The 144,179-nt window shown below is 45.6% G+C and overlaps 2 protein-coding genes across 4 annotated transcripts in view; both read left to right on the forward strand.

The window, feature by feature from the left end:
- Positions 1-58,059: 58,059 nt before the first annotated feature.
- On the forward strand, positions 58,060-107,697 carry Cttnbp2nl (CTTNBP2 N-terminal like). Of its 3 annotated transcripts, none has more exons than XM_021158839.2 (6): positions 58,060-58,163; positions 71,978-72,100; positions 78,372-78,479; positions 98,083-98,313; positions 101,565-101,672; positions 103,476-107,697. In XM_021158839.2, exons 3-6 carry the CDS (start codon positions 78,381-78,383, stop codon positions 104,952-104,954), a joined length of 1,917 nt encoding a protein of 638 aa, XP_021014498.1. In that variant the 5' UTR covers positions 58,060-58,163; positions 71,978-72,100; positions 78,372-78,380; the 3' UTR covers positions 104,955-107,697. The 3 variants fall into 3 exon arrangements, with proteins under 3 accessions (XP_021014498.1, XP_021014497.1, XP_085691719.1); XM_021158838.1 differs by lacking the exon at positions 58,060-58,163 and adding an exon at positions 58,186-58,248; XM_085835593.1 differs by lacking the exon at positions 58,060-58,163 and adding an exon at positions 58,260-58,352.
- Positions 107,698-136,846: 29,149 nt separating this feature from the next.
- Positions 136,847-144,179, forward strand: part of Wnt2b (Wnt family member 2B) — a 14,743-nt gene continuing 7,410 nt past the window's right edge. Inside the window, exons 1-2 of the mRNA XM_021158650.3 lie at positions 136,847-137,022; positions 143,506-143,726. Coding sequence (XP_021014309.1) covers positions 136,847-137,022; positions 143,506-143,726 — 397 coding nt within the window. The remainder of the gene's footprint in view (positions 137,023-143,505; positions 143,727-144,179) is intronic.

The following is a 144,179-nucleotide window of genomic DNA, read 5'->3' on the forward strand; positions in this document are numbered from 1 at the left end:
TGTGCCCTGTTTTTATACTAAGTTTTTATTAGTGTGGGTTATAAATGAAGACCAGTCCACTTAGTTACTTCTGCCCTTTAATGGTTGGCTTGCTTCCTAGTTCTCCACCATGTGGCAGCACCATAGTATTGGTCTTTCCTGTCATTCAAAAAGCATAAGCCAAAGAAGACATATGTGTGTGTGTGTGTGTGTGTGTGTGTGTGTGTGTGTGTGTGTGTGTTATTATGTTACAACAGCAACAGTGAGCCAAGTCAGCGACAAAGGCAACACAATGAAGTGCAGGCATTCTTATGACTTACCCTCAGAAGTCACACTTAGCTTGTCTCAAAGGTCTACCCAGGCTTCAGGAGAAAGAATATAGATTCCACCAAATGGTAAAAGCAACATTATCACACTGCAAGAAGAACATACTGAGTGAGACATATTGTGGTGGCCATCTTTAGAATATGCAATCTGCTACAATCACAAAAGCTTGGGCAGAGCCAACATTTGAACCTAGTTTGGCCTAACTTACCGGCCTGTCCTTTACTTGCTAGAGTTTTTCATTGTATACTTGGGTGAGTAGGTTATTTTGGTTTGTTTTTGTGGATTATTAGGAACAACATCTTGATGTGACTCAGCCTCCTGGGTACTGGGATTACAGTCCCCGATTTCCATATCAGCAAGTTTGTGCTCTTAAACCATGAGAGTATACTGCCAAGGCAGATTCATAGCATCCCAAGCAGTAGTTTGTGATGGAGAACACAGTGCATCAGAGAGACAATAAGCTATAAGTGCACACTAGAAAAGTCGGCTGGGGTATTGAGATACCCAGGAACAGAACAGCATCATATAATTTAACAAACAGTTGAGTATTTAGCCTAAAGAAAGAAAAAAAAACTTAAAGACATCATGATGTCTTTCAAATATGTTAAAGGCAAATGTAGCCGAGAAAGACAAATCTTGCAGTCTTTAACAGATAATGACACAGGAAGGCAAGTCCCAGTCTTGTGGCTTGGCATAGGTGCCCTGACACTGACTTTGGACTTACTAACTGCAGCCATCAGCAAATCACCTATCTTCTCTGGTCCTCGTGGTCTACATCTGACCAACTGACTAACGGTAATAAAGTTTATTTTAGCATTAAAAGCAAGGTCTCAGTGACCTGTATATCCAAATCCACAGCAGTGCTGTTCAGAGTAACCTAACTGTAGACACAACCTGGGTATCTATCTATGGGCAATTTGTACAAAGACAATGTGGTAAATACAGGCAGTGGAGTAAAATTCAGCCTTAAAAAGGAATGGAAGGTTGCTGCGTGCACCCAGGGGAAACCTTAGTTATACTGTGTAAGCTAAGATAAGACAAGTTAGTGTTCTGTAGCATGGAAAAAGTCCTAGAGTTGGGTGAATGTTTCCCAACAATATAACTGTATCACACTGCTCTGCACACTGGACAATGGTTACAATGTGGCTAGGGACATGTGGAGCATATGGGCTCAATACCCAGTGCCTAAAGAAAATGACTAAGACCGCATATTTTATATTGTGTGCCTTTCAACAATGTTCAATGTTGTAAGAAGCATAGAGAATTGCTCTAGAAATTAGAGATAGTGCATATACAGCCACAGAGCCCTCAGTAAGAACTCAGCAAACTGCCGGTGCTCATCAGAGCTGCTTCACAATGAGATGAACTCAATCTGCTTGTAAAAGCAAGCATACCAGGGCTGGTGACGTGACTCAATGGGTGAGGTTCTTGCCTGGCATGAGTTCAGTTCTGGAACTCACATAAAGGTGGAAGGAGAGAACCAACTCCACAAAGTTGTCCCTGATTGACACAGAAATAACACAGCACTTGCACCCCTACCCTCCTCACCACACATACACACACACAGGCACGTGCACAAAATATTTTTTGCCAAAAACAAAATACAAGTGTTTCCAAAAAGAGTTGTAACACAGGAGAGAAAAATTATACTTGGAAATAGAACCCTCTCAATGGAATGAATGTTGGACTCAGCACTTTGAGTCTTGGGCCCACTTGGCCCACCCAAGATGAAGTCTGAAGTCTCAGCTTTTAAGACTAGTCATGGTCCTTCTGATGAGCTAACCTCAGTGTCTTCCTGGGACCTTGGCTGTTCTCCCTTGGGACTGTGGCTAGGGAACAACAGAAGACCAGGGAAACTCTGAGCTGCAGGGTCAGCACTGGACCCTCAAGAAGTGTGGTTGAGGCAGCACTAATCACCAGCTCGGAAAGATGTCAGTTCAGTTCTAGAAACACCCACCTAGATCAACCTAGGCATGGCTTCTGCAAGCAGGTTCTAATCCCTAAGAGAAAGACATAATAGGTTAGATGTTGGGACCCCCATTAGGAAGGGTGACCTCCAAGAAGAACTGATTACAAATCAAGAAGCTAAGTCTCAGATCAACAAAGAACACAGGAGAAAGAAAGAAGAGAAGAGAAGAGAAGAGAAGAGAAGAGAAGAGAAGAGAAGAGAAGAGAAGAGAAGAGAAGAGAAGAGAAGAGAAGAGAAGAGAAGAGAAGAGATGTGGATAACTTTTGACTCCCCTGCTTATTTGAACAGTTTGTGTAGCGCACACACCATGTCTGAGGATCCTTTTTAAGTATTTCCTGAATATTCACACTAGCTTAGGCATCATGATGCTCCTATAAAGGACTGTCATTGTTCCCCCCACAGCCCTTAAGTGTAAGGAAACCCAGTCCCAAAGACGAGTTTAATCATTTAGTTGCCCACACACTCACAGCTACAAAGCTGTAGTCAAGGAGGCTGGGAAGGCAGCCTCCATGATTGGTTGAGCATTTACCTAACATGCAGGAAGCTCTGCCTCCGATTCCCAGAACCACATAACAAATGCAGTGGCTCACACCTGTAACCCCAGCACTTGAAAGTTACATTCAGAAGGGACAGAGGTTCAAGATCATCTTTGGCTAAAATGAAGGCCACCCTGGGCTACAAAAGACTCTAAATCAAAAAGGGGCTGGTGGGGGGATGAGGGGGGGAGGAAGACTAGAAAAATGGCCCAACCATTAAGAGCATTTGCTGCTCTTCCAGAAAATTCAAATTCGGGCAGATCTCTACAGCTCACAGAGGCCTGTAACTCAAACTCCACAGGATCCAATGGTCTCACTGTCCTCTTTGGGCACCTGCACAAATGTGTCATACACTCACACAGACACACACATAATCATACATTAAAAAAAAAAACAAAAACGAATAGATCTTTCTTTTTAAGTTGTTAGAAATCAGGCTGGAAGCCAGAAAACCTAGCTCACATAGTCTACCATTTAATCTTCCACCTTTATGGTGCCAGGCAGTTGTTCATCTATACCATATAATTCAGCTCTGCAGGAGGGATAGTTATGATTGCCTCTTACCCGGAGAAAGAGAGCAGAGGCTCAGAGGGATAGAGAAGCTCCCAGGCATCATTCAGTCAATAGAGAACTGAGATGGGGAGTTAAAGTACCTTGTCAGCTCTCCCCAGCACAGCAAGTCTCTATTTAATAGGCTCAAGGACACATGATACCCACCCCCACACCCCAGGTGCTAGGCACCATCTTATAGTTGCAGGGCCATTTGAATCCATTCCCCATACTTGGAGGCCAAGATGTCGATCAAATCTCAGGGTCACGGCAGACCCTCGCCTAACCTGCCACTTCTCCATTACAAATGCAGTCCTGCCTGAGCTGGGTGTCACTGTGGTAAGTCTCTGATGGCAACCCTCCCAGGCACCGTCTCTGACTGCCTGTTAAGCTGCGAGGCCTTTTCCTAGCTCACCAGGGAGAACCTTGGAAAAGAAGGGAAGAGGCTGGGGATTTCCAGAACATTAAACACCCATTGCCACTGCTGCCTGCCAATCTCCGCGCTAATCACTTGGAGAAAAGAAAGCCAGCGCTCCTCAGAGGGAACCTGAGCAGGGCCTGCTCTCTACGGCACTGCCTGCTGAGAAATCCTTGTCTTTCCAGCAGGAAGGGACCTTGGAAGGTCAATGTGTCTCTTCTCCTGCCCTGGATCCGACTCACTTTGCGCAGTAAAAGAGGCCTGGCACGGCCAGAGGGATGTTTCTCTCTCCATATTTGGTAACAAAAATATCAACCAGAGTTGATTCCAAAGCCAGCAGATACTCAGTAAGTGCTTTCTACATGCCAGATTGATTAACGAGGCCTTCGTTTTGTCGCCACGGTTTGTAATCAGAAGCTTAAGCAACAAGGGCTAAGGAAGGCAAGCTCCTCAGATCGGAGGGTGTGCTGACCCTCTCTCTCCCAGTCCCGTACCTCCTTCCTTCTTTCCTGGCTTGGCTGACCCAGGGATGATTTTCATCTGTGCAGAACTTTCCCCATGAAGGCTCTGTGGAGTTGAGCCAGCAGTGGGTATAGTAAAATAACTATAGAGCTCCAACTGTGTTATTTGTTTGTTAAGAAAACCTCATTGAATTTAGGGTCAATAACATAGCACAGCAGGTATAGGCACTTGCCACACACACACACCTAGCAACCAGAGTTCAAGCTCCAGAATCGAGAAAGAAACAACTGCACTAAGTTGTCTTCTGGCCTCCACAAATGTGCCATGGCATTCACATACACGTACAACAACAATTTTTAAACTACATCTGGTGAGTCAGTTATGTTCTGTTTTGCTTTTTGATAAGGTCTCACTATGTAGTTCGGGATGATTTTGAATTCACAAGTGTTCTGCTTCCATCTCTCAGGTGCTAGGATTATACCTGTGAGCCATCACACCTGGCTTTGGATTGGGTCTTTGGGGCTGGGGGAGGGTGGAGGATCCAAACTCACATCCTCCCACGGGTGTAGCCCTAGGCTGGGTCTACATATGAGCCTGGGAAGTCACTCTGACTCAGTGGGTCCCAGTTTTCTATAAAATGGGATTTATTATAGCAAGAAATGAAGTTTATGAATGTCCATTCCACTCCAACCTTTCACCATGTTGTTATCTTTAACAAAAACACATTTTCTAAGAAGCAGATAAAAAGGGGTGAGGTATGGGTCCTTTTGTACAGTTGGGAGAATTATAAGCTGGTGCATCCTTCTGGGGGTCTGAAGAAGCTATATTCATAGCTTCTTCCAAGGTCTTTCTGGGAATTTACTTTGTACATGAAGAGATGCACACTACATCAAGGGTCATTGCAAATCACATAACTTTCCATTTTTATCATATCAGACACATAAAATGTATATATGATGGATGCCTACACTTCAAAGAATTTACAAAAAAAAAAAAAACAGCCACCCTGTATCCAGTCTCTCCTTACAAGTCAGACCCGCCCCCACTATGCCTGTCACCCCAGCTACTGGGAAAGCTAAAGCAGGAAGGCCGCAAGTTCAAGGCCAACCTGGTAGCAGTCAGGGAAAATCCTCTCTCAAAATCATTACATCTCAGTGGTAGAGTGTTTGCTTAGCTTGGGAAGAATCAAAGGCTGAATCTCCAGTGTGCTGGCTACTTTTATGTCAACTTGACACAAGCTAGAGTCATTTAGAAGGAGAGAACTCAACTAAAAACCGCTTGTTTTATATCTCACACACACACAAAGATAAAAGCATTTTAAAATGATGTTTAATTTAACAACAAATGCACTTACTATCATTTTAGACAACCAATATTTAAATATCTGTCATTTGCTCTCTTCATGGTTTATTCTTGGACTTTAAATCTCCTGGGAATATTTTCTTCCTTCCTGGTGTGCATCTTAATAAATTCCTTTGGTAAGTGTTCTTGGTAGCCAGTTGTTTAATAGTTTAAAACATTTTTCATTGTCTTTATTTTTACCATCACCCTTGGAAGGATCAGAGTTCAACTTGATAGTCCTTTTCACACAGTGGTTCAAAGCTGCCATCCCCTAGTCTCCTTGGCTTCCACTGTCTCTGTTGAAAAAAGAACTGGTGTTAGAATCTTCATTGCTGTATGGACAATCTTTTTTCTCTGGCTACTTTCAAGATCCTCTCTTTGTCTTCAGTGTTTTCAGTTTTCTACGTCATATTTTAAAAAAATAATCTAAGGGCAGCAGAGCTGGGTTCTCTGGCCCAGGGGTCTCTCTGGAGACTGTCCAAACACTAACAGAAATTGCAGTCACCTAAGATCTGATGGGCCAGGCAACCCGCTCCGTGATGGCTGGCTCAGAGCAGTTCCAAGAAACTGCTCCTTACCATGTGGACCTGACGATTGGCTGCTTCAGTATCCTCCCAACATAGAAGCTGGCTTCTTCCAGAGCTGGCAGTGTAAGAATAGAAAAGATGGACAGTGTCTTCTGTGACCTAACTTCTGAAATCACAGAGTGTCACTGGCACTTGACTGTTGGAAGTCACTGAGACCTGTCTAGTCAGGTATGGGGCACTGGGTACCACTTTTTGGAACATAGAGTTATGAAAGCACTTTTGAATTGCCACAGGGGCCATGACAGAGGCCTGAGGTCCCCAACACCTTTGGTCTTCCTAAAGTGACCACATGAGTACAAGGTTCAGTCAAGTTAACTCACCCTGGGTAAATACGGATCATTAAAAGACAAGAAAAGAGAAAATGAGAGGGGGAGAGGAGATGGAGGAGAGGTTGAAGTGTGATGTTTTCTAATGGCCCATCTGGAAGAAGTGCCACATGGCTGGACAGCTAAGTGAGTATTCTCAGGAGGCCGTGGCTCCTTTCTTTCCTCCCCTGCCTCACTTTGCGGGGTTTTTGGTTGGTTTGGTTTGGTTTGGTTTTTTGGTTTTGCCTTATCTTGATACCCTCATATCGTACCACAGAATCATTTTAACATATCTGCATCTCAAGATCAGTGCTCAGAGACTTGACTTACGAGAAAGATGGTTTGTTTGTAAGTCATCTTTGAGGGAAAGCCTTGAAAGCCTCTTGCATCCCAGGCTAGTCTACAACTCAGTATGTAGCCCAGGCTAGCCTCAGACATGAAGCAATCCTCCTGTCTCAGCCTCATGAGTGCTGAAATCCTAGGCAGGAGTCACCACACCTAGCTTAAGACATGAACTTAAAACCTTGAAGTTACTAACATGGGCATGCACAGCTTCTTGATGGCTCTCTCTGCCTGCACTGACTATTCAGATTTCCAAATGCCCTTCTTGGACACTTCACCATCACTCTGGCTCTTCCTTAATGGATACTTGTATGTGGTGAGCTTCTTTAACCTGGAGATGTTTGTAGGGAAGAATTAAGCTCTGACCCCTGTTGCTACTCTATACTTGATTATCCTGTACTCTATATTTCTATATTCTATTCTAGATTCTTCATCTAGTCTGGTCCTAGACTTTTCCACAAGTGATGCTGACTTTTCAGGATAGCACACCAGCATCCACAGCTAAAGGCTGCAATTACAGCCCTTTTGCTCCAGATACAAAGTCTTCTGACCTGTGAGCTCTATGTTCCAAGCCCAGGCCTCTATGGAAGTACTGGTACCTCAGCAAGGCACGAAAGATTGCTGAGTGCAACTGCCACAGACAGCAAGAACTGTCTGGGTCTCATCCAACTCCCCATCTCCATCCTTCAGCCACGTTAAGGAGAATGTGTCTTGAGGCATCAATCCCCACCATCTTGAGTTCCTCCATAGCTACCTGGATGTTTCTGCAGAGTGCTGTGGTTCCGGCTTGTAACACTTTGTAAAAAGTAGAAAGCAAGAGTTGGGACTTTGACTCTTTTGTCCTTTTTCTGCTTCTCTTCCAATTTATGTGGGTGCTGGGGATGGAATCTGAGGCTTTGTGCGTGCCTGGCAGAGGCTCTACCAGTGACATCCCCAGCACCTCTATTTTGCTCTTTATAGAAACTATCTTCTCCCGCTATGAGATTAATGAATTAAGAAATCTCTCTCTACACAAAACCTTACTTTCAAGGCCTTTGCCCAACAAGGAGTTGGCTTGGAGATTTAGAATAAACAATAGCTTCCCCTTTGAGGTGCTTCCTGGCCTCTCTGAAGCACTAAAACCCCTTTGCTTTGTGGGAGGAAAGCACAATGAATGCAGTGTGGATATTCATCCAAAATGCACTCAATCAGTCCCCTTGGAACACGTAAGATGTTTTCTCAGAAATGGCCACGTTGCTGCCAATCGTCTGTGGAGACCACCAGCACCTGGCCTGTTAATCATGCCTTCCCCTCTTCTTTCAGAGCCCGTTCCCAAATGCTCAGTTTTCCCTTTTTGAACAGCTCAGTTTGGACGGATTCTTCTGGTTCTGAACTTATTTTTCCAGACTGTGACCTCCAGTCTTTAAACACAGAATAAGAAAGGATTCTTTCCAGGAACATCTCCTAAGGAAAAGAGAAGTCCAAAGGAGGTACATATGAAATCATGCTAAGAAATTACATATGAGAACTCACCTTGCAGATTGCCATGCACCACATACCAAGTACTAGCTCACAAAAGAAGCTGAGGATGCCATTTCTCTTTCTAGTGCCCCTCTATATACTTGCCTTTGTGATAGCATTTGTCCCAGGGGCCAGGAAGGAGAACCTTGAGATCAGAAGATGTCTTCTTTAAGTCTTTAGAGGAAAAAGGTGGCACCTGTGGAGAGGCATTGCAGACAGCTCTCATCTGCCTAGACAGCCACTGACTTCAGGCAGCTGCTGGCAGAGTGGGGTTAGAACATGCAGCTTACAGACCCTATCTAGAGAGGTCCAGGTCACGGTGTGAGATGGGAGCTCCTCAGAACCTCGGAGCCGACACTGGCCGTTTCTGTGGCCCTGGGCAGAGATCCACCCAGGCTGCTGTCCAAATTCTCTCTACTGAACAGAAGAGGAGCTGATTTATATCTCCAGCAGGTATGCCAGAGAAAATTCAAATTGATCAAAAATTAAATATTCATAGGACATTATTCATTAAGATTCATCTCACCGAGTAGATGAAATGAGGCAAGGGAAGAAATTAGCTTGCTTGAGAGTGTCAAAGTGATTATGTGATTAAATTGCAATTTATAATTTCTCCTTCAAAAAAAAAAGTGTTACTTCTTGATTTGTGTTTTCTCCTCCTTGCTGTGCCCCCTTGTTGTCTAGACCTGAGCCAAGGACACTCAGAGTTAATGGCAAACAAGAAGTCTCCAAACCCAAGGTCTGAGATAACTCTGTCTATCCTCCCCTACCCACTCTGACTCCAAGCAGGGTCTGACACTGCTCTTTCCACCACATCTCACCCATGCTGACTCCATAAAAAGCCCTCCCACCAGCCTTAGGCCTCTGCTCTTAGTGCCAAGGTCAGGAACTCCAGAAGCAAGTGACCACTTCCCCAGAGATCATCCAATCTCCACAGCGCCACTCAGTGGACAATTTCCAGACCTGCTCACAACCTTTCCTTCCTTCATATGAAAAGTCAAATATATGCAATTCAACACCCCCCCACACACCCTTCCACTGGTCCTTAAGAGGTCTAGCCAGGGACATCCCCACCCTTCCATTGGTCCCTACAGGGTCTAACCAGGGACATCCCCACCCTTCCATTGGTCCTTATAGGGTCTATCCAGGGAAGTCTCTACCCCCAATAGTGTCCACACTGTCAAAGAGAAGAGAGGTCCTTCCCATACCCTTAGTCCCCTCTCCTGAACTTCCAAAACAGGCTTGAGTGGTTCTCAACCTTCCTGATGCTTGGACCTTTAATGTAGCTCCTCATGTTGTGGTGACCCCTAACCACTAAATTATGTTCATTGCTAACCCCATAACTATTATAAATCACAATGCAAATATCTTTGTTTTCCAATGGGCTTGGGTGACCCCTGAGAAAAGGTCATTCATCCCACCTCAAAAGGGTCATGACCCACTCACTGGTCGTGAGGCAAAGTCTGGGTCAGGCAGTCAATTGATGAAGTCCACCCAGTGAGAAAACTTTACCTGGAAACCCGCAAGCCAGCTCCCAAGCTCTGCCAACAAGGCACCCTAGGGGTAAGATTGTCAGAGTTCAGGAACCCAAAAGGTTAAAAGCGTAAGCAAATATATGTTTGGTACTGAAACCCAGCTCTAGGGCCAGGTGGCATATTCTGTCCTCCACACCCCACTCTAAGTGACGCTAGACTCAGCCTGAATCCAAGGATGGTGCAGAGACACAGGCAGCTAGGCAGGGTTAGTTTCCCAGCTGTGTCCTTCCTGGCCTAACAGCCCTGTGGCGAGAGACAGAGGGACCCCAAGGAGCAATAGGCTCCAAGTGGCCCAACTCAGCTTTTATCTGCTTTAGACATGATGTGTCTCTGTGCAATTTCATTTCAAGAAAATGCTTTGCTGCTAAAAATAATTTGGAAACCACTGAATTAGATGACCCCTTCCATGGCCCTTCCAGTCCCAGAGCCTCTGATGCCCTGACTTCAGTGGCACAAGAATCAAAACGTTCTCTGAGCTAGACAAAGGCTCTCTCGCTCATATAAAGAAACTTTGTCTGTCTGTCGGTCGGTCTGTCTAGAATCCAGACTCTAGCTAAACTGGTATGTGTGGGGCTGGAGACTGGTGGAGAACTGTATTCATCTTCTCCTGTCTTTCTATCTTCTTCCACCTTGGCCTTTTGCTGTCTCTCTAACCCCCCGTGACTCACTCTCGCCACTTCCCAATAAAAATTTAGAGGCTGGCTCCAGCAGCTGAGAAGGGCAATATTAATTCCAAGCTTGTTTCCAAACACCATGGAGGCCTGCCCGGGTTAATTAGTTGCACAGGCTTTTCTGCAAGTGAGCGAACCGAGCCGGCAGGATTTTAAAAAAAAAAAAAAAAAAAGCTCTGTCACTGCATTTATTTGTTTGTTTTCTGTTTTATTTGAAAATACGTTTATCTGACAATAAATAACATCCACCATGACTAGGGCTGATAAGGACAATGAACATCCCTTCCCGAGGGCTTAGAGAAACCACATTTAGAAGGTTTCCTAGTCGGATCCCCCTCCCCTGAAGGGAGAAATGGACAGGCCAGGGATGCAGGAGGAAGCTGCAAGAGGTGACAAGACCAAGAGCAGGGACATATAAGTTGATGCCCAACGAGGAAACAACCATGAGAAGGGGGGGCACCTGAAGGTCTCAGTAAGGGGCATAAGGATGCATGCACTTGCAGCATGATAGGGTGAGGTAGACCGGTCTCCAGCCCCAGTTCTACCAAGAATATGCTGTACCACCTCAACTGCTCACTTCTGCCCCTCAGGCTCCTCCACAGAAAACTGAGAATAATCATCACACCATTCTACCCAGAGCACTTGCAAATACATCCAGGAGATGATGGAAGAGAACGGACTACGCAAACAATAGACGCTCTTTCAGATGAGAAGTGTTCAGGTGGACTCGCCTGGAATATATAGTCAGGATTCTGAGTCTCCCTGGAAAAAAGCCAGCCTAACACATTAAACAAGGGATTGATGAGATAGCATCAGCCTTCTACCTACAGGCTCTGTGCTGAAGACTAAACCTAAGGGCCTGGTCTATGCAGCACTCCCAGGTCTCAATCTGCTCTTGCATAAGCCCTAACAGGTAAGATTCTATGACTCCAAACAAAGGAACATTATGGTATGTACCTTACTCTCATCCAACAGGGCTCTGTGAGTGAAAAATGGGAGAGGCAAGAGGCAGAAGGACATGTCCCAAAACCAAGCAGCCAGTCTGTCCCAGGAGAGGCAAGGGGCAGAAGGGCATGTCCCAAAACCAAGCAGTCATCTGTCCCAGATTGGCTTCTGCTGCTGTGGTAAAACACTGACTGAAATCAGCTTGGGAAGGAGAGGGGTTACGGCATTCTACAATCTAGGTCACCGCACAGCTCTGAGGGAAGTCAAGGCAGGAACACAAGGTAGGAAACTAGAGGCAGGATCTGAGGCAGAGGCTGTGAGGAACACCTCTCCTGGGCTTGTTCAGACTACTTCTTATACAACCCAGGACTGCCTGCAGGGGTGGCACCACCCCCCAGTGGGATGGGCCCTCTCACATAAAATCATTAATCGAGAAAACTCCCCACCAACTTGCTTGCCTATTGGCCAATCTGATGGAGGCAATTTTTTTTTTCCATTGAAGTTCCCTCTTCCCAGATGACTGTGGCTTATTTAAATGGACAAAACAACCACAACACACAATCCTAGCTGTGGGTAGAGTGAGCCAAGGAGTCAGATCATCTCTTTGTGCCACTTCCTAATTATAAAGTTTAGACACGGTGTTTAATAGTTTAATTTGTAAATCGGGGGTAATGCCGGTGCCTCGCTCACTGCATTGTGCGGTAAGAACTGGGTGAAATGAAGTGTGTGATGTGCTCCAGACATGGGATGGCACATTGGAAGAGCTTGAGCTTAGTAAAAACACTGGGGAGGTTTTACAGAAGTCATAATGCATAGAAGAAACTATCCAAGATGCTTGGACTTGCTGCCAACGAGAGCCTGAGGCACACAGTAAAGGAAAATCCCCAAGGTGTGACTGAAGAACGCTTGCAGGGGAAGAACAAACTAAACACAGTCTTAAAAGGAAGAAACGAAACTACACATGGTTATACCCATCCTCCCCATGCTGAGGCAGGAAGATTGCCATGAGTTCAAGCCTAGCCTCCACAGTGCATTTTAAACCAACCTCAGTTAGAGAGTAAGACCCTGTCTCAAAAGGATAGTAACCATGATGACAGGCAGAAGAAACAGGGTTCCCCACATAGTGCTGGGTTTGCCTCCCAAGTTTCCCCATGGTGCAGGAATTAAAGCCAAGAGCCAGCCAGCACCAGAGTTTCCAGGAGTTACCAGCAGATGGAACCAGTCACCACCACACAGGGCTGAGGGAACCAGCACACCACACCCCCAAGATGTACCAGCAACCAATCCAGCTCCAGTCTAGACAGAAACAGGTGACTCAATAGTGTATGTGGCAGAGGCCCTCTCTCTCCTGTGGGAAAGCTGACAGGAGTGATTTCTACCCGAGATGAAGAAAGAGACAATCCAAACTCAGAAGCTCAGAGCATCCTCAGAGGTCTGGAAGATTGAGATGCAGCCCCAAGTGATTTCTACTCCACTGCCCAACTGTAGGGAAAGAAAGCAGAGCCCTTGATGCTCCTGGCTGGGATCTGGAGCTATGCCTGACATAGACACTGATTTAATAACCTTTTTTATTTTATGTTACCAGAGTTTGAACCTAGAACCTTGCACGTACAAAGCAAGAACATCTGAAACAAAATAGTGTGTGGGTGGGTATGCACGTCCATGTGTGCATGTGTGTGTGCACAGGTTCATACACCTTAGTGTGTGAATACAGGCACCCTCGTACCGCAGTGCACGTGTGAAGATCAGAAGACAAACTCAGGTCAGTCCTTGCCTTCTGCCTTGTCTGAGACAGAATCTCTTTTTTGCTCCAGACTCTCTGGTCCACAAGCTTCCAAGGATTGTCCTACCTCCACCTCCCATCAGCCATTGCACACCAACGGTCTCAGGATTCGGAGGAGCTGGGGGGCAGAGTCTTGGGTGGTGGTGAGCATGGCAGGGATGAATGACCTGGGGGTAGAGCTCATTCATTGAAATAGAAAGTCTGGCTTATATAGCTTGAGAAAGGGAGGTGCTGCTTGCAGGGGCAAGAACCTTCCAAGCGTACCAGCTAGATTAGCAGACTGTAGATCACATGGTTTCTGAGAAGCCAGTTCTCTGGCAGGGAAACAGAAGCCTAACTGGCTTTATCATGATGTGGCCTTTGTCTCTACGGAATTGAGTAGGCCCAAGTCTGATCTAGGTAGGGAGTGAACCCACTCCTGCAGTTGCTCTCTGAGACACGTCCCAATTATGGGCAATGCTACACCATCCCATATCTGGCTTGAGAACCCATCACCGTGTCCCTTTTTACATGGACTCTGAGAGGTTCTGGGAGAACTCAAACATGGGTCCTCATATTTGTGTAAGAAGAACTTTTACCCACTGAGTCTTCTCCTCGGCTCCTAAGCAAGCATTCTTGCATTGAAATTGCTACTCATCGGAAGCCTAGAGGTCCTGGCAGTGGGAAGGCCGCTGATTTGCATCCAGAAGCAAACAAAACTGCTTCGTGTTCATGACCCAAGGAGTCAACACAACCCAGTAAATCAAACCCAATCACATATATGTGAGAAGTATGGGGCCTTGGAGACCTGTGTCCCTACCATGGTCAACACCCTGGTGACGAATAATGATTCACACAGAATACATACCTGGCTTAGCCAACCACGCATTGTCCTGCTTCGAAGAGTACACAAGGCAGGAGACTCTGTCCTAGGCTTTTAAGGAGGCACTTAACAAAGGGAACATGGCAGTCTCTCCTTAGGAAGATCCCTGGTGGGATGTGCTGACAGAGAGCTGTAGGAGATGCAGTTTGGCCATCCTTTCTCTGGTATATTCTAGAAAATAATAACCTCATCTCACAGGAACAGGAGCTGGATAGACCCATCTGGGGGGGGTCAAAAGCCAAGGAGGTCCTGAGTCTCCAAGCTGAGATCATGAGATGAACAAGTCAGGGCACACCACAGGTCCTGGGACACATCCAGAAGATGGGGGAAATAACACTGGTGCCTGGGAGGAAATGAGGCTTTAAATGAGCAGGGTGGGAACTGGTTCAGAGAACACGATGTTGGTTTGGCCTGGTTTATTTCCACCTAGAAAAGAAGAACACTGACTGGTGTCTGCACTGTGACAGAGAATGTGCTAAGCCAGGTCTGTCCTTTTGGGTTTTTTTGTTTGTTTTGGAGACAGCATCTCACTCTGTAGCCCAGCCTGATCTCCCACTCCTGACCCTCCTGCTTCAGCCTCCCAGTGCCTGGTATGAGTCACCACACCCAACATCACCCTTGTCCTATCTTCCCATCACCCTGTAAGGAAATGTTTTCTCCATTTTACAGACAGGGAAAGTGAGGCAAAAAAGTCACCTGAAGTCCAGTGCTGCTGGAATTTGAACCTCAGGTCTGTCCTTAGGGCAGACTTGACGATTCTACACTCATGTGATATCAAAACACTGACGGGTTTGCTCCAAATCCATTGGGTTTTGCTTCATAAGAAGCTACCTCAGCTTTTGGGAAATCTTTTACAGGTGTCCCCCACCAGTGGCTGAGCCACTGGACCAACAAGGAGCTCCTCTGGACTGTATCACCCACTGAAAGTCAACCTCAGCTTCCTTCCCTCCTATGACTGTCAAGCCCCTGTGTACACCTAAGTCTGTCTCACTCAGCACCTGGCTCAGAGTCCTCAACTAGAAATGCACGTGCATGCACACAGACATGCACACGGACACACAGACACAAATCTAGCCCCCAAATCCTCTCTCTGGCATTTCTTCCTCCTCACTAGTCTTTGGGTACTGCAGAGACTGTGTGCTCTAGCTTCATTTGGTCCAAAGCTTCTAAACTAGAAAGAATTAGGGCAAGTCCCAAAGAGTAACTTAACCTCTGTGATTAGATGCTAATGCTCAAAGACAGTAGCTAATGAGCCTGTGGACACCAAGGGCAGAGTGTTACAGGTTGAAAGGGAACCGTCACCTGTATGTTCATGTGTTTGAACACTTGGTTTCCAGCCAGTGGTACTATTCTGAAAAGCTGCAGGAATTCTCTGAGGCAGAGGCTTCCTGGAGGAAGTGAGTGACTGAGAACTGGCCTTGAAGTTTTATGTCCCAGCCTCACTTCCTATAGGACCTCTGCTTCCTGCTTCAGGAAGTGTGAGGAGGCAGAGGCCAGATGCTTGCTCTCCCTGGAGCCGCCTGCTGCCAGGTGTCGCTGCCTGCTGCCAAGTGTTATAACCACGGTGGACCGGATCCTCTTCAAGTATAAATGCTCCCCTTGTTAAATATTTTTAAAGTTGAACCATGGGGCTGGAGAGATGGCTGAATGGTAAGAAGAGAGCTAGCTGCTGTTTCAGAAGACTGGGTTTCAATTCCCACACTGTCGATCAACCATCTGTAACTCCAGCTCCAGGGGTTCCACCGCCACCTTCCGACCTCCTCAGGTACGAGGCACACAAGCAGTGTACAGGCATGCAGGAAGAACACTCATACACATAAGGGTTTTTTTTTTTTTATTTTAACTGGACAAAACAATGGCTAACATGCCACCATACTTAGAAATCTAAATTCCAGGTGAAATGTCCCCAACTTTCTTCCTTTTCCTCTAATCTACTCCACTCCTTTCATTGAAACAACATAGAATTGAGCACCGTAGTTTCATTGTATGCTGTGCCTAATGGGGAAGCCTTTTGATGACTGGCTGTAGAAAGCAGATGCTCATAAGCCACAGAGGAGAATCATGAGAATAACTGGAGCTTCATCCAAAGAAAACCCTTCTATGCTTTAAAGGATCCCATCAAGAGAGTGAAAAGACTGGCTACGAACGGGAGCTGTGTTTGCAAACTGCGTTTGATGAGAAATTAGTGTCTGTAATATGTAATTAGCTCCCACAACTCAACAATAAAAAGGTTAAGAAACTCAATTAAAAATAAGCAAAGAATTTGGAAATTTTTCTGAAGAAAATATACAAATAGCTGTTATGAGCGTGGAAAGACTCATGTTCAGCCATATTCGTCATGGTGGAAATGGAACTCAAAAGCACAGTAACAGGCAGGGCCATTCAGCTTAGTGGTAAACACACACATGAGCAAAGGAGAGAAGCAACCCCTACAGGTTGTCCTTTGACCTACACACACACACACACACACACACACACACACATGAATGAAGGCATAAATAAATAAATGTAAAAGAAGAAGAAATCATGATGGCATTTCCCTTAGTGTGGCTATATTTTTTTTTAAAGACCGGGCATGGTAGCTTGTTTCTTCAATTCTAGCACTTGAGAGGCAGAAGTAGGCAGATCGTTGAGTTTAGGCAAACCTAGACTACATAGCAAGTTCCATACCTGCCAGAGCTACATAGTAAGACTCTGTCTTTAAAAAATAATAACAGGGCTGGTGAGATGGCTTAGCGGGTAAGAGCACTGACTGCTCTTCCGAAGGTCCTGAGTTCAAATCCCAGCAACCACATGGTGGCTCACAACCATCTGTAATGAGATCTGATGCCCTCTTCTGGTGCGTCTGAAGACAGCTACAGTGTACTTACATATAATAAATAAATGAATCTTTAAAAAAAAAAAAGTGAGCCGGGCGGTGGTGGCGCACGCCTTTAATCCTAGCACTTGGGAGGCAGAGGCAGGCGGATTTCTGAGTTCGAGGCCAGCCTGGTCTACAAAGTGAGTTCCAGGACAGCCAGGACTATACAGAGAAACCCTGTCTCGAAAAACCAAAAAAAAAAAAAAAAGTGTCAGTGGCGAAAGATCCAGGTGGAGGAAACGACATTTAAAAAAATAAATAAATAAAAAATAATAACAATAACAGGCATTAAGGTATTAGAGAGCATGGGAGGAAATTGGAACCAGCTATAAAGCAAGGTAGCCACTTTGGAACACAATTCAGACAATTGTTCAGACAGTTAACAATAGAAGTTTGTACTGGTTACTTTTGTGTCACTGTGATCAAAACTACTTGACAGATGTGATGAAAGTGGGGGAAGATTTATTGTAGCTCCTGGTTTCAGAGGACTCTGTCTATTTTGACATGGAACACATGACAGAGCAGTTCAAATCATGGCAGCTGGCAAGTCTGTTGGAGATGGAAGCTGTTCACATCATGGCGGGCCAGGAAACAAACAACTCATGACCCAGGTATTAGATGTGATCTTCAAAGGGCTGGCCCTGGTGATCTATTGTCACCAACAAGGCCTCACTTCCCAGATTTTCCACAGTCTTTCAAAATAGGAACAATCACTAGCTAGCAAACAAGCACTCGCAGCCTAATTCTGTGGAAAACATTTCAGATTCAACTATAATAGTTGCCATATGACCCATCAGCTCAGTTTCCAGCTGTGTATCCAAGGGGACCGAAACATCTGTCCACATAAAAACTCATATACCAATATCCACAGACACACACACCATTTACTTAAAAAAAATAGAAAAAATATTCAGCAATTGATAGACAGATAAAAAGATAAACTTTATATTGACACCAATAAAATATTATTCAGCCATAAACAGGAATGGAGTTCTTATGCGTTATACAATATGGTGAAACTCAAAACTAAAGTGAAGAAGTTAGATACAAAAACCTACACACTGTGTGATCCCATCTATATTGAATGTCCAGAATGGCCAATCCTGAGATGCAAACTGTGGGTTTGCATGGCTGCCAGGAACTAGGGGAAAGAGGAAATGCAGAGTGACTGCTCAGTGGGTCTGGGGTTTCTTTTAAGGAGATGAAATGCTCTGAAATTATATAATGGTGATGGGCTCACAGCTTTCTGGATATACTAAAAATCACTGAAATGTGCACTTTTAAAGGGTAAATTTTATGGTATATGAATTATATCGTAATAGAAAATTTTAAGCCAATAAGTTAAATATTTTATATCTCTCTAAGGATACCAAACCACTTCAAATTTGGTGTCTCAAGACATGACCTTTGACTGATTTCCTCCCTTCGGGTTGATGGTCTTTGAGAAAAGACCCATCCTTGGTCTAAGAGGGTCATATTTCAGGCAGGCTCATATCCCAGGGCAAGGACTAGATTGACTAAAGCTATTAAGGCTTTAGTTTAGGACATCAAAGAAGGAAACTAATGAGACCTGGTGAAAAGCCAGGTGTCAATTAGAACAGATCACTCAACCAGAAACAGAAATTCCAGTGTGCGTCCTTCGAAAGCAGCTCACCAAAAGGTGGTCCATGAGGCAAAGGCCCCCAGCCTTCTGAGAAAATCTCATCCTAATCTTAAGGTGATGGAAAGCCCAAGAAGTTAGTGAACTTAGCCAAAACCCCAAAAAGGACCTGAAGTTGTAAAATTATAACTAAGGCTTCATAATGAATAGTGGATGTGGTCTGTTGGATTTCTAAGGTTGTCATGTGTCTCCTGTTTTTAAAAAGCAAGAAAATGAATGACTTATATATACTAAACATTACATATGAATATGCAGGTTGCGGGGGTACTAGATTTTGACAAAGAAGAAAAACTAGAATTTTCAATAAAGGGTGATCAAATAATTGGATGTTCACATGCAAAAACTAAAATGAATTTTAATCCTGATCTTCATACCATATATATTATATGAATGATAAAAATTAAGATAGCCACAGATCTGAATGTGAAAACTAAAACTAAAACTAAACAAACACAAAAACCTTCTAGAAATATATATAAAAGAAAACTTTCATGGCAAATATGTCTTAGATGTTTCATCAAAACATAATCTGTAAAAGGGAAAGTAAATAAATTGGGCTTCACCAAAAATCAAAATATTTGCTCTTTAAAAGATACTAGAGTCAGGGAGAAGTGGCACACACCATTAACTTCAGCACTTGAGAGGCAGAGGGATCTGTGAGTTTGAGACCAGCCTGGTCTACAGATGGAGGGATACACAGAGACAGATACCAGGACAGCCAGGGATACCAAGAAATCCTGTTTTGAACCCCACCACCCAAGGAAAAGATATCACGAGTGAGCAGATGAGCCACACCTGGGAGAAATGCTTTCTTTGCTGAGCATGTACCTGACAAAGGCTAATCTACAGAAGATATACCAAACTAAAAACTCAGTAATAAGAAAGCAAACATAAAATTTTTTCAAATATACCATTTTTAAAGTAAGATAGATTCAAACAAATGCCTTAGCAAAGAAAATAGATGCAAAATAGACTCAGAAGAAGATGATCAATGCAATTAGTCATTAGAAATACAAATTGGCACACCATGAGGAATGACCACATACCAACATAATGCTTGCAGTTTTTAAAGGCAACACAGGTGCTATTGAAGATAGAGCCGTTGAGATTTTCATAGTACAAACAGTCTGGAAAGAGTTGGGCAGTTGCTTCAAAAGTTTTACATGGAGCTGGAGAGACCAGCTCAGCCTGCAAAGCTCTTGCTGAGCAAGGTAAGGACCTGAGTTTGATCCCAGCACCGACACAGGAAACGAGACATGGTGGCCCACACATGTAACCCCAGCACTTGGGAGGAAGAGACAGGCAGGATCCCTAGGGCTCACTGGCCACTCAGTCACTCCTACCTGGCCAGCTTCAAGTCAATGAGAGATTCTTCTAAAATACAAAACAAAACAAGTTAACAGGTTCTGAGGAAGGGCACCCAAGGTTGACCTTTTGCCTCCACACATACGTACACATTTGTGCACCTGCACACACACCAACATGCACACAAATCCATGCATAAACACTCCCACACAACAAGAGCCTGGAATCTCCGCACTTGAGAGACCAAGCAGAGAGATCGCTGTGAGTTTCCAAGGTGGTACTCATTTTGAAGGCCTGAAGAGGTCATGGAAAGTAGCTCGGTTGGCCTCTACTCAATATAAAAACATGTTTCCCTTTAGGAAGAATGAACTGCCCACAACAGAGCTCTGAGCTGGCCCTGAGAAGACGGGGGAGCGACAGTCCAAGAAACGAATGGTCCTCAGCCAGAAAACAGCTTTATAAATTACATTAATCTCTTATTAAGACTCTGGAAGCATCGCTTAAAAATCTTAGTTGTGCTTTATAGCTTTTTTTTTTTTTTTTTTTTGGAGAGAAGTTTTACAGTATAGCAGCGTTAGCAGAATTGGAAATTTGAAAAGGCTTTAGGCCTTGCCCCTCGAGAATGTCAAAAGCGCCCAGTAGCTCTGGTGAATACTGTTTGAGTTGCATTATGTTTGTGTGTTTAGCTACCTCCTCTCCCAGGTCAGAAGCAGTCATTTGGACCCAGTACCAGATTATCTGGGGTCAGATGTCAGTTCGCTTAACAGCAAGGTGGCCTTGAACGCGTTATTTTTGCCTCTATGGGCCACAATTTTCTCATCCTTAAAGTAAAATAGCACCTGACTGATGGAGTTAATTTTCAAAATTAAATATGGCAATACATAAAAAGCACCTCAATCAATGTCTGACCCATCAAAATCGATTGATAAATTCCAGTAATTAGCTTGAGCGTTCCCTCCAGGGCAGAGTTTACGTCTTAGAGGTGGTTTCTAAGGCTTCTAGCTCTCCAGGGGCACATGAAGTGTCTGGCGTTTGGTATGGCCTCAAAAAGAGCTGGATGGATAAATGAGTCAGTAAATTTTGCTCCTAACGTCTGCCAAATTTTGTTCCTCACATCTGAGTTGTTTTATTGATAGTGTGGTGGGCCATTGTAGGGTTCTGTACCCGTGTCCGCTCAGCCTCTGGGCATGGCCGCTTGGAGAGGCAGAACGCAGGGCGTTTGACTGTGCTTATCCCACACCGCTGGCTGTTGGGCTGTAGGGAAACAAGCGCTCAAGGCACTACTCCAGGAGTGGAAAAGCACAGTCTGAGGTGTGGAAAGCCAGAGCAGGTTCGGTGGTCCCGGGCCTGCGGTCCTGCAACAAGACCGGGGCCGTGCGGTTCTCTGGATCCAGGTTTCCTCTCACGGTCCACTGCCCTGCGGGCCATTTTACCCAGACATGCCTGATAAGAATAAAGGTCCTTCTTCCCACCATGACCACAGCTGCCACTGTAATCAGTTATTGCAGTTATTGAAGATCATAGTGCAATGATTCTAAGAGCAGAGAGGCAGAGGTGCTTGATGGAGCCACACCCTTACCTCTGTACTGCATCTTGCCATCACGATAAGAGACAAGGTCTAGCTTCTGACGAAAGTGTCCAAGAGAGATGCAGACAGCCCACACTGCCTCAAGATTCCGGAAGCCCCACCTGGAATCGATTCTCAACCTAGCACTCAGGATGATCCTGCTAAAATCTCTACTAGGTCATGTCACTTCTCTGCGCAAATCCCATTTCTCCTCTTACTTGTAGCAAATCCCAAGATTCTCACAGTAGCCCAGTAGGTCATGTCCACCCTCTCCCAATTCATCCCTTACCTCCGGTCTTCTTCCATGGGCTATTCCAGCCGTTTGTGTTAGAACTGGTCTTACTGCAACTCACACATTCCCAAGGGGCTCTTGCTTGGAGTCTTTATGCTTAACCTTCCCTCTGCCTGCTATGCTTTCCCCCAGAAATTCGTCAATTCTCTCTTCAAAGGCCTTCTCATCAAAGAGGCCTTTTCTGTCCTTTTGTCTAAAACTCCCTAAGAGTAAGGACTTTATCCAGCGCATTCCTCTACCCCCGCAACTAGCCCAATGTGTGGCACAGCAGATTTAGTGAGTCCTTATCGATTGTCTAAGTGAATCAAACCCCAGTTCATTGGTCTCCTACTTGTTTCCCTTCCAAGGCAAAGTCCTAAAGGGAGACTTCTCCAGTGCTGAACTGTGCCCAAAGATGGCTCCTTGACCTGAAGCAGAATGAGGAACATAGAAGCAAACCATTGGAGCAGAGAAGGACCAGATGACTAGAATTCTCGGCTGGAAAAATTGAGGCTCCGTGTGTGGCTCAGTGCAGTGAATTTTGTCTGTGTTTCCAAAGCATGGTATAATGTGTCAATGTCCAAGAAGCCTAAATAACCATCACATGACTTTGTGAAATGGGTATAATGAAAGGGGACACAGAATTACAAAAAGAAAAGGAAGAAAAAAGGAAACCCTTTCTCTTTTTTTTGAGGGGGGGGGGCGGGTTCAAGACAGGGTTTCTCTGTATAGCCCTGGCTGTCCTAGAACTCACTTTGTAGACCAGGCTGGCCTCAAACTCAGAAATCTGCCTGCCTCTGCCTCCCAAGTGCTGGGATTAAAGGCGTGCACCACCACCACCCGGCTTAGAAACCCTTTCTTAAATGTCCAACCTTTTGACATTGAAATATGACACTGTCACCCACAAATGTGTTGAGCCACACTCTTTTCTGTTTTAAATTTATTTATTTTATTATTTTTTGTGCATGAGCGTTTTGCTATGCACATGCCTGGTGTGCCCTCAGAGATCAGAAGACAGTGTGAGACCCCCTGAGACTGGAGTTACAGACTGCTGTAAGTCACCCTGTGGGTGCTGGGAATCAAACCCAGGTCCTCTGCAAGAGCAACAAGTGCTCTTAACCACTGAGCCATCTCTCCAGCATCAGTTTTAATTCAGTGCACATTCCTGTTTAACAACCTTTTTTTTTTTTGAAACAGGATCTTCCTATATAACCCTGGCTTGCTATGTAGGTCCGGATGGCCTTGAACTCACAGAGATCCACCGACCTCTGTCTTCCACACACTAGGACTAAAAGCATGTGCCACCATTCCTGGTCACATTCTTGAGACTCACATGACCCAAAGGCTGAAAGTCGGACAAGCCTGAATCATTGATGAGGTTTTTCTTATAATACACATTTTAAACAAGTTCTTCGGGCAATCACTGTTTGTATTGGTTGGTTTTGTGTCAACTTGACACAATGGAGTTATCACAGAAAAAGGAGCTTCAGTTGAGGAAATGCCTCCATGAGATCCAGCTAGCTGTAAGGCATTTTCTCAATTAGTGATCAAGGGGGAAAGGCCCCTTGTGGGTGGGACCATCCCTGGGCTGGTAGTCTTGGGTTCTATAAGAGAGCAGGCTGAGCAAGCCAGGGGAAGCAAGCCAGTAAGAAACATCCCTCCATGGCCTCTGCATCAGCTCCTGCTTCCTGACCTGCTTGAGTTCCACTCCTGACTTCCTTGGTGATGAACAACAGTATGGAAGTGTAAGCTGAATAAACCCTTTTTTCTCCAACTTGCTTCTTGGTCATGATGTTTGTGCAGGAATAGAAACCCTGACTAAGACAAATTGGTACCAGGAGTTGGGTATTCCTGTGACAACCTGACCATGTTTTGGGAAGGACTTTGGAACTTTGGGCTAGAAGATCCATTTGGTGTTAAGTGTTCTGTCAGATGTTGTGTAGGAGGTTGGAAGATAATGTTGAAAACAGTGCAGAAGATGGAGGCCTGGCTTGTGAAATTTCAGAGGGTAAATTAAAGACTCTTTTCAGGGCCATTGCTATTTTGGATTGTGAAGATTCTGTGGTTTTGGTTAGCTGGGGCTGAAGAATCAGCTGTGATTAACAAGATACCAGATACTAAAGCCAAACCTTGGCATTTGTGGGACTATTGATGCTGGTTAGCTAGAACTAAGAAATTAGTGGTGATTAAGAAGAGACCAGAATCACTGAGGTGACATCTTCTGGGATGTGTTTTCTGAGAGCACAGAGTCTGTGTTCCAGAGATAGCCAAAGTTGTACCTTGTGCTGTGGCTGGACTTGGTAATGTGTAAGAGTTACCCAGGTGGTACTGGTTTTGAAGGCATGAAGGGGTCACACAGAGCAGCTGAGGCTCAGAACTGTGAGAGGCCATGGAAGGCCATTGGTGAAGGTGCAGCCTCAGTTGCAATTGATGGCCCAAGACTGAAGGGGTCATGCAAAGGATTTGAGGCTTGACACCATGAAGAGAGCCTATGAGAGGCTGTTGTTGAAGCCAAGTTACAGTGGAAGACAGCAGCGTTTTGGAGATGCCAGAACATGAGATGACCACCAAGAACAGCAGCAGCAGTGGAGTACAGGCAGCTGGAGCCTAGAAGACAAGTCGTGTGCTACAAAGGATAGGGCTGGAGAAGTGGCCCAAGCCCTTGGAGGAGCCCAGAAGATCGTGAGTTGGATCCCAGACATTGGATGGTTGGAGTTTAATCTTTGCTTTTGATTGTGACTGTGCCCTGATATTTTTCCCTCTTGAAGGAAGAAAATATTTTAGTGGATCCACAGTTAAGAGACTTTTAATTGTAAAAAGACTTTGGATTTTAAAAGATATTGGACATTTTAAAGGGATTGTCTTTTAATATGTAAAGACTGTGGGACTTTTAAAGTTGTTTAGATCTTGGGGATAAATAAGAAGTTAAGGGTTGAGGCTTACTAGTGATGTGTTTGTGTGTCAAGTTGACAAGGGGTCAATTGTATTGGTTAGTTTTGTGTCAACTTGACACAGCTGGAGTTATCACAGAGAAAGGAGCTTCAGTTGAGGAAATGCCTCCATGAGATCCAGCTAGCTGTAAGGCATTTTCTCAATTAGTGATCAAGGGGGAAAGGCCCCTTGTGGGTGGGACCATCTCTGGGCTGGTAGTCTTGGTTCTATAAGAGAGCAGGCTGAGCAAGCCAGGGGAAGCAAGCCAATAAATAACATCCCTCCATGGCCTCTGCATCAGCTCCTGCTTTCTGACCTGTTTGAGTTCCAGTCCTGACTTCCTTTGGTGATGAACAGCAATGTGGAAGTGTAAGCTGAATAAACCCTTTTTTCCCCAACTTGCTTCTTGGTCATGATGTCTGTGCAGGAATAAAAGCCCTGACTAAGACACTGTTCTTTTAGTTTTGTTTTAAAAACAAGATTTTACTATGCATCCCAGGCTGCCCTTGAACTCATAAAGTCTCCAGTCTCTGCCTCCTGAGGGCTCAGTTTACAGGTGTGCACCACGACACCCAACTTCAGGCAGCTCTTACTGTGAGCTAAAGAAATGTCTTAGAGAGGACCTTAGAGTTTCAGTAAAGTGTGAGGCTACACATTAAAATGGAAAGGCCTGAGCTATCACAGGCAAACAGACCTGGGTTCAAACACTGCTGTCACTACTTCTTATCTGTGTAGCATCCTGCTATTACGTGTTCCTGAGATCCTAGGATCCGTTTCTAGTTGAAGTAGAAAGCTATGCAGATTCTAGTAAGACATTGAGATGGCTGAATAAGTATAAACTGTACCTGGAACACAGTAGGTACTTAATTATGGCAATGTGCTGTTATAATTAGTCTGTATGTTGGAGTCATTTCTCTCCTTCCAACTTTATGTGGGCTCTGGAGATCAAACTAGGATTGTTTGTGTAACAAACACCTTTACCTGCTGAGCCATCTTGCCAGCTCACTAATAGTAGTTTTTATAGCCTCTGTCTTTTTCTGAGTGCTTAAAAATCTCTATAAAATGTTTTATTTCCCCCTCCCTCTACTCTCTCTCTCTCTCTCTCTCTCACACACACACACACACACACACACACACACACACACACACACACTGGCATCACAGAAGTGAAAAGCATACAGTCCAAAGAGCCTATTCTGCAAATAAAAGAAACCCTCTTGCCTCCCTCACTAGGGTACCTCTTCACTCCTCTGGAGTAGACCAGAGGACACATTTTTGCTCTTAACTACCATTGATTATTAATAATAAATCCATATATTCTTAGAGTCTTCACTCTACCAGAGTTCTCGCATGTGTTATTTGAGGACTGAAGCTGGAAAAGGTGCCAGAAGAGACTCCCTCACCACTCACAGTGACAGGTCTGTCTGTGAGAATATTGTTGTGCCTGGATTCAGAGACAACAGGGCACACACTCCATTAGGAAACGGTCCCCATCATCAGGACCTTAGAACTGCAAGCTTGAGGACAGAGGAGAGAGGAGCAGAGGCCACATGACCCTTTTGCTTCCTCTGCTGCCCTGAATCACCAGGACTCTGACAAAGAGCAAAGGAGTGGCTAGAGTTGATCTCCCTGCACAGTGTCCCGGCAACCAACCGGTTCTGCTCAGGATTGCCAGCCTTCCACAACTCCACACTCCCACCTACTGGATGCTGCCTTGCAGAGCTGGGCCATTCACCGCCTGCTCAGATTGCTGTTTCCCAAGAGTCAGCTGCTGCTTAGGGAGCCATGGCTGGAATGGAAGGAAGCACTCAGTTACTTTCCTAATCCTACTTGAGTCTCAGTCTATGCTGTTTTGTGACTGCTGCGCACTCGGAACTTTAAATTCTCCCAGCTTGTAATCAGGGAGACACAGCCCTGGCTTGCCCTGCCCTGCTTGGATGAAACAGAAAAGAACAAACTGCCCACTCAGCCAGATGGAAAGAATTGAGACATTGGCCAGGGGACTGTTGTAAGCGTCAGAACAAAGGGGATTTATCCCTTACTCTGCTTTTAAGCAGAGGCATCCAGTAAACAGATGGAGAAGAGAAGGCCCAGAAAATCAAAGTGAGCAGCCATAGGGAAGAGACTTGATTTCCTCCATACTTCACGGGTATGTTGACACCGCTCCCACTGCAGACACATGTGGACAATCACAGACAAAAGCTCAACCTCTATACTTTCAGACCCTCATGGAGTCACCCACTGGTGTTTTGTCTATCTTCTTATCCATTTGTCTTCTGGATGTGTTCTTCTATGCCCTTGCCAACCTCATTCTGGCAGAAAAGAAAGTTTCTTCAGCCACAATACCCTCTTTCTGCTCCCTCCCATTGCTGAGTCCTGACTTCCCCACCCAAGGATGCCAGGTCCTCACCACCCTCTTCAGGAAGCTGTTCTTTCTCTCAGGTGATTTCTGCTTTCCTGCCAGAAGGGGAATACCCAGGGTCAGCACCCTCCCATCTCACCTCCCACCTCTACCAGATCCACATCATCTGTCTTATTTGTCACTCAAAGCTCTCTGTGTGGTTAATGGTGCAAGATTTGTCTCTTCTGATCGTTGTAACGACCCTGGTCCTCATCAGCTGACAACCTTCCCCACTAACCACCGAGTATCAACTGTCACCATCATGCAGAGACCAAGTGCAAAGCCCACCTACCTGACACCAAGTCTTCTCTCAGCATCACCCTCTCTTCCAGTCCCCTCCACCTGCTCCTCCTCTAAAGGCCATCAATGGCTCACACCTCTCACATGTTAAGCATTAACATCTCGATTTAGGCAACAACTCTACCCACTTGCCTCTTCCTCCCACTTTCCCACACCTGACCTCCCAGGGTTCCAACACTTTAATCTTTTTCCTGTCTCCCTGTTTATCCTCTCTTCCCAACCCCCGAAGTATGTCTTTCAAACCCCAGTCATGGTAGCACATGCCTTTAACCTCATTTCTCAGGTGGCAGAGTCAGGCAGATTTCTGTACGATCAAGGCCAGCCCTCACTACATAGTGAGACCCACTCTCGAACAAACAACAAAACCTAAGCCTTTGAGCAGAATCTTGAGTGACCCCTCAGTTCCCCCGACCCCTCAGTTCCCTTTGTTCCCTTTGTCTTCCATGCATAAGCTCTAGAAAACCCAGACCCCAGAGTCAGTCAGTTTTCCCACCATTTGCCCTGAACTTAAGCCTGGACTTTGGGGGAAAAAAAAAAACTATATTCTTGCACTAATTGGTCCCTTGGTACATTTATCAAAAGGCCATTACAAACCCATATGATTCTCCTGTCTCTCACCAGGCTGTCTGACCCTTTCCTTAATGAGTAAAATTAAAGTCAAGAGTGGCTAGAAAGATGACTCAGTAGTTAAGAGCACTTGTTGTTGCAAAAGACCCACATTCAATTCCCAACACCCTGATGGCAGTTCACAACTATCCATAAGTCTAGTTCCAGGATACACATGATATACAGACATAGATGCAAGCAAAGTACTAGTATACATAAAATAATAACAACGACAATGATGATGACGATGACAGTGATGGTGATGATGGTGATGATGAAGAGAAATCCAAGAACTTGGTCTTTGTTTTGACCTTGCCTCAATCTCTACACTCAGAAGAAGGTCCTCTACTCAGAGTCAGCCTGTCAGCTTGGGCCTAAATCCTCCTCTTCCATGACAGAGATGTAACTCCATGATGGAACGCCTACCTAGCATGTTCAAGGTCTCACTATGTGGCCCAAGTGAGCCTCAAACTTAAGATTCCCCTGCCTCAGCTTCAGTCCTTGAAGAGATGTCACCATGATAAGATTGCTACCACAAAAATAATGCCTTGGGCATTGGGAATCAATGTTGTGGGGTGTGGAAGGAACAGCCTTCAGGGAAGGGCCAGATGCTACTGGTTACTAAGTGTTGCTAGCCTGGGCATGCTGTGTCAGCTACAGGAATCTGACAAGAAGAACACTGAAAAGCTCTTCCTGCCTGTGTTCCTTCAGTGCCCTCCACTGACAAAGCTTAACACTGAACCAGACAGCAAGGAAGAAAGAGCTTCAGGATCCAGCGCTACCACATGTGAGCATGTGGGGATCAGAGGTCAATACTGGTGGTCCTTCTTTATTGCCCACCACCTTTTTTTCCTTTTTGATTCAAGATCTCTCACATCACCTGAAGGTCACTGATTCATCCAGGCAGGCTGGTCAACGCCCTTCAACAGTCAGCCTGCTCAGACTCTCCCATCCCAACCCATCAGCTACAGCGCACCCAGCATTTATAGTCATGGCCACTATGGCTGCGTTTGTAGGTGGATTCTGGGGATCTGAACCCAGGACCTTATGTGTGTGCAGCACTGCACTGTCTGAGCCGCCTTCCCAGATCCTTTTAATTCTAGCCAAGCTGCTGGGAAATGGCTGTCACTGTCATTTCCTCTCTTCCATCCCCCTGCCGTCCCTTTTACTGCACATCTCTAACCACCACTCTCCACAGAAAGCTCTATAGTCAAGCTCTTCCATGAAATACACAGCATATTATTTAACTTTGTATTTTTTATTTATTTCATGTGTATGGGTGTTCTACCTATATGCACATCTGTGTGCCCCATGTGTGCCTGGTATCGACAGAAGCCAGAAGAGGGCTTTAGATTCCCGAGAATTGAAGTTACAGATGGCTGTGAGCCATCTCACAGGCCCCAGGAATTAATCCTGGGTACTCTAGAAGAGCAGCCAGTGTTCTTAACCTCTGAGCTATCTCCCCTGCCCCAGTAATTTTTATCCTTACCCTTTTTATTTGATAATTTTGAAGGATTTTGCATTGAGAACAACTATAGTCTTTCTTTGAATTCTGTGGCATTCCTCATGATAAACTATATTGTTTGCTCAAAATTCTCCTCCTTTTGGCATGGTTCATTATGGACACTGCCCTCACTAACATTTGACCTACATATGGGACTTGTATCGGCTAGCAGGTGATGTATGAAAAAGAAGTGACAATGTGATCAGTCCCAAAAAGAAGCTATAAGACAACTGCAAACTTCTAACCACCTCCTTGCAACCCATCCTTCAGCAGCAGAAAGCAAAAGGCCATGTAGCTGCTTCTCCACAAAGCCTGAGTCCAGAATGAGCCACACAGATCAGACCTGAACAATCCCACAGTCAGAGACTGCAGTGCCGATCCACCCACCATAAACACAAAGTCAACAACCACACTTATGGCTTTAAGACGATAGGATTCATTCAGCAAAGAGGAAAAATCTAAGAGACTCACACCTAGATAACTTATTTTTTAATGGAGGAAGATACAAGTTAAAAATATCAGGAATGGGGTTGGAGAGATGGCTCAGTGGTTAAGAGCACTGACTGATCCTCCAGAGGTCCTGAGTTCAACTACCAGCAACCACGTGGTGGCTCACAACCATCTGTAATGGGATCTGATGCCCTCTTCTGAAGACAGAGACTGTGTGCTGATATACATCAAATAAATAAATCATATATATATATATATATATATATATATATATATATACACACATATACATATATATATGTATATATATATATGTATATGTATATATCAGGAATGAAGAACCAGTAGATCTTAAAATAATGTTTAATATACAGATTCCTTAAAAGACAACTTACCAAAGCTGACACAGAAAAGTTAGAAAACACAAGGAGCCCTTTACTCATCAAGTATATTGATTTGATTCTTTAAAAATCTTTTATACAAAACTGGGGTAAGCAGATACTTAAGATACCAAGCCTTTTGTTCAGTCCCCAGCCCCTCAAAATAAAAATTTTCTACAAGAAAATCCGTAAGTTAAACAGCTTCGTTAATGAATACTACCTCTCACAGCAGAAGAAGGGGTAATTTAATCTGTTAGTAGGGAGCTGGAGAGATGGCTCAGCGGTTAAGAGCACTGGCTGCTCTTCCAGAGGTCCTGAGTTCAATTCCCAGCAACCACATAATGGCTCACAACCATCTGGAATGGGATCCAATGCCCTCTTCTGGTGTGTCTGAAGACAGCAATGATGTACTCATATATAAAATAAATAAAGTTTTAAAAAATAAACTCTATAGAGGCATAATCTGTTAGTAGTCATAAACTGCCAATAGAGCCTAACAACACATAACAAGAAGGTAAAACTGGATCAGCACCTCCCAGAAATATCAATACAATATCCCTAATAAAACACTAATAACTGGAAGAAGTAAAGTATACAAAAGGATTTTTGAAAGAATGTATCATAATTCAAGAGTTTCTCAAGAGCACAATAGTTAGTCAAATAATCACCATGGTTTGCTACATCAAGAGAATAAAAGAGACAAATCATATGATTATCTCAACAGATTAAAAAAATTATGGCTGTTCAGGGTAAGGCTCTCCACAAACAGGATAGAGAAGAATTTCTTGACTCAATTAAGGACCTACAGAAAGCCCAGTGGTCACATCCCACACAATTATTAGAGACTGAATACTCTCCATTCTAACAGCAAGAACAAGGCCTGAAAGTCCTTTCTTTATACTTCTCTTCAACACTGCGTCGAGTTCCTAGGGCAGGAAGGAGTGAAAGACAGAAAGGCTGGCAGAGACCCAAAGAGACAGTGAGAACTGAACTTCCTCCCCTCACAGCATGACCATGCTCAGAAACGCCTAAGGAATCTGCTGCCAAGGCAGCACGAAATAGGTCAAATGTCAAAATCACTGGTTTTGGTTTGTTTTTTACTATAAATGAATAATTGGAATTTTTAAACTTAAATACCATTTACATTAGCACCAGGACTTCTAATCCTGACCAAAATGGAATAACAGGGAATAGATGTAGACACACTCGCACTTGAAGCAGCTAAAACTCCAGATAAAATGTATGAAGCAAGTTTTCAGACGTTAGCGGCAAGCAGCTTGGATGTGGATCCTAAACGACAGGCAGCAGGGGTGAGCCCCGCAGCTTTCTTGGGTAGTGGCAGGAACAAGTTTCGAAGTGTTTATCTAAGAAAGGGGATCCCGAAATATCTCTCCATTCAAGATACCATACAGGCCAGGTCAGAATTCAGAGATGAAAATAAAGAGATATCCAGGAATCTGGGGAAGGTCTCCATCAATGCTGACCCACATTCGCATGAAGAAGCTGTCGCGGAAGGCTAGCTGGGCGCTCTTTCACCAAATCCAGACAGATGTCAATGATAGCCAAGGAGCAGCTCCCTGGATGTTGAAGGGCCTGAGTTCCAGAGTCTCACAGCTAAGCTTCCAAATCCAGAGGCTTACGGTTCTAAGCCTCAAAGATGAGAGGTTTACACTCCCTGCTCTCTAAGCTGGAGGCTTACTGCTCCAGGTGCTCAAGGCTTACCGTACGGTACCAACACTTGACAGCAATCGGTAGAGCCCTGAGCTTTAGGTATAGGGACTCCCAGCTCTCTCACCCTCAGCAGCTCTCTCAGACTCTTCAGGCATCTGGCAATGGCGCATAAGCCTAGACGCCTTCCCTCATCTTCCGTAGTCTCGGCCTCTCCATCATCTCTTACCTTCTCAGTAATTCCAAGGTCCTTCATAGTTTTATGGTGTTCAGAGTCTTCTGCAGCTCAGGGCGTTAGGCATCCCAGCACTTTGCTCTTGCCAGCTCTCTGGAACTCTTAGCTTCCTCTTTGGTGTGATACTTTTGAGCTTTTCTTATCAAGCACGTTAGCCCCCTCTACAATTTTTCAGAGGCCTCCACTGCTGTAGCTAGGGAAGTCTGGGTTTTTGTCTGCCCTTCATGCTTGCCTGTTTTGCCCATAGGTAGGCAAAAGACCATTCAGAAGAAGTCTTTTCTGAGACCTAATAATCCAGCATGACAGTGGGGGATGGGAGAGTCACTGAGGATGTCACTGGCATGGGAGGATGGTTAGTGCCCGGGAGTGAAGCCTCCTAGACTAAGATGGAACATAGAAACGGCATTGGGGACAGCATGGCATGCTTGTTTACAGACTATAATTTTGTCACTCACTGCCTCAGTTTCCAACTCTACCAATCACAAACCTTACATATGGATCAGGCATGAGCCTTGATTGGGAACCAATCAGAATGCTTGCTTCGGCAGCACATATACTAAAATTTATTTCGCCAATCCCCGGCTTTTGCTGGGGGGCTGAGGCCGTGCTTCCCCTCCTGTCCTGAGTTGAGATGAGCTGTCCAGTGAATAGGGTCACCTGATTGTCTTATTTGGAATGGGGTCTACTGAAGCTGGTGCAAATTGCCTCGAGTGCTCCTGACCGGAGCAGGGTTCTCAAAGCAGGAGTCCACTGAAGCAATCCTTTGCAGCTAGAGTGGGATGTTCAAAATAGCCAGCTGGCTGCTACTTCTCACTCATAGTAGGCAGGCTAAAGGGAAGAGTCTGTCAGCTGCCAAACACAGGGTCAAAACAACTGTCCTCAAACAGTATTTCCCATTTGAAAAAAAAAATGAAGATTAAAAAGTCCAGGGCTGAAAACCCAGCTCAGCCATTAAGAGCACCTGTTGCTTGTGCAGGAGACCCAGGTTCCTTCCTCAGCACTCATGTGCTGATTCACATTCACCTCCAACTCCAGCTCCAGAGGATCAGATGACTTTTGTGAATGTTGACCACATACACACCTGCTACATACTTGCATGCAGAAATAATACTTTTGCAGAAAAATGATAGATCTGGACCAGTGAGATGGCTCAATGGTTAAGAGCACTGACTGCTCTTCCAAAGGTCCTGAGTTAAATCCCAGCGACCACATGGTGGCTCACAACCACACGTAATGAGATCCGACGCCCTCTTCTGGTATCTAAAGGCAGCTACACTGTACTTGTGTATAATAATAAATAAACCTTTGGGCCTGAGCAAGTGAGGCCGACCAGAATGAGGTCCTAAAAATTGCTACAGTGGCCCTTCCGGTTCGACCAGCACCGGGGTAGCTAGGGCTGACACCTACCAGCTACCCACGACACCCGCCATGGGATCTTAAGACTTCTGGTGAGTGGAACACAGCATCTGCTCCAATCCAATCGCGCGGGACCTGAGACTGCATTAGTTAGGGAAGCAGAAAACCCGGCCTGCGTAGGGGCACAAGCCCCTTCCGGTCCGACCAGCACCGGGATAGCTAGGGCACAGAGTTGGCTGACACCCACCAGCTACTCACGACACCAGCCACGGAATCTTAAGACTTCAGGTGATCCGGCCACCCTCCTGGCCAGAGGACAGGTCTCTGCCTGGCCCGGGAGCCCTTTGCCTCAGGATCAGCGGGAGCCACCTTGGTTCCCGGACTCCGCTGAACTTAGTCTGCACGGATGAGAGTGTGCACCACAGAAGCTGACAGCTTCTGGGACAGGCGGGAGTCACAGAGCCTCTGAGGCAGCGCCCTTTTCCGGCTCAAGACATCCGGCCACCCTCCCGGCCAGAGGACAAGTGTCCGCCCGGCCCAGAAGCCCTTGGCCTCAGGATCTGCGGGAGCCATCTTGGTTCCGGGACTCCACCGAACTTAGGAACTTAGTTTGCACAGGTGAGAGTGTGCACCACAGAAGCTGACAGCTTCTGGGACAGGCGGGAGCCACAGAGCTACTGAGGCAGCACCCTTTCCGGGCCCCAGACATCCGGCTACCTTCCTGGCCAGAGGACAGGTGTCCACCCGGCCCGGGAGGCTTTTGCCTCTAGATTGGCAATAGCCATCTTGGTTCCGGGACTCCACCGAACATAGTCTGCACAGGTGAGAGTGTGCACCACACAAGCTGACAGCTTCTGTGACCCGCCAAAGCAACACAGTTTCTGGGAAAGATCCTGTTTTGGGCCTTCATCTTCAGCCAGGAGGAGGTCCAAACACCAGATATCTGTGCACCTTCCCTGTAAGAGGAGAGCTTGCCTGCAGAGAGTGCTCTGACCACTGAAACTCAGAGGAGAGAGCCTGTCTCCCAGGTCTGCTGATAGAGGCTAACAGAATCACCAGAAGAACAATCTCTAAACAGAGACAACTATAGCAACGAACTCCAGAGATTACCAGATGGCAAAAGGTAAACGTAATAATCTTACTAACAGAAACCAAGACCACTCACCATCATCAGAACCCAGCACTCCCACTTCACCCAATCCAGGGCACCCCAACACACCGGAAAAGCTAGACACGGATCAAAAAGCATATCTCATGATGATGGTAGAGGACATCAAGAAGGACTTTAATAACACACTTAAAGAATTGCAGGAGAACACTGCTAAACAGGTAGAAGACATTAAAGAGGAAGCACAAAAATCCCTTAAAGAATTGCAGGAAAACCAGACCAAACAGGTGATGAAATTGAATAAAACCATCCAAGACCTAATAAGGGAAGTAGACACAATAAAGAAAACCCAAATTGAGGCAACGCTGGAGATAGAAACCCTAGGAAAGAAATCTGGAACCATAGAAGCGAGCATCAGCAACAGAATACAAGAGATGGAAGAGAGAATCTCAGGTACAGAAGACTCCATAGAGAACATCGGCACAACAATCAAAGAAAATACAAAATCCAAAAAGATCATAACTCAAAACATCCAGGAAATCCAGTACACAATGAGAAGACCAAACCTACGGATAATAGGAGTAGATGAGAATGAAGATTTTCAACTCAAAGGACCAGCAAATATCTTCAACAAAATTATAGAAGAAAACTTCCCAAACCTAAAGAAAGAGATGCCCATGAACATACAAGACGCCTACAGAACTCCAAATAGACTGGACCAGAAAATAAATTCCTCCCGACACATAATAATCAGAACAACAAATGCACTAAATAAAGATAGAATACTAAAAGCAGTAAGGGAAAAAGGTCAAGTAACATATAAAGGCAAGCCTATCAGAATTACACCAGATTTTTCACCAGAGACTATGAAAGCCAGAAGGGCCTGGACAGATGTTATACAGAAACTAAGAGAACACAAATTCCAGCCCAGGCTACTATACCCAGCCAAACTCTCACTTACCTTAGGTGGAGAAACCAAAGTATTCCACGACAAAACCAAATCCACACATTATCTTTCCACGAATCCAGCCCTTCAAAGGATAATAACAGAAAAAAAACAATACAAGGACAGAAACTACGTCCTAGAAAAAGCAAGAAGGTAATCCCTCAACAAACCTAAAAGAAGACAGCCACAAGAACAGAATGCCAACTCTAACAACAAAAATAAAAGGAAGCAACAATTACTTTTCCTTAATACCTCTTAATATCAATGGACTCAACTCCCCAATAAAAAGACATAGACTAACAGACTGGCTACACAAACAGGACCCAACATTTTGCTGCTTACAGGAAACTCATCTCAGAGAAAAAGATAGACACTACCTCAGAATGAAAGGCTGGAAAACAATTTTCCAAGCAAATGGTAGGAAGAAACAAGCTGGAGTAGCCATCCTAATATCTAATAAAATCAACTTCCAACCCAAAGTCATCAAAAAAGACAAGGAAGGGCACTTCATACTCATCAAAGGTAAAATCCTCCAAGAGGAACTATCAATCCTGAATATCTATGCTCCAAATACAAGGGCAGCCACATTCATTAAAGATACTTTAGTAAAGCTCAAAGCACACATTGCACCTCACACAATAATAGTGGGAGACTTCAACACACCACTTTCACCAATGGACAGATCATGGAAGCAGAAACTAAACAGGGACACAGTGAAACTAATAGAGGTTATGAAACAAATGGATCTGACAGATATCTACAGAAAATTTTATCCTAAAACAAAAGGATATACCTTCTTCTCAGCACCTCACGGTACCTTCTCCAAAGTTGACCACATAATTGGTCACAAAACAAGCCTCAACATATACAAAAATATTGAAAGTGTCCCATGCATCCTATCAGATCACCATGGACTAAGGCTGATCTTCAATAACAAAATAAATAATAGAAAGCCAACACACACGTGGAAACTAAACAACACTCTTCTCAATGATACCTTGGTCGAGGAAGGAATAAAGAAAGAAATTAAGGACTTTTTGGAGTTTAATGAAAATGAAGCCACAACATACCCAAACTTATGGGACGCAATGAAAGCATTTCTAAGAGGAAAACTCATAACTCTGTGTGCCTCCAAAAAGAAACTAGAGAGAGCACACATTAGCAGCTTGACAACACACCTAAAAGCTCTAGAACAAAAGGAAGCAAATTCACCCAAGAGGAGTAGATGGCAGGAAATAATCAAACTCAGGGGTGAAATCAACCAAGTGGAAACAAGAACTATTCAAAGAATCAACCAATCAAGGAGCTGGTTCTTTGAGAAAATCAACAAGATAGATAAACCCTTAGCCAGACTCACTAGAGGGCACAGGGAAAGCATCCTAATTAACAAAATCAGAAATGAAAAGGGAGACATAACAACAGATCCTGAAGACATCCAAAACACCATCAGATCCTTCTACAAAAGGCTATACTCAACAAAACTGGAGAACCTGGATGAAATGGACAAGTTTCTAGACAGATACCAGGTACCAAAGTTAAATCAAGATCAGGTTAATGATCTAAACAGTCCCATATCCCCTAAAGAAATAGAAGCAGTCATTAATAGTCTCCCAACCAAAAAAAAGCCCAGGACCAGATGGGTTTAGTGCAGAGTTCTATCAGACCTTCAAAGAAAATCTAATCCCAGTTCTTCACAAACTATTCCACAAAATAGAAACAGAAGGTACTCTACCCAACTCATTCTATGAAGCCACAATTACTCTGATACCTAAACCACGAAAAGACCCAACAAAGATAGAGAACTTCAGACCAATTTCCCTTATGAATATCGATGCAAAAATCCTCAATAAAGTTCTTGCTAACCGAATCCAAGAACACATCAAAACAATCATCCATCCTGACCAAGTAGGTTTCATCCCAGGGATGCAAGGATGGTTCAATATACTGAAATCCATCAACATAATCCAGTATATAAACAAACTCAAAGACAAAAACCACATGATCATCTCGTTAGATGCTGAGAAAGCCTTTGACAAAATCCAACACCCATTCATGATAAAAGTCTTGGAAAGATCAGGAATTCAAGGCCCATACCTAACCATGATAAAAGCAATATACAGCAAACCAGTAGCCAACATCAAAGTAAATGGTGAGAAGCTGGAAGAAATCCCACTAAAATCAGGGACTAGACAAGGCTGTCCACTCTCTCCCTACCTATTCAACATTGTACTTGAAGTCCTAGCCAGAGCAATTAGACAACAAAAGGAGATCAAGGGGATACAAATTGGAAAAGAAGTCAAAATATCACTTTTTGCAGATGATATGATAGTATATAAAAGTGACCCTAAAAATTCCACCAGAGAACTCCTAAGCCTGATAAACAGCTTCAATGAAGTAGCTGGATATAAAATTAACTCAAGCAAGTCAATGGCCTCTGTACACAAAGGATAAACAGGCTGAGAAAGAAATTAGGGAAACAACACCCTTCTCAATAGTCACAAACAATATAAAATACCTTGGCGTGACTCTAACTAAGGAAGTGAAAGATCTGTATGACAAGAACTTCAAGTCTCTGAAGAAAGAAATTAAAGAAGATCTCAGAAGATGGAAAGATCTCCCATGCTCATGAATTGGCAGGATCAACATTGTAAAAATGGCTATCTTGCCAAAAGCAATCTACAGATTCAATGCAATCCCCATCAAAATTCCAACTCAATTCTTTAAGGAATTAGAAAGGGAAATCTGCAAATTTATCTGGAACAACAAAAAACCTAGGATAGCAAAAACTCTTCTCAAGGATAAAAGAACCTCTGGTGGAATCACCATGCCTGACCTAAAGCTGTACTACAGAGCAATTGTGATAAAAACTGCATGGTACTCGTATAACGACAGACAAGTAGACCAATGGAACAGAATTGAAGACCCTGAGATGAACCCACACACCTATGGTCACTTGATCTTTGACAAGGGAGCAAAAACCATCCAGTGGAAAAAAGACAGCATTTTCAACAAATGGTGCTGGCACAACTGGCGGTTATCATGTAGAAGAATGCGAATTGATCCATTCCTATCTCCTTGTACTAAGGTCAAATCTAAGTGGATTAAGGAACTCCACCTAAAACCAGAGACACTGAAACGTATAGAGGAGAAAGTAGGGAAACGCCTCGAAGATATGGGTACAGGGGAAAAATTCCTGAATAGAACAGCAAAGGCTTGTGCTGTAAGATCGAGAATTGATAAATGGGACCTCATAAAGTTGCAAAGCTTCTGCAAGGCAAAAGACACCGTCAATAAGACAAAAAGACCACCAACAGATTAGGAAAGGATCTTTACCTATCCTAAATCAGATAGGGGACTAATATCCAATATATATATAACGAACTCAAGAAGGTGGACTCCAGAAAATCAAATAACCCCATTAAAAATGGGGCTCAGAACTGAACAAAGAATTCTCACCTGAGGAATACCGAATGGCAGAGAAGCACCTGAAAAAAATGTTCAACATCCTTAATCATCAGGGAAATGCAACTCAAAACAACCCTGAGATTCCACCTCACACCAGTCAGAATGGCTAAGATCAAAAATTCAGGTGACAGCAGATGCTGGCGAGGATGTGGAGAAAGAGGAACACTCCTTCATTGTTGGTGGGATTGCAAGCTTGTACAACCACTCTGGAAATCAGTTTGGCAATTCCTCAGAAAATTGGACATAATACTACCAGAGGATCCAGCAATACCTCTCCTGGGCATATATCCAGAAGATCTTCCAACCGGTAAGGACACATGCTCCACTATGTTCATAGCAGCCTTATTTATAATAGCCAGAAGCTGGAAAGAACCCAGATGCCCCTCAACAGAGGAATGGATACAGAAAATGTGGTACGTTTACACAATGGAGTACTACTCAGCTATTAAAAGGAATGAATTTATGAAATTCCTAGCCAAATGGATGGACCTGGAGGGCATCATCCTGAGTGAGGTAACACAATCACAAAGGAACTCACACAATATGTACTCACTGATAAGTGGATATTAGCCCAAAAACTTAGGATACCCAAGATATAAGATACAATTTGTTAAACGCATGAAACTCAAGAAGAACGAAGACCAAAGTGTGGACACTATGCCCCTTCTTGGAATTGGGAACAAAACACCCATGGAAAGAGTTACAGAGATAAAGTTTGGAGCTGTGACGAAAGTATGGACCATCTAAAGACTGCCATATCCAGGGATCCATCCCATAATCAGCTTCCAAATGCTGACACCATTGCATACACTAGCAAGATTTTGCTGAAAGGACCCAGATATAGCTGTCTCTTGTGAGACAATGCCGGGGCCTAGCAAACACAGAAGTGGATGCTCACAGTCAGCTATTGGATGGATCACAGGGCCCCCAATGGAGGAGCTGGAGAAAGTACCCAAGGAGCTAAAGGGATCTGCAACCCTATAGTTGGAACAACATGATGAACTAACCAGTACCCCAGAGCTCTTGACTCTAGCTGCATATGTATCAAAAGATGGCCTAGCCGGCCATCACTGGAAAGAGGCCCATTGGACTTGCAAACTTTATATGCCCCAGTACAGGGGAACGCCAGGGCCAAAACATGGGAATGGGTGGGTAGGGGAGTGGGGGAGGAGTGTATTGGGGACTTTTTGGATAGCATGGGAAATGTAAATGAGGAAAATAGCTAATAAAAAATTGCTACAGTATACTCATATACATAAAACAAATAAATCTTTTTTTAAAAGAAAAGAAAATTTATAGATCTAATTTTTTAAATTTTAAGTGCTTATTCACTACCACCACCACCATCTCTGTGAGTGTTGGAGCTCTGAAGGGAAAGGCTTCCCCTACAGAAGGGTTATCCCTCCACAAAGTCACACTGCACAGCAAATCTCACATGTGAGATTTATTGGGAGGGAAGAATCCAGGAGTAGCTGCCTCTGCTCCCAGTAAAAGCAGCAGTAAATGGAACAGTAGGTGGGACTTTTATAGGATTTCTTAGGGGATGGAGTTTTTCAGGGTGAGGATTGATGGGATTTCAAGTCCTGGGCTTTGGGAGCTCAGAAGTTGCCAGGTTTCTGTGGGGAGCTCAGGAATTGGCAGCCTTTACTTTTTCACTCCCTTTGCCCTGCATCAGGTCCATGGATTAGGACAGGAAGACCTTCCAGACCTTGGCTCTGGCTGCTCAGGGAAGCTGGAGTGGTCACTGTGGCAACTCCCGAGGGTACCTCACCACCACAGGCTGAGCCTGAGGTGGTGCTGCCACTTTGATGGTTCCTGTGGCTGGTGGAGGCTGTACTTCACAGACTTCCTTGCAGCAAGCTGCTCAGAGACAATCTCTATGTCAACAGGCCTAATCACCTCCAGACCTACTCATAAACCAGCCTAGTAAGGGCGCCTCTCACCCCTTAGCAAAGAGGCTTCTCTGCAACAGATGGAGACCATTATTTAAAAACACAACTGGTCAAAATTCAGAGAATGTCTAGTCATGGGGTGCCGAACCCCAAAAAGCTAAAGCTACACCACACCATCCACACCTAAAAGTCAAGGAACACTGAGGAAGAGGAGGGCATGGAAAGATTGTAAGAGCCAGGGGACGATGAAATCTGCTGTGTCTCCTAGAAGTGATAGAGAATCCTCAACAATGTAACTACCTAAACAAGGGCAGTATCAACAGAGGCAGAATGAGGGGAGAACCACTGGGAACTAAGGGATGCTGTGAGCAGGAAGTGAGTTTCCCCAGATAGGAGCTTCTTAATTGGCTATCCAATACCAAGTGGTCAATTTGTGTGTGTGTGTGTGTGTGTGTGTGTGTATGTGTGTGTGTGCAATAATAAATGGATGCAGCAGGATATACAGATGCATATGTGTGTGTGCATGTAACAATAGCAATTAAAGAAAAAGAGGCTATAAATTTGAGAAGGATTAAGGAAGAGTAGGAGGGAAGACATGGGAGGGGAAGAGGAAGAGGAAAGTGATATAGTAATATTTTAATTGAAACAAAATTAAAGTGCTTACAATAAAGATTTATCACAACACTTTTAACAATATTTATGACTCCTAGCCAAACTCCTAGGGGAGAGTCTTTTGATTTGTTTCAAAAGCACTCAAAGTTAGAATAAAATTATATTCAAAAGGAATAGAGGAGGAAGTCCCCAGGGTGAGCCTTGCAACCTACTGGCCTTAGTGGAAAACCTCATAACCCACAAGTAATTGTTTTTCCTTAGCTGGGATCACCTTAGTGGTGGAGCAATGGTAGCCAGAGTTCAAAAATTACTCTAGTTATACTTAAGCAAAGGAAATCCAAAAGATCAAGTAGTTTCCAGAAGCCTAATTATATCACAGATCAAAGCCCACTTATAGAGAATTTATAAAATACAAAATATCTGACACAAGACAAAAATACACAGTATTTGGAATTCACCCAAGATGTGGTTTCAAGGAGGATGGCTCTCATAGGCTCATCTATTTGAAAGTCTGTTTCCCAGCTGGTAGACTATTTAGAAAGGATTCAGAGGCATGGAGTCATTGGAGAAGGTGTGTCCCTGGAGATGGGTTTCAAAGGCCCACACCAGACCCAGAGTCTCTCTGCCTCCTAACTGCAGATCAAGACATAAGCTCTCAGCTTCTGCTCAGAGCCAGGCCTGCCTTTGTGCCACCATGCTCCCTGCAGTAAAGATATTGGACTAGTCTCCTGAAACTACAAGGAAATGCCCATTAAATGCTTTTGGTCATGGTGTCTTTTCACAGCAACGGAACAGTGACTAAGACACAAGAATTCTAGTGCACAGAAATAAACAGAAAATATGAAATTAATTCATATTAGAAAGAGCACAATGAAAGCTGGTCTAAAATGGATGCAAGGGTTAGAATTATTAAACAAAGATTAAAATAGATGCTAAAACTACATCCCATATATTCATGGAAACAACAGAAACAACAACATGTCAACTAAAAATCATGGAAAGTTGTCTTATTTCTATGTATGCATGTATATATATACACACACACACACACACCACGTGCAAGCCTGGAATCTACGCAGGTGCCCTGGAGCTGGAGTGACAGACAGTTGGGTACTGGGAACCAAGCCTAGGCCCTCTGGAAGAGCAGTTACTGTGTTTAACCACCGAATCCTCTCTCCTGTCTCAATAATGCATGTATTTTTATGTGCAATGGAGGTGAATCCACCACACAGCACATAGTGTTACCAAGCTGTGCTCTGGCTAGATGCTAGGCTTCAATCCTGAATTGGACTGAATTTTCTTTCCATCTCGTTCTCTTGTTTCTTTCTCCTCCCCCCCCCCCTGCCACCTTCAGCTGTTTCCTGGAGAAAGGGTGAGAACGAAGTTGATGCACATCTCTGAATGGCACATAAGTGTCTTTCTCCCTCCCCTCCCCTGTGGCAACATGTATTGTGGTAACCATACCTGGGAGCAGTGGGTATTTCAGGCAGATATATTCAGCTGCGGACGTACTGAATGGTGCATCTCTCTTGGAAGCCAGAAAAAAAAAAAGGAAAACCGTGTTTAGAAGGTATATTTTCTCCCTCTCCAGGTAAAGAGGAGAAATAATGGAATTCAAATTGGAGTGGCCATGTGATAAAACTTCTGCCCACCAGGTGTTTATCCCGGCTCATAAAAGCAACTATTTGAAAGTAATGAAAAACCACTTCCTGTTGGGGAAGCAAATGGAACCCCATGGTTCTGAACAGTTTGAGAGAAAGCAGCAAACCCAGGAACCCAGGAAGCAGACAGCAACAGCATGGCAAACAGGATCAGCACAGAATTCCCAGGGAATTCTTTCCAGGTGAGGCCTCAAGGAGCCCTGAACCTCAACCATGCAGAAGCAGGCCCCTGCCTTCCACTGTCAACCACACAGGCCGCCCTGCCTCTGTGGGATGTGGGAAGACTTCCCGCTTTCCCTCCAGCCAGCACCTAAGTGTGTGTCTTCATTCTGTTCCTGTTTGGCCCCAGTACTCCAATCCACTGGACTTTCCTGCCCAGTTCTTTCTTTCTCTCTCTCTTATCCCTAACAACAAATACGCAGGTTTTTACGGTCGGAAGAGTTTATTGCTAATTGCTCAAGGAAAATAAGGGGGACTAAGACCAACACATATGAAGACACTTATTTACCTAACGATCCTTTATATGTGTGTGACCAAATGTCCCTCTGTTACAAGGGCAGCCTGGCTCACACCTGTTCTCCTGCCATATTGATAACAGCATCCTTCCACCTTCAGCAGTATTCATGTTGGTCACCAGCTAAAATAAGCTATTTTATTCATGCAGCAATTACTTTATTCCAAGATTGTAAGGACAAACCTACTTAATGTCCAAAGCAATCCCATGAGCTAAGAAATACTTTTTAAAATAACAAAACCAACGGATGGAGATGTCTTTAGGAGCTTGCCCAAGACTCCCCAGACAGTCAGGGTCTGAACCAGGATTTGAACTGAGGCATTGAACATAGTTCAGTGTTCTTGCACTGTGGTAGGTCTGATGGTTAATCTTCACCGTCAACCTGTCTGGATTTGGTACCATCTCTGGGTGTGTCTGAGTATTTCTCAGAGGGCTTAACTAAGAAAGGAATATACACCTAAGACGTGGGCAGTGCCATACTGTGGGCTGGGGACCCATACTGAATATATATGAAACAAGAAAGGGAGCTGGAGAGATGGCTCAGTGGTTAGGACCATTGGCTGCTGTCCCAGAAGACCTGGGTTTGATTCCCAGCAGCCACACCGTACCTCACAACTGCCAATAACTCCAATTCCAGGGTCTCTGATGCCCTCTTCTGACCTCCACAGATACCAAACACTCATGAGTTATACATACATACATAGATACATATATACATTCATACATACATGTAAAAACACATAAAAACTTTAAAATTTCTGAAATGCCCCTTCCCCCTTACGTTGTTTCTCAGGTATTTCATCGACCCATCCTTAAGTAACTAACGTAGGAAATCAGTGCCGTAGGGTGGGGCTGTTGCTGTGACAAGTCTGGTCATGTGGTTCATGGACCTTCAGAAGTGGTTTACGGGGCTGGTGAGATGGCTCAGTGGGTAAGAGCACCCGACTGCTCTTCCGAAGGTCAGGAGTTCAAATCCCAGCAACCACATGGTGGCTCACAACCATCTGTAACAAGATCTGACTCCCTCTTCTGGAGTGTCTGAGGACAGCTACAGTGTACTTACATATAATAAAGAAGTGGTTTACGACAGGATCGTGGGAAAGTTTGGGATTGTGTCCTAGAGACATCTAGGATGCTGTCAGCAGGACTTAGTGGGCTGCTATGGTTAGCACTGGGGAGACCAGAATGCCCACAGGAAGGCAGACAGAAAAGACAGCACTTACAAGGTTTCAGAGAGGAAGAAAGACTATGAGGAATTGGACCAATGGCTATCTATGTTATATACTGGGGGAGGAGGGCTGGCTGCTTTCAGTTCATGTTCTGAAAACTTGTATCAGGCTCAATTGAAAGATAATGGACTAAGCTGTTTGGTGGAGGAAACTTAAGACAGCATAGCATCCAGCCACAGGCATGGTCATTGCTAACACCTCTTAGTGAGATAGATGATCAGAGAGAGCAGGAATGTAGGGAAAGAACAGTGAGAATCTGGGTTCTTTTAAAAAACACAGGAATATAAGAACAGCACGATTTATGGCTTAAAACAGAAAGGGGGAAATGCAGTGAGAATTTTGGTTTCTTTAAAAACACAGGAATCGTATAAGAATGTGCTTTCATTTTAATTCCAGTGTAGGGCATGGGGTTGCTTCAGATTGTCCACAGCCGCTGACAATGGTTTGCCTTGTGCTCTAGCGGGGCTGTGGTTCTGCCAGCTGCAGACAGTTTCTACAGCTGTGTGACGTTTGGAATTTTGGGGACTTTTCAGAGAATATATAAATGCTTGAACCCCTATAGAAGAGGCTGCTGATTGGCTAGTTGGTAGTTTGATGATGTTGGTTGCAGTTTGTCAAGCAGTTGTGTGCAAAGAGACAAAAAGAAGAAATTAGATATCCTAATGGCAAGGATCAAACTTGCCCCAAGGACTGCCATGCCCCTGATCAGCAGAAATCACCCCCTTTCACCTCTATCCTCTTATCTCTCCTACCTAGTGTTAGAGGGTGTTAGAGGGCTTCAAAGGAAGAAGTAAACAAGTGGAAAGGGGTGGAAAAGGATGGAAGAAAAAAGAACCCGCACAGTAGCCAAAAGTCAGGTTACAAAACAGTGTACAGTGTGTGGGCTAGAGAGATGGCTCAGTGGTTAAGAGAGCTGGCAGGCCTTCTAAAGAACCCAGGTTCCGCTCCCAGCACCGAGGTGGCAGCTCACAACTATCTCTAACTCCCAGCCTTCAGGATCTGGTGCCCTCTCCTGGTTGCCAATGGTACAAGACCCACATGTAGTGTGCAGACATACACGTAGGCTCAACACCCATACACATAAAAATAAAGACATAAAACTCAAAAGCGAAAAATGTACGATTTGTTGAGGAAAAACACACGTGCAAGTTTATAGTTGCAGACAAAGCTTTTGTGGAGGAACTTAATAGACTTCTCCATCTGTTCACCAGAATGATGGGAAAGGAAAGCTACAACCCTTGTTAAAAAAAAAAAAAAAAAAAAAAAATATATATATATATATATATATATATATATATATATATATTTCACACCAAAGGAGAGAGCCTGCACTGGGAATGCCAATTGAGGGATCCCCTACTCCAAAATCAAGCACCTAGGAAAGTGTTTGCTCACGGTTAGACACCCGTGTACCTGCAAAACACTGTAGCTACAACACTATAGACTTTATCATGAGCTGGCGGTCCAACTCAGCAGCATTGTCCATGTGGTTTCACAGGCATGCAATGTGCAATGGTTAGGGGATTGTGACAGCTTAAACTAGGGTCTCGGAAAGTTGCTGAGTCCAGGCAATGTGTGGCTGACCAGATTCTCTGCAAGGATGCTCTGACTCTCTATGACAATGGAACAGAAGTTGTGGTAAAGACCCCAGAATATTGCAGAAGCCTGGACCATGAGGTGGCTGACAAGGATTTTCAGACATGGAGTAGAACAGGCCTAAGAAAGAGGTCTCAAGTATTACAGGTGGCAAAGCTGAAAGGGTAAGATAATCAAGGCCATTAGAGCCCAAGTGATTCCATCATGGGATCCAAATGCCAAACACAGAGCTGTAAGATTTAGTTTTGGCACTGCCTGATTTTGGTCTTGCTTTGGCCTCATAAATTCCTTACAGTGACTCTGTTCTTTCCTTTTGGAATGAGAATCTTTACTTATTATAAGTATTATAAATAATATTTATTTCTATGCTATCATTTGAGGTACATCATTTATTTTGGCTTGGTTTTTTTTTTTTTTAAAGGGAGCATACAGTAGTGAGATTACCTTCAATCCCAGAAGAGACTGAGCTGGAGGCTTTTTTGAAGTGGAAACTTCTAGTTCTTTTGGAAAGTTACTTATGTCAAATGATATTTTGCTGGGGCACACAGGTGGCAGGGTGTCTTGCTTAAAACAAACACACGAAAGACTGTTTTCCTGAAGCAGACACAGGAGAAAGGGTGTTTTGATATAGCAGACACATGAACTAACTTGTGATGGAGTATAAATATGACCCCACAGACAGTGGGCGAGCTCACAGGCACTGAGCTTTGGTTTGGTTTGCTCTGCCTCACTATTCTTCATTAAAGACACAAATGTATTGGTTTGCCTTCCATAATGTAGTTGAGCTGAACTTGTGATAAGGCAACCGTTGAGAGAAACTCTCCCAAGAACTGCTCATAAGGTTCCTGTGGCAGCTGCCGCTTCTGCAGCCTCACCTCAGCCAGTTGGTGAGCCTGGTGGTTTCTTCAAGGTTGAACTACAGCTGCCTGGTGTCTGCTTGCTGAAAGGACTGGACTGTAGCTGCTGGTTCGTGCCTGGTGTCTGCCTGCCTAGAGGACTGGTCTGGAGCTGCTAAGTCGTGTTTGGAGTTTGCTACAAGACTGAACTGCCGTCCAAGAAGATCAAGCTCACCCACAAAGAACTATTGCTGATCAGGTCCACTTCCCCTGTATCCTAATAATTTTTCTCTTCCACTGTCTCTGCTGTGTGGTGGGTTAGAGGAGAAATTGAACCCTTATTAAAAGTAGGTTGCAGAGCCAGGCGTGGTGGCGCATGCCTTTAATCCCAGCACTGGGGAGGCAGAGGCAGGCGGATTTCTGAGTTCGAGGCCAGCCTGGTCTACAAAGTGAGTGCCAGGACAGCCAGGGCCACACAGAGAAACCCTGTCTCGAAAAACAAAAAAAAAAAAAAAAAAAAAAAAAAGTAGGTTGCAGAGGGCTGGAGAGATGGCTCAGAGGTTAAGAACACTAACTGCTCTTCCAGAGGTCCCAGCAACCACATGGTGGCTTACAAGCATCTGTAATGAGATCAGATGCCCTCTTCTGGTGTGTCTGAAGACAGCTACGGTGTGCTCATATAAATAAAATAAATAAATCTTTTTTTTTTTAAAGAAAAAAAAGTAGGTTGCAAAAACATTGTGCCTACACTTTTTGAACAATGTTATAAATGTTAAGATTTTGGGAGACCTTATAAATGTACTAAATCCATTTGCATTGAGATGACTATGCCCCTCTGAGGGTTAGGGTGGAATGATACTGGTGACTGTGGTGTGTTTGGGGTAGGACGTAATGAGTGACCTTCATTAGCATCTTGTCTGGATTTGAAATCACCTAGAAGACATATGTCCAGGCGTGCATTTTAAGGTGCTTTCCAAAGGTGTTAAAATGAGGAAGGGTCATCTTGAATGCAGATAGCACCATCCCATAGGCTAAGGGTCTGGACTGAATAAAAGGGGTGGGGGGGAAAGGAGAAAGGTGGCCTGTCTTAGTTAGGGTTCTGTCGCTGTGAAGAGATACCATGACCCACAGCAACTCTTGAAAAGGAAAGCATTGAATTGCATCTGGCTTACAGTTATGAGGTTTAGTTCATTATCGTCGCCACGGGAAGCATGGTGGCAAGCAGGCAGACTTGGTGCTGGAGAGGTAGCTGAGAGTTCTACATCTTGATCCAAAGGCAGTGGGAAGTGACAATGACACTTCTGAGATCTCAAAGCCTACCTGCCAGTGACACACCTCCTCCAACAAAGCCACTCCTAATAATAGTGCCACTCCCTGTGAGCCTAAGGGACCATTTTCTTCCAAACTACCACACTGCTGAACACCAGTACACCACCGTGCCATGCTCCTGCCATCATACCTTCCCGACCGCCATGCGCGGGCACCCTCTGACTACAAGCCACATCAACCCGTCCTCCCTTTAGCTGCTCTTACCAGAGAAAAGAAACTGATAGACATCCTCCATTTTAAAAACCTCTAGTCTTTAAGACACTGTTTTAGATAATCAGGTCCTTAATGATGACAGCCACTCACAGAGGGTGGGAGGAGCTGGACTAGACAAGCCAGCAGCACAGTATCTCCCATCCCCATCCATTTCAGGCCCCCAAATCCTCCGTAATAGTCAGCTATGCACAAGTCTTATTAATGGGTCTCTGGGCAAGAAAGGACGAGGCGAGGGAAGCTAAATATCATGACAGTGATCAGCAGCAAGGAAACGCCAGGCTGAGGCAAGACAAGGAGAGGGGTCAGGTGGCAGCTGGGTAGCAGCTGTACCTCAGACTGACATGAGAACAAACGCAAAACAAACACTCAGATGTGTGTCAGGCACAATTTGCTTTCCAAAACATTCGTTCTTGCTGTTTCTAGAGACAGATAGACAGAGATGATAGGTAGATGATGGCCAGGCAATAGGTAGGTATATAGGAATATAGACAATAGATGGGGGTTGTGATTATCTTTATCTTTATTATATACCCATCTTTATTTTTATTTGAGGTGGTATCTTTTCACCAATCTGGAATACATCTCCTGGTGGAGCCTATGACACAGACCAAATGTTGAAGGCTGCCCAGCCCCCAGCCCCAGTCACCAGCTAGCATAAATGCTAGCACAAGCCTTGCCTATAGTCTGAGCACTTCTGAAATGGAAGCAGGTGACTGTGAATTAAAGATAAGCCTGGGCTACATAACAAGGTCCATAGTAGCCTGGGCTACATAGTGAAACCCTATCTGAAACAACAACAACAGAAGGAGGAGGAGGAGGAGGAGGAGGAGGAGGAGGAGGAACATGGGGATTAAGTCCAGTCACAGATACAGTGAGATTTTTTTCTCAGTCTGGGAAAGAGTGGGTGGTCCTACCCATTGAATGTGGCGGGTCATACATAAAATGGAATCCACAGTGCCCATCACCTATGATGAAAGAAAGAGTGACAGAGAACAGAACAGAACCCCACACACAGGAGACAGAGTCTCAGGCTACACAAAGAGAAACTTGACCTTGGTAAATTTTTGGGAAGCTAGATCAAGCCACATCTGAAGTCAAATTTCACAGGCTTTTCCATTGCACCAGCCAATAAAAACCTCTTTTCCTTGGGCCAGTTTGGCCAGAGCTTGCTGTCCCTTACATCTGGAGGAGGTCTGATCACCATGTAAGATAATTATTTCAGTTATTTTATTTGGGAAGCATGAGTCCCGATTATGGTGTAAGATAGTGGCTTGAGTTATTTTATTTGGAACGCGTAACTGCAGGAAAACAGAACTTCTTGGGGTCAGTGAGTTACACAAGTCTAACTCAAGTCCTGGGTATTCCAGGTCCCAAAATGAGATGGGGGTGGTTATTGCTGTAATGGGAATAGGCATGAAATATTCACTTCAAGAGTGAAAAGAAGAAAAACAGAGTGCACCATAGCCAACAGAAAGGGGGGCATGTAATATTCAAACTCCTTCCAAAGAAACAGAAATCCTGGTCACTTTGTTCAGGACAAATGGGGCCCCCATAGGACCCCACAGGAGCAGTGAAGCAGGAACTGGGGGCGTAGATGCTTCCAGCATGTGCTTGCTCAAGAGGGCACTTACCAGGAAATTGCCTAGAAATGACGGTACCGCCGACAACCATAACAGGACCATGACTTTCCCTATAAATATGCCCCCCCCCTTTTGTGAGCAACAAGGACCCATTCAGCCAACAGTGTGGTGCTTCAGCTGAAATAACAGACCAGAGGAAATGCCTAATTGGCCTTCATCAAATCAAAATCATGGAGCAGTCTGGTCCAACAGAAGCTCTGTCTCCGGCCCTAGAGTGGAAATTATTTTCTGCTTAATGTCAGGCTGTGTGTGGGAGAAGAGGGAAATAAAGAGGAAAGGAGAGGAAGACCAGCCTTTGGACCATCTTTAACCCCTTGGCAAGGCCATAGCCCAGCAGGGACAGAAAGGATTTAGCCTAGGCATGGGAGGAGGAAGAAAGGCAAGAGTGAGCTGAGAAGACAGCGGCATTGTAAAGTGCCTGCCTGGCCAGCATGAGGACCTGCATCCAGCGTGGTGACTTATAACTCCTCTGCTGAGGAGGCAGAGCAAAGGCTCCCCGGGACCCACCACCCAGCCAGTCTAGCCTAACAGATTAGTTCCACATCAGCAAAAGACCGGTCCCATAGGAAGCAAACAGTGTACCAGAGGATGTCGCCAGAGGTTACCCTTTCTCCTACACACTCACAAAATGCAGGAGGGATTGGTTAAATGTGTGTGTGTGTGTGTGTGTGTGTGTGTGTGTGTGTGTGTGTGTGTGTGTGTGGTGTGTAGTCAGCCAGCTTTAATCCCAGCACCCAAGAGGAAAAGGCAGGTCTGGTCTACATAATGAGTTCCAGTATAGTCAAGGCTGTGTAGAAAGCCTCTTTCTCAAGAAACAAAACAAAATCATAGTCAACTAATACCATCTTCCACCTGTCTAAATGTATGAAAATTACATTTAGAAATAGGAAACGGGAGTGGTGCAAGCCTTTAATCTCAGCACTCAGGAGACAGAGGCGGGCTGTTCTCTGTGAGTTTGAGGCTAGCCTGGTCTACAGAGCAAGTTCTTGGTCAGCCAAGGCTGTAGTGAAACTCTGTCAAAAGAAACAGGATAAAGAAATCAATGACAGTTTACCAGTTCCTCGCTCAGAGTGTGTGATGATGATAGTTGTTTAACAATTTTGAAGACGACGGTGAAGAGAGGAAAATGTGATTCACTCTGAGACACAAAGCATTACTCAAGAGCCCGGTGATGAATGAATGTTTGGAGGGTGAGAGGGTGAGTTAAAAATAATTTGGATTCTTGGGAACTTCTCTGGATGGTTTCAGAACCCTGTCACTTATCGATTTCCAGGAATTTCCCCTCTAACATTTCTTTCAGGTCCTGTGAGGTTTGAATTCTGCAACCCTGCCTGGCACATCAGCCTTGGGGGAACATGTGGGTTTCAGACGGAATGAATCAAGGGAGACGGGAATCAGAGCCCTATGGATGCTTTTCCTGACAGCAGTATTGTGTGACTTCTCAGGGTCCCGTAGACTTCTGTCTGACTTTCTCACTACCATCAAGGAAAACAGATGACCGTAATTAACTGGTCCTCAGAAAGGACTTTAGTAGTAAGTGATGCAAAAGTCTTCCTAGTCACATTGGCCTAGGCTAGGGACGCAGTTATATCACCCACCAGCTCTGTAGTAAAAGATTGGGAGATCCTGCTCCATGACTCCAGGCAAGCTACTTAGCTATTTTTTTTTTTTAAGGATTGAAATCTGTTACCTCATCAGCAAAATGGACCTTAAAGCCTTCTTGTGGTGATAACCAACACATTGTACCTGGTGTGAAGTCGACACTTAGTAACTGATACGATGTGGGTATCCTTATCACGTTACAGCCAGCCAGCCTCTCTGAACTTGCTTTTTCTCTTGAAAAGCTAGAAGCAGTAATATATACCTGTCAGGTGGTTATGAGAATTATACCTGTGAAGATTACACAGAGTATATGCAAAGTGTCTGGCTCAGTGTCTCATAGATAGTAAATACTCAATAGGTTTCTTTCCTTCCTCCTCTGAGAACTACCTTCACTGCAATCCAGGATAAGGACTTTGTGGCTCCGTCATAATCACACTGGCCACGTTCCGCTAAAAACCAATCTGTTCATGGAGTTGGCTTTTTGAGCTGCCTGCCAGTCTTTGGAATCCCCTACCTGATGGGCTTTCTGCCTACACCCATAAAAGGAAAAGCTATCAACGCTCCACGAGACTGCCTGGAAAGTAGGCAACTGCAAGGACTCACCGGTCAACACTAGAGGGCGCAATAAGCTCAGGAAAGCAGTGAGGGCCACACCCAAGAATCTCGGAATGCGCCTGTTTCCCGGCCGCTCAGGTCCAAGCAAGAAAGATTAAGAGTAGCTCAGAAAGGCCTTCGCGGGGACAAAAGATGCGAAGGAAATACAGGGGGCAGGAATGAAACACCTTCCCTTCGCCTTCGGTTTCGGCTTCGGCTTGGCACCGGACTAGAGAGCCTCTGGCGTCTGGTCTTTGAGAGTGGGTAGGACACAGCACCCTTCACGGTTCCTCCAGCTTCTTCATCTAGCTCACCCAGCATCAGCCAGTGTGCCCTGGGTCACAGCTAAAAGACTACTCTAGAATACAGTAGTCTCCGGTGTTTAGTTGGAGAGCAGAAACTCACAGGGAGAAAGATCTTCAGAAAGGTCTCCACGTGATTTACAAAATCTCACGTGGAAATTGATGGGTTACTTTAATGTACACCATCTTACTGATATTCACAGCCTGGGGTTGGAGAGAGAGGCGATCATCTCATTTTAAAAGTAAGGAAACTGAGGTTCAGGTAAACGCCCACACTTTGGGCAGTTGTCCTTTAACGGTTTGTTTATTGTTGTGTTGCTATTAATTAGTGCATTAGTGCTTTGCCTACATGTACAGATATGATGGTGCCAGTTCCTGGAACTGGAGTTACCGAGAGTCACTGCGCTATTGGCTCTTCTCTTGCTGCTCTTGTTCTGTTTTTATGTGGCGCTGGGAATCTAACCCAGGCCTTTATCCCTCCCCCTCCCCCACTTTAAAATGAATTCAAACCACTCACACAGCTGCAAGAAAACTACTCAGCTCCAAGCATTCCATACTCACCTTTACATTTTTTTTTATTTTACTTTTTTATGTCTATGAATATTTTACCTTCATGTATGTCCGTACACTTCGTGCATGCCTGGAGTACCGGGAAGCCAGAGGAGGGTAGAGCTGGAACCCCAGAACTGATGTTGTGAGTTGAAATGTGGGTGCTAGGAGTGGAATCCTGGCCTTTTGGAGGAGTTGGTGTTCTTAGCTGCTGAGCCATCTCGCCAAGTCCCATAAATAAAAAAAAAAATTCTTTATGCTTATTCATGTATTTGTGTGTGTGTGCTTGCATTGCCATGACTTGAGTGTAGAAGTTAAATAATGGGCTAGAGAGATGGGTCAGTGGTTGAGAGCAGTGGATGCTCTTCCAGAGGTCCCAGGTTCAATTCCCAGCAACCACATGGCAGCTCACAACTGTGTAACTCCAGTTCCAGGGGATCTGACGCCCTCACATAAATGTAGATGTGGACAAACCACGAATGCACATAAAATTTTTAAAAAGAACTTAACAGTCTGTAGACATTCACTCTGTCCTTCTGCCACCTGAGTTTCAAGAACAGAGCTCCCATCGTCAGGCTTGGCAGCAGGTGCCTTTACCCAGCCATCTCACCGGCCCCACAAACCGAAAAGATGTTGCTGCATTCTCTATTGTCCTAACCCACTGAGCATGGTGAGAGGTGATGCAACACAGTAATTATGAGGGTGCGCTCTGTATTTAGCCAGTCCAACCTCCTTTACTCTATCATTGCCTCCCAAACACTTAAAATGTCTACCTACAAAGTTCTCCCATTTCAGAAAAAAAACTTGACCCAATTCTTCAGTTGTGGACCTCTTTGAACTCAATTTTCCAAATCTGGAAAAATGGGAATATTAATATTCTTCCTAGGGTACTGACACAGGTGCTTTATATAAATTAACTCCACAGTACTTGGGACACAATTTAATATTTAATTGGTATAATATACACTATAAACCATTGTATATTATAGCATATCATATAATATATAAGACACACATATATACATATGCATACATACACACACATATATACATACATATATGTACATATATATATATATATATATATATATATATACACACACACACACATATATCACAGCCTGCAATGATATAATGATATTCAGGAATCTGTCTATTTCTTTTGTGCCATTTACCACAGTGGATTAGGATTAAGTGAGGAGATTGCCAACTAGATTAGTACCGAGCTAGTCCTCTAAATGCTACTGTCCACCCCGATCCTCAGGACTGGTTTGGAATAGGGTCTTCGTAAATGACATGAGTTAAGATGAAGATGAGCCAAGCACAGGGGTACATGCTTATAAATCCACCTATTTGTGATTTCCAGGCCAGCATGGTCTATATAAAGAGACTCCAGCTCAAAAAAGAAAACAGTCACAGTGCTCTCTAAGTCCCATATGTCTAAGTGTCTTTATGAAAGACGAGGACATATAGAAAGAAATACTGAGGCAAAAGGGAAGGCAGCCAGGTCGAGGTAGAGGCAGACACTGGGGTGATGCAAGAGCCAAGAAGTGCCAGGGAGTGCCTGGAGCCACAAATCAGGAGACAGTCATGGGATGGGTGTCTTCACAGCCCCCAGAAGGACACAACCTGTCAACAACTGCTTGAAGACCTCTGGCCTCCAGACAGAGAGAACATGCTGTGTTGTTCTAAGCCGCCCACTCGGTGGTGATTTGTTAACAACAGTTTATGACAGGGCAGTGACCAGACCTGGGTTTGTTGTCTTCATTTCCAGTATAACCTCTTTTACTCTACCATGGCCTTCCAGGCCAGCAACAAACACTTAGGACATCTACGTACAACATTTGCCAATTGAGGAAAAAAGGGGGAAAATTGACCCAAACTGCAATCTTTTAGTACTTAAATGACATGAAGTCGTTGCCGGAAACACGGGAACCATTTAATAAATATTAATGGACAAGCTGATTACACCAAATACCCCAGAACACGGTGGACCGTGTTTACCTATTCAAGACATCGTGAGCCTATTTTCTCGCTCTATGTGCCAAGGACCCTAAGCTTATTTACAAGTTTTCCACGTTAAATCATAAGGTTCCAGAACTCACAGACACTGTTGAAGGCTGAAGGTTATCTGAGGCTCAGAGCCCTGCCTGTTCACTACCCCAGGGGTGATAAGTTGAAAGCCATCTAAACATTCCCAGGACTCTGGGTCTTACAAGGCAAGGATGACCTCATCCTGTTGAGCCTTTCTACCCTGGCTCAGGAATGGGCTTAAAGGAACCCTGAGCGTCGGGAGCTGCTCGGTGCTGTAAAGGATGTGGGTCACATGGTACTGTTTCCATTAGGTCAGCTTTGGAGTAGAATGGGTGGTGGTGGATTAATAGCTACAAAGGGAGGGAGAGGAAGGCTGGGCGAGCTGATTCATTGGAGCAAATCTTGGAGTGAGTCAGAATCCAGCAGAAAAATAGCCTGTTGTCCCACATCTGCCTCATTGTCTGGCAATGAGACACTTCCTCCGTGCATACCCACAGGCAAAGCAAAGGAAGGAGGAGGAAATGGATTCTTTTCAGACTCCGTGGTACTATTCCTATACCTAATACTGTGCCTTTAAATCACTTCAGACATTGTGTCCTATTCTGAGAGGTCTCCTTTGGCCGTGGTGGTCTGCAGCACACTGTGTGGCCAAGAAGGATCTCGAATTCCTGCTTCTCCTCTGCCTCCATCTCCCAGAGGATGGGAATTACAGGTGTGCACACACTATCCAACAAGGCTGTCTTTCTGAATACAGAGCATGCTGTCTTTGCGAAACTCTTAGCGCTCTAGGTCATTGTTCCACAAGCACGGGGGCTGTACTGTAGCATCTCCACATGCTGTCTCCAAGCCTGCAATGGAGTTGCTGGCTTTACTCTGCTGCTGTGCTAATCACCACCCTTCCATCTGAACAGGCTCCCCTGGTAGAAACTGGTGGCTGGTTAGCAGACTGTGGCACAGATTTGGTGTTATTCTTGTCATTTTTCTTTTCCAGTTCTTAACTCTATAACCTTCCTCCGGTTCTCTTGGTTTCTTTGACTTCGTCTTCTCATCTTAATTTCTTACAGTGATATCCACATTGCAGGGTAAGACAGACTTCTCACACAGTACTGACACAGATAGTATATGGATGAACGAAGCACTGTGTTGACAAGAAATACTGTTTGACTTCCTCTAAACCGTGATTACTTGGGCTGGGTAGCTCTCTACCCAGACTGTAAACTGTACCTGTCTCGAGGGCTGTTTGCCTAGGGCAGTGGTTCTCAACCTTCCTAGTGCTACTGTCCTTTAATACAGTTCCTTATGTTATAGTGACCCCCTCAATCATAATTACGCTGCTACTTCATAACTGTAATTTTGCTGTTCTAGATTGTAATGTAGATATTTTTATAATGGTTGTCTAAGGGGTCGTGACCCACAGGTTGAGAACCATGAGCAGAGGGCTTTTTTTTTTTTTAATGTCCCTAATAGTCTCTTGCTGAATATTGTGAAAATTAGGAATAATGTATTCAGCGTAATATGTTACTTGTGCACTTAAATACTTTGGTTCTTATACGTACTTGTTACAAGTTCTTTAAAGCAATGCGGCTATTAAAACAGTTCAATCACTTGTGGTGCTGAAGTGCAGGCTATGTATGGTAGAGTGCAGTCTCTTCCCTCCAGGTCTTGTTTCTATCACTAAGATCTGCATTCCGGTGCTCGCGAGGCCAGCCATTTCCCCTCATCCTACTGTTCCGTTTCGGCTTCGTTACAAATGCATGGTCCACGCACGGTTTGACGGGGCCCAAACATATAAAAGAGCGCCCCACAAACATGAATGGCAAGCACAGTGTGGGGAAACACCAGGTAAGTTTGCAGCTATTTGGCTTCGCCCTGAAAGGCAGGTCGGTAGGGGTTATGCTCTCTACCAGGTGCTTCCACCCTAGGGTCTCCCTTTGTGTACATAGTGTGATGTGGTAAAGAAGATGGTCTTGCGCCCTAGCTTTCCAGCACCACACCCGAGAGAGAGAGAGAGAGAGAGAGAGAGAGAGAGAGAGAGAGAGAGAGAGAGAGAGAGAGAGAGGCAAAGAAGACACGTTACTAGGTTTTCAATAACTAATTCGAAAACAAACGCTAAAACTCACTTCTTTTATTTACATTTTAGATAAACCCTCAATTAAGCCACCACAAGGTGTTCCCAGGGTCCTGAAAAGTTGCAGAACCCGGGCGGAGAACAGAGCGAGCCCAGACTCCAGCGGACCAGAGGAGGGTACTTCCTCCCGGAAGTGACGCCAGCTCAATCCCAGCCTGGCTCTCCCAAACAAAAGGGATCTTGCGGCCCCAGGAGGAGCTGGGATGACTTTGGAGAAGCCCCGCCTTCAGGCGGCGAGGATTGGTTTCAAAGCCGCAAGGGCAAGGCTGTGATTGGCGAGGATATCTGCCTGTCACTGCCGCCGGCGGGTAAGGGGCGGGTCCTGGGAGGCTGGGGATGGGGAGCGGGCGGCGGAGGCGGCGGCGGGGAAGGATCCCGGAGCGCCGAGGCCAGGTACGGAGCGCGGGCTCGGGGCTCTGCGGTGCTGGGAGGCCGGGTCTCCGAGAGAGCCTCCTGGCCCGGAGCGTGAGTGGCTTTCAGCAGAAGTCCCTGTCGGGGTAGGGATGGTCCCCCTAGGGGGCGGGGCCGCCGCCTCGGATCCCGGGATTCCCCGAGGAGGCGTCGCGGCATCCTCCGGGGTCTTTACGATTGTTCATTGTCTCTCGCCAGCCTCCGCCCCTCAGCAGGGGTCTCCTCCTACCTGTCTCACTCTAGGTCGCCTTCTGCCCAGCCCTAGCCTCAGAGTGGTACTGGTGGGTACCATCTTCTAGGCTGCAGCCCCCACCCCTATACTGGATCCCCGCGAATTCAGACATCCTTTCCCACATCTGTCCCTGCTGGCAAGCGTGGGTCCAGAACTAGGGTTCTGTATAAGATTTAAACGCACACACACACAAACCAGCGTTTTCCTTATGAGGGATGGGCGAGGGGGAGAGAAAAAGACGAAACCCAGACAGACACCTCCAACAGCCAAAGCGGCCTTTTCCCCTCTTTTAGCTCTTCCCATCCCCCAGCCTGTGATTGCTCCTACAGCCTCCCCAGATCCTGTATTCTCTTTCTGAGTGTTGAGAGCTCCCCGGCTTAAATCATACATTATCCTCTTCCCATCGCCCTTTGTACCTTTCTCGCCCTTTCTGTTTCTTTTGGGAGAAACCAGCTTTTAGGGGTTTTTTAGGTTTGAGTTGCCTTTCGATTTTGCTTTCTACCCGGTTTCTTCTCTGAGAACTTAGTAGGGAAGCATCCGCATATTTCATAGCAAGGTGGGTGTGTTAGCTTTCAGCAGAGCTGGCCTTGGGTGGCTAGGAATGCAGTGTGTATTGTTTGACAGACACTGAATAATACCATATTTTCAAATGAAATGGTGCGGAGGAGTCAGTAAATGCCTTTGCAGTAGGAATCCCCATCTCCCAATTTGGAGTGGGCTGGTCCGTTGCTCAGGGAAACTGCAGTTAACCTTGAAGGTGTATGGCAGGTTGAAACAAAAGACAGGAAGTATTTGAACAAAATTCAGGTGTTCAGTTGGCTAGGTTTATAATTAATCTGGTCCTGTGGCCTCTGAGTACTGTCTCACCCCTCTTTTATAGTGGGATTTTACCCTCAAAGGAAACGAATATACATGTAATGTGGTGGTGTCTAGCACACCAGCATCATCAACCAAAATTTAAAGCATTAAAATAAAAGGTACTTTTCAGTTTCAGAGAGAAGGGCAGATAAAAGCCTTGGGAATTCTATTTTCACGTCTCTGTAGAGTCCCTGTAAAGATCTACTAAAGCCTTTGGCATTTTAGCAGTTGCAAAGTACAAATGATTTTGTCCTGACATTAATGTCATTGAATCTCCAGTCATCATCTGTGGCCAGCAGTACCACCTATTAATTTTTCCATATTTTTAGCATTTTAAGTTTTCATCTCAAGTTCATTTTCCTGTTGGTTATTTATAGCTGATAGAGGCGAGATGCGGAGTTGCAATCACAGAGGGTGATTGTAGTGGCTGTTGTCTGCAGCCTTCCTGAGTAGACTTCCTGAAGGTAATTAGTTTTGAGTAGTCAGGTTCCTAGGTTTCAGAGCCACTCTAGGGGGCTGCAGATCTGTTCCATGATTGTTTCCAGATATGTAGTGAGAGGAAGCACAAAGAAGAAACTGTATGCAGGGTCTCTCCCACAAACACAGAGTTTATTGCCATAGGAGGGAGAGATACATTATCCCAGAAATAGCAGCAGGGGTTTTAAAAAAATAACCCTAGAAGTAAAACAGGAAAGCCCTAAAAGATGTGCCTCATTACCCGAGTAGAGAAGGCAAATAAACTAAGGTAGGAGACGTCAGGAGACCCAGGGAGCAGGGATTTCCAGGGCCTGGACAAACAGGGAGAGCAGAATAATCTCATTGATGTTTTGGCACAATAAACAAGACCTGTTTGATATACCTTTGGATCTGGAGGGCTTGTTTTGTTTAATCAAGAGCGGAGCACTGTGTCTCGCTATGTTTCTGAAGATTATGTAGCCCAGGGTGGCTTTCCTCCTCCTGTTGGGATTACAGCGTGCACTCCGATGTTCAACTCTGGGAGAATTCGTTCCTCTAACCTTTTCAGTGTCATTTAGATGAAGAAAAGCATTGTGTGCAGACAGGTTGTGTGTGTGTTTAGTGCATTTCGTCAAATTATTCTTAGACTGCATGAAGTCTTTGTAGCTTCCACAGTGCCCAATACAAACACTGAATTTAGTTTAAAGTTCTCACCTAAGAGTCAAACTAAGACAGATAGCATCTGACAAAGTACGGCACGTCTTGTTAGTTTGAACCATCTGCCTTCTTGTCTTTGTGTAATTTGATTTTTCCGTATCTGAAATAATAGGAAATTGCAATATCTGAAGTGGCTAAAATATTGACTTTCCTATGAGAAAATACTTCTGGTTAGGTACTGTATATAATTTTTTTTCTTTTACTGTCATGAATTCTGAGCCATACTTACAAACATGATCAATCGTAGTCATTTTAAAGATATATATGTACAAGAATCTGACCTAATGGGGATGGAGTGAGTTCTGAAGAACACGTTAGGAACTATTGGTCAATTTTTATTTTAGTTTCTGAGTATTTGGTTTGACCCTAGTGTGCTGGCTAGTTTATGTCAACTTCACACAAGCTAGAGTTATCTGGAAAGAGGGAAACTCAGTTGAGAAAAATGCCCTCACCAGATTGGCCTGTGGGCAAGCCTGTAGGGTGTGTTCTTGATTGATGGTTGTTGTAGAGAGTGCCCAGCCCACTCTGGGCGGTGCTCTCCCTAAGCTTGGGGCCTGAGTGCTATAAACTGGCTGAGCAAGGGGGTAAATTATGTTCCTAATCCTCAATGGCTTCTGCCTCATTTTCTCAGTCCAGATTTCCACGTTAAGTTCCTGCCTCGACTTCCATCAGTGATAGAGTGTGAGCTGAGAGTTGTAAGATGAAGTAAACCCTTTCCTTCCCAAGTTGCTTTTGATTGTGGCGTTTTAGTATAGCAATAGAATCCCAAACTAAGACAGCTGCTCTCCTTGAAGGTTTTTGGAGGGGGTGGTTTTGTGCTTTTCTCTTAATCCTGTGCTGGATAGGGCTTGAACTTCAAACCTTCCACCTGAGCCATACCGCCAATCCCAATTTTTGTGCTTTTATTTACTCCCCGTTGTATTAACAGTACACAGGACTTCATGGGTCCTTAGCAGTAGTCATTCAGACTTTCTTGGTGAGTGCCATATCCCTGATTTGTTATAGATCTGTGCCAAATCAGAATCACATTGATGGGGCTCCCAGTTGGTTTTCTTACAAGAGTTTGGATTCTCAGCTTTTCTGCGGTGTTTCTTAGAGACTGCCATTGGACTGATGTGGAGTGGCATGAGGTGAAGAGAGGCTGTTTCTAGTTCAGAGCCCTTCAGTTGTGAGCTAGAAACAGAAGAGTTTTCTGGTTTTAAAGATTGTGTGAACCTTCTGCGAGCATGTTTGTATAGGTCTACTAAGCAAGGTGCTTCGTAGGAAGTGGTCATTGAGAGATACTATTATGAGCATTGTTGTTATTAGCACTTGGCGCATGAGTTATGGAAATTAATGTACACACCCCTTTCGCTCTCTGGAGGTGAGGCAAGAGGCTCTCCTTAGAGACTACCCTAGTCCAAGTGACAGAGAGGAAGAAGAGAAAAGATACTAAAAGGTCTACTTTAGCAAAAATGAAGTAGTGTTTGTTGGTTGGTTTTGTTTTAAATTTGTCTGTAAATAGCTACGGTTTGGGCTAGAGAGACACTCGGTGGTTAAGAACACTTAGTGCTCTTTCAGAGGACCCAGTTTCAATCCCAGCACACACGGAAGCTCAGAACCACCCTTCACTCCAGTTCCAGAGGATCCAACATCTTCTTCTGATGTCTACCAGCACTTATGGACACTGTAGACAAAACACTCATACACTTAATAAAATAAGATAAATCTAAATAGCTGAGGTCCCTAGATTGAGGAAAACAGAGTTGTGCAGGTCATAATGTAACACATCTGAGCCAATGATTTTTTTTTTTGAGAACATATAGCTGTGCATTCAGAACTTGTGTGTGTGTGTGTGTGTGTGTGTGTGTGTGTGTGAATCAAAGGCAAGAGATTCAAGTTACCACCAGTTGTTCCACTCCAGATGCTGCCACCCTGCAACTTTTCTGAATGGGTTTGTGTGTGGTATGCTTATAAGATTTAAGACATTTTCAATGATAATTTCCATTTAAAGCATTTGAAGACTACCTTCCCTGTTAATCTAAAAGGAGTTGAAGACCAATCGAGAATGGATGGGAAAGAAATAGAGGTGGGGAATTGAGAATGGAGGGGGAGGATGGCAAGGGTTTGGGGCCTGAAGACAGGCCTTCACGGTAGCTTTGAAGTAAAGAATGCAAAGTCTATCCAAGCTCAGTGTATCAAGTGCATTGACACATTCCATCTCAATGTGTCTTTGCTGTTAAAAGAACTCTTAACTGTTTCATCAACAAAGATTATAACCCATAATTATTAGTAAACTAGAAAGGAAAATTAGCACAAAAACTCCTGCCTCTGAGCCTAGTGAGCACTGAAATGTGTGGGATCTTGTGTGGAGTCCAGGAGACGGGGGAAGGGGTAGAAAGAGAAGCGAGGATATATTGCTTTAACAAGGCACAAGGGGCTGGGGAGTTGGCTCAGTTAGTCAGTGCTTGATTGCATAAGTGTGAAGACCAGAGTTTTGCTCTGCAGCACCCTCACATAAACAGCCAGTGCAGCTGCAGGCCTGTGGGTTCAACACTGGGCAGCCAGAGGATCCCTGGGGCATGTGACTGGCTAGCCATGCCAGCCAGGAAGTTCCAGAGTCAGTGACAGACTGTCTCAGAAAATGAGGTGAAGAGTGATTTAGGAGATACCTGCTGCTGACCTGTGGCCTCCACATGCACGCACGTTTGCTTACACACACCAGAAAAGGGGAAAAAAAGTGATAGGGATCGCAGATACCAAGGAAAGGAGGATATAGGAAAAACGACGGGAAAGTGGGAGGAGAGTGCAGGCTGTGAGGAACGGTGTGCTTTTTTTCTTTCTTTTTTTTTTTTTTAAATTGAGACTGGGTCTTACTAAATAATTGCCCAAGCTTGAACTCATTCTGTAGTCTAGACAAGCCTTAAAATTGGGATCCTCCTGCCTCAGACTCCCAGGTAGCTAGCTAGGATCATGAGTCTGTGCTACCAGGCCAGGCTATAGTCTGTTTTTTAACTGGCTTAGCATTTGAGGGTACAGATCTGGTCCTGTATATCATCAGCCTTACCCCATGTCTTTAGATTGAAGACACCAAAGTAATTTTTTTAAAGATTCCATGTCCTAAGCCCCTGCACTGCAGCATACTAGCTGCCTCCCTCCCACAGGTTCCTCTTAGAGGGTACTTAGTTCTTCCTCAGCCTGTCTCATCTCCAAGTCATCATTTCCCCACTAAAGCCAGTTCCTGTTCTGACATCCCTGTTTCTATTGACCACATTGTCGTTCGTCACAGAGTCTCCAAACCTCTGCTGAGTTTGGATTATTTCCCCTATTTAACCCCCTAAATGAAGTCAGTCTCCAAGTTACTGTAAGTAAATCTCTCCCACTTCCTCCTCCTCTTTCTACCAGACAGAATAGCTGTCGACAGAGTTCCGAATCTTGTGAGACACTAAGCAGATGTGTAAATGGACAAACTGATAGATTAGAATGGGGTTCTATCAGCGGCTCCTGAGTTCCGGAGCTGCGTTCACTTCTGTCGCATGTCTAATGTCAGCATCAGCTGTGATATTTTTAGCAACCCTATTACAAGATAAAAGTTGTGACTTGATGAAAAGCTGTAAAAATTTTTTCACTAGAAGCAGAGACTACCTTTCATTTTTGTTGCAGAAGGCACAAAGGGCTAACCCGGGCAGAAGAATGCACAGCTATCACTGGCTTGGACGTGTGTTGAACATACCTGTAAAGTGACTTTTGGGGGAACTGGCAATGCCATCTCCCCCTCAGATCAGGTCAACCTACTGGGTTGGGGTCTGTAAGGAATACGTTTATTTTGACTTGTAAATTGGACACGTGAATGAAAGACCATTATGCTCCATTGAAAAGAAAATAAACAACAAATAACGTCCTGTCCTTGGAGGTGGGCTCAAGTGGATGCTTCTCAGAGATGTAGAGTGGTGAACAGTCTGGTCAGTCTGTGGGTCTCAACCATTTGGGAGTCAAGCTACCCTTTCACGGGGTTGCCTAAGACCAAAAAACACAGATATTTAAATTAAAATTCATAACACTACCAAAATTAGTTATGAAGTAGCAATGAAATAATTCTGTGGCTGGGGGTCACCACATCATGAAGAATTGTATTAAAGGGCCCCAGGATTAGGACGGTGGAGAAGCACTGCCTTAGAGGCTTATGTGAAGGTTTTTGCAGTTCAGGAAAAAGGCTGTGAGCATAGTTAAGACCCAGATTATCTTGACTGTTGTGGTTAATGCTGCAGACTGGGATTTCGTCTCTGCAGTCCCTGTGGAGCCAGTGACTTCATCCAGTGTAGCAGTTGAAGGGTTTTTCCATTCAGGCAGCCTCAAGAATGGTGACCCATGAAGTGCTTTACTGAAGATAAAATCAACCTACACAACCATTGTTCCCTTGCTCCGGTTTTGTTTCAGAAAAGCAGAATTTTCTAGGACTCGATGGGTAAAATTGAAAGACAGACGAATGTGATAGGCTGAAATCTAATTTCATTTAAACTAACTAGCAAGTACTAAATTAGCTCAAACTTTCTGATTATCTGTTGTCTAGTGATATATATCATTTCTTAAAATTTCAATGAAAAATGTTTTTTTAAAACTATTACTTAATTTTCATTCACACTGTGTGGTTCTTCTGGTGTGGTCTTATGTCAGTAAGAATAGTGAGAGGGTGTGGTCAGATACTCAGGTAGTCAGACGTGGTTTTCTTTTTGGTTTGTTTTTGAAGCTGGGTCTTATTGCATAGTCCTGGCTTGCCTTGATCCCGTGGGAATCATCTTGCCTCAGCCTCCTGAGTGCAGGGATTAGAGATGTGCACTACCATGCCTGGGTAACAGAGCTGGATTTCAGTAGCATTGTCCTGGTACCCTTCTACAGAGGGTGAGATATTTGTTTGTTTATGGGCATGAGGCTGCTTCCCTTGTCCTTCAGTATGCATGTAAAGCTTGCTGACCGCATAGAAGAGAGAGAATGAGAGAGACAGATGAACAGATTCATGAACAGAAGACCCTAAGGACCAAACCAAACCAGAGCTTGCTGTGGTCTCCCAAAGAGCAAGTTAGACTAGACTTTAGAAATCAGAGGTGGAGCCAGCAAATGGCTTGGCAGTTAGGGACATATGCTGCCAAGCCTGATGACCTGTGTTCAGTCCTGGGTACCACTTGATAAAAGAGAACCAGCTCTTGTCTCTTGTTAGCCTGTTGTCTTCTGAAGCTATACAAAAGCCATGGCACGTGTGTGCACACGTGTGCACACACACACACGTGTACACACATGCACACACACACACACAAATAGGTAGGTGGGTGGAAAGAAGGAATCCAAATTTTCAGTGGTCAGTGCTAGACCTGGATCTCGCTAACTGCTCTAATAACCCTCATCTGTACAACAGGCCAAAGTAGATCATCTCTGAGGCTGTTCCATCGCCTAAGGCTGGTAAAGTAAGGCCCACGAGCAGCGGTTTCCAAGGAAGCCTCTGGAGTCAAATTTACTGGGTTCAAATTTGGTTTCTTCCACATTCTAGCTACACGACTTTAAGCAAGCTGTTCAGCCACTGAGCCTCAGCTTTGCCGTTTTTAACCTGGATGGTATTGATCTCTCACCCTAGATTATGATAACGTATGTCAAGCGCGCTTAGAAATGTCTGTCATGTTCAGCTCAATCAATGTTTATCTTTTTTCATTACTTGTTTGAATTCTTAGAAAGTTACGCTGTAGAACGCTGGTGTGCTACTGATTAATGTTTTCCTTGTTCACAGTAGGCATTTTATACTAAGCATAAGCCTTGAGAGTCTGGGGTCCTTGAGTCTGCCTTGCATTGAGTGCTCCAGTGTTTCAGTGCTGACCCTGAAGAGTTTTATCATAGCTGCACAGCTGGTCCCTAGAGGCACCCTCAGTGCTCGGTAAATAAATGTCTTGATCGCTCAGCACCGTCGTTACGTCTCCCTAACTGCATTATTCAGATCGTCTTTCAGGATAATTCAGAGTCCTGAAATGCACAATCTCCAAGATGTATTTCCAAAGCATTGATTTTATTGTAATGCTGTTTATTGCATGGCTAGGAGAAAAGGGCAAGCTGTGTGAGGAAGGGGGCGTTCCAGTGAGTCCTCACATGGATGGTAGGGCAAGCTGTGTGTACAGTCAGTCCTCACATGGAGGGGAAAGCTCAGACCTAGTTGTTCAGATGCACTTTAAGAGTAGAAAGTGAGACTGGAGAGATGGCTCAGCATTTAAGAGCCCCACATGGCAGCCCACAATCTGATGCCCTCTTCTGGTGTGCCGACATACATGCAGACACAGCAGCGTCTGTATACATAAAATATATAAATGACACCCCCTCCCCCAAAAGAATAGAAAGCAGGGTCTGGGGACACATTAGCACTTGGGAGCAGAACAGGAAGGTTGCAAATTTGAAGTCAGCGTACTTTACACAGTAAGGTCCAGGCCAACCAGGACATAAGAAACAAACAAACAAAAGAAAGAAAAGTAAGTAGCTAGTATATTGTTTTATTTTGCCACCACAGTCTGGGTGGTTTGAATAAAAAGAATGTATTTTTCAAATATTGTTATCTTTGGCTAAAAGCTTAGAGCACTGTTCTGATCAGAGTGGATTCTCACCTTGCACTTTCTCTGATTGGTCTGTATTCTAATTTTCTCTTATAGGATACCAGTCTTATTGGATTAAGGATTGTAGTGACCAATTTTTTTATTAAGATTTTTCATACATGTATTTTGATCATACTGTTTCCCTTTCCCGCACACACTCCCCTCCCCCATCCACCTTCTGGTTCATTCTCTTGTCTCTCAGGAAAATAAGAATCAAAACCCTGAAAAGCAGAACAAAAATAAACTCAATAAGAAAAATAACAAAAACACCATGGAGTCCATTTTGCATTGGTGACTTCTCGTGGGCACTGGGCCTACCCTGTCATGTAGCCAGGGGCACTTGGTTACAGGAGCCCGGTTTCCCTTGTCCCACCCGTGTCCGTTGCTAATAGCTGGGAAGGTTAGGATGAGTCCTTGCGGAGGAGTGTGACCTCTCACTCCTGTGCCTGCTCCCTTTCTCCATGATGGACTCTTGCCTTGTTTGAACCCGTGCAGGTTTTGAGGGTGCTCTCATGTCTGACAGCTCTTATCAGGGCTGCTGGATCCAGATGACCCTGTTTCCTTACCACCTCCGGCCTCCCCACCTCCTCTCTCACGTAGATCCCTGAGCCTTGAGGGGAGAAGTTTGATAGATATCTCATTTATGACTGAGTCCTCCGACGTCTCTCACTCTATGCACAGTGTGCAATGACCTCATTTTAACTTAATCGCCTCTGAAAAGTCTCTGGTGCTGGGAGTTAGCTCAGGGGTGGAGCACTTGCCTAACAAGTTCAAGGCCCTGGGTTCAATCACCAATACTGCCCAAAAAGAAGGCGAGGCAGGGGCCTCTGTGTCTGTGTTCAGAGTCAGTCACATTCTGAAATTCTAGGAATTAAGATTCCACATGAGCTTGGGGTAAGGGGTCATACAGCCCATTGACATATATTATAGAAATGTAAATAGTCTTGTCGTATCATCAGCTGAGAAAAGCTTGATTTAAAGTATTGCTAATTACGTTTATATTACTTAATATTTTAAAATTCCATAAAATGAAATTGTGTTTTGTACCTTGACATTAGGATTTTTTTAAGGAACTAGTAGTAAGAAGCGATTCCCCTGAGTACTACCGTGCTGTGAAGCTGGCCTCTCAACTCCCCTGGCCTTAGTGTCCCAAATGCTGGGTCGCAGGTGTGCACTAGCACACTTGGCTAAAAACTACTTTTTAAAATCAGAAAATCATTTTGCGACAGCATGTTAGCATGGTTTTCTTCCCTGGCCTGATCAAAAAAAAAAAAAAAAAAACCAAAACCAAGAGTGGTAGAACCATGTGGAGCGCTGACACTGTCTTAGCACAGACAGACAAGTCGCCCTTCTGAGCCCAGGGGTGCCAGGGTGGAGAGTGTTTAATCTTCTGAGATAGTCTAGCGCTTTCCACCTAAGAAGGGGCCCCTGGATTCACTAGAAACAGTGCACGTGTCTCCATATTTACTTAGCCTTGGTGGCTTTAAGCACAGTGGTCCCTGTTTATCTCACACATACTGGCTTTCTTTGATTTGGCTTGGTCTGGTTCTGGGCTTTGTTTCTGTTTTTAGTAAAGGTCTCATATAACCCAGGCAGGCCTTGAATCCACCAGGTATTTATGTCCAGGCTGGCTTTGAGCTTTTTATCCTCCTGCCTCACACCTCCCAGAGCTGGGACAGCAGGTGTGCACCAGCATGCCCGGGTACCGACTGGGTTTCTAGGATAATGCACTATTCTGTGAACAGATGTCAAAATATCTATGTTGTACATTATCTCTGAGTTTTAAGTTATGACCCATATTGGTCTTATACAGATTTATGTCAGGCTACATGATTGGAGCAAATTCAGTTTATCTTTCTGGTCATATCTAATTACTGATTCTAAGACCTCACTCAGTGGCCTGTGAGACAGTTTTAGGCCAAGTATGAGTTACTTAAGTTCAATATCTGAGTGTGTAATAAAATGATCTCATAATAAATGACTGAATTTTTTTTTAATTGACTTGACTTTTTAAGTGGGATTTTTGTTTTTGTTTTTGTTTTTGAGGCTACCCTGTCAGGAACTAAGACTCATCTAAAATGTTGATTTTTTTTTTCCTACATGTTCCTTGTTACTGACTACTTAGAAAGTAAACCTTCACTTGCACCCAGATACTCACACCCAGATACTAGACACAAACACTACCTGCGCTCCGCCCTGCCCTGCCCTGCCCTGCCCTGCCCTGCCCTGCCCTGCCCTATTGCTTACATGGCTGGAGAAGCAGTTTGGGGTGTTTTCTTTTCCTGCTACCTTGTCTCTGTGGTGAAAACACAGCTATGCCTGTTGCCCTACAGGATCACTTCAGCTCCAGAGCACAGGCTTTGTGGAGAAGCAAGCTGCACAGTACGGGCCAGAAGGAGCGGAGCTGAGGTGTTAGTCAGAGACGGAACAGACTAAGCAGGGCACAGCAACACATTTCCCAGGCAAAATCATCAAAGTAGTTAAGGAGGCGCTATGTGGGTGTGTGCATAAGGCAAGAGGTGTGGCCTGCGTGTGCATCCCGGCTTGATACCCAGAACTTCTGATTGTTGTCATGGGTAGACCAAGCATGGTAGATTACACCTATAAGGATCAGTACTTGAGGGACTGAAGCAAAGAGATAAATTAAAAGCCAGCCTGGGCTACGTAGCAAAACTCTGTCTCAAAAAGAAGAAAAAGAGATGGCTCAGTGGGTAAGAGCACCCGACTGCTCTTCCGAAGGTCCAGAGTTCAAATCCCAGCAACCACATGGTGGCTCACAACCATCTGTAATGAGATCTGACTCCCTCTTCTGGAGTGTCTGAAGACAGCTACAGTGTACTTACATATAATAAAATAAATCTTAAAAATAAAAAAAAAGAAGAAGAAGAAAAAGAGGACTTCATGCACTCAGAAGGCAGAGGCAGGGGGATTTCTCTGAGTTCAAGACTATTCCAGGCCAGCAGAGACTACATAGTAAAACTGCCTCAAAAGACAGACAGAACAGAGGGAGCAGGGAGGTGGGAGGTGGGAGATGTGTGTTACTGAAGAAGACTCACAGCTCCTGCTGTCAGATGGAGAAATGGGGTGAGGAGGCTGGGACTGACTAAATGGCGTGCTTAGCACGAGCTTGGCTGGAGTTGCATACCGTATGGGAAAGTCTCCTCTCATACTTACCCTTTACATGGCCTTAGTTTTTCAGGGCATTGCAGTACATGTGACATTTTCATTGTGGTGTGTGTGTACTATTTATTTATTTATTTATTCATTTTAAGAAAACTGAACAGGCAAGAAGTAGGGCACACCTTTAATCCCAGCACTTGGGAGGCAGAGGCAGGTAGATCTCTGTGAGTTCTATGCCAGCCTGGTCCTCTGAGTGAGTGCCAGCGCTACATAAAAAGGGGGAAAGAAAGAAACCTCTAAAGTTTAAAGCACTGTCAGCCGGCAGTGAGAACATACCCAGACAGCTTGTCCACAAGTGGTATTTCTTTCAGATTTATAGACTGTAGCATTCCTTACCCAGAAGTGTCTGGGTGTAAGCTGTGGGCCAAGCAGGGTCTTGGAGGGTTCTACTGGGAAGAGCAAGCTGGGCATCTGGTTGGAATGATCCTGTCTTTCAAAGTCACTTAATGGATGCTGTCAGTGACGAGTAACAGCTCACTCAGAAAACAGGAGTCGACAGCCTGCTGTGTGTGGTGGCCTGCCTGAAACCTGGCAGTGATGGCTCTGATAATGAGTGTAGGTTAAGAGCAGCCTTTTCCTGCAAACCTTGAGCTGTATCATTCTGCCCGAGCGCTGGCAGGACTGCTGGAGATGCTTATTTCGTGGTTGGCCTGCATGCTGTTGGTCGTTTACTCTTCATTCTGGGATGGACCCACACTTCCTCCCCTAAATTGGGAGATTCGGAGTTTAACTGTTGACTTGATAAATGAATTGAAATAAAGTTAAAACCCTCTACTTCCTTTTTCCTTTTGTTTTTGTTATTTCATCTTTCCCAGTTCTCATACGTGTGTTCTGAGCATGACCCCCACACACACACACCACCCATCCTCCACACCCCAGGCCCTCCTCTCTCCCTTTCCTCTACCCACTTCTTTCCCCATGTCTCCTTTTTTTCTCTCATCAGTTTCATATCTTTCATGTTGTGGATTGTATGTGTGTCTGTCTTTCTTTTCTTTTTTATAGTAGCTTAATACTATTGGAAAAATATAAGCAAAAACATTTGTTTATAGGCCAACACTTAATGTGTAGACATGATGGGAAAATAGAAGTTGGCAGTGTTTGGCCATCCTTCTAAACAGTGGAAATGAGCACACGTTGATTTGTTTCCTTGTGGTTACTGGGGAGTAAGAGCAGACATTTCCTTACCCAGATTTGGCAGGTAGAATGCTTTAGTTCTGATGATGTTCCGAGGTGCATTGTGGCATTGTGTGTGAGTCATGTTGTCTCCTGCAGACAGGCTTTTGGCAATTGAGGGAAAGTTTGTACCTAGTGCCCTTGACAAGTTGAAATGGCACTGGACATCTGAAGAGATTTCTGTATATCAGACACTAAGGCAGGAGGATCACCATTTGAGTTAAAGGTCATTCTAGTCTCTGTCTTAAAAGAAAATGAAAAAAAATTTCAGTAGCTCTCACGCTCACTAATTACCCCGTGCAGAAGGGAAGTCGGAGCCCCGTACTTCATGTACAGAGTCAGCCTCAGCCCGAGGACTGGGGGGGTTTCCCCTTGTCAATAGCAGCCTACAGCTATCGGGCTTTAGCAGCTGTGGCCCTAGGTGACACCAGTGGGACTCGCCACGTTCCTCATAGTATGGACACATGGACAATGAATTTCTCTTGTGTTGCAGTGTTGGACGTTTTCCCACCATGCCGACGACAGTTTAAATATCTGTCAGCTTTCTAAAAGTTTAACTGAAGGAAACCTCTAAGACTTCATACCTGAGGACCAAAGTGCAGCCACCAATTATCAGGTCAGTGTCACCTCTACACCACTCACAGGAAGACCACCACTGCCATGCTGAATCATAATGGAGTTTGGATATGTCTTATTGTAAGAAGTATTACAGTGGGCATCAGGAGTACCTTCAAATGTATAGAATAGCAAAGAATTGTTAAGTTTTAATATCTATGAAGAAAGATTACTAGAACATGATGGTCTTGAGTGACACAACTGTGGCTTTCCCCTGCCTGTATACTGTTTATATAGCATTATAAACAGTAAGTAAAATGTGTTATTATTAATAAAATGTCCCAGGTATTAAAATATGTGTGTAGAAGTGATTTTATAGGTACAGGTAAGATGTGTGTATGTGTGTGTTTATGTGTGTGATATGTATGATATATATCCCTGTGCATGCGTGTTCAGAGAGGCCAAAGGATGTCTTTATTGTTCTTCACCGTATTTCTTGAGACATGGTGTCTCCCTGAACCTAGTCCTCACTAGTTGGATAGATTAGCTGATCAGTGGGCTCTGGGATCTGTCTGCCTGTCTCTTCCCTCTCCAATCCTGACTGGGGCTGCAGGTGCATGCTGCCGTGCCCCACTTTTTTATGTGGGTGCTCATGCTCGCACAGCACGCAGTCTACCCAGCGAGCTGTCTCTCCAGCCCAGGAGTATTGTTCTTCATCTCATTGATAAAGAAGGAATTTTTTTCTTGTGTAGGCTAATGCTTTCTAACGTAAATGACTCTGAAGATGATACTAATTCTATTCTTTGATGGAGACTACTATTTTTCTTAACAGGTCAGAGACTTGATTTGGATATAATCAAATTTGTATAGTAAGGGTAAAACCCAGCCCTTCTAGGCTGGCAGTCAACTGACTTCACCTCCAGTCTTTATGCTTATTTAGAGTGGAACTAAGAGGAACTTTGCAGAGCACCTAATGTGTTTCATTTTACCTGGTAGGAAACAAAGGGCCAGAGCAGCTAAGTGTGCTCCTCAAGGCCATCTCGCTGTTCCCGTCCACTCCAGGACTGGCATTCTGTCTGTACTTCTCAGGAACGCTCTGTGCATTACTGAAATGACACTGCGGATTTTAGTCTTACTTTCCAACCTCCAAACAAAAATGACTCTAAAAATATTGGAGAAAAGGAAGTAATTGGATAGCAGTTTTTAGCATTGTTTCTGCCATCTTGCCTCGGTGCTTATACATCCAGTTGCTTTACTCTGCTCCGTTGGAATTTGGGGAGTGCCTTTCCCATCTGCTCATGATCCTGCTTAGCATCATGGGAAGAGAGAGGAAGAGCATCATGGGACATCCCCTCGACCTGTGGTCTTGGTGGGGAAAGAAAAAGTAAGAAACCAGCACAGTGCACCCGGGGTTAATTCCTCCCTGGGCTTCACTCCGGCTGCTGTGGCCTTTGGGTGCGGTCCTGACTGCAGAGGGGCAGCTTTCTAATGCCTTCCTTAGAGGAAATAAAATAGTAGTTAGTAATTACTAAAGCAGAGAGCTGGGAGATAGCTCAGTGGTTAAGAGTGCTTGCTTGTTCCACAGCCTATTGTGGTGGGTCTCTGTGAGTTCGAGGCCAGCCTGGTGTTTAGAACTAATTCCAGGACAGCCAGGGCTACATAGAGAAACCCTGTCTTGAACCACCCCCTGCTCTGCCCAAAAAAGAAAAAGAAGAAGAGAAAGAGAGAAAGAGAGTTCTAGTTGCTCTTTTATAGAACCTGAGTTTGGTTCCCAGCATTCATGTAGGGTGGCTCTCAGCTCCCTGCACCTCCAGCATCAGGGACCATCACTGTCTTCTTCAGGGACCATCACTGTCTTCTTCAGGGAACCGTCACTGTCTTCTTCAGGGACCATCACTGTCTTCTGGCCTCTGTGAGCGCCTGTATTCATGTGCACAGACCCTCACAGAAGAACATACACACATTAAATAAATGATAGAATCTTAAAATGTATACTGATAAGTAAACCAGTACCTGTGAGAAGGCTCATTGGATAAAATGACTTGATGTCCAGGCCCGATGACCCTAAGTTCGATTCCCGGGAGCCAAGCTAAAAGAGCTGTCATCTAACCTCCACAGGCACACCATGGCACACATTCCTCATGCCCACGCCTGCCAGAGCAGCAAGTGGAGAAGTAAAAAGCCAGGGGCGGTAGGTATGCATGTGATGTCAGCACCCAAGAGGCTGAGGCAGGGAGAGTGCTGTAAGTTCATGTCTAATCTAGTGTGGACCACAGAGTAAGACCCTATCTCAGAAAAGCAAACAAACACAACCAAACAAGGAAGGAAGGAGGTTAGGCCTTACACAGCACTGGATATCTAAGTAAAGATTTCCAAAGCCCTGTCTTCCTGAAACGTGTCTGGAAGAGGAAGTCTCCCAGCCACTCAGACAGGAAGATTCTGACTTCACTGTGGCTGCCAAGGCAGGAGGTCTTTGTTGTGCCCAGTACATCTTTGAGTGACAGGCAGCTTTATTAAGTTTGTTGGGGGCTTCTAATTGGGATTGTTTTCTTTTCACAATTACTTATAGCACATAATCTTTAATACTACTCTGAGACCCATTAGAGGCTGGAATTCACTCAGGGGGAAGTTACCAGTTAGAGCCAGAGTTACATACATTAGACCGTCTTTTGTGTGGTAAAGGATGTCCAGGTTCCATGCTAGAACACGCTCTGATGACACATGGAAGTGCGCATCTGTGCGTGTTCTCCTCGCTTCAGTGCAGTGGCCCTGGAGGAGTCAGTGGCTACTTTGAGTGCTGGAGAGTACGTGAACGCATCATGTTGCCTTCATTCTGAACAAAAACCGACAGTTACAGTTTGGGAAGAAAAAGTGGGAGGCAAATAATATTTGTACTCCCTTGGAAGCTATAAACTCTGGTGCTGTGTTCACTGCCAGAGACCCTTCGTCGGTCTCTCTGCCTGTGTGCGTTCTGAGACAGGAGACTGAGTAGGTGACACACTTCTTTAACAGATCCGTGTAGAAATGTGAACTTGTTAGACTGACTGAAACAGCTCTTAGAACTGATAAACGCCGAGCAAAGGAGCCGAATACAAAATCAGCATAGAAATCAGTCCCTTTCCTGTGTGCCAGCAGCAGGCACTGTGAGAGAGGACTTGGGAGAGCAGCCCTGTTCACAACAGCCTCAGAAATAAGTAAGAACTAAAACATAGAGGAGTGACCCTAACCAGGAAGTAAACACTTTCCCCAGTGAGAACTTTAGAGCTCTGAAGAATAATTGAGGAAGACTCTAGAAGATGGAAAGATCTTCTGTGTTCATGGGTCAGCAGAATTGAAACAACCCAAATGATACCCATCAAAAGCAATCTACAGTCTCAGTGCAATCCCCATCAAAACTCCAGTAACATTCCTCACTGTATAAATACGAAAAACAAGCCGAAAACAAAGAATCACAGAAGACCCAGAACAGCCCAAGCAACCCTGAGCGAGAAGAAGAAAGCTGGAGGTGCCCCAGTGCCTCCAGTGAAGCTACACTTACTACAGGTCTGACGTTATACTCTAGAGACACAGTAACAAAACAAAAGTAGCATGCTGCTAGCTCCAAATGTGGCTCAGTGGAACAGAATAGAGGGCCTGGGTATAATGCCACATGGCTATGGCCACTTAATGCCACATTGGAGAAAACATATTCTCCTCAACAAATGGTGCTAGGCACACTGGACATTCCTGTACAGAAATCAAAGACCTCAGTGTAAGACCTGAAACCATTAGGGGGACATTTCAAGATATGGATGTTGCTGAAAAGGACGAGTTAGCTCAGGAAATAACTGGCAGATGGGATGTCATGAAATTTGAAAGTTTGCACAGCAAAGGAAACAGTTGAGGAAAGAGACAGCTACGGAGCCAGATGGGAACTTTATCAGTTACACATGACCATAGAGTGTTTTACTACAAAAGTCTGGGCTGCCAGGATACCTCAGAAAGTCAAAAAAGAGAGCTTCCTTTCAAGCCTGGCATCCTGAACTGGGTTAGTGTAACCAGGATGTTGAAATGAGAACCAACCCCCCACACACACAGGTTGTTCTCTGACCTCCATACATATGCCATGGCACACAGGTGTGTGCACATATACAGCACACATATACAGCACACAAAAATAAACGTAAAATAAGTAAAAATGACAAAAAAGTAAAACAACCTCATCAATAAATGAGCTATGAAACAGACACTTTTCAAGTGAAGAAGTGCAGATGGCCAGTAAACATGGAAAAGAAAGTTGATATCCTTAGCTGACAGATGAATGAGCTGAGATTTCGCCTCACCTGTCAGCCAGTTTTAAGACAGTAATCGGGAGCTGGGCGTGGTGGCACACGCCTTTAATCCCAGCACTTGGGAGGCAGAGGCAGGCGGATTTCTGAGTTCGGGGCCAGCCTGGTCTACAAAGTGAGTTCCAGGACAGCCAGGGCTACACAGAGAAACCCTGTCTCAAAAAACAAACAAACAAACAAACAAACAAACAAAAAAGACAGTAATCAGGCCAGGTGTGATGATGGTGCATACCTATGGTTCCAGAACTCAAGGAGCAGAAGCAGGAAGATTGGGCAAATTCAAGGCCAGCCATAACTGTATGGAGACACAGAAGAAAGGGTGGGCAGGGGAAAGGAGACAAACCTGAGAAAGATTGCAGAAAGGAGTTATGCCTTCAGGTGGGCCAGGGCACTGAGATATACTCTGCAGGCATGGAAGTCAATAGTAACATTTTCTCAGAAAACTAAAATTAGGTCCCTGGTACACCACTCCTAGATAAACACCCAGAGGACTCAAGTTCATTCATAGTAGCCAAATAATGAGCTGAAATCTTTCTGCTAACATCTGAGAGGATCAAGAAAATGTGTATCTGCACAATGGCATTTTATCCATCTGTAAAGAAGAATAAATTTATCCCACTTGGATAATAAATGGATGCAACTAGAGATCATCATATCAAGCACAGTAAATAAATACAAGTTACAATGTTTTCTCACTTGTAGATTTTCCCATAGATACCTAAGACCACACACACATGTGGCGTGGGAGTAGAAGCTAGATTGGGAGAGGAACGGACTGGTGTTCGGAGAAAAAGGAGAATGAATGAGGAGGTGAATGTGGTCAGAGTATGTGATAGAATTGAAAGAAGATGTCTTTAAGAAAACCATCGCTGTGTACAAGGAGTACGTGTCATAACCCTGGCCTTGGGAAGTAAAGGCTGAAGCTCACTAGAAGCTTAAGGCCAGCCTCATCTACACAGGAGGTTAGGCCAGGCTACACTACTTAGACCATATCTCAGGAAAACAAAATATTGGTCATAAGAAGTTAAATTCGCAGGAGCCTAGTTAATTGAGATATTTAAACAACATAGTTTAACATATTACTTAGAAGCATATTTATAACTGGGCATACTGACTCACACCTGGCACTCTGGAGCCTGAGGTAGCAGGGTTGAGAAGCCAGGGTGAACCAAAACTACTCGGTGAGTTTTAGGCCAGCCTGTACCACATAGGCGAGAGACTGTGGGACTGGAGAGATGGCTTGGTGGTTAAAAGCACTTGATGCTCTTGCAGAGTGCCCAAATTCAGTTCTATACACCTGCATATGATGGTTCACAACCTACTATAACTCCAGCCCAGATGAATCCAGTACCGTCAGGCTTCCATGGGCCCAGTCCTCATGCACAAACCTGCACAAAGAAAGATCACTTTTAAAAAACCTTTTTAAAAGATGAAGATAGACGTTTATTTGCATACACTTGTGTTTAAGTCTGTGTTACTGAAGGATGTGTAAACATTGTAATCCCTACTTTCTGTCGGAAACTATTTAAAGTTTCTGCTACACTCTCAGCTACTCCTACACTTTGAGCAAGCATTACCTTTGCTTGAACTTTACTCAGCCAAGTGAAGAGAGATGCTAGCGTGTCCTGCGTGCAGGTTTCAGTGGTTATCTAAACCCAGGGCATCCTTATGGGACCCAGTGATTCTCCAGTGAGATGATGCCCAGTGGAAAACTACCTCAGTTTCTAGCAGGCAGAATTAGCGCCTGATCCTTTCTGAAACCCAGGTTGCAAACCAGCCTGTAAAAGGTGATGAATAATTGATCTTGGTGATGGAATCAATAATTTACAGTGGATTTATTTTTCTCTTCCTGTTCAGTTTATGATTAACATCAGGAAACTTTGGTATTGTTTTGAATTGCAGGTCTGAAGGGTATCATGCTGTGCGGTTTGCTCTGTGTCTTGTCTTTGTCCTTCACTCTGAGCAGGATCCTCTTCGGGAGACTGATTTTTGCCTTTGTTTAAGACTTTCAGGATGAATCTGGAAAAACTCAGCAAGCCTGAACTCCTGACACTGTTCAGTATCCTTGAAGGAGAACTTGAAGCAAGAGACCTTGTTATAGAAGCTTTAAAGGTATGGAGAGAGAGAGAGAGAGAGAGAGATTGACTGTTTATCCTATGTTGTGAGTCATTTCTCTATTTTACGTGGATATTGGTGTAATTTGTGTCAAGAATTTTAGGCTTAATATGGTAGCACACACCTTTACTTCTGGTGCTTGAAAGGCAGAGGCAGGCAGATTTCACTGAGTTTGAGACTATCTTGGTCTATAGAGCAATTTACAGGTCAACCAAGGCTGTATAGACCCTGTCTTAAATAAACCAAAAGGGAAAGGAATGATGATGCCTTTCTGCCCTCAAAATTCAAAATATTTTTTTTTCATATACCAAAGTTCAGGGTCTAATATCCAGGATGTTAAAGTTTCCATAAAACTACCTGTGCTACCAACACAATTAAAAAACCTTTTGTTCAGCCAGTGGAGGCACACACCTTTAATCCCAGAGGTAGATGGATCTCAGAATTCAAGGCCAGCCTGGTCTACCCAGTTCCAAGACAGCCAAGGCTACACAGAGAAACCCTGTCTCAAAAACAAAAATCTGTTGTTACTTAATTTGTAACCTGTTAAAATACAAAGGATGAGAGAGACTTGTTAGTAGGACAGGCGGTCTGTGGAAACACTGCAGCCTAAGAAGTCCAAGCAGATCAACCCCGCTCAGGTAGAAGCTCTTTACGCATGTATGGGGAGATTCCCTTTCTGTCTTCGCATACTTAGATAGGATGAGAAAAGACTTTTCAGAGTATCCGTTGAATCTGTACAGATGATATTCCCCGGAGGCAAAGGACAATAACCAAAGAAGGTAAGATTTGAGTCTGCCAAAGACAAATGGATCCCTGTAAAGTGCAATTAAGTAAAACAAAACATTGAAACCTACATCTATAGTTGATAAGTTTACAGTAATGCTGGTTTATTTCTTTATTATGCTTTTTTTAAAGATTTATTTATTTATTTATCATATGTAAGTACACTGTAGCTGTCTTCAGACACTTTGTCTTCTCACCCAGAAGAGGGCATCAAATCTCATTTCGGATGGTTGTGAGCCATCATATGGTTGCTGGGATTTGAACTCATGACCTTCAGAAGAGCAGTCGGCACTCTTAACCACTGAGCCATCTCTCCAGCCCTATTATGCTTATTAGTTTATTTATTTATTCCGCTGACTGGAAAGGCCAACTTGATTTGCCTCAGGACACCTTCCCATTTCTTGTCCTCATCTGATAACGAGGAGAACAGAATTACCGAGGAAGGTTTGAGCCCATCCTGAACCCTCCTGGTACCTGCTGTTGCTGGGTCTTCCTCCCCTCCTCATCTGCCTTCATCCCCTCAGAACTGGTGGGGAGATGACCCCTGGGATGAAAAGAAGCAGAGCATGCCCTGAGTCGTGCTCTGACAAGTTTCCCTAGCCTAAGGTCACAGCCCGGCACCTGCTGCGTGTGTCACTCTGCCATTTACTCTCCCATAAAGCTTGACACAGCCTGATGTAGATACTTGGTAAATATTTGTTGTAGTAATTTTTGTTGTTGAAGATTAACTCAGGGCTGTGACCACGCTGAATACATGTTCAATCACTAAGCCACATCCCTAGCACCAAATATTTGTCGAACAAATAAAATGACTGCGGTGATGCATGGCCCTAAGACTGCCGCAGTACTTCAGGCCAAGTGTTTGGAGTGAGTGAGTAAGGACTGTTCTCTGCTCTCGCAGGCAGCCTCGGCTGCTTGTTGTTTTGTTTCCTAGTGGGTTTCTGCATGCAGCTACTTCTCTTTATTATGGTCTGAGAAGTTGAATGGATTCAGAGAAGCAGGAGCTCTTAAGGGTTCTGTTTTGCTAGCCAGTGGCGTTCAGCATTGGGCCAGTGTTAGACTGGGCCTGTGTGTGGCCTATGGGTGATAGAACTGAGCTCAGCCTCCAGCCAGTTTAGTTCTGCCACAGACACCATCTGCTGGGACAGTTGTTCACAGCTGTGGTTAGAATTGACCCAGGTGGCAGCACGATTCGTTGTTGTGCTTTTGGGTTTATTTGTGTTTATGTGTATGAGTGTCCCCTTCATGTTTGTATGTGCACTGTGTGTACTTGGTGCCTGTGAAGCCAGAGGAAAGAACCAGGTTCCCTGAAACTAGAGTTACAGACCGTGCTTTTTTTCCTCCAGACAGGGTTTCTCTGTGTAGCCATGGGTGTCCTGGAACTCACTCTATACACCAGGCTAGCCTCTAACTCACCGAGATCTGCCTGCCTCTGCCTCTGCCACTCTGCCTCTGCCACTCTGCCCCTCTGCCCCTCTGCCCCTCTGCCCCTCTGCCTCTGCCTCCTGAGCACTGAGATTAAAGGTGTGGGCCGCTACTGCCCTACTGAGCCACCTTGCTCTTATTATTAAGCCATCTCTCCAGCCCCTTACCAGGTTATTTACATTATAAGGAAATCTCATTTAATTTGTGGAGTAGTGGTTGGTTGGTTGGTTGGTTGGTTGGTTCTATAGCCATACCAAGATGTTACTGCCTTTACAGCACTTTTTCTTAACAACAAAACCTGTTGGAATTTTTGTACTAGCAATGATTTTCTTAGTGCTAGTTCACATTTCATACTTAAGTGAGTTGAAAAGCTTTGGTCCTTGGGGTTTTTTGTTGTTGTTGTTGTTGTTGCTGTTTTGTTTTTCTTAAGATTTGTTTATTTTTAATTATGTGCTTGTGTGCATGAGCACATAGAAATGAGTGGTGGTTCTCTGGGAGGCCAGAAGCACTGGCTCCCTCTCAGCTGGAATACAGTTGTTGTGAGCCCTCTAAAGTGGATGCTGGCAACCAGACTCAGGTCCTCTGCAAGATCCGTGTGCCCAGCTAACCTCTGAGCCCTCTTTTTATCTCTCCAGGCCGTTCCCTTCCACCCCTGCTTTTTGACACAGGGTCTCACTGGCTGTCCTGGACCTCAGGCCTCCAAGAGATCTTTCTGCTTCTGTCTCCTAAGTACTGAGAGTATAGTTGTATTTCAGATGTGCCCAGTTAGGTCTTTGCCTTAAACAACTTTGAATGGTCTTTTCTGTTTGCTTTCAAAGAGAAAGAAAAATCTTTTTCTGCTTCCATTTAAGTTTTTGTTCTCTGAACAAAACCATATGGCTACCTGTTGCTTCTCAGTGACTGTCAGGCCACACTGGCAGGTTTTGTTTCTTTAGGGAAAGATTGTAAATGTCCTACAGTTTGTAAAGTGGATCTGACTATACAGCTGGGATTGTAAAAGAGCTTTATTCCTTCTCTGAAATTGGTGCCAGATTGCACCACACCTCCTGTTGTCCCAGGTAGGGTACTTCTCCTGCCCATGCAAGCCGCCCTGCCCTGTTCCGTTGCAACCAAAGCATGTTTGCAATAAGGCTATAAAAGGCAGTGTTTCTATAATGTAATATCCAGCCTTCCTGTATGTGAACTTTAGTTGTTTAAGAGAACATATATACTGTATTTGGTCCTAATTAAACCTTACATAAACGTGATTTTTGATGTTAGAAGCATGTGCCAAGGTAAAACAGTCTTCATGAAAGTCAAAAGTAAACTTACGTTCCTGATCGAGGGCACTATAAAAATCCCCTCAACAGAAAAGGAAAAGCACATTGCTCAGAAGCCCAGGGTGGAGCTGCACAATCCAGCAGGAAAGCCCCAGTTAAGCAATTCCACGCAGATCTAGAAAATGGCTTGCTGGGTGCTCTAAGCCTGCTGCAGACGAGGCCGAAGGACTGGAAATGCAGCCATTTAAAACCTCTGGGAACAGTGTTTAGTACCAGTCAACTTTAGAGCACCTGTTTTGCTTTGCTTTTGGTGCTAGGCATGTTCTACATCCCACTGCATGTCCTCTGCTGGTACAGAGCCACACGTAGCTGTGTCAACATAGACTCTATCTCAACACAAGATGGAGGACAATCAAGGAAGACATCTGCCGCCATCATTAGCATGCATGTGCACCCGGCCACACAAGCACATACACACACAAACACAAGTGTTATGTATGGCTCTTGGCTGGATGAGATACTAGTCAGGGTTTCTTACGGCTTTACCAACCATTACAATCTTTTCTGTTATTACAAAGCTCATTGGTTTAGGACAGAATTATGTTCATAAAGCAAACTGTGCACACTCTGCAAGGAAGATGTACCACTCTGTTGTCACCAGCAGTGCTGGCTTGGAATTTCTTCATCCCTACCCTGATAACCAAATGTGTGACTTTTCAAACAGCTGGCAAACGTTAAGGTTGACTCTGGCTTAGAACAGATGGTCTGTTATAGCTCCCCCACCCAAACCCCTCCATATATTTTGTTTTTGAGACAATCTTGCCATTCAACCCAAGCTGGCCTTGAGCTCAGGATCCATTGTCTCTGCCGGAGTGCTGGGGTCACAGTGTGCTCTGGACTGTTGTGAAGTATGGATCCTATGGGACCATTTCCAGTCACAAGGACACGTATCCATCACCGCTAAGATCTTCTTTGTGCCCTTTTAATCCCCTCTGCCTACTCCCCCATTCCCACTCCCCACCCCCCATCCTGTGTTCCTGAATCCCTGGTCTGCTTTCTGTCTCCAGACATGTTTTTTATGACTTTATGGAATCATACAAAACATATTCTCTTAGTTCTGGGAAGGTGGACTTCTTCAGCTCTACATGACTGTTTTTATTGTTTGAGAGTTTTATATATGCCCCAACACCAGTCTTCTCACTTCTTTCTTTTTCTGTTTTTTTTTTTTTTTTTTTTTTTATGGTTTGATTTGGTTTGGGGATTTTGGTTTGTTTAATTTGTTGTTGTTGTTGTTGTTGTTTGAAACAATATCTCACTGTCAGGCTGGCCCCAAACTCAGAAATCCGCCTGCTTCGGCCACTTGGATGCTGGGATTAAAGGCATACACCACTACCAACCAGCTTCTCATTTTAATATTAATTTTTCATTTCTTATTGAGTAATGACATTAGGTATTTAAATGTCATCAGTATTTACTTCCTTAGTTTTTGAGACAGTCTCACTATGTAGCCCAAATTGTCCGACATTTGCCCTCCTCCTCTCTCAACTTCCTGACTAAAGCTGCATGTCAGACTGTTGCTAGCAGCAGACGTCATAGCAACACAAGTGCTAGAGAAAGCCTAGCATCTCACAGTAGGGTCTGCTCAAGAAAATCACTCTTGGGGTTTGATCTTTTGCTATATATTGTAATGTTAAGTGGGGGGTAGGGGGGAGCAAGACCTGGTCGCCCCGAGGACAATTGAGTCCTCACATAGACCCAAGTGACCCTATGTGCTCTTGCCCCTAAGTTAGTTTTGATTGGTGAATAAAGATGCCAACAGAGCAGCAGGCACTCTGAACCACTGAGCCGTCTCTCGAGCCTCTGGGAGAAATGTACAGCGTTTCCTTTTAAGAATATTTACTTACTACTGGGTGAGAGTAACCATGCCACGCTGTGTGTGTGGAGGCCAGGACAACTTTGTGAGCTGGCTTATTCCTTCCACCTTGACATGAGATCTGAGAACTGAACTCAGGTCGGCAGCCTTTCGTCAGTGGGCCATAAGCACAGAAGAGACGTAGGCAGGGTTTAGGTTCTGGAGCCTAGAACCTTCTGGGGGGCCAGGGAAAGAAAAGGTGAGGAGGAAGAGAAAGCCGCCATAGGTTAGGTGAGTCACGAAAATGTGGTCCCGCATTAAAAGCAGCCCAGATGAAACACAGTAAGTTCTAACTCAGGGTTACTGATAGGAAGGTAGATTCTAGTAGCATGGACAGTGAATATGTGCCCAGCTCCGGTGCTGCTTAAGCTATATTGTAAATAATAAAAGTTGTGTGCTGGCTGGGCATGGTGGCACACGCCTTTAATCCCAGCACTCGGGAGGCAGAGGCAGGCAGATTTCTGAGTTCCAGGACAGCCAGGGCTATCCAGAGAAACCCTGTCTTGAAAAACAAAAAAAGAAAAAAAAAAAGAAAAAAAAAGTGTGTGTCTTTTATCTGGAAACTGAATGATTGAAGGTGGGTAGAAACCCCAGATTGGGCTTAAAACTTTTTACAACAGTTACGATGGAATCAGAGTGGAGTACCTCCAGACTGGTAAAGAATGGTCTTTGTGTGTCCTAGGGAATACTGTCCACAATGTGATATGTGGAAACATAAAACCATAACATGGAAAAATACTAAGTTGTAGTCTAGAAGGGGAACCTCTCAAAGTCTCTCCATTCTCCCCCTCAGCTCGTTCACTGAGGATAGTAGGACCTCCTAACACCATCTACAGGGGTGGGGTGGGGGGACCCGCGGCGCTACACCTAACACCATCTACAGGGGTGGGGTGGGGGGGACCCGCGGCGCTACACCTAACACCATCTACAGGGGTGGGGTGGGGGGGACCCGCGGCGCTACACCTAACACCATCTACAGGGGTGGGGTGGGGGGGACCCGCGGCGCTACACCTAACACCATCCACAGGGGTGGGGTGGGGGGGACCCGCGGCGCTACACCTAACACCATCTACAGGGGTGGGGTGGGGGGGGACCCGCGGCGCTACACCTAACACCATCTACAGGGGTGGGGTGGGGGGAACCCGCGGCGCGGCACTAGAGAGAGGGAAGAACCTGCAGGTGGGGTACCCTGGCAGGAAAGAGCCTCGAGAAGGGCAAGGCCATTGGTACCGATGATTGTTTGTAAACCGGATATTTATAACAAGAAGCTTGTGTTCCCAAGGGATAAAGCACCTGATTTTCATTCCTGAAAACATGGAGCCTCATCTATCAGCTGGCTCATAACGTAATGGTGTGGTGTCAGCTGTTCACTAGACCGCTTTCTGTGACGTTTCATTCCTGCTGTGAATTGTGTGAGGGATTACAGGTGCCAGTGAATTTCTCATTTGACTGGCATCTTCCTGTGAACTCAGGGATCTGTGTGGTGTGTGTCCGAAGGGGTGGGGGGGCTGTTATGTTATGCCTGGAGGAAGAGAGGGGGTTCTGCTTGTGAAGTGGCAGTCCCTTCCAGCACAGGCAGTGGGACAAGCTTACAGCAGTCACTCAGCCTGAAACTAAGACAGATAGAAAAAGGAAGCAGCTTATTCCTGTTATTCTGACTTCCTGTCATTGTGCCTCCTTGCATGTGTTGGCCTCGTGATTTAGGTTAAATCAGAGGTTATTTCTAGCAGCTCCTATAGAAAGAAGCAAGGGAAACTATGAAAGTTTTAGTTGAAAACAAAATCTGTGGTCTGTCAGTATATTGAGCCAGTTGTAGAAATAATTAGGACTAGAGGAGGCCATCTTGTCAGCTTGCTGACAGTCTGTGTGAAAAGGAGGCATTTAGAGAATGTGTTGGGAGTTTTATTAAATGGGAAACATAGGGCTGCCAAAGCTGATGGCTCTCGGCAGGTAATGATGCTTACTGCCCACTGATGAAAGTCTGCAGGTAATGGTGCATACTGCCCACTGCCCACTGACGAAAGGCTGCCGACCTGAGTTCAGTTCTCAGATCCCATGTCAAGGTGGAAGGAATAAGCCAGCTCACAAAGTTGTCCTGGCCTCCACACATACAGCGTGGCATGGTCACACTCACCCAGTAGTAAGTAAATATTCTTAAAAGGAAACGCTATACATTTCTCCCGGGGGCTCGAGAGACAGCTCAGTGGTTCAGAGTGCCTGCTGCAATTCCAGTGGACCTGAGAACAGTTCCCAGGACCCACATTAGGTAGCTACACTTGTTACTCCAGCTCCAGAGATCCAGCTCCCTCTTCTGGCCACTAATGACACGCATACATATATGAGTGGCATATACTCATGGCAGGCATACACATGTACACATGAAGTATGAATTTTTTTTAAAGAAAGGAAGGAAAGAAATACCTCTTCTGTAAAGCTGTTGTTACATTGATAGGGGTGTTCGTGGTACTGTTGTTTAACACCGGGGAATCGTAAACCTCCTGTCAGCAAAGCTGCCTCCTAAGTGCATCTCACTGCGGTATGTTCCTGGATGTAGGGTTTTCACTGTGCATGTCAAGCTGGCCTTGAATCCACTGTGCAGCCCATACCCAGGCTGACCTCCAGCTTGTAGCATCTCCCTGCCTCAGTCTTCCCAGGAAGCTGTCTTAGGCATGTGCCCATATGCCCAACTGGTTGTATTTTTAAGAAGAAAACTGCTATGCAGTGACTTAGATGTCTAAGACTGATTGGAAAGACACAGCAGAGCCCTGCAGTTTAGCTGTGTGGTTGGGTTTTATACAATGCACCTAAATATATGTGTTTGCTTAGAAGTGGCCCACGAACAGAATTCAGGAAGACTTTCCGAGAGGAAAGATAGATGGAGTGGCTCAGGAGAGCTCACAAACTCAGAAATAGATGGGGTTGCAGTCAAGAAGGACTTCAGTTAACTAAACAATAAGTTTGGTGAGTGCTGGGGTGTATAGGTGTGCACTGCCACGCCCAGTTGTATGGGGCTGTGGCTTGAGCTCAGGGTTACATGTGTACTGGGTAAGCGTCTGACCTCCAGCTTGTAGCATCTCCCTGCCTCAGCCTCCCCAACTGAGCATCTCCCCAGCCTTCTTTCCCTTGCTTCCTTGCGTACTCGGCAGTTCTTGGTCATCTCTTGCCCTCCGATTTCTTCCCTTACATTACTTCTTGCCCCTGCTGTAAGGCCCATTTGGTCCAGTTTCTTAATTATGAGTCACCTGCGAGACAACTCGTCTCCTTGGTACTCTCAGTATTTCAGTGTTGCTTGTCTTCTTCTGCCTTCTGTGCCTGCATCTCTCGTTTAGTTTTTACCTGTCTCGACTTAAATCTGCCTGCTGAAAGCACATGTAACTTGTAATGCCTACCACCCCTCTGTGCTGGAGATTGGACCCAGAACCTAGCCAACATATAAGACAAACATTCCACCTCTGAGTTCCAAGCCCCTAATGGCCTCTTCTAATTAAATTACTCGAGCATCTTGGGGTGGGGGTGGGGGGACGCGTGTGTCAGTCCTTAAGACAGGGTGTTGCTGGGTAGCTGACAGGCATCAGACACCTCAGGCCATCATACTTTCTTTAAATGTGTATAAGTTTTTCACCTGCATATATGTCTGTATACCACTTACATGCATTCCTAGTACCAGTGAAGACTAAAAGAGAGCATTGGAGTCCCCTGGAACTGAAGTAATAGACAGTTGTGAACCTCCATGTGGGTGCTGGGAATTGAACCTGGGTCCTTTGGAAGAGCAGCCAGTGCTCTTAACCACTGAGCCATCTCTCCAGCCCTTCATCTTACTTTTACACTTTTTTCCTTTGGTCTTCTTAGCATTCTTGTCTTAATATTTCTCATCATTTTTTCTTCTTCCACATACCTTTAGATGAAATGCCCTCCATGGCTGTTTATAATTCTCTGTGGTTCCCACGGTATATGTTCAGAAGCTGTTCTGGCACACTTCATGACTGTATGTGATAGTGTTGTATCAGGCCATTTAGACTTTGGGGGTGGTTTGGGTTTGTTGGTTGGTTGTGTGTGGAGCTTTTGTTGTTTTTATTTTATTTTATTCTATAAAATTACATTTATCTACCTACCTACCTATCCATCTGTCTGCCTGTCTGTCTGTCTGTGGTGTCTGTTTGTCTTGGAACTGAAGTTACAAGTACATTGCCTGGTCTATGTGCTAGGAGCTGACAGGAAGCATCTTATCTACTGAGCACCCCAATGCATGTTTTATAAAACCTGTGTTCACTTAATATGCTTTCTCTTTTCTGGTTGTCCTCACTGGGGATTACAGTAATGTATAGCCTGTTAATTCTGATAAGCATTGAACATTACAAGGGTCTTTCTATTTTGTGTGTAAATCCGTGGTTCCCTACCTCCATCAAGTGTAATTCCATGAGGAGCACGGAGGTCCTTAATCTCCTCTGACTCTGGAAGCCCAGTACCAGAGCCTCTGTCGTACTCACAGCTATGTGTCACATGAAGAATGAGCTGGGACCCTTTAAATCTTATGTGAATATTTCAGTTCTCACAAATGGATAGCATTTATTAGTGCTTTTTAGAAGAGAGGCTTAACTCTAATAAAGTAGTTTCATAACTTCCACTGTTGATGATTCCCATCCACTCACGTTATTTACATGTCTGGGAACAGCTTGTTCTTCAGACAGGAAGTCAGGGCTTGGCGTTGGCTTTCATATCTGTAAAGGATGCAGATGACTGCTCTGCCCCTCTCCGTCCACAGGGTGGATTCCTATAATGAAACAAGTTTTCTCACCTTAACTTTTTAAACTAAAAATTATTTTTATGCTATGTATGTGGGTGTTTTCCCTACATATATGTCTGTGCACCACATGCATGCAGTAGCCGTGGAGGCCAGAAGAAGGTGTCAGCTTCTCTGGAACTGGAGTTACAAGCAGTTGTAAACTGTCACGTGAATGCTGAAAGTACAGTTCAGGTCCTCTGGAAGAGCAGCCGGTGCCCTTCCAGCCCCTCCCCCATTTTAACTTTCAGTGAACATTTTGTCTTAGTATCCTTTCTTGCTAAGGTGAGGTGTAGTCATCTGCACCACCCTCTCCCCCCATGGGTAATAATGGGAGCTTTGTATCAGCAGAAAAGCAAACACCCGCGAGCTCCTCCCAACCCTATCCTCATCCCCAAACCCTGGACCTTATAAATGCTAGGCAAGACCACTCCCACTGAGGCTGCTCCAGCCGCACTGTATTGAACAGTGCAGTGTTCTTTGTCCTTCTCTTCTAGGTACTTAGAAAATCTATTTCCCCACTGTCCAGCTGAGGGCTTTGGAGCATCTGTCTGACTTAGAGATACTGACGTTGAGAACGCACACACTCACCCTAGTTCTGTGGGGCTTGTACTTACTGCAACTGGTTCTTCTTCTTCCTTCTCTTCTCTTCTCTTCTCTTCTTTCCTTCCTTTTGTCCTTTTTTCTTTCCTTTCTTTTCCTTTCTTTCTTTTTTCTTTTCTTTTCTTTTCTTTCTTTCTTTCTTTCTTTCTTTCTTTCTTTCTTTCTTTCTTTCCTCTCTCTCTCTCTCCTTCTGATGGGTGGGGGTTAGTTTGATACAGGCTCTCTTTGTAGCTATCTGTCCTGGAACCCTCTTTGTAGACCAGGCTATCCCTAAGCTCACAGAGTTCCTTCTACCTCTGCCTCTCCAGTACTGGGATCAAAGGTTTGGGTCATCATGCCCAACTGGGAATTTGTTTTTCAGGGTTTGGGTTTTTTTGTTTTGGGTTTGTTGTTGTTGTTTGTTTTTGTATCTTTTAGATAATGTTTATCATCATCTATTTTCTCTATTTTCCAAATTAACACTATTTTAAATGTTTTATTTAAAAAATAAAATTTACTTTAAATTTATGTGTACACATACACATAAATAAATCTAAAACAGAAAGTACAAACTAACTTCAGACTAGAGAGATAGCTCAACAGTTAAGAGTGTACACAGGGGGCTGGTGAGATGGCTCAGTGGGTAAGAGCACCCGACTGCTCTTCCGAAGGTCCAGAGTTCAAATCCCAGCAACCACATGTTGGCTCACAACCATCCGTAACGAGATCTGACTCCCTCTTCTGGAGTGTCTGTACTTACATATAATCAATAAAAAAAAAAAAAAAAAAAGAGTGTACACAGGCTGGCCTTTCAGAGGACTCAGGTTCATTTCCCAACACCCACATCAGGCAGCGCACAACTGCCTGGAACTCCACTTCCAAGGTTTCATATGCCCCCTGGAGCATGCCCTCATGAGTACATACAAAGACACATACACATACTAAAAATACAAGTAATTTTTAAAAACTCCTTAGCTTCAGATGGGGCTCACATGGGGCTGTTGCTCAGTGGTGGGGTGCACGGGACACACTTAGTCAGCAGTAGCGCTGGAAACGGAGCTCATGAAACGTGACTGAGGAGGAGCCGCCTTGTAGAGTGACTCTGAGGAGGGACGATGGAAGCTGTGCAGCTGTCAAGTGGGTCCTGACTGGACTTTCTCTGTTTGTTTGTCTGTTTTGAGGCAGAGTATGTGTTGTTGGCTGGTATGGAACTCATTAAAACCCACCTGCCTCTGGCTCTCTAGTGTGGGGATTAAGGTACGTGCCAGCACACCTGCTGTAACTGTAATTTGTCTGAATGGACTCCTAAACTTTGCACAAGTGCTCACACAGCTTGGCCGGGATGGCGCAGACAGGTCAGAGGACAACTTTTGGGAGTCAGTTCTTTTCCTCTGGTGTGTAGGTCCCAGGGATCAAACCCAGGTTGTCAGTGTCCGTCTTGGCTGCAAATACCTACACTCACTGAGCCCTGAGCCTTTTCAATACAGTGAATACGAGAGCCTCAGTTCATCTCTAGTAGAGAGGCCTCCAGGGTCATAGGATTAACTCACCGTGTCCCCCGGCCTGTGGGTCAGTCCCATTGTGTAGTACTCCAGAAGTTTGGGGTCAAGTGTCTCCCCACCATCACCACCGCTGTACCTATTTCCTGTGATTCATTAAGTCACTGATTGTACCGTTTATCTGCCAGAACTCACCCACTTCCAGGGTTGGCCGTTTCCTTCCTATTCCTTAGGAGTTTAAAGTCTGTGTATTAGAAAACTCCAATCAAATAAACTCCACTTGGTGTTCCTCTAAACATGCGTGATGCAGTTCAGAAACCATTAAACAAGCAGAGGCTGCCCGCCCTCGCTCGTGTTGTTTGTCCTTAAAAATAGCAGAATTTCATCTTCTTGAAGACTGAGAACTTTGCCTCACATGTTCAAATCTGCCTTCCTCTGTCACCGCCCACATCACAGCATATGCACTGCCCAGCAAACATAAAGTACTAAATAAATGCATGCAAAGTTTGTGTATTCTGGGTATTTCAGTTATGCGGATTTTTCGTTTCTTTTGTATATTATATACTTGTTCTATAACCAAATCTCTTCTAGTAACATTTGCTAGTTTAAAATAAGATAGTACTACTAATACCTTTTTAGATTAGAATTTATATATTTCTTTTACTTTAAATAGAAAAGCAGAGTCAACAGTCAGACTTATTAGAGTCTTCCGTTTACTCCAATGTCATTCATAGTTGAGACATGATGCAAAGTAGATGCTACTTTGTGACATAGGGGACAAAACACACTTGTGGGGTAACCCAGGAAGAGCTTGCTTGAAATAACCTCACCCCTCACAGTCCTCTGCAGCGATTTCTTTTCTGGTTTTGAGGCAGGGAGGAAGTCGAGAAGAACCCAGGATTACTCTCTGCTATGCAGACTCCTAGCTGCCCGGACTCCACAGTTAGGGCCTAATCAGAAGCTCATTCCTGCTAAGTTCTGAGAGTGTCAGCCTCCTCCTCTTACTCACTGTGGACTAGCTTCTCGGCTCTGAGAAAGTTAGATGCTACTGTTTAATCTCTACGAAAAGAAATGGAGATGATAGTGTCGTCTAGCAGAAGAGGAATATGTGCTGGGCATGGTTGGTGGTGAATCCTGTATGCAGAGAACGCAGGAGACCAAGGCAAGAGGATCTCAGTTCTAGACCAGCCATACAGCCAGACCTGTCTTAAGCAAACAAAGAAGAGAGAGATTGTTAGGATTAGGTTGGCGGTATGAAAACTAAGCACACTGCTTTCAGGTAACAAGCATTTGGATGTTAGCATCCCTGTTTCTGCTGCTGTTGTTAAAATTGACTTGGGGACCCAGCAAAATGGCTCAGTGAGTAAAGGTGCTTGTCATCCATCCCGGTGACCCCCGTTCAGTTCTTGGGGCCCACATGGTAAAAAGATCCAGAAAACTGACTCCTGCAGGTTGTCCTCCGACCTCCATACATGCTCTGTGTGGCATATAAATGGTTACTCACACATGTGCGTGTGATCACACTCTTTCTCATATATACATAACAAAATTGAGAGGTGCTAAATTCAGTAGGTACCAGTCAGGACAATGAGATCCTGCTGCAGCTGCTGCTGAAGTACAGCCTGACCACAGCAGATGCTGGGAAAGATGAGACCTGAACGCTTCCAAGCTGCTGATAAGCAGTAGTGTAGTAGACCCACTCTGGAAATTGATGGAGCAATTCTCATGATTAGACAAACTAACGAGCTGTAATTACAAAAGAAGCGTCTGCATCTGCAAACAGCTCTTACTCTGAGGCTAATACAGCTTTGTTCATAGAAGAATCCAACTTAGTAGACTCAAACATCAGTCAAGAGAATAAATAAATGCAGTATATTCATATAGTAGCATACACTGCAGCAATAGAGGACAGATTACAGACATGCCACCTATGAGCATGAACTTCATTATACTGAGAACAGAAGGGGCCAGGTACAAACGCGTGCAGTGTGGAACAGACAAAACGTAAGTCAGTGAAAACAAAGGAATTCAGAATGGGGTTGGCCCTGCGAGGGAGACTTCTGATGGGAAGGGGCGCACCGTAACTTTCTGTTGAGATTAAGAATACTCTGTGCTTTAACTGGGATATAGGTAACAGGATGTGTATGTTTGTATGGTGTCTGCACATGTGGGGACAGGGAAGGAGAGGATCACTCTCCACTCGTCACTTTATTCCCCAGGACAGGATCTCTCCCTAAACCTAGGGTTAGCTGGCAGTCAGTCTCTGTCTACACACACAAACACACACACACAGTGGTGGGCTTACAGGCCCATGAGAGGCCACTCCCAGCTTTTTTACATGAGTATTGGGAATTTGGACCCAGGACTTTATGCTTGCACGGAAAGAACTATTAACCCACTGAGCTGTCTCTCCAGCCCTAAACTGAACTCTAATGTATACTTCTTGGCCATTTGGATTTTCTCTTTTTGTTTACGGTCAGTGTCTGGCTTTTGTTTTGTTTTGGTTTAGTTTGTTCGTTGTTACTTTTGCTTTTTTTAGTTGGTTGGTTGGTTGGCTGGTTGGCTGGTTGGTTGGTTGGTTGGTTGATTGGCTGGTTGGTTGGTTAATTCATTGGTTTTGGTTTTTCAAGACAGTTTCTCTTTGTGACCCTAGCTGTCTTGGAATTCATTCTGTTCACCATACTGGCCCCAAACTCAAAGATCCACCTGCCTTCTGCCTCCCAAGTGCTGGGATTAAATGTGTGCACAACCACCACCCAGCTTCAGTGTCTGTTTTTAAACTTTCACTGTGAATTAAGGGATGTGTGATCACTGGGCAGGAAGATGAAGAACTGGAGTTGTAGCCTGGCTGCTTACCTAGGAGGTCCTGGGTTCCACGACCCATTCTAATGAGAGGTGGTTGTCAGGGGAGAGTCCTAAGCATGTGCCAGTGGGGATACATGGGAAATCTCTTAACTCACTCACTTCTGTTATAAACCTAAAACTGCTGGGAAAGGGAACAGGTTTTTTTGGTTTTGTTTTTGTTTTTATGTACATTGAAATCCTTAATTTATGTTCAGGAATACTTGCCCTTTATCTGTTCTTTCTTCCCTGTTCAATTCCCATACACATTTTCTTCCCCACATCAAAAAGGTAAGCATATGGATCCAGGCCAGAAAGTACCATAGCCCCCATAGCCTCATTCCTGGAGGGAAGGGATCCGACAGAAGGACAGACATACTCCACATTCCTTTGGTTTCATCAAAACCTGTGACAGATTTTGGAATTAGGGTGTTGATACCACTCCTTGTGGCCACACTCACAGCTACTTAAGATTAAACCCACTCTCAGTCCTGAATAGAATTTAGGACACTTTGTCCAAATAATAATAAACAATTGTCTAATCTTATGTAAATAATTGCCTTTGTAAATATCTGCGCTTGAAGATTACTTTGAAGAGTGAAGTTCATCCTACTTCAAAGGCAGTTAAATAATCACCTCACTCTTGCAGAAGTTAGCGGGCGACTTAGAGAAGTTGGCCCTCCCTCCCACAGTACAGGTCTCGAAGATCAAACTGAGCTCATTAAGCTTGGCAACAAGTACCTTTACCAGCTAAGCCATCTTATGTGCCAAGTTATTAGTTTGTTTTGCTTTGCCTCGAGACAGGATCTCATGTAGCCCAGGCTGGCCCCAAACTTAATATTTAGCTGGAAATGACCTTGAACTTCTGACCCGCCCACCACCTTTACCTCCTAAGCACTGAAACTGCAGACATGCACCAGCACACCCAGTTTTATGCTATGCTGTGGATGAAACACAGGGCTCCATGCGTGCGAGGCAAGCCCTCTACCAACTGAGCCATCCTAGACTAACTCTTTACCTTTACATTCACAGCCACTTTTCATCCAAAGACTATAGTGGCTGGTATCCTGCCCAAGAGTGGGTTATGCACACTCCTGTGGTTACACACTTCACACTAGGAAGGCAGAAAAGGAAACTGCTTTATTTCTTTGTGGGGGAAGGGTGACAACTTGAAACAAAATTTTCCTGTGTGGCTCATGTGACTCAGGCTGGCTTGAACCTCTCAGTTCTGCCGCCATAGCCTGAGTACCCACCTCTTCCTTTATGAGGCAGTGAGAGCGCCGTGGGAGCTTGGGGACTAAACATGGCGGCTCCAAGGCTAGTCTGTGGTGTCATTTTAAGCTTTCTCTAGTGATGTGTTTCTTCCAGCCTGTGAAGTGAAGATGAAGGAGTAATAGGTGGCTGGTGTTCTGGCTGTTGATAGGACCTCTGTCGTCAGTCTGTTTAGCAAGCCAGTATTTTTCTTTTCTCTGAAATTAAAGACCAACATGTTTTCTGGCACTGTAGAAATTTCTATTCAGCTGAAGTTTATATTGTCCCAGAAGCAAAAATGCTAACATACGAAATTGATTGGTTTAAGCTTTGGCCTCTCATGTACATTTTTTTTTAAAAAGATTTATTTATTTATTATATGTAAGTACACTGTAGCTGTCTTCAGACACTCCAGAAGAGGGCACCAGATCTCATTACAGATGGTTGTGAGCCACCATGTGGTTGCTGGGATTTGAACTCTGGACCTTTGGAAGAGCAGTCGGGTGCTCTTACCCACTGAGCCATCTCACCAGCCCTCTCATGTACATTTTTTTTTTTTCTTTTTTTTTTGGTTTTTCGAGACAGGGTTTCTCTGTGTAGTCGTGGCTGTCCTGGAACTCACTCTGTAGACCAGGCTGGCCTTGAACTCAGAAATCCGCCTGCCTCTGCCTCCCAAGTGCTGGGATTAAAGGCGTTCGCCACCACGCCCGGCCCTCATGTACATTTTTAATAGGTACAAATCATTAAAATATTAATGCTATTTTACCCTGTAATATAATGTTAGTGGCAGCATATCTCATTCCTTGACTGTGGCCAGTCTCAGTGAGCTGTGTGGTCGAATCTGGAGTGTTCTAAGGTTGGGCTGCACACCTGAGATGTTGGTCTTGATAACCTGAACACTGTATGCTGTGGGAAGCCAGCACATAAGCCGTGGTGATTAGAATAGACCCTCATGAGGTCCCAATCTAGAACTACCCAGCTAACCCCTCATCCTAGATTCCTGACCATCAGATGCCACATGAGATAAAATAAGGATTATTTAAGCTGCTGGCGTTGCTGCTTGTTATGCAGCACAGGTAGCCAGCACATACCCCCACAACAGTTATTCTCATTACATTTTAGCATTTGGTTTTGCTTATCACTGTTATTTACAGTTAAACATGTAGCCCATAAATTGGTTGAAAAACGAATTTCTCCCATTTTTCTGGTGTTTAGTATCATAAGTATAGCCTTCGAGATGACCTTGTCTGTGCTTGGCCCCGTGGTGGAATTGCTGTGTGACCAGAGCCTTTTAGTCTGCCCACAGCTCCCTTTCATCTGTGGTGAAACCGTGTATTGGTGTGGATTGTAATTAACCATGCAGGTGACTATGGGATCACTCGGAAGTATCACAAGACAGCCTAACAACTGTTTTCAGGCTAAGGCTACTCTTGCTTGGGACTCTGATACTAACTGTCACACAAGATAATCGCCGTGTGGTTTTTTAAAGTCAAGTTTTAGGACTGGTTAACTCTACACTCAAACCCGACAGGCAGCTTCTTGGCAAAACTAACATCCGAGTCACCAGTTGTTCCGTGGCCAGAGTCATCGTCCCAGCTTCTGCTTGAAATCCCAACTCCTCAGTGTTTTGAAAAGAAAAGATCATTAACACTAATTTAAAAAGACTCTAGCTTAATCTATCTCTTTTGAGCTACAGAACCAATCTTGGTGATAGTAGCATTTACTACGCTAGTGGTACAGGGTTGGCTTTATCAGAAGAGCAAGGGCTGTAAGGGACTCCAGGAAAGAGGCCAAGTATGGTGGCTCATGTCTGTCAGTCTAGCCTCCTCCCCAGCCAAGGGCCTCCTCCATACTCCAGTACACATAGGGATTTTTAAAAAGAAAGAAGAATATTTGCACTTACAATGTCTGTGTCTATTGGGTAAATATCCTCAAACTGCTCCAGTCATCTGGTGATAGGATGACTGTAGGTCAAACCAGAAATCAAATGGAAAGCGTGTGTTTTAAGGCAGGCTCTCACTACACAGCCCACACTGACCTCAATTTAGATTCTCCCCATCTCAGCCTCTCCTGCAGGACTGGTGGGCTTGTACCACCATGGCCAGCGTTGGGGCTTTCATCATTGTTTGTTAGTTGTTTTGAGATAGGGTCTCAGAATGTTGCTCAGGCTTGCCTCAGACTCACAGAGATCCAGCTGCCTCTGCCTCCTGAGTACTGGAGCATAAAAGCATATGCCCCCATGCCTAGCCTGTGTAGAAACTGCTCATGCCACTCTGTTTACAGACATGAGGTACTTGTTGCTCATATCATGTCATTCCTAAAGCTTTCCTAGCAGAGGTAAGACAAGAAGGAAACTGAAGTCTTTCCAAACATTTGTTGATCCTTAGATACCTGGTTGCCAGGGGAAACAGAAAAGACTAAGGAACGGAGAGGGTGATCAGAGATTGAGAAGGAGGGGCAGGGGTTGAATTTGGCGGGGGTAGAAGGGGTTTTTGTGTATGGCTGGCATTATATCTACCTACCCACTCTTAACCCATCAGCTGTGAACTCAAGTTCTCTCTGTACAGATCACAAGGAGTCCTGAATTCTCCTCTGTCCATACTTGCTGGCACCTGGTTTGTTGTTAAGTATATAAACTGATAAAGTCATCGTCATGCTTAACACTTTAAGAATGCAAATGCCACACAGGAGAAAGATAAGATAAGCCTGCAGGTAACACAGACAGACAAGTGGAGGCACTGGGTTTGCTGCTTTAAGACTTGGGACTTCCAAGCCGGGGAGTGGTGGCGCACGCCTTTCATCCCAGCACTTGGGAGGCAGAGGCAGGTGGATTTCTGAGTTCAAGGCCAGCCTGGTCTACAGAGTGAGCTCCAGGACAGCCAGGGCTACACAGAGAAACCCTGTCTTGAAAAACAAACAAACAAACAAAAAAGACTCGGGACTTGCAGAGCCGTGCTCGCTGGGTTTAAGTACCTGTTCTGACAGTCGGCTAGCTGAGTAGTCAGCCTCTCTTTAATGATTTCTCTGTTTGCAAAGTGGAGATGATTAGTGCTACTTTATAAGGCTATAAAATAGACCCACGTTAATATGGCCGAACCTGCTCTAGATCACGTCTAATACTGGGTCAGTGTTCATATTACTGCAAGGCACCACCTCCTGGTATCTCCTGATTTGTAGTCAGGTTTACACTAATGCTACCACCTTTGGTATTGTAGCACATTCCTCTCTTTAATGGTTTGGGGTTTTGTTTGTTTTTTCTTATTCTCAGGCCCAACACAGAGATACTTTCATTGAAGAACGCTATGGAAAATACAACATCAGTGACCCTCTAATGGCTCTTCAGAGAGATTTTGAAACACTGAAGGAGAAAAATGATAGTGAGAAGCAGCCAGTGTGCACAAACCCCCTCTCTGTCCTCAAGGCGGTGATGAAGCAGTGCAAGAACATGCAGGAGCGCATGCTATCCCAGCTGGCCGCAGCCGAGAGCAGGCACCGCAAGGTAGGCTTGCCCAGAGCCAGGCTGGGCTTCGGAAATCCGTAGGGGACTTGCCTCAGCCACCAGTGTTCGAGGGCATTGGAGAGGGCTGGGGAGCTCATGGGTATCAGATTCTTCAGTTACACAGGAGTCCAGGCACAAAGGGAAACGGGTCATTGCACAGGTCCAGACATTACTAAAGATGACATTCATCTGTAATGAGTCACTCCAAAATACTTGGTGCCATTTTTTTTTCCAAAATCTCAGTCTTCCAAACTTTAGTGGCAAGCTGGTGTTTAACCATGCTTGAAGCTGAACAGAGCATTCACTGTTTGCTTATTTAAGTGATAAATAAAAAGATTAACAGGTATTTAGGGAAGAGAGGGAGTATAAATCCACCTGGTACTAACCATGCAAGCATGAGATTGTTTCCACTCATTCTGGTTTCTGGTTTCATTACAAGGTGTAAGGCTGTAAACAGCTTCTGGGATGGCTTGCCTTTAAGTCTTCTCTACACTGGAGTGCAGGGCAAACCTGTGCTCCCTGCAGTTTCAGGTTTGAGAACTCCATTGTGTGCAGTACCTCTCCAGCTTGTTCTTGCCTATAGGCAAGGTTTGACAAGCATCTGCATTTTTAAAAGCTAGCTATTTAGATTTGGACCTACAAGGGGCAGGCATCAACCGATCGTGGCTTGTAGGAGACATTTTAATCAGGGAGATGACGTCAGCAAATTCAGTAGACATTAGTTTGTTCTCATGGTTATCTCCACGGGAGCTCTCTGCTAAAGCCACATCTGGTAAGTTGCCCCTGAGCTGGGTTTTCTTGTCTGTCAGCCTTTGTTTCTCTTCACTGAGTCCAGAGGATAAGTCCTTAATCATGGGTAGGTCATGCATGACCCACAAGGCCCCTGAAATATATAAAATATCAGAAGTGTATGCATTTTTATGGAAAGTGTATTTTTTATACTTTTAGTCAAAATCTAAACATTGCCTGTGTCCAAAAGGAGTCTAGCCCAAATGTTTCATTTGTGGCAATGTGTCTGACCCAGGCTGTGTCGTCTAGAACATGCATGGCAGCGTGTCTGACCCAGGCTGTGTCGTCTAGAACATGCACGGCAGCGTGTCTAACTGCAGTACCTAGCTGCTCTTGGGTGTTTTACCCAAGCTGGGCACTAAATTTGCCAGTAATCAGTCAGTACTTAGAGGTCTGTATGTAGAGTAGGCTTATAGTCCACGTTCGCTGAAGACTCCGTGTCTACCCTTTGCTGTGCCGTGGCTATTATCTGTAAGCCCTCGTCCTCCCAGAAAGATTAGGATCTGCACAGCAGACGGTCTGGTCGCTGTGCTTGAGTGGAAGGAGGGTTCCTCAGGCGCTTCCTCCCTGTCCCAGTGCCCCCAGCACTCAAGGGTAGCTTTATCCCTGTTGTTTCGAAACATGGATTTGTGACACACACACACACACACACACACACACACACACAAGGGTAGCTTTATCCCTGTTGTTTCGAAACATGGATTTGTGACACACACACACACACACACACACACACACGCACGCATGCACGCACGCATGCACGCGCCATCTCATCTACCCTCCTCAGGCTTTAAATCACTGGGTAGCTAAAGATGACCTTTTGACTTTACCTCTCAAGCCCTGGGATTGCGGATAGATAATGCTTCTCATACCCAGTTTAAGGAAGAGTCTCTTCTTTATCTGGTCTTTGGAAATCCAGACTCTGAACGAGACTCCCTGCAGCACCTGCTTCCCACGGTTCCAGCCTGCAGGGTGAGATGGTGCATTCCTGCTACCGAAGCACTGCCTCTCCCCAAGCTTGTTTTCCATTTCAGAATGTTCTTAAACCTTCCTGTCTGGGGCCTGGAGAGATGGCTTAGCAGGGATGAGCACTAATTGCTCTTCCAAAGGACCGAGTTTAGTTGCTCACACACTCACATCAGGCAGCTCACAACCACCTGTAACTCCAGCTCCATAGAATTCAGTGCCTCTGGCCTCCATGGGCAACAACGCTCATGTGCGCACATACTCACGCATAAATAAATACAATAAATCCTTGAAAAAACTTTCTCCCCTACTAAAGTCTCTCATCTCTGAGACTCTATAGTATTTTTATTTCTTTCTGTAATTTTAAAGGGCTCTCAAACTAGATAATACATTTAACCAAAAGGCATTCTATTACATTTAAAATCTAGATTTTTTTTAAGCTCAACAGGAAGTACACTAATACATCTTAATTTTAGTTTTATTTATATTTAATTATTTTTTGACACTAGATCTCCCTGTATCTGTATAGCTCTGGCTGGCTTCGAACTTATTGTGTAGACAAGGCTAACTTCACAGTCATGGCAATCCTCCTGCCTCTGCCTTCTGTCTACTTAGAGGACAGGCATGTGTCGCCATGTTTGTTTTCATGTTAAACTTTAAAGTGGGGTTCCGTGTTATAGAAAATGTTCTTTCTTCATTCCTAAAATTATTAGTAGCCAACATCTTGAGAATTGACCATCAGCGTAACTGACAGCCCTGGAGGTATAGGCTGAGCCACTCTGAAACAGAAGCTACTGAACGGTACATTCACATGTCAAATGCTGTGTGGTCTGGGCAGAACGCATGAGAAATGTCCATTTCTGCTTTTGTTTTCCTGGAAACTGGTTTAGAGCATTCAGCACCAGGATAAATGGAGTAGGATAAATGGGCAAGTCGTTAAATTCTTGTGGAAAATCGCCAGGTCAGATCCCAGTAACTGAGCCTTCTGCACATAGGATGGAGTAGGAGTCTTTCCCAGATGATCTGGGTGTACAGACGTGTGTTGTTAGTTAAGCAAGGCACTGGATGTTCTGTTTGATTTGATCTTTAGTTTCAAGCTGGAGCTTTGGTGCCTCCTGTGATAGCATTGAGAGGAACACCTCAGCCTTGTGTGGTGCCACCCACCACAACAGGGCTCGCCCCAGCAGGTCCCTAGTCAGAACAAACCGCCTGTGATTTCCCAGAATTCTGCTGGTTCTCAAACCTTCCCAACCCCCACAGCTAATTCGTTTCTCTCTTGTCTCTGTTTGCATTCTTCTGCACATACTTCAACAAAAGTAAACATCTTGTTTTCTAGCACATAGCTCACATGTCTTTCACCCTGCTGCGACGGCGTGTGCCTCGACAGCCCTGGCTGGATTTCATGTGTTTGCTCATTTAATCTGGAGCCCTCAATTCTTGAGCAGTGTTAGTGTTGAGTCGATATTTGGAAGTTAATGCTTTAAAATCCTTTCCAGGTGATCCTCGACCTTGAAGAAGAAAGACAGAGGCATGCACAGGACACTGCTGAAGGAGATGATGTCACCTACATGCTGGAGAAGGAGAGGGAGAGACTGACGCAGCAGGTAACCCGGGAAGGAGGAGCAGGATGGCCTTGTCTAGAGAGATGCTGCTTAGGCTTACGTCAGTGTGCAGAATTATGTTAGAAGTCCTCATTGAGAAGATAGAATGGCCCGTGTTTATCATGGCTATTCCCCAAATGTCTGTTTTTTTCAAACAAACAAACAAAAAACATAGGTAACTTGGGATTGGAGATTAGTCCAGGGGTTAAGAGCAAGCACTGCTCTTGCAGAGGGCCCACATTTGGTTCCTCACATCCACATCAGGTGTCTCACACCTTCCTGGAACTCCAGCTCAGAAGATCTGACATCCCTCCTCCTGTCTACAGTAAGACCTATACTCATATGCACAGAGCCCTCACCCATACACAAGTATACATAATTTTAAAAATAAAACAAACATAGATCACTCAGTGGAACTGTCATTCATAGCACATCCTTTAGAGATCTCTGAGTTTCAGGCTTTTTTGTTGTCCCACAACCTACAGTAACAGCATGGCCTGTCCCAAGCCAGTACGCCTGAAGTAGAGTGTTGAGGTATGGTCTTGCTTGTCCTTTAATGCTAATATTGGGCCCCCAAGATCTGGTTGTCCCAGAGATGACACAGTCTACACGTAGACCCAAGTGACACTGTGTGATCTTGCCCCAAGTTATTTTTGATTGGTGAATAAAAATGCCAATAGATAGGCAGGATTTGGGGTGAGAGGAGAAACACGAGAAAGAGAAGGTGAAAAGTATGGAGGAGGAGCCACCATGGGTTAGGAGAGCCGTGAAAATGTGGCCCTGAGGGCTGGCCAATTGGGCAGCCCAGATGAAACATGGTAAGTAATAAGTTGGAGTTATCAATAGGAAAGTAGATTCTAATAGCATAGAAAGTAGATATCTGCCCAGGTTTGTCCTGGTTAAGCCTTATTGTAACTATAAAGGTTGTGTGTGTCTTTTATCCGGAAACTAATGATAAAGGCAGGGTAGAAAGCTCAGTTTGGGATTAAATAATTTCCACAGCACAGAGATCACAGGACATGAGCCAACCATCTGTTTATTCTTGTACTATACAGTGGTGGTGTGCTCACCATGTAGATCAGGGCAGCCTTGACTCGCACTCATGAATTCTTTTTGTTTTTAAGTATGATCATGGTTTACTGAACTGGTTTCCCCATCTATCAATGTATCTCGAATTGGAAATTCCTGATTGGAAGGGTTCATCCACCCGTTCCCTCTCAGAGTCTGTATGATAATGTTAGACAATGAAACAGGCTACGTTTGTGTAGATCCGAGGATGGTGGTTCATGCCTCTCGTCCTACCAGTTGGAAGGAGGATTTCATATTCAAAGCGAGTCTCAGAGTAAGACTTTGTCTAATGAAAACAACAACAGCAGGGTCTCAGTGCAGCTATTTACGTCCGTTACTCTTTGTAAAGGTCAGACAGAATGATTGCTGCAACTTCAAGTTTGATTTTCAACAGCATCCATGCCCAGATCCATCTTACATGGTATTCTGTTATTTGTTTTGGCTGATTCTATGGCCTCTCCGCATACCTAAAACACAACGGTGCATCATATTCCTGCTGTTCACCCTGAGGCAGTTAGGAACTCAAATGCCTCCCAAGTCATCAAGAAAGATTAAATCATAGTGTGTGGGGTGTTCTCATACTTCAAAAATACTAATTAACCCAAGCTCCGTGCTGTACAAACTAACACCGCGCACCAGGAGCAGCCAGTGAGGACACCCTGCGGGGTCGGGATTGTCAGTGCGTCCTTCTCTTTTCCTTCTCTAATCAAGAGGTGTGGTGGCATTTTTCTTTTCTAGCTGGAATTTGAAAAGTCCCAAGTGAAAAAGTTTGAAAAAGAACAAAAGAAGCTGTCCAGTCAGCTGGAGGAGGAGCGAACCCGCCACAAGCAGCTCTCGTCCATGCTGGTGCTCGAGTGCAGGAAGGCCACTAGCAAGGCAGCCGAGGAAGGGCAGAAGGCCGGAGAGCTGAGCCTGAAACTGGACAAGGAGAAGAGCCGGGCGAGCAAGCTAGAGGAAGAGTTGGCAGCCGAGAGGAAGCGGGGCCTGCAGACAGAGGCCCAGGTGGAGAAGCAGCTGTCTGAGTTTGATATCGAAAGGGAGCAGCTGAGAGCCAAACTGAACCGAGAGGAGAACCGGACCCGCGCCCTGAAGGAGGAGATGGAGAGCCTGAAGAAGCTTGTGAAAGACCTAGAAGCAGCCCAGCAGCACCGCAGCACCAGTGAGCAGGGCAGGGAGCCAGTGACCATGTCCAGAGGCACAGCCACAGAGCCTCCCATGCGAGTGTCTGTGTTTTGTCAAACAGAGAGTGTTCAGACAGAAAGAAGCCACGGGAGTGTCATAACCAAGCTGACAGACACTGGTCTTCCAGGTCCCACCACGGCTGCTTACTCATATGCAAAAGCTAATGGCCACTGTGACCCAGAGATACAGACTACCAGGGAGTTGACCTCAGACAGCAGCACAGAAAACCAAGGGCCTCCACGGGAGAAATCTGCAGTATCGGCTCAGGAGAAACCAGTGGAGAATGGTGGGTGTCCTGTAGGAACTGAGACTCCAGTCACAATGCCTAGTCACCTCCCTTCCAGTGGCAGCTCCCTGTCTCCCAGCAGCACAGCCTCTTCCTCTCTGACATCATCTCCTTGCTCTTCCCCAGTTCTAACCAAGCGTCTCTTGGGGTCATCAGTCAGCAGCCCGGGCTACCAGTCTTCCTACCAAGTAGGGATCAACCAGCGCTTCCATGCCGCTCGGCACAAATTTCAGTCCCAGGCAGATCAGGATCAGCAAGCCAGCGGTCTCCAGAGCCCTCCATCCAGGGACCTGTCCCCTACCTTGTTAGACAACTCTGCTGCCAAGCAGCTGGCCCGAAACACAGTCACTCAGGTGCTCTCCAGATTCACTAACCAGGGGCCAATTAAGCCCGTCTCTCCCAACAGTTCTCCCTTTGGGACAGACTACCGAAATCTGGCCAGCACTGCCAGCCCAAGAGGTGACACCAGCCATTCACCCACTCCAGGGAAAGTGTCCAGCCCTCTGAGCCCCCTCTCTCCAGGAATCAAGTCCCCAACCATCCCCAGAGCTGAGAGAGGAAATCCTCCACCAATCCCGCCCAAAAAGCCTGGCCTCACCCCTTCGCAGTCTGCCACCACTCCAGTAACCAAGACTCATTCCCAGGCATCCTCCCTGGCCGCCACAGAAGACCTCGCCAGCAGCTGCTCCCCCAGTGCCGTGGTGGCCAATGGCAAAGATGTTGAGATACTTTTGCCTACCAGCAGCTAGTCCCTAGGGCTGAGTCTCCACACTTGACATTCCATCAGACTCGGTCCAAGAGCTCAGAGTTAAACCCTGGAGTCAGATCATGTTATTTATTTGATAGTAGCTACAGCCATCTGTATAATACATTCAGTGTATTTACCTTTTTGTATTTTTTTAAGTAGAAATTGAGTACTTTGGATTTTTATGACTCACCTCTTTGTACTAAGCTAGAAGGGGACCTCATAGACATAGCGCATCTCAAGCTCGGCAGTCACCAGCATGCTGCGATGGGGAAGCTGACTGGGGACCAGGCGGTGCTGCTGTCAGTCGGGGAGCTAGGATTCATTACTCAGCACTCATTTCAAATTATGCAGAAGCGGTTCGTGCAGATTTTTATTCCAGATGAACATGTTTTAAAAGTGCCTGAAATCGCCTGCCATGGGAATGTGATTCTGCGGCAGAAACAAAAGACAGAGCATTTCTTGCAGCAAATGAGATCCTCTGTGAATCTGAATGTCAAAAACCAACACTGCTTTTAATCCTCTCTGACTGTTTAATGCCAGCTTTGTGTTCTGAACTGAGGTTTGCATAAGTAGAGTGGAAATCCTTCTGAAGGGCGGGAACTCTGTCAGGCTGAGCTCTGTAAAGCCCTCAAAAAACCCTCCAGAACACTTAGCAGTTGGGGTGCTGATTTTCTCGTGCTTTTGAAAACTTAAGTCATTCTCCGTTTTCCTGCATCACTTCTTGAGTAGTGAAGTCACGTCTCCATTCAAATCCACCCTCAAGCATCGGCCATGGGAACTTCTGATTCTGGTTGCTTTTACTTGAATAGGAAATGACATAATGAACTCTTTATTCTGTGATCAAAAAGCAATAACTTAAAAGTCAGTCTTTGTAATACTGTAAGTCAGAATTATACAGATTTTACCAAATTGTTACATTCACTCTCCATGCTGCCAGCACTTCTATCTATGGAACCAAATGGGCGTATATCTGTATCTGTATAGTACACACCCCTTTTACATGTTCAGCATTCTCACACTGAAGCACATAAGTATTAGTGCGATTGTTATCTCTGGAGCTTGCAGTGTAGCATAAAGGACAAAGTAGAATCAATCGCATGGCAAGATTACCTACCAAAGCAATTAGATGTGACTTGGAGCCAGTCAGTCAACAAAGAAATCTTTTGACAAGGAAGTGGACAATCCCAAACTAAGCTCACATCATCAGCATCATAGGAAAGCCCATTAAGTAGTCCTAGTGCCACAGAACTCAGCTAGCCATGTGAGTGAGTGAGACAGCACAGCCCCTCAAGTGCTATCCACTCGGCCATAGCATCCTAGCCCCATGTAATAGGGCCACCCCTTTGAGCCCCAGCTCCTGTCATGCAAAAATTGCAGATCAAGGTTACCAATTCTCTAAACGTTCATGGAATTGAGATTCCCACAAGAAGATTCTCATTCTGATTTTAAGTGTTTTTTAAATGCTGCTGATTAAACAAACATGGCTGCAAATGACTTTAGCTTGCAGGCTACCAAGCTGCAGCCTCTCCCTTCCTAGAACCTGTGCTGTTTCCCTTGCAGTGAGTTTGTATAGACAGAAACCCCCAGGCCTCTCCACTGTGTCAGCTACATCTGACCAAGTCCACAGAACAGTCTTGTTCTTGGCAAGCAGAACCCCCGACAGACCAGCTCAGGACACTGGTTACACAGTTTTTTATCCAGAGTAACAGAGAGGAAGGCCTTGGTGTCTTTACATAAATTGTTCTGGCCAGCATCTACCCAGAAGCCCCTGGCCTACTGTAACCGTTTATTGGGAAGGAGAATGGGTGATCATTGAGAACACCTGATCATGTTTGCAAAACCAAAGGATTCAGTGGGCCCATTCAGATAACTCACAAGGAATTAGACATTGATTTTCTTCTTGAACCACGGAGCTGAAAACAAAAAGTCCCCCTAATAATTTAGCTAATAGCTCTTAGTTATATTTTTATTAACCCATTGAGTCAGTGAGCGAGAGGCAGGTGAGTAAAATCTTGGTGGGCAAGTCAACAACAGGGTACACTGTTGACTCTCCAGCTTACAGTTTAAATGTTTAAGGTAAATGCATGGCACATGAAAGTGTGGCTGGTGTCCTAGGTGTCTGCTGAAAGGATGGAGACATGTGAAGCTGTCCCGAGCAATCCTGCATGGAATGTACTCCCATTGCGGAGCCAGAATAGACCAGTGGTGCTCAAACGCTGAACCTTCTCCTCAGGAGAGACTGCAGGGCCTGAGTGTTCTTCCCGTATCTCTTGCTTTAAATGGTAATCTTAAAAGCTGTGTTGTGCTCTTCCTCTGTTTGGAGACAGATATATATATAGAGAAAGAGAAATGCTATAAGGGAGTTTATTTCTTGGGGGGGGTGCACTGAACAATATTTCTTTTACAGTATAATACAGGGGTGGGATATGCAAAAGAAATGTGTATTTTTGCTAGTTCCTATCTTCTGAGATAATAAGCACAATCCTGAAATGGATCCAATAATTCAGCTAGACATTATAGATTAGTATTTCAGTTTGCAGTAGATTGTGAGTGTGTGCGCTAAGTAAAAGTTCCATGATTCACAATTCGGTTATTAACCATATCAAAAAAGCTGTTACTGGTCAGCAGAATCTAATGATGTGCTCGGTGTAACACAAGCATTAACTAGTCATTAACATTTGTAAGGCCAAGTGCAGAAGTCTTCATTTTTATAGCAGACTACATTAAAACAAGTTAAATCCTAACTGTCTGGGGGAAAAGTCTTGTCTTGGGCTTGTTTTATTAGAAAGGGGAGTGTGTGACATAAGGAGCACTTGATTGAGTTTTTGAAAAACTCGGCCTCGATGGCAGCATCCAGGTTAGAACTCCCAAAAACTTGGGACATTGGCTTTCTTGTGAAGCATAGAGCTGAGGGTAGGGGTTCCAATAATCTAGTATTTAATAACTTGCATTTTTACTCACTGGGAATCTCACATGCATGCAGACACAGGGACATCAGCTGGAGCATGGTCTGCCTGTCAGGCTGCACCCCCAAGGAAAGCTGTCACCACTTCCTCTCTAATAGCCATCAGCTGCCATTAACACTCAGCTAGGAGCAGGAACTTGGGAGGCCATGCTGCAGTGTGGCTGGCTTGATCTCGTGCAGGCAGCCACAGCTACTGTGAGTTCATGAGTACATTGGTCCAGAAGACAGCCTTGTCCCCATCCTTCCTAACCTCTGGCTCGTAGACTCGTTCCTCCTCTTCTGTGTTGTCCCCTGAACCTTGGGAGAAGGGCAATACAGATGCCCCACTGAGCAGTCCCTTGGATGTATTTGCAGTCCTCTCACTGGTTGTCAGTTCCTGTGATAACCACTGACCCCCACACAAAGAAGCTTTTGTGAGAAGGGCTGGAAGCTGCATTGCTCTACACATATAGAATAATACATGTAGCACGTTAGCACTAGGTCCTCTTAGCAAATCACCCCTAGGGCCTGCGAGCTCCCCAGCCATGAGTTCTTGGCCAGATGTACATACAGTACCTTGCATGGAATTTTCTCCTGCAAAGACCAGTCCTAAATCCAATCAGAAAGCAGTGGTTACCACTCTAACATGTTTCCCAGATGTACCATGAACGTATCTTGCTGGACCAGCTACTAATAACTTTGCGACCCTTTCAGGGTTCTGGGCCTTTTGAAAATCTTAGAAGAGCTATATATTGTAGTTTCAGAAAAGTGGATGTGTCTATATGCAAAAGTCGGTTGATGGTTTCACTGGAACCGGACCAGAAGCCACCAGTGACTCATGGGTTCCAGTTTTAATGCCTCATCTTGCCTTGCCCTTTCATTCCACAAATGACTAATGCTTCCCTTAAAGTTTACTAGTCCTTGCCTTCGCTGCTACCCCATGCTTGCAATTGTAAGTTGTAGCCGGACGAAAGTACTTGAAAAACCCTTTGATGTACAAAAGATGTTCAAACAGTGTGGATGTTTATGTATCTTAAGTAAGCTCATTAACAATCCATTCAGCAAACACCAGCTATATCCAGTTTCCCATGGCAGCCTCTGGCAGCTGCTGCACATGCGCATGCGCTTGCTTTCCCTCTCCCTCTCCCTCTCCCTCTCCCTCTCCCTCTCCCTCTCCCTCTCCCTCTCCCTCTCCCTCTCCCTCTCCCTCTCCCTCTCCCTCTCCCTCTCCCTCTCCCTCTCCCTCTCCCTCTCCCTCTCCCTCTCCCTCTCCCTCCTGCTCCTTCCCCCACCCCCACCCCTCTCTTTCTGTGTCTGGGTCTGTGTGTCTGTGTGAGAGAGAAAGGGGGGGAGAATTTAGGGTTTTTATAAGGGCTAGGTGGTCCTTGAAACCACTTTCAGTGTCTTGAAATGCTGGTTTTGGATTAGTGGGTATGGAGCTAGGGCTAGCTCTGTGGTGACATGCTAAGCCCTGGGTACCACCCACAACTCTGGGGTGGGATGAAACCCATTTTCAAACCTGAATCAGGCAGGCAATGAGCAATATTCCATGGGAGTCATTTTTAAAGTTTAAATAATGTTTAAACTATTTGAGAAAATTGAGAGTCCATCTATCTGTTTGCCTCTCAATGGGTGTATCATTACTAGGAGGAGGAGACAACGTGGGTTGGGGCTCCTCAAACCTACTGTGCTTGTGTATAACCTGGGAAGCCTGCTAAAATTGATGGCTGGTGAGGTCTAAGGACTACATTTTGGTAAGTCATGCTTCATATCCCTCCCTTGTTCTTTTGTGACTTTCTTGCCCATGTGTAAGGAGATGTCTTAGCTTCTGGAAATCTTGCCAGAATGTCAGTTGCATTGAGAGAAGTACCTGTGTGGGGACCAAGCCCCATAGCAATGAGTTGACATGAATGTAACGATACTGATCCTCCTGTGGCCTGTTATCACTAGTGAGCTGATAAAAGTGGTTGAGGACAAGAGATCTGTACAAAAACTCCAGGTGAAGTGACAAGCAGGATTGCACACCTGTTGCTGAAAATCTCTGGTACTCCAAATTCGATGACCAAGGGCAGGACCGTGGGCAGGGAGGAGGGTCAGTTAATCCAAACTCTGAGCTGTGGCTGGAGAAATGGCTCGTGACTAGGAGTGTTTGGTGCTCTTGCAGAGGACTCAGGTTCAGTTCCAAGCACACAGTGTGGCTAACAAGCCTGTAATTCCATTTCCAAAGGTTCCAGTGCCGCCTCCTAACCTGTACAGGAACTGCATGCATATGATATACTTACATATGTGAGGGCAAAACTCTCATACACATAGAAAATAGACTTAAAACCCTCTACAGACTGAAGACAGGGTCTCCCTATAGACTTGACTGTATGTACACTAGGCTGTCCTCAAACCCTCTTTTGTGTCTTTGAAGGTGTGTTAAAGTCTCATGGCTCACCAGCAGGGTGATAACACCCTGTTTTACATACACTTTTAGAACTATTAAGTACAGTCAGTCCAGAACCAACAGTTTTTTCACCTATGGACTGCCTTCCAACAAAACCTGTCTCATAGAATCTGTTCCCCCTTAATAGCCACAGTTTCAGTGGAAACACTGTTCATAAAAGCACTCTTTACTCATACAAATAGGCACACATCTGCAATCTTGTAACTTGGGAGGTGGAAATAGAAGGATCCAGACATCTAGGTCACTTCAGCTACTTAAAGAGTTTGAGGCTAGCCTGGGCTTTTTGAAACCTGTCTAGAAAAGAGATGGTTAAAAGTGCTTGCTGCCCCTACAGAGGTCCAGATCTTCTTGTAACTCCAGCTCCAAAGGATCTGGTGAGGCTTCTGAGGACACCCATACACACTTGGGAGCTCACACACACAAACACAAAGAAACCTAGTCCCTCCTCCCCCTGCACAACATGATAATGGATAAGCATACTCTGTAAGGACCACCTCAGCCCTGGGTCTCATACTCTGTAAGGACCGCCTCAGCCCTGGGTCTCATACTCACTCTGTAAGGACCGCCTCAGCCCTGGGTCTCGTGGTCACTTTTCTCTCTGCCCTAACGTGGGTTCGTCCTTTTTCTGCCAGCATCTGTAATCGCACCCTAAACCTGCTGCTTACTGTAGACCTTGAATCAATCCTGGGAGTTTGGGTTTAACTCCCTCAAAGTGCCTGGGTGGGTCTATGTAGTGAGTTCCAGGGAAACCAGAGCTACACAGCTTTTTTTAAGGTGGGGAAGGGGGGGGGGACGCTGGAGAGATGGCTCAGCAGTTAAGAGCACTGGCTGCTCTTCCAGAGTTCCTAGGTTCAATTTCCAGTACCCACATGGCAGCTTGCAGCTTATCTGTAACCTCATTTCAAGGGACCTGACACCCTCACACAGACTTACTTGCAGGCAAAATGCCAGTGCATCTCAAGAAAGCCTTTTTTAAGGCAGCATGCTTATAGCATGCATGAGCTCTTAAATACAATTCCCAGCACCACACCCCCCAAAACTTCAAAGTCAAAGTTAAAACAATTTAAAGATCTCCACTGGCCCTATGTGTTGGTGTAGAATCAAGCCTATGTTAGAATAAGTTATTAGAATACTTTAGGCAAAGACTTTGTGGGGGTTACAAAGCTGAAAGGAACAGAAAATGGTTTGGTCATTTTTAAAAGTTACTTGTAAGGTAGGAACTAAGACAAAGCAGAACCAGATCAGCGGAAAGCCAAAAGGAGCCACACTGGTAGATTCCGACAGACTGGGAATGCGGCAGTTCTCTCGGCTTCTCTGTGAGTCAGATCAGGTTAACTTGGTGTGGGAGCTTCTGTGAGAGTGGTTTTGATTTTTAATCTGGTCTCTCGGGAACCCAGTCCAAAACAGCCACTTGCAATCTTTATCAAAATGTTTCCCTCTCAAAGTATCTGTGTTATCCTAGCAGAGGCAGGAGGATTGCCACAAACTCAAAGCCTGCCTAGACTACATAACAGATTCTGTCTCGGACAAACAAAGCCATCACCGCCACCACAGAGGAACAGTCCCACTGCTGATTCATTCGGCCAAGACGGGCCTCTCTCTAACCAAGTGATTGAGATTGAACGAGGTCAGAAAACCCTCTCAGGCTCCACTCAAGTGCCTTATCAGACCTAACCAGGGCCTGTAGACTTCAGATAAAGGAAGCAAAAACAAAGGCCTTAATTAATTCCCCTCAAACAACAGGTTTCCTCAGGGTCCAAGGAAAGCCAGAATCCAAAGTAGCTATTAAAGACACAAGTTTAGACCTGTTACGAGCCCTCGAGGTACTCTCAGTTTAGCTGGAAAAAAAAACCCACATACACACAAATTTACTTGATTCTAGGATGATCTTGAGTCCTAGGCCAGTTCAGTCTACAGGGAGATCATTGAACCTTTCAAAGGAAAGAGAAAGGGCATCTAGTTACTGCGCATGCTTTAGAAGAATACCCCCTCGTACTTCCCTGTAGCGCAGTGCTCCTTGTAAAAGCTCTGCAGGTCTTTGGATGAGAAGGCACGGAAACGTTCACTAGGAGGCCAGTAAAGTCTCCTGTCTCCAAAGCAGTTGTCTGGGGTTCTGCCTCATCCCCCCCATGATTGATTTAGATTCAGAAAACCCAGTCTCGCTTGAGGAAGAGCAACAAGCACCTATGCATAATTTCTGCAAGGGTTGAGATCAGCTTAAGAGACTCAAATCCACAGCACAGTCCTGTGGCAGGGTAAGAAAGGGCTGTTTTACAACGTGCATCACCCAGAAGTGTTCTCTCTTGCCCATTCCCCTCCTTACAGACTAAATCTCCAAGCAAAAGAGTAGTGAAAAGTGGTTGTCAAGGATCAAATGCACTCTCCTGGAGCCTTGTAAGTGGCTCAGTCAGAGGATAGAAAAGCAAAGTCTGCCTTTTGGGACCATGGTCCTTGTTGCTGAGCCTGGAAGGATTTCTCCTCCACATCCCTGAGAAATGTCTGATACCAAGAAGTTACTTAATTTTTTGTTTTGTTTTGTTTTGTTTCAAGGTTGGATTTATCTGTGTAGCCCTGGCTGGCCTGGAACTCACTCTGTAGACCAGGCTGGCCTGGAGCCCATAGATAATCCACCTGCCTCTGCTGAAATTAAAGGCACACAGCAGCAGCAGCAAGCAAAATGTACATTTTTTTAAAAATTTGTGTTCGATGCATATGCCACAGCTATGGAGTGCCCATAGAGGCCGTTGAATCCCCTGGAGCTGGAGATACAAGTTATGGTGAGCCACCTGGTGTGATGCTGAACTCAGGTCCTCTGAAAGAGCTGCAAGCGTTCTTAACTGCTGAGCCATCTCTGCAGCCCCCTGAAATTTTAGGATAGGCCTTATCTTGGAGAGCTACCTACTTAGTCGTACAAGCTGGGCTTAGAGTTCAGTGGGGGAGATTGTTCATGCTAGCACAGACAAGGCTATGGGCTTAATCCCCCGGCACAGCAAAATAAAAACTTGTACTAGCTCAATATGATAGATAACTAGAATATCCTTGTAGGTACGGGGAATGTTAGGCTAGGCTGTTGCCCTCATATAGGAGCTACATTTACTAGGGAGGGGGGAAAAACTTCTCCAAGGTCATTTCTGCAGCATTCAGCTCATACCAAGGACCTATTGGTGTATGTGCTCTATGTACATTTGTACTGTAGATCATGCATACTCTGTTCTCAAAACTAGCAACTTCCTGTCTTCAGCCTCCTAGATGCTGGGACCACAACTCTGCTGACTGCAGTTTACTGTTTGTCTCCTTGTCCCAACTAAGGAAAACTCTGAAGGGTCATCCCGGCTTCAAAACCATGCGAGGGCTAGGGCTACAGCTTAGTGGAAACGTGCTTAGTCTAGCATGCATGAAGTGCTGGATTTGGACCTCAGCGCACATTCAGTAAATAGTGAAACTATCAAAAATGCATGAGGGTTGGCCATGGCCTTCCTGATGCATAGCAACTCAGTTTCTCCCTCTCTCCATCAGGCTCCACGTCCCTTTCTGCTTCCTGGGTGTGGTTAGCTTCCAAGCAGCTAACCTGTAACCCCAGCTAATCTCTAGCCAAGCCCAAGGTCTTCCTTTTGGTTCTGATTAAGCTCTGTAAAGGAGGGAATATAGTCTTGAGAATGTTTGTCAGTTAGCCAACTCGAGTTACTTCCTTTAATTCTGCATAGCTACTGAATATGATCATCCTACCTAACAAATACAGTGACTAAGAAACAATAAATTAATTGCCCAAAGATCCAGAGCCAGGCTGAGATGTAACGTCACAGCTACACGTCAAGGTCGTGGGGAGGACTGCTCCTGATTGAGAAATGCTACTAACCATTGCTTGGTGTGTGCTGAGTTGTGTTGTGATGTGTTTGGGTGGTGCTAAGGACCAACATAAACTAGGTGGTTATTCCACCCCAGAACTACATCCCCAGTCCTACAGCACTCGGGAGGCAGAGGCAGGTGCATCTCTGAGTTGGAGGCAAAAGTACTCTACATATTGAGTTCCAGGACAGCCAAGGCTACACCAAGAAGCTCTGTCTTGAAAACAAACAAGCAAATAAGAAAGTCTCAGGATATTAAATCCCGAGCACCAAGAACAAGCAAACCCAGCAATACATGATGGGAATTAGGACATTAACTGATTGTCAGTCAGATTCCCAAGTGAGTCCACTGGGTTATTATTATTATTTTCAGTTCTTCAGCTGAGAACAGGACACAGGGAAAAACAAAAACCCTGGGTCTTGATGAGGAGGAAAGGACAATTTGTCTACTCACATGGAATCAAATGAGAGACACTTCGGAAACCTCTGGGTCAGTCTCCTGTATTAAAAATGAGAACAAGTCCTAGAAAGGTCAAGTGACTACCCAAGTTCAGGCCATGGCAGAGCCCACACAATAAACTGTAGTCCCCACCCTCCACCCCCGCCCACCACTTCTGCCTAGGCTTCTCCTGAACTGACCTGGGACCAGCAGTCAGCCTGGTCCTGGCTACTCCCTTAAGGCCTTCCCTGTCCTCTCCCCTGCTTCCCCACAAAGCTTGGCTTTGATCTTGCTTGCCCGGGCTGCCTATAAGCCTCAGGCTGCCCACCAGCCTGATTGCTACACAAAAATCCTGTCCTCTCTAAACAGGTTTGACAGCCAGGTGAGGGGAGGAATGAGAAGCCTAGGAGGGCTTTTGCTCCCAGGCTGGGCCCCTCTGTCTGGCCTCAGCCCTGGGAAGCACTCACAGGCAAGCTTGCTCCTCAGGTAGAGCCAGGAAACCACAGAAGCTGTAAGCATCTGTCCCCTCCCTGCTCAGACTCTGACTTGCCACACCTGCCTGTGGGGAAGGGCCACCAAATGCTTAAGGAGATGCCTCTTGGCCCCCTCTCTCCATCAGAACTCAGACCCTACGCTGTCCCTTAACCACCACCCCCCTTTGCATTCTCAAAACTCCCCATCTCTTATCGCTCCCTGCTGTGTGTTCCATCTCCTCTCCCCTGCCTGTCCCACCTAAATCACAGCCTTCCAGGACTCTTTGTACCTCGGGGCAGCTGGTGTCCTCAGGAAGCCCCTGACCAAAAGCAATCTGGGGTGGCAGGGCGGTTTGGAGGTGGTGGCAGGGCATAACAGGCCCCTTCTTCATCCCTAGCATGTTTTCGCTCTCCTCAGCCTGGTGAGTCAGCAGCACAGGGCCACACACAAGGCTCCCATTCAGGGCTCAGCTTCCTTCTGCTATAACTCAGATCTTGGCAACTCTCCCTCCCTCATTCTCTATGTGGGCCTTATTCTCACCATGGGAAAGCTCTGCTCCCTGCCCCGGGCCTCCTCATGCCCCCCAACCCCCACCAACAACTCCCCAGCACCCACATCAGTCCACATTCCTCACTCTTCCTTTCTGGGAGTTGGGTAATCCCAGCTGGCTGTAGACATATAGGACACAGAACAAAATAAGAATGATACATTAGTGGATCCTCATTTGCATATCCAATAGAGACTTCTTGGTGTGCCAGCATAAAAGTCTATGATCCCAAGTTGAAGGACAGCCTGGGTTACATAGCAAGATACTGTATTAAAAGGAAATAAATACAGATGAAAACCAGTTGTTTGTTGCTGGTGGCTCTTATGTAACCCTGAGCTGGATCTAGAAACATGCACGCACGCGCGAGCGCGCGGCGCGCGCGCACACACACTTGCACACACACCACTTTGTATCTGCCTCTTATTTATTGAGCATATAGTTATTAAGTGCTAAGTGCTGTAGTTTACACATTGACGGGGAGATGAGTCTCACATAAGTGACATCTTACAATAATGCATGTCTTAAGACATAGTAGGTGTCTCAAATAAGTTGGGGTGGGGGCTGTCCAAGAGCCTAAGAGGAGAGCAGGATCAGAGAGCTTAGAGACTTAAGACAATTCACGCAGACAGAAGGGAAAGAGGTCTTGGTTTGCATAGATGGGGTATAGCTGCACTGTATACAGCAAGAGGGAGCAAAAGGAATTTGGACCAAAGAGACATTAAGAACAATAATGTTGTCATTCTCTATGGAACCCTGCTAAGTGACAACCTGGGCTAGTTTATTGGCATGTAATGGTAGCTTGCCTTCTTCCCGTCGGGGTTCTCTGCCTAGCCTACAGCAACTAGGTTATCTGCCCTTGACCATCGGAGTTGCAGGGTAGGGAAGATGAACTTGCATGTCTGGATTAAAAGACGCTGGTTCTGACGCCACTCTTGGGCACAAATGCCAAGCAGGCTTCTTCAGGCTGGCAGCCTCGCCCTAGTCCCGAAAGCTAGGTTGCTCGCGCCCCCTGGTGTTCGGACGTGGATAACCTCTATGGGACGAGGTGCCGCTGCGCAGCAACCTCAGCGACCTAGAGCGACGCGTTCTGCGGCCAAGAGGGGGCGTTGCATCAGAGCCGCCCGCAGGCAATGCTGCATGCCCACACGCCTGGGTCCAACTTCCTTGGAGACCAGCCTCCTGCTAGGTTCCTTAAAAAATAAAATAAAAAGACGATGATGATGATAAAAGGGGAGAGAATGATAGAACCACCTCACAGGATTGCTATGTTTGGGTTTTTTGGATTTTGTTTTTTGTTTTTCAGGGCTGGGGATTAAATCTAGAATCTCACTCACCGGGTAAGTGTAATCACTGGACCAGTGAGACAGGATCTCACTCAGTGGTACATGCTGGCCTTGAATTCTGATCCTTCTGCCTCAGCCTTTCAAGTAATTGGGATTACAGACCTGGCTACTCTATGAGCCTTGGGTCTCTTAGAGCACGTTTAAAAAGGAAACTAACTCCTAGCCCAAATGAGCCCTCACCAAGTCTTGGCTAGTGAGTGACCAACACCTTAGATGTTCCGTTACTGCTAGAGGGGTCAGGTTGAGTATGAGTATTTATTGTTTATCCATACACTGCAAGATACCTCAGAAATGTTGTGTTGACACCCCAAATACAGAACTCTTTATGAAGTAGGGTTTTGTTTTATTTTGCTTTGTTTCTGGTGCTAAGGGCTGAACCATTACCACGGCTCTACCACTGAGCTAAATCCCCAACTCTTTGTTTTATTGTTTGTTTGTTAGTTAGTTTGTTTGTTTGAAAGACTGGATCTCATTCTGTAGTTCAAGCTGGACTCAAACTCATAGCAGTCCTCCTGCTGCAACCTCCCAAATGTGGGATTACAAACTGGGGTTACAGGCATGTGCCACCATGCCTAGTTTTGTTTCGTTTGTGTTTTGAAACAAGCTCTCACTCTAGCACAAACTGACCTGGAACTTTCAATGATCCAGCTGGGACTGCAAGCATGAAACACCACGCCCAGTTTCATAAGCCAAGCAAATAGCCGGGAGGCAACACTCTGGAAGGAACACAAAGAATCCATCCGTGAAGATGTCCATGCCATCGTCACTACTAGGTGCCAGGCACTGCCACAGGCACTTGGAAGAATAAATAACTTTCTGCCCTTTGGGGCTTTTGATAGTAGTGTGTGAGACAAATGTAAAACATGGCACTATTTAGACGGTAGGCATGATAGCCCACACCTGGTCTACAAAGCAAGTTCCAGGTCACTTAAGGCTACACACTGAGACCCTTTCTCAAAAAGCAAAACAGAGCCTTTAATCCTACCACTTGAAAGGCAGAGGCAGGCAGATCTCTGTGAGTTTGAGGCCAATCTAGTCTACAGAGTGAGTTTCAGAACAGCCAGGGTTACACTGAGAGACCATGTCTCAAAAACAAAACAAAACAAACAACAACAGCAAAACAAATACAAAAGGGGGGGAGGAAAAGAAAGGAAAAAAGCGGTGACTACAGGTATTCGGCCAGTGAGTTACAAAGGTCTGGCCGAGGAAATGACACTTGTCCTGGCTCTGCAGGAAATGTGAACAAGGAGTAAAGGGTCCGAAGAATAGCAGAGCCAGGCAAAGTGCTGGTGCAGGTCCAGCACCAAAGCCGAGCAATATTTAAACACCTCACCAAGAGCCTAGTAAGTGTGTGCAGCCTTGGGTAGTTGCGTGGACCTGGAGACTCTGCCCAGGAAAAGAGTTTAGACTCCTGGGCCACTGAGAGCTGGAACTGAGGAGATAACCAGAATACAAGCCCTCTTCTGATAAAGCCAAATTAAGCTTCAAGGTCCATCCCTACCTAGCACAGCTCCTTCCAAACCCTTAAGCACCCAAGCCAAGTGGTCAGCGCAACATTATAAAATGCAAAACCTTTTTGCTCTTTTTCCAACATTACACTGTGCTCCGTGGCGGCTTGCCTTGGAGTGACAGTCACATGCAGTTTTGGAATTGACCTAAAGTTAAATTAAATCAGAAAGTAATCGTTATGGGGGGAAATGTATTTATTTATCATACATTTTTGTTGTTGTTTTGTTTTTGTCAGTCTGTCTCAAGAACAGTGAGGTTGAGGGTGTTTGCTACCAAGGCAAACAACCTGAGTTCAGTCCCCAGAATCTACATGTTGGAAGGAGAAAACCAACTCTGAGCTTCTTCATGTGTGCACCACGCTACACATGCACATGTGCCCACACCATACATACTGTATATAAACATACTGTATATGAATAATGATGCTAGATATCATCTTCTGTCGAGTTGTAATTCAAGCCTTAGTGATAAAAACAGCACGATGCTGGCATAAAAACAGACACATGGATCAATGAAATCAATGAAAGCCCAGATGTTATGGCCATACATCTATGAGTTTTGACAAATACACACACTAATAAGAGAGAGTGTCTTTAACAGGTGGTGCTGAGGAAAATTGATATTTGTATGTAGAACAGTCAAAGGTCATCCTTACCAATTACTTTGCCCAATAAGACAATTCTGAATAGGTCAAAGCCCTTCACATGAGACCTGAAACTCAGAAACTAAGGGAAAAGTAAACTCCTAAAGTTATAGGCATGGGTGCTGGCTCTCTGAATAGGACCCAGCCAGTCATTTTGGAAGTAATTCCAACAGTCAATGAGTAAGACCACATTGAGATTAAAGAGCTCTGTACAGCAAACAAAGTGATCAATTGATAATTAATATTTAATATTTTAGTAAGAGATAGGTTGGACTCAAGTCCAAGTGGATCAAGGACCTCCACATAAAACCAGATACAGTGAAACTTAGAGGAGAAAGTGGGGAAGAGCCTCAAACACGTGGGCCCAGGAGAAAATTTCCTGAACAGAACACCAATGGCTTATGCTCAAAGATCAGCAATCGACAAATGGGACCTCATAGAATTGCAAAGGTTCTATAAGGCAAAGGACATTGTCAACAGCAACCAACAGATTGAGAAAAGATCTTTACCAACCCTACATCCAATAGAGGGCTAATATCCAACATATACAAAGAACTCAAGAAGTTAGACTCCCGAGAATCAAATAACCCTATTTAAAAAGCGGGGTACAGAGCTAAACAAAGAAGAATTTTCAGCTGAGGAAACTTGAATGGCAGAGAGGCACCTGAACATCCTCAGCCATCAGGGAAACGCAAATCAGAACAACCCTGAGATTCCACCTCACACCGGTCAGAATGGCTGAGATCAAAACTCAGGTGACAGCAATGCTGGCAAGGATGTGGAGAAAGAGGAACACTTCTCCATTGCTGGTGGGATTGCAAACTGGCACACCCACTCTGGAAATCAGCCTGGCAGTTCCTCAGAAAATTGGACAAGTACTACCTGAGGACCCAGCTATACCACTCCTGGGCATACACCCAGAAGATGCTCCAACATATAATAAGGACACATGCTTCACTATGTTCATAGCAGTCTTACTTATAATGGCCAGAAGCTGGAAAGAACCCAGATGTCCTTCAACAGAGGAATGAGTACAGAAAATGTGGTACATTTACACAGTGGAGTACTACTCAGCTATTAAAAAATGATGAATTCATGAAATTCTCAGGCAAATGAATGGAACTAGAAAATACCATCCTGTGTGAGGTAAACCAATTTCAAAAGAACACACATGGTATGCACTCATGAATAAGTGGATATTAGCCCAAAAGCTCCAAATATCCAAGATACAGTTCACAGACCACATAAAGCTCAAGAAGAAGGAAAACCAAAGTGTGGGTGCTGCTTAGAAGAAGAACAAAATCAGGAGGTAGAGTCAGGCAGATTTCTGAGTTCGAGGCCAGCCTGGTCTACAAAGTGAGTTCCAGGACAGCCAGGGCTATCAGAGAAACCCTGTCTCGAAAAAAAAAAAAAAAAAGAAAACAAAAAACAAACAAACAAAAAAAACACAACAAAATAATTCATAGGAGCAAATATGGAGATAAAGTGTAGAGCAGAGACTGAAGGAAAGGTCATCCAGAGACTGCCCCACCTGGGGATTCATCCTATATACAGTTACCAAACCCAGACACTATTGTGAATGCCAAGAAGTGCATGCTGAAAGGAGCCTGATATGGCTGTCTCCTGAGAGGCCCTGCCAGAGTCTTACAAATACAGAGGTGGATGCTTGCAGCCAACTATTGAACTGAGCATGGGGTCCCCAATAGAGGAGTTAGAGAAAAGACTGAAGGAGTTGAAGGGGTTTGCAACCCCATAGGAAGAACAACAATATCAACCAACCAGACCAGACACACCCCTCCCCCAGAGCTCCCAGGGACTAAGCCATCAACCAAGGAGTACACATGGCTCCAGCTGCATATGTAGCAGAGGATTGCCTTGTCATGCATCAATGGGAGGAGAGGTCCTTGGTCCTATGAAAGCTCAATAGATGCCCCAGTGTAGGGGAATCGAGGGTGGGGATGTAGGAGTGGGTGGATGGGTGGGAGAACACCCTCATAGAAGCAGGGGGAGGGAGGATGGGATAGGGGGTTTCCAGGAGGGGGGAAAACCAGGAAAGGAGATAACATTTGAAATGTAAATAAAGAAAATATCAAATAAAAAAAAGAGACAGGCTGGAGACTAGGAGAAAATCTTTGCCAACTCTATGTTTGTCAAAAGATTAATAGGTCAAACATATAATGAACTAAAGCAAAGCAAAACAAAACAAGAAAGAGAGAAAGGTGTTTCAACAATGACAAGCCCCTGCTCTGCAGTCCTGATGGTCCACCAAACAAGCCAGGCACCCCCACAAATGCCTGTAAGCCCAACTCGGAGTGGGAAGAAACAAGAGGACCTCTGGGGCTTGCTCCCTCCCATGACATGAGCCCCAGGATCAGGGAGAAACCCTGTCTCAAAGGAATAGGCAAAGGGTGACAGAGGGAGGCCCCCAGGGCCCTCTCTGGCCTCCTCGAATGCACACAGGGGTGAGCCTAAATGCACACGCCCATGGAACACAGAGACAGACAAACAAATACTCTTCAAACCTAAAGAATACATACATGCCTGGCTGAAGAACGTATTCTCAAAAGAAAAGAAAAAATACAAATGAGCAGTAAATGTTTTTAAATGGTTTGTCGGCAAGGAAGACTTACTGAACTACCAAACTAAACTACAAACAAAAACTAGGAAACTAAAACTATGTCGAGATTCTATTTCACCCCAATCAGAATGACTACAAAGGAGAGAACAAATGACAACACGTGCCGGCAAGGAATGGGGGAAAGAGGACCCTTATATACTGCAGCTGGGAATGTGAGCTGGTATAACTACCATGGAAATCCTTGAGCTCTCTCTCTCTCTCTCTCTCTCTCTCTCTCTCTCTCTCTCTCTCTCTCTCTCTCTCTCCATGCTGAAAAGAGAACTACCTCTGTGACTTCTCTCTCTCTCTCTCTCTCTCTCTCCATGCTGAAAAGAGAACTACCTCTGTGACTTCTCTCTCTCTCTCTCTCTCTCTCTCTCTCTCTCTCTCTCTCTCTCTCTCTCCATGCTGAAAAGAGAACTACCTCTGTGACTTCTCTCTCTCTCTCTCTCTCCATGCTGAAAAGAGAACTACCTCTGTGACTTCTCTCTCTCTCTCTCTCTCTCTCTCTCTCTCTCTCTCTCTCTCTCTCTCTCTCTCCATGCTGAAAAGAGAACTACCTCTGTGACTTCTCTCTCTCTCTCTCTCTCTCTCTCTCTCTCTCTCTCTCTCTCTCTCTCTCTCTCTCTCTCTCTCTCTCTCTCTCTCTCTCTCTCTCTCCATGCTGAAAAGAGAACTACCTCTGTGACTTAGCTCTTCTGTTCCTGGGCATCCACCCAAAGGACTCTGTGTCCTACCACAGAGACACTCTCCCATCCCTGCTGTTCTGGCCACAAGAGCTGGGATGTGGAATCAGCCAGACGTCTGTCAACTGATGAATGGGTAATAAAAAATATGGTACATATATATCCTGGTTTTGTTTTTGTTTTTGTTTTTGTCAACTCCACAGAGGCTAAAGTTAGCTGGGAAGAGGAACTTCAATTAAGAAAAGGTCTCCAGATTGGCCTGTAGGCAAGACTGTAGGGCATTTAGTTGATTGGTGACGATCGATGCGGGAGGGCCTAGGCCACTTATGGACTGTGCCGCCCCTGGGCAGGTGGTCCTGAGTTCTATAAGAAAACAGGCTGAGCAATTAGTAAGCAGCACTTCTCCAGGGCTTCTACTTCAGTTCCTACCTCCAGGTTCTTGTCCCAACTTTTCTTGGTGACAAAACATGATTTAAGGGTTGTAAGGCAAAGCAGGCCTTTCCTCCCTCCCTTAGTTGCTTTTAGTTATGGTGTTTTGTCACAGCAAAATGAACCCCAACTGAAACAACATATATAATGGAATTATATCCAGCCATAAAGAAACTTGCAATTTGCAGGAAAATGGAAAATAACTGCATTGAGTAACTCGGACTCAGAAAGATGAACCTCAAATGTTCTCTCTCATGCAGATCCCAGCTTCTGATTTTTATGTATGTGCTTTTATGTGGGAGAGGGTATGTGTAAAGGACAAGAAACCAGAATGGGAGCCGGGTGGTGGTGACGCACACCTTTAATCCCAGCACTTGGGAGGCAGAGGCAGGTGGATTTCTGAGTTCCAGGCCAGACTGGTCTACAAAGTGAGTTCCAGGACAGCCAGGGCTATACGGAGAAACCCTGTCTTGAAAAAACAAAAAAAAGAAAAAAAAAATGAAAGAAAGAAACCAGAATGGGAACATGACAGCTGTGTGTGGGTGTTACATTAGAACACATTAATATGAAGTAACTGGGGAGAATTAAGAGTGGAAATGTTCAGGTGGGGGTAGGGAGCAAAGATGTGGGGATGAGAAGGAAGTAGGAAGGTTGGCCAACACGAAGGATGGATGAAAAAGCCCTAAGGAAACCTACTATCTCTTAAACTAATTAAAAATTAGTTTTTAAGAACTCACACAGCCAGGCATGGTGGTGCCAGCACTCGAGAGGCAGAGTTTGAGCGTAGCCTGGTTATACAAAGCAAGTTCCAGGACAGCCAGAGCTGTGTTATGTCTCCCAGAAGGAAAAAAAAAAAAAAATCCAAACACTTAAATAGGCTCAAGACAAAAACGAAAAAGCAAAACACAACATGTGCAGCGGTGGTGAAGCTGTGCCAGGAAGACTGAGCCCAAGTGTCCTACACCAACCTCAATAGCATGCTAAGACTCCACCTTTAAAAAAATAACCGCCCCCCCTCCCCCCGCCGCAAGATTGGCTAGGTGTGATGGCACACACCTTTAATTCCAGCACTCAGGAGGCAGAAACTGGAGGATCCATGAGTTCGAAGCCAGTCTGATCTACAGAATGAGTTCCAGGGTAGCCAGGGGTTTCCCCAGACAGCATGGATCAGATCGTGGACTTAAACATGGCTCCTGGCTAGAGCACGGACCACTGACCTCAAAAAAGCCACTGCTTTTGCAGTGGTATCCAGGGCTGCAGACTCATGACTGAGAATGAGAGACAGTGAAGGCTTCTGTGACAATACTTCCTCACTTCACCCTCCCGGCTCCCAAGCCCACCCCACGCCACCCCACGCCACTCCACCCCCAAAAAAGAAAAGGAAACAGTCCAGCCAGCAAGTTATTGACGAGAGTCCTTTAAAAACTATGATAACGCTGCTGAACTGTAGTTCTTCACAATTGATGGTTTCTGGGGGTGAGGGGCAGGGAGGGTGAGTACTCAGTTTTCTTTAAGGGGCTGATCGCTGTGAGGTTTGACCGTGTTCCAATGAGTGTGTGGGCAACACAAATTGAACTAGGTGTTTTGTTTTGTTTGGCGCAAGGATGAGAGGGTAGACCTGGAAGGAATGGAAAACGAGTGTGATCGGGATGTATTGTGCGAAATTCACAAATAATCAATACAAATATTGTGTTGGGAGAGAAAGATGCAGAGAAAACATTTGACGGAAACCAAATCCACTCACGGTTAAATATCTTTTTTAAAAGTTTCTTTTTTTCAAGTGTTGTATGACTTATTGCTTCAACAAATCAGAAGACAAGCACTTGTGTGGGTTAATAAAAAGAAGGAGCCGAGACAAGCTTTGTGTTTGTTTTTGTCCCAAAGATTTTATTTTTATTTATTACATGTATATTGCATGAGACTCTGTGTAAATGCAGTGCCCCTGAAGTCCATGAGAGTGTCCTCTAAAGAGCCCTAGAGGAGTTACAAGGAGTTGTGAGCCAGACATAGCTCTGTGGTTCAGTGGTTAAAAGCACTAACGGTTCCCAGAGGACCAGAGTTCAGTCCCTAGCAGCCATGTCTGTCCTCAGCGCACAACTGCCTGAGTTACAGCTTTAAGGAATCTGAGATCCTCGTAAGGTCTCTGTAGGCATGTACATTCACACACACACACACACACACACACACACACACACACACACACACATATATATATATATATATATATATATATATATATATATAAACATTTTTTTCATTTAGTTTATTCACTTTACATCCGGGTCACAGCACCCTCTCCCTCCTCTCCTCCCAGTCCCACCCTCACAACCACTCCCATTACCCCCTCCCTTTCTCGGAGAAGGGGAAACTACGCTTGGGTACCACCCCACCCTGGGACATCAAGTCACAGCAGGACTGAGGACATCCTCTCCTGCTGAGGCCCAGCCAGTCACAAATATATATATATATATATATATATTTTTTTTTTTTTTAATTGAAATCTGAGAGGTGGTTGTGCACACCTTTGGTCTCAGGACTCAGGAGACAGAGGCAGTTGAATCTCTTGAGTTCAAGGTTAGATTTATCTACAGGCTGGCCAGGGCTACACAGAGAAACCCCGTCTCAAAAAAAAAAACATTAAAAAACAAAATCAAAAAAGAAAAGAAAAATTAAAAGTGAGTAGGGATGGGGTGCAGCTCAGTGGTAGGGTGGTCATCTAGCATGTTCCAGGGCCTGAGATTGATCCCCAGAACCAAGAGGGAATGAAGGAATGCGTAAATGGATAAATAAATAAATAAATAAATATGGCCTTATCAAGGGAAGAAAAGTATTTCTCTGCTCTGGCTTCCAGTGGATGCAGAGACCTCTTGGAATGTGAGCCTCTTCTCTTCCCCTTCCACGAGGCCAGTGGCTCTCATGGTTTATAGACTCAGACGTGCCTACGGCTATGGTGTTGGCCTGGGCGGAGGCCTCAGCAGCACCAGGGGCAGCAGTAGCAGCCCTCAGTGGTTTAAGCCATGAGGCTTGCTTGCTTTTTTTTTTTTTTTTTTTTTTTTTAGTTAATGGTCTTTTTATTAGGGGTGGGAGGGAAGATTAGCATTTACAAGTTGGGATGGATGTCCTTGAGCAGCTGATGGTTCTATTGAGGTCCACAGCCACTGTGTATTCTGCCAGTTCTGAGTGATGGCTGAAAGGTGTTAAAAACAGAGTCTAAAGATGCTCCCTTGATGCAAACTTAATAAAACTTTGTGTGATGGTAACAGCCTGACATTCACTTCACTGTGGTACAGTGAGCCAACACCCTAGTTTATCCTTGGCCCATTTTTCTGCATATTGTCCTGAGGTCAACACATTTTAAACATGTTTGGGGATTAAGGAGTTTACTTTTGAGTTTCTAAGGTCTGTGTATATTTCACATTTATTATGTCTGTCATTCTAGCATTTTGTTCAACCTGGTCTATATAACTTTGCACCTGTTGTTCTAATTGTTGTTTGCATATTTTATTTTTTCTTTATTTTGTATCTTTAACATTTTAGTATCTTCTTTCTTCTGAACTATTAATTTCAGCAAAGTCTCCTCTAAGCCTGGTGAATTTTTTCCTAAGGCCCCCTTTTTTTTTCAAAAAGACATAGCAAACTAAAATGCTTTTTAGGATAAGAATGAAACTTATCCTAAAACTTATAGTTTCGCAATAACTATAAAGGGTCATGTTTTAATTTCCCCTGTCTCTTCTTTCTGTCTTCCTTGAACCTCTTAGAATAGAAATATACAAAGCCCAAAGGTCTTTACTACGTTTTACTTCTTTATATGTTTTGTTTCTTTAAAATTATCAATTTCAATATATTTATACCTATGATGTTTTATATTTAGTTCCTCTTACTTTTAGCATAAAAGTATGATTTTTAAACAATTTTACTTGATTGGGAGGTCTGTTCTTTGAGTTTGGCTCCTCTTCCATTGTTTGTGTTATCAGCAGTTCCACCTCATTCTTTCAGCTCACAGAGAAGAGGTGTGTTTCTGCCTTTTACCTATAATTTGGAATACCTTACTCAATTCTAATTCCTCAGCCATTCTGGGAAGTTGTAGGGTTAAAAGTATTGGCTTCTTAGGTCAGCATGCCTCTATCCAGAAGTAGCCTCTTTGGTCCCATCTAGTTACCTGGCTTTGCCCCACTTAGGTAGACTCTTGGCCTGCAGGAGTAGCTTGGTTAGCTTCCTAAGGCTCTTGTGCCCCAGGCAGTGGCCAGAAAAGCTACAGAGTTGTCAAGTAACCTTTCCTATGTAAATAGCTGGGATTTCCTCTGCAATCCCGTGTTTGACTCTTTCCTCTGTGGCCTCAAGTCACTGCTTAGTCTGTTTGACCCTGGCCAAAGATCCTGTTCCCATGGTTTGCCGAGGCCCAAGTTCTTTACCAGATCCCTGACCTTTACCAAGTGGCAGAGCCAGCCGGTCCTTTAGAGAAAATCTCAGAGAGATTGCCTTTGTTAAACTGTTAAATTTTGCTAAGAGTGTTAGTTTAAACTTTGCTACGAGTGTTAACTTAAAATTTCCCTCTGAAATATTTTGTTTTAAGGCCTGAATATGAATTTTAAGAGTACGGGTAGCATGCCCCATGTTGGGCGCCATATATACTAAATGAATTATTCTTCATGTAATTGTAAACAGTGAATTAATCTGGCAACTGTATTTCTTTATGCTAGTCCCCAATGACCACACAGAGCAACCAATATTTATTTTAAAATCCACCTCAATAGCTGAGCATTTAAATGAAATGATCGACCTTAGCCTCCTATGCTAATCTGACTACCACCCAGCCCCATCCCAGAATACTTGCATATTATTATTGATCTGGCTCTTTGGGCTTCAGCTGTGTTTCCATGATCTCTCCCTGTACCTCTTTCTCATGGTTCCAAACTCCATCCTCCTGAGGAATCTGATTCTCCTCTTCTCCCTTCTCCTTCCTCTGGTTGACGGAAGTCCCGCCCTATTCTCTATTCTCCCCAGCTATTGGGTGATCAGCATTTATTGACAAGGCAAAGAATAAATGGTAAGAACTGTTTACACAAACTTGAGACAGGAAATTCTTGGTATAAGCATTACAATGCTGAGTCTGGATTGAAACCAGATATGAGGTCAGAGAAATCAGCATTTGAATAATGCAAGGATAAAATTTATACAATGTACAAAAACATTATGCCTACACAAATGTGTCATTTAACCCAGGCTGGACTAAGTATCTTTATGTAGCTGAGGATGACCTGACCCTTCTGCCTTTACCTCCCAAGTGCTAGGATTACAGGACTGTACCACCAAGCCAGGTTTAATTTTATTTTTTATTTTTTTGGTTTTATGAGACAGGATCTCTCTGCAACACCCTCAAACTCACTTTGTAGACCAGTCTGGCCTTGAACTTACAGAACTCCACCTGTCTCTGCCTTCAGAGCATGAATTAAAGGCATGCACTACCACACTCAGCTTCAAGCCAGATGTTATTGTTAGTTTTGTTTCTGTCTATCTATCTATCTATCTATCTATCTATCTATCTATCTATCTACCTACCTATCATTTGTCTATCTATCCAGAGTGTGTGTGTCCCTGTGCCATGATGTACATGTGGCAGTCAAAGGACAACTTTTGAGAGTCACTTCTCTTCTACCATATATATGGCTTGGTAGTAGACATCTTTGCCTGCTGAGCAATCTCACCAACTTGCTCATTTCAAATAAATAAATAAATAAATAAATAAATAAATAAGCAGATTTCTTCTATTTCCTCCTAATGTCCTCATTATTTTCCAGTCTCCATTCTAGAAATACTATCCCTAGCATATTACAAAAAGAAACAAGTAAGGAAATTATTTCCAGCAGGATGTAATGATGCATATCAATAACCCCAGCCTGTGGTGGACTGAGGCAGAAGGGTTGAGAGATCAAGGCCAGCCTGGATTGCACAGCAAGAACCTGTCTCAAAAATAAATAAATAAATAAATAAATAAATAAATAAATAAATAAATAAAATTCCTCAGATAGAATCTGTCTGATATTTTTCTCCTGGTTTCTTATGACACTGGGATTACAAAAAGGGGTCACAGAGGAAGAAATCCTGACCCTATCATTCCCGTGGTTTTGCCTTTTGTCAGAAATGCAGTCGGAGCCACAGCCTCTCAGGTCCACTTCTCTCTGCTAGTGATATACAGGGGAAGCTCCTCCAGGCCTCATAGCTCATCTTATCACTAAAAAGCATTCCATTCTCTGTATGCACAGCTCACGTCTCTATTCATCTCTGAAGGGCATGTCAGTTGCTCCCCCTTTCTGACAGTTATGGAGAGAGTAGCTATCAGCCTCTGTGTGCAGGATTTTATGTGGCCATCCCAGTGAATGGGTGCAATACGTTACATGGTAAGAGTATATAGTATTTCCTATGGCATCCCTGAGCTGCCTTCCCAACTCACAGGACCGTTTTACCATTTCTCTAGCAACAAATGTGGTCCTGTTGCTCTGTAGGGACAAGAGACTTAAGTGTTATTTTTGTCACTGGGGCAAAAACTATTGCCCTGACTCCAATAATGTTGAGCCTGATGCCCCGGCTAAAATATTTGTCAGGTTTCTCCCATGGTAAATTCCATTTCCCTTCCCCACACCATAGCTGTGTTGTGTGTTGGGAAGATGTCAGAATGTGCAGCGCACACTTAAGGTTAGAATCATACTTCGTGTCGCTGAGTGTGCAGTGTCTACATAAGTTTCTTGGAAGTCTTCCTACATGGGAGACTTGTCCTTTCCCTATTTATTTATTTGTTCAGTTGTTTATTTATATTAGTTCAGACTCGTGGATATTTGTTTTATTCTTTGGATTACTATCAAGAAATGTTTTTATGTTGTTGCTCATGGCCTCCTCGGCTGGCCATCAGGAACTTTATCAGTTGGTCGCTGTGTTTCTGTTACTCCAGTGACTATGAGTGACTGTAACTCATCTAAACAAAAGAAGCCCTCTGGAGGAACCTCGGTAATATTTGTGTTTCTAAGATCAAAAAGTCTGAGGACGTCCAGGGATTCCTTACCCAGCTGGTTTCAGGTACGTTTGGTTCTAGGCGCTGCGGTCCTGGTGGAATCCCTGAACGCCACACTCTTCCACTCTTGGGAATATCTCCCTTCTCTGTCCAGCCCTATCTGAAACCCAGGGATCCCCAAAATGAAACTCGGCCCTCTGTCTTTCCAGAAAATGCCACGGCGGGGCGCCCTGCGCACGGGGTGCATTCCAGCCGGCCGCGAGCGTTACAAAGGACTGGGCATGTGGGCTCGCTCAGTCGGGTCCCCGCGGAGCCCGGGCCTCGGCCCGACCCCGGCGACCTGCCTCACCCCTGGGTCTGCGGCGTCTCTCTGGGCCACGTCCGCGCGTTGTGACGCCTAGAACAGAGGGATGGCGGCGAGAGTGGTCCGCGGGCTCCACTCCCCTGGACGCCCTCCCGCCCTCCGCCGACCATTCCCACAGAGAAACAGGGTCCTCCCGGCCCAGACGCCGCCCTTCTCTCGCTTCGTTCGGCTTTCTCCGCAGGGCAGACCCTTAGCCAGCGCACCAAAAGCCAGCGATAAACAGCTGCAGCTGGAGACCTGGCTAATTGATACAATAAGTTCTGTAATTGCCTCGAAAATAAGGTAATGATTTGGCAGAGGGAATGCTTTGATCTTATCAGCCCAGAGAGATCTCTCCAAGGAAAATTCAGGGACTGGTTGGAGGCTTCCAATTTGAAGTGCAATGCCGAGGGCCAGCCTGATCCCCCACCCCACCCCTCCCCCACGTTCCCTATGTCCTTCTGCAAGTTCTGGGCTTTTCAAGAAGGGATTGCCAAGTCCTAAAATGACCGAAAAGTACACACAATTAGGCCGTGAGATATGCGTTGAAGAGGGGTAGATTCTGGACTGTTCGGGAACAGGGGAATAGTTGAAATGCATAATCCAGTCCTGGAAAGCCTGCAGAAGAGACTGGAATGGAGGTGGGAGGAAAGCTTGGCTCAAACCTCAGACCTTTTTTTAAGAAAAAAAAAAAAAAAACACAGGGAGGCTTGCTGACTTGACCTTTACTCGAAGGAGGGGGTCCAGAGGAGAGAACCTTGTGTGCCCTGCCTCTCCAAGAACACACACACACACACACACACAAATACACACAAGGCACTGTGGGTGTCCTTGCCTGGCAGAGGCTCCAGCACAAAGAGGATTAGAGAGATGAGCTAATCTGGTTTGTATCCCAGACATGGCCCCAGAAAGGGACCCTGTCTACACTGATGTTTAAGGGAGTGGAGTAGTGAGGAATCTTGCTTTGAGGGCCTTGCTGACTGACTCTAACAGGGACTCTCCCCACTGGCGTCCTTAAGACGCTCGAGTCCAGGCTTCAGGGTCAAATTTAGGAAGTAGAGGCAGAGGCCTTGGGCATAACAGGATGGCGTATGCTAAAGAAAGAAGAGATAAAGACAGAGGACGTTCCACAGCAGAAAGTTGCCCTTCATCCTCCATCTACTCTAGTTGTCCCACAGTGGGGAAACTGAGGCCCAAAGTGGGGAAGTGACTTACAGTATTGTAAATAGTGCCTAAGTTCTGCATTGAGTTGAGGGTAGGAAGTATTTTGTTTTTAAATCTTTTCTGGCCCTTGTACTGCAGGAGCTGAGGGTAGGATAAAGTCATGCACCAGGAACGTATAGAGGCAGGTCCCGGAGAGAGTTAGAAAGCCAGACACGGAGAAACAGATGGAGACGAGAGAGAAAAGGAAGAACAACATGGGTCACAATTGTGCATCCCTCTCTTTCCCTTTCTCCCTCTGTCTCTCTCTGTCTCTGTCTTTCTCTCTGAAGAGAAGGGGGCAAGGGAGAGACCGACAGAGGAATAGGGAGAGAGAGACAGACAGAAGGCCAACCAGGAGATAGCCAAGTGACAGAACTGAGAAAGAGGGGCAGACAAATATCTAGACAGAAATAAAAGCCAGACAACTGAGACCGGGAAACAAAGCTAGAAAGCGGGCTAGGGCTAGCCACAGAATCACAAGCTTGAGAGAATGGTACCCCAGAGAGGAGATGGGGAGAAAGCCTGAGAGCTGAGGAAGGTCATGTGAGAGGGGGTGACAGTGCTTGGTGACGGGCTAGGGCTAGACGCTGAGTCACAAGCTTGAGAGAATAGTACCCCAGAGAAGAGATGGGGAGAAAGCCTAAGAGTTGAGGAAGACCATGGAAGAGGGGGTGACAGTGGGTCTGCAGATTTGGGCTCACTGGGAGCAATCTAACATCCGGATCAGCCTGGGACCTAGAACAGACATCAGGCTCAGTGTGCCTACGTGGTTCAGGCACATTGGGGAAAAGGTTGAAGGTAAAATGGGAACCTGCCTTTGAGGAGGTCAGTAATCACCCAGGATCCCAGTAGCACACCCCGGGCCACCTGCCCAGAATGGCCCTCAGCCTGTCCACTGCCTGGCTCCAGGCTCCTCACAGCTCAAGTGCTAAAAGGCTCCAGCCCACCCTGAAGCTCTCATCTCCCTTGTCTCCTTTCCTGGTGTCTCTTCTCCTTTTTGGTCCTCTGGGGACGTTTGCTCTGTTTAGCTGCTTACTAATTGAGAGGAATGCTGTGCCATCGAGCCCCCCTCCATGGGGCTAGATGTTCCCTTTTCCTGTGCCCCCCCACCCCCAAGCTTGATTGGCCTAGCCTTTTTGAGACAGTTCCACGCCTCGCCTGGGAGCTCATAAATACCAAGCAGAGGCCACCGAGGCTGTGTAACAAGCCGAGAACCCCACAGCATTCTCCTTTAAAACATTTGGGTTCTTCTCAGGCTCCCCTCTTGTCCCCAGTCACCTGGGGTGGTGTAGCAGGGCAGGAGGTGGGGCATCAGGCATGGTGAACCTGGCCCCAATTCAAAAGAGACCTGCCTTAGTTTGCAAAGAAATCCCAGGAAAGGCATCTGCCCCCCCCCGCCCCCTCCCCGCGCCCCTCCTGTATGCAGCAAGGAATTCCTTGACTTTCATCCAGCACCTCCAGCCCCTTCTTGGCCTTTCTCTCTCTGCTCATTACCATCCACACCTCCCACCCACCAGGAAGGAGGAGGTCATCGACAACCAGGGCCCAAGGAAAGGGGACTTTCTGGAAGACAGGCCAGGGTGGAGTCAGGGTGTTCACACACGCCAGCTCCCCTTAACTCATCTCCACTCCCATCCGAAGGCAGTGATAATCTAAAGCCACTCAGCCAGTGACAGTCTAAAGCCACTCAGCCATACAAAGCTGAACACAAGGTCGAGGGGGGGATCTGAACCCTGCGTGGCCTCAGTAGAGATCAGAGAGCAAAGTGAGCTATCGAAGCTGGGCGTTGAATCTCCTTTTTTATATCCATTTTGAAAAGGACAGGAGACTAGGGTGTCGCTGAGAGCTGATCTGGAAGCTGTCTGCAGAAGGTTCCAAGGGATTTGGCATTGTGCGTGCGCGTGTGCATGTGTGGGGAAGGGGTGAGGTGGGAGGGGGTGGCCAGGGATTCCTTGGGTCTCTGCTAATATTATTGCTCATTATATCAGCAGCATACAGCCTTGAACCCAGAAGTTAGACATCACCTTAAAGCCTTCTCCTTCTGTGTCCATCTGGATGCCCATGTCAGTGGTAGGCACATAGCAGGTACTTACTAAGTGTGAATTGACACCATGCAGGGCCCTCCAGACCAGTGTCTGACTCTCAAATCAGAGGCTTCTCCTGCAGGCTCCCATAACTCAGGCGGTGGGTGGGGGTGGGAATAAACTAGAGGAGCAAGACAGACAGACAGAGCCTCCAGCCTTGAGCCTCCTCCTGGAAGCCGAATAACAGGCCCTTGCGTGAGGAGCTGAGCTCTCCAGTAGTGTCTAGGACTTTGAGGCTGGGAGTTTATTTTGAGATTTGAAGCTCCAAAGTGGCAGATCCCAGAAAACCTCTTCTCTGGCTCCATAACTGTTCTCTAGTTAAGTGGTTGAGTGCTCTTGCACTCAGCTGGCTCCTGCCGCTGGGGATCTGGGGACTGGGGAGAGGGGGAGAAGGAGAAGGAAGGAGAAGGAGAAGGAAGGAGAAGGAGAAGGAGAAGGAAGAAGAAGGAGAAAAGGAGGAGGAGAAACACAGTCTCTTTCTGGGTTTCTGACTATAGGGCAGAGGTGGCCTGGGAGCTGGGAGGAGTCTTGTCTCCTCAGTGCCCTCCCTTCTTGGAGTTGGTGATGTTTTAGGGGTGGGGGCTCATATCAGAAATACACTTCAATAGCCGAGCATCTCTGTTGTGCCAAGACACGGTCTCACTCATCTATGATGATAGTTGAAGCCAAAGAGGGGCCTCAGATGTGAATCTGGGACCCATGTGGGTGAGTCCACCCAAATCAGATGTGATCATCTCCAGCTCCCATCCCACAACCCCAGGCTCATATGTACAAATAAACACAGGGCCAGAGTCACACCCAGGTCTAAACACACAGGGGAGTCTGGGAGTAGCATCCAAGCTGGAAGACTTGGGCCCTGCAAAGGGCTGGAGCTCGGTTGGGAGGAGGTAAGAGTGGTCCAAGGAGAGAGCTTCAGGCAGGAAAGCCTAATGGCACAGCCCCTTACCTGACCCTACAGGGAAACTGGCCTTAGAGCCTGTTACCAGTGGGAAGTCTACCAGGCTGTAGGAATGGGGGTCCGGAGGAGGGGAACAACATGGCTAGCTGCTGGTTCCACTTGCTCCCTGAATTCACCCCCTCCCCTTTCTCATCCAAAACCAGCCTAGCCCCTCCTACATCCACACAGCCCAATGATGGTGGGCACCTTCTCTCCTTCCGACCTTAGATTACCCTCCATTTACTTATCTGAACTCCCCTCCTCCTTCCTAGGGCAATCTGCTCCATTTAGCTGACTGCTTTGATGGCTCCTGTCTTGGGGTGCCTACTGACTCTGCTTCTTACAGTGCTCTGCCCCAGTGTGCCCAGCTTACTTCCTGCCTGCTCACACCCTCTCTTCATTATCACCATGATGAGGCCCCTTTACCCTGCCCGATTCGCCCACAGCCCCCCCCCCCTGCACTCACCACTTTGTAGCATTCCCCGTGCTTATTATCTGTGTTTATTATCTGTCTTGCTCAATAAAGTGTAAGCTCCTTGAAGGCAGAAATGCTTTTTTTATTTGTGTGTGTGTGTGTGTGTGTGTGTGTGTGTGTGTGTGTTTTCCTGGAGCCCAGCACGACTCTATCAGATGAAAGAAAATAATGTTTGTGGAATTGGCACATCTACTTTGCCTCTTACCACAGAAACTGCAGTCAGAGGACTGAGTTGAGGGGAGAGAGGATGAACGCCCCTCTGAATTGTTCTCTCTTCTCTGTCTCTGAGATGTCTGCAGCCAGCTGTACCCTGTCCTTCACACTCTGGCATCTCTAACACCCCCACCAAACACAGACTGACAGTGAGTTTGGGGTTAAGGTGGGTGGGCAGTGACCAGCGTGATGTTTACATCAGGACTATATAGTTTAGATAAAATCATGAGGAGAGGCATGAAAGACAACCTGGGAATGGGAGGCTGGGCAGGAGAAACTGAGGCTGAAGGAGTAAGGCCAGACCTCAGAGGAAGTCTCCAGTTGAAAGGCTCCATCCGGGCTTTAAAGAACTTTTATGTTTCAGTAAGGATCATTCTGCCCCTATGGGGCTTCAACTTCACACATAGGGAAGTGAGAGCCCGTTGAGGGCGGGGGTGGGGGGGAGCATACAAAGGGAACAAGGTATCCTTCCAATCCTCTTCCCAACTACCCCCTCCTCCCAACTCTGCGGGACTGAGGGACCAGTGGAGAGGAAGAAGGGTGGAAAGGGAGGGGGGAGAAAAGGCACCAGGGCTTCCACCCTCTCCGCAGGACCCCCACCCTGGCCTCTGGTGCGGGAAAGCAGCCCAGCTGTTTCTGATTCTTTCCCAGTCGCAACTCCGCCCGAGGGGGTGGGGGACGTAGATACTGGGAGAGACCGAGCTCTGCCGAGCCCTGGCCAGCCGTCAAGGCACCGGCAGGCGTGCCGTCCCGTCCGCAGGTGTGTCTCTTGGGTGGCTGCGCTGCCCTGAGTTGGGGAAAGCACCAAGGTGGACAAGACTCTCAACGACGGGCGGGACGAGAGGATGCAGTCGGTGCAGTGGGTGCGAGAAGCGGTGGGCAGGGTCGGGGGTACGATGAGTCCTTCGTGAGAGGGTCTGCCGCCCGAGGCCGGTTGCCCACGGTACCCCTGAGGGCAGCGTGGCCAAAGGAGTTCCACTATCCCTCAACTATTGCTGGCCGGGTGTCTACCAGTTTCCCAGAAGCGCAAGGATGGGAGGACCAAGAGAAAGTGCATCTTCTGTACTTAAAGAACTGGAAGTGTCCGCAACCCTCTCCACGTCTCTCCCCCGCCACACACACCGGGTGCGCCTTGCCATCAAACGCAGTGGTCCGCGTTGCTGAGTGAAGGGCGCTAGGACCCGGTGGCGTGGCGTGGCGTCGGTAGGGACAGGGGGCTGCAGGCAGGGAAGAGCCCCGTCGCGGGTGGCCAGAGCAGGTGGGGGCGCGGCGCGGTGGCGCCCCGTAGAACGGAGGGGAGGAGGCGGCCGCCACACCTAGGGCGCCGGGGAGCACCCGGGCTGGCGCGGGCGGAGCCGCGCTGAAGGCCGCGCGTGTCCCCGGCCCCGCCCCGCCCCGTCCAATGAGAGCTGCGGCCGCAGGGGCTGTAGGCGCGCTCTGGCCCCCGCCGCACTCCGCGCCCCGGAGCCACTGACACCGCACCCGACCGCCCACACCCGGCTCAGCGCTCGTCGGTCTCCTGGCTCTGCAGCTTGCGCGCTCTTGGGAACCCTGCGTCCGGCTCCCGGGCTCCACGTGCCTTGAGGTCCTCGGTCGCCCGTGGTCCCCATGGCCACCCTGTGGGGAGATCTAGGAGACGCCTGAGGAAGCCCAGCCAGTGCCCGTCCACGGCCCTGCGGGCTTAGCGGCGGGAATCTGCGGGGAGCTATGCTGAAGCTGCAGGGTGAGGACGAAGCCGCGCAGCTCGCCCCTCGGCGTGCCCGCGTCCCCGTGCCCAGACCCACGGCCCCCGACGTGTCCCCATCTTCCGCCCGCCTGGGTCTTGCCTGCCTGCTGCTGCTGCTACTCCTGACTCTCCCAGCCCGTGTAGACACGTCCTGGTGGTAAGTGTGGATCTGGGGTTGGTAGGCTTACTGGAACTAGTGCATTGCTCTGGGCATCGGCTGCTTAGGCACCAGAATTGCCTAGGAGGAGTTAGAGGAAGGACACAGTCCCAGAAGTTTCCAGTGGCCAGTGAGGAGCTGGAGAAAATGAGGCGCTGGAGAGGAGAGCACTGAGCATCTGGAAGGAGGGAGCTGATGGTTGAAGTCCCCTAGGCTGCCCCATTGTGCCCCTTGGTATTTCTACTGAAGCCTCTACGGCAGAAGCTACTTCCGTGATTCTCTCTCAGGGTGGGAACTAGTCGCTTCTCCACATCCTGCAGTGTCTGTTTGGCATGGTCATGGTCTTCAAAAAAAACTTACACCACCTAAGAGTCCTTGGAGACATGAGTAGGGGGGCAGCTGGCTGTTCCCCACATCCCTCTGCTAGTCTAGCCCACACAGTGAGCCAGTAGCATCCAGGGAAAGGCTTAGAAGTGAAATTGAGGCACAAACTTCCCCTAATGCCCACAACCGAAACAAATTAAATCCTTGGGGTTGCATAACGCAGGCATTTGTCACCAGCCTTGGCTTTGAGGGTGTAATTTGGAACACCAATGCCCCCTTTTGCTTTCCTGTCCCAGATAACATAACCTCTCACCTTTCCTCCCCAAGCCCCAGGGGCTTCTAGAGTCTCAAGAGTTGTGAGACCCTCTCTTCAGATCTCTTCTTGCAGGCCTTAATCTTCAGACACTTCCAAAGGGCAGATGAGGCAAAAGGCGTCCAGGATCCACCGGATGCCTGCTGTGTTCTTTGTAGAATTCCCGACCCAGCCCCAGGACTCCTCCAGCCCCCTTTGGATACGCATCCTCTTTCCAGAAAGGGCAAAGGGGGTAGAATCGGACTGCAAAAAGATTCGGATCGCTCATCCTTCCTCCTCACCCCTCCAGTCAAACTGGCCTCTTGGGCTGGGCCAGTGCCCCTCTCTAACATGCAGTGTCTCCCTTCCCCCCTTGCTCTGCTCCTCCCCTGAAACAAGCACCCCCTCCTCACCCCCACATCTACCTCCCACAAAGCGAGGTCTCTTCTCTTGCACCCTGTAGCTGCTTTCTCCCCTGGACTAGGAATCTGGGCTGGAGGGGTGAGGGGTAGCTGGCTGAGGGGCAAGGCAGCTTGGGCTGCAGATTCCTATCATTTCAAGATGCTGCTCTCTCCATCCCCACCCCCACCCCTGTTTTCCTGTTAGAGAAAAATCTTTCTTTTGGATCTTTTTTATCTCTGCAGTGTTGGAGAAGGCAAAAAGGCGGGTTCAGACGAGGAAGCAGAGAGGCCTATATCTTACATCTGGCTTGAAACATTCCTTTAGAAAGGGAAAGGGAAAGAAGGAAGATGGAGAAAAAAAGCCTTTCAGTGACTAGAGTGGTCCCCTCCGCCCCATCTTTATGACCCAGTTTGGCTGGGGACTTCAGGTTCCCTGTGAAGAAAGCATGGAAGCATGTAGTACCCAGTGCTCACCTTAATCTGACCCACATGGCAACTGGCTTTTCAAAACACTTGATTGCTTTTCACCAGTTTGAGCAAGAGTCTCGCTGGGCTGGAGAGATGGCTCAGTGGTTAAGAGCACTGACTGACTCAGAGGTCCTGAGTTCAATTCCCAGCAACCACAGGGTGGTTCACAGCCATCTGTAATGAGATTTGATGCTCTCTTCTGGTGTCTGAAGACAGCTACAGTGTACTCATGAATCGAGAGAGAGAGAGAGAGAGAGAGAGAGAGAAAGAGAGAGAGAGAGCCCCATTTTCACTCCTGACTACTGCTCCCTTTCCCATTTCCTCCCTCTCTCCATCCACAGTGGTTCATATTAAAGATGCTGCTAGATGGAAGAGCTAGGTAGGGTGACAGAGGGACTGAGTGGTTCCTATGTCCATGTGAAACAAAGGAAGGCAGCATCAGGGCCAGGACGAGTGTGGGTGCAAAGCTCATTGGCAAAGCTCATTTCTGTCTCCCTGACCTCAAGATGTCACAGCTACAGCCATAGATGTCTGTCTCAGTGGTCAGCACTTGTAGAAGGAGGAGACCTGAGTTCTAAAGGCGGGGCGGGTCTGGCCCCCAAGGTGATTATCTCAAACCCAGTAAGATTAGTACTGTGTACAATCATACAGTTCCCGGAGGAGAGGGATGTCTACTGACTCAGTGTGTCTGTGTTCTACTTTGGAGCAGAAGGCTATCCCTATGAGCAATCAACAGTCTGATCTCACAGCTCAGGATTCTTCCCTTTCCTTTCCCATAACTCCTCTGCGTCTTCCCTTAACTAGAAGAGACACGTGGTTTCTTCTCAGTCTGTGACAAGAAATGTGGATATATGGAGACTTACAAGAGCTGGGCATGTTCTTGCGCTCATAAAGAGAGAGCAGAGGGCAGTGTCGTCTTAGTTCTACTGTTACCATACACAGGCACTCTGCTGTGCTCCCTTGCTAAGTTCCAGCACCATGGCCAAGTGCCTTGTGAAGCATCACCTTTAATCTCCAGTTTGAGTGAGTGAGGTAGGTACTGTTTTAATCCCTGTAACGCCAATGAAGAGATTGAGAGATAGGAAGGGAAAACAACAAAACCAAAATGAGCTGGGAGAGGTGGCACAAAGCCTGAACCCCAGCACTTGAGTTCCAGGTCAAGCTAGCAAGTTCCAGGTCAAGCTAGCAAGTTTTAGGCAAAAGTGAGACCCTATCTCAATAATAATAAGAAAAATTGCTTAAATTTACACCAATTTTGGAGTCGTACAGTTTTATTTCTAATCAAGCGTGTGTGCTTCTCTTGCTCAGGCAGGGGAATCATAACTTTTAGGCCAGTCTTGGATGTATAGTGAGACTCAGAAACAAAAGAAACCAACCAACCACAAAAGCCCCTGTGTTTGAATTTAGATGGCTTCCTTCATCCTGGTTTCTCCTCAAGTATCCTTCACAACGTGGGCTTTCCATCAATGTTTCTGTGCTTCTTTTTATTTTTCTAAAGATTCATTTATTTATTTATCCAGAAGAGGGCATCAGATTTCGTTACAGATGGTTGTGAGCCACCATGTGGTTGCTGGGATTTGAACTTGGAACCTTTGGAAGAGCAGTCGGCGCTCTTAACCACTGAGACATCTCACCAGCCCTCCATCAATGTTTCTGAACCCATAATGTTGAGATTTCCCTGACTCACACTCTGTGGTATCATCTTGTTCGTTTGTTGTTGTTTTTAAGAGAGCAACTCATTATGTATGCATCGCTGGCTGCCCTAGAATTCTATACAGACCAGGCTGGCTTCAAATTCACAGAGAGCTGCCCGTTCCTGCCTTCTGAATGCTGGGATCATATATGAACCACCACTGCCAGCTATGTCTTGATTTATTTATTTTTTCTTTTACAGAATGATCTGAGACCTGTGTACTATACAAAGAACAGATTGGGGGTGGGGGGAAGCTAACAGTCTTCTCTGCGTTTTAAGTCCTGTTTGTGTTGAGTTGAAACACTGATACTAATGAGTAGATACAAAAGGAATCAGATAGGCAAGGTGTAGTGGCTCATGTCTTTAATCCCAATACTTGGGAGGCAGAGGCAGGCAGGTCTCTGTAGAGAGCTGGAGGCCAGCCTGGCCTACAAAGTGAGTCCAGGATAGCCAGGGCTTTTACACAGAGAAACCCTGTCTCAACAAAACAAAAGAAAACAAAACAAAGCAACAAGCAAACAAAACAAAACAATAAAACAAGCAAACAAAAGGGAGTGGGAGATCCCTGATTCTATTAAAAAAGATAGAAACATAAAGCGTCTGCAAAAGAACAGGCAGTGTTGACAGGAATCAAGCTAACGGAATAGAATGAGGGATGCATAGGAGAGATGGAAGCAGGGATAACCAGCAAGCACACAGTGCTACTGAGCACTTACTGTGTGCCAGGAGCTTTCCTTAGTTAGCACTCGGTATACTGACAGGAAGATTGCGATTCAGCAGATGTGGAGGCAGAGGGAGTCTAGGTCCTTTCAGACCCCAAGCAAGGGGCTAATGTTGGTCCTAGTGACTTTGCCAAAGGAAAGAAGGTGAATTGGTCAAAGGCAGGTGAAGGGAGCCCCCTGGCACAGGAGGCTGGGGCAGAAACGAAGAAATTAATTTCTGAAAGGGAAAAGAGGAAGTCAGGACAGAGGCATCCTCTCTAGGACAATGAGCTGGGGGATGGAGATCATGAAGTCTTTGTGCCCCTAACAACTAAACTCAGTGACTGGCACGTGGCAGGCATTGTGCAAGCGTTCGTTGGGCTGAGGGCGATGGGTTCGCCTTCAGAGTCAGTATCATTGGCGGTTTCCATGTTTGACTACAAGGGCTCTGAGAACCAGACAGCAGGCAAGCCCCATGCAGGGTCTTGAAGCAGTTACTTAGGAACCAGCATGGTAGTAGGAAAACCTAATTATCTTCCCATCGTATATACCGACCAGATGTTCCCATGCTCACTGAGGACGTAATAAGAAAGATCAGTGTGGGCTACAGCGGAATGGATTAAAGTCAGACCACAGGAAGGCCTTTTCACCAGAGTTTGGCCTACCCTACTCCACACTGTCTATGAGGGCTGGATTCTTGGTCTACCATTCCCATCCATCCTCCTCCCTCCAAGCCCCAGATAAAAAAACAAACGCCCATTGCCTAGATCAGTAATCTAGGGCTGAGCTGGGGAAGCAGAGCGGTGGTGAGACAGGGACAAGCTCCAACTCTGATGGTTTCAATACTCCAAACAAAGCACCAGGGCAGTGGGTGTAACTCAAAGCTGTGCGTCAGGCAGGCCTTTCCGGCCTGGCCTGGCCTGGGGTGTTTATTTTGTTTGTTCCTGGAAGCTGCTGCCCTGATGGACAGTGTTGGGGATGCTGAGTCCATGGGATTTGTTCCTGGAGGTTCGGCCTCTCACCCTTCTATTGGGACAGATGGGGCTCATCAGACCTCCTGAGTTCCCGAAGAGGCTAGCGCCAACCCTCCTTGTGTTTGCCTGGGTTACTGTCACTAGTGGTGAGGGTTGGCTGTGGGAATGTATGGTGGGGGCATGGCTTAGGGCTGGTTGGGTTGCCCCTCCTCTATTGGCTGCCTTCTCTTCTCTCCACTCACTTTAGGCCCACTTTGGGGCCATTGCCAAACCACTGGCTCATTCATAGTTCAGACCGAAGTTTTTCTGTTTGCAGTAGCAACTGGTCACTACAGTTCCCACCTGTTCCCACCAGGAAAGACAGCGATAGTTCCATTTACGTGTTGGAATAGAATATACTGAAAATACAAAGAGCAAGTGTCGTGTGTGTGTGTGTGTGTGTGTGTGTATGTGCACACGTGCGCACTTGCACTTATGTGCATGTGTCTGTGTTTGTAGGTTATAAGCGAGGCAGAAAGGCAGAGAAGCTGAGCTGCAGAAAGAGGGAATGAGTCTCATCTCTTGGGGAGAAAGGGTGATATGCTCCTGTTTTCTCTCCAGACTCTCCTGAGACCATGGTAGAGTGCAAGGGCAAGAGTATTTGAAAGGAGAGGTAATATTGCCTTGAGCAGTTTCTGAATGATGCTGGCAGCCCACCTATCCTTCAGTGGCTGTCTTGCTCAAGCTTGTAAATTTGTCAAACTAGAGACTCTATCACATTTTAATTGATTGAATGGATTGATTGATGATTGATAAAGAGACTGGTTCTCATTATGTAGCTCTGGCTGGCCTCGAACTCTCTATGTAGACTAGGATGCCCCTAGAACTCAGAGAGATCTGCCCCTGAGTGCTGGTCTCAAAGGCCTGTGCTATCCTGTTCAGTCCTGTTCAGACTTCCCATTGCGACCAGCTCTTTGTCAGTGGAAGTAAAGGGTACAGGAGTGGGGGCGGGGTTAAAGATGGGGGCCTTGTTCCATAGCCTCAGGATTAGAACAGGGTGTTTTAGCTACCAGATCCAAAGCTGTAAACATTGCTCAAACCTGCTCACTCTGAGTTCTCCAGCCCCCTCCTCTCTTCATTCTGCTGTGGCCAAGTGATCTTCATGGGCCAGCCACTGTGTCGTGCCTCTCACACCAGCGTGTAAGAGTGTTGTCTCAGATCTTCATTTTGTTAGTTTGTTTTGCTGTGAGGATCTTAGTGTTTATTAAATAAACCAACCGTTGAGTTTGTATGATATGCCACAAGCCTGGCCTGTGTTCTAGAAGTGTGTGTCACTTTGGCCTTTGGCTAGGGGCCTGGTAATGGTGGAGACCACTCAATTACCCAGTTACTCTCTTCCTGCAACTGCATAGCTTTCTCTCTCTCTCTCTCTCTCTCTCTCTCTCTCTCTCTCTCTCTCTCTCTCTCTTTCTCTCTCTCTCTCTCAGACATTGCAGGTAATGATTCTACCCACCAGCCTCAGAGAATGTCTTGGGAAAGGAAGGAATGTTTTTTAAGGTCTATATATCAAATAACTCACCTCTTTATCCCTCTGCTGACGCCCAGCCCCTTTCAGAAAGGAGGCTATGACAAGGCCATCTCCACTTTACAGGTACATAGGGGCACTGGGAGCCCGAGTGATCTGTGACAACATCCCCGGTCTGGTGAGCCGGCAGCGGCAGTTGTGTCAGCGCTACCCAGACATCATGCGCTCAGTAGGTGAAGGTGCCCGGGAATGGATCCGAGAGTGTCAGCACCAGTTCCGTCATCACCGCTGGAATTGCACCACACTGGACCGGGACCACACTGTCTTTGGCCGTGCCATGCTCAGAAGTAGGGTTCTCTTCCAAGCTTCTGACGCCCCTTCCCTTCCTGTGCTTGGGGTGGGGAGTTAGAAGGGTAGGCACCACCCTCTTCATTTCCCCACACAAACTTTATACTTTAAGAAGCAGTTGTGAGCAAACCTGGGAGACAGGGACAGCTGCTCTCTAGCCTAGACTGTAAGCCAGGGCCCCTCAACCTAAGTGCTCTAAGACAGTCAGTCTAGGTAAATCTTCCTTGCCTACTTCCATCTTACTCCTGCCTTTCTCTGGCTTCCCCATACCCAAGCCCAGCTGGGCATCCGTGAACTCTGTGGCTAAGGACGAGAACCAGGTTCTCTGCTTCTTACCACCACAATCACCATTGTCACCCAGGCACCCTAACACTATAGCGATGGGCACAAAAGGTAAACAGAAGGTGATATGCAAGTATTCCAAGAGCCGTTGCCCTGACCCCAGTTCAGCA

This window comes from Mus caroli, unplaced genomic scaffold (genome assembly GCF_978045245.1).
Source record: "Mus caroli unplaced genomic scaffold, Mus_caroli_1 scaffold_3, whole genome shotgun sequence".
Lineage (NCBI taxonomy): Eukaryota > Metazoa > Chordata > Mammalia > Rodentia > Muridae > Mus > Mus caroli.

What these genes read in the sequence shown, in the direction of transcription:
- Cttnbp2nl (XM_021158839.2), top strand. Translation starts at nt 78,381, where the DNA reads ATGAATCTGGAAAAACTCAGCAAGCCTGAACTCCTGACACTGTTCAGT. An exon ending in TTGTTATAGAAGCTTTAAAG is followed by an intron (nt 78,480 to 98,082) that starts GTATGGAGAGAG and finishes TCTTATTCTCAG; the next exon opens with GCCCAACACAGAGATACTTT. An exon ending in GGGAGAGACTGACGCAGCAG is followed by an intron (nt 101,673 to 103,475) that starts GTAACCCGGGAA and finishes TTTCTTTTCTAG; the next exon opens with CTGGAATTTGAAAAGTCCCA.